The sequence below is a fragment of the Python bivittatus genome, unplaced genomic scaffold, assembly GCF_059951505.1.
Source record: "Python bivittatus isolate LINGU-HERP-01145 unplaced genomic scaffold, Pbiv_v1 ctg000080_np1212, whole genome shotgun sequence".
Taxonomy (NCBI): Eukaryota; Metazoa; Chordata; class Lepidosauria; order Squamata; family Pythonidae; genus Python; species Python bivittatus.
The window spans coordinates 60,992,259-61,136,023 of record NW_028277035.1 but is presented as its reverse complement, the minus strand read 5'-3'; the positions used below and the strand labels follow the sequence as shown (position 1 = coordinate 61,136,023).

The window sequence follows — 143,765 nt, the reverse complement described above, 5'->3', positions numbered from 1 at the left end:
GGACGCCAAGTGGGCAGCGGATCGTCCTCCTTACCCAAGGTGGGGTCACAGATCCACCACGAGAAAAGGTGCTGTTCTCCTCCCCTTGCCCCGCGAGGGGTTGCGAGAGGGAGCCCGCGCAGCACCGACCGCCCTCTTGGACCCTGGCGGACGGGGAGGTTTCCTTCAGTTCCCCGAAGAGAGCGCAGCCCGGCAAACCACCGCTCGGCTTCTCCGGCTTCGCCTGGTGGACGCAGCCCAAGCCCCCTCTGCCCGCTGGCTTTCCCAGGCTGAAGTGAAACAAAGGGAGAAGCAGCAACAGCAGCAGCAGCTCCAGGCGGCGGCCCCGGCGAGGACGGCGCTGGTTTGGTCCCGGAGGTTGAGGCGGCGGTTCAGCCATGGTCCCTCGGCCCTTTCCCCGCCCCCCTGCCCGGCTGCCCTGGCCTGGCCCTGCTCCCCCGGCCCCGCCTCGCCTCGGGCTCTGCCGCCTTCCCAGGTTCGGTTGCCACCACCATCTATCTAGAAGCGGCGGTGGCTGCTTTTCCCGTGGCTCTAACTGCTCCGTGGCGGCGGCGGAGGCAACAGCATCGCCTCCTCCCGCAGCCTCAACATGGCTCCCGGCTGCCCCGATGGTCCGTTCCGCCCTCCCTCCCTTCTACCCCCCTCTTGCCGCCCTGCCGTGGTAGCGCCCACCCGTTTAGCGTAGGCGGCTGAAGCAACCGCCTCCGCCATCTTCACTGTGGGCAGGTGGGATCGGGAGGGAAGTGGCTGGGCGGGAGAGGGTCGATGGTCTCGCTAAGACTGGCGAAGGGATGAGGATGGGAAGGCAGCTGAGATCCGCTGGAGATTACGAGAGGATCGCGTCTGAATTGGATGGGGGCGTTCGACAGTGGCGGGAACTGCCCAACGTGTTGATTTAGAACTCCGGGATCCAATCAGGGATGCCAAAGCAGTTGACGGCGAATCGGTAGAGGAAGGCTGTGTGACTATCCAGGAACCACCGCCAAAGTGTGTTTGGTCGCATGGGCGTGTCCTGGAGAACCACTTCTGGCCAGGCGTCTTATGTAGGCCCTCTCCCAGCTGTGTTAGTAGCACAGCTCCCAGAATCCGCAGCCAGCAGGGCTGACTTAGCCCTCTGGAGGGCACCTAATTGAGCAAAGCTCCTTTAGTGCTATTTATTCCTCAATTTATTTTACACACATTATCAGGTTAAAGAGGGTTCCTCTTTCTTTAATACATACATTTGGGCAAATGAACTGAACCTTATAAACTAAATTAGTAAGTGTAAGAACTCACTTGTGAAGTTCTTTCTCCTGTTTAAGACAGAGCATACAATTTTTACCTTCTGTAGATGTCATATGGTGCTAATTACTTGTTAGGAAACAGTAGACACTATTATATTTTCTATTTATTCAAGCATCCACATCTTTTTGCCAGCTTCCTCATGGGCCTAAAAAAAGAATGATGATGATGCTTTTAAGGGTTGCATTGAAGAAGTACTACTCTAATTATTTGATTCATTAAAGCAGCCATTTTTTTTCTAGTTCATACAAAAGCCTGAAAAATGACAGATTGGGCAAGGTCTAAAATATTTCTTTGAAATAACTTTCAATGCTTGCATAGTCTAATATGTTCTAAGGTACTAATATTCTCACAGGAGACAAAGCACTTTAAGTATAGTTCAGCAATTATAACCATACTCTTAGGTGGTGATCTGGTTCACACAACCTGCAAAGACATCATGCGCTTCATTTGGTTTTAGTTTATTGTACGTTTGCAGTTGATATGATTCATTATTAATAGTGTTGATTAAATGAAGCAACAGCACTAAGAAATTATAAAACATGGAAAGAGTAGAATCAGCAAATTAATGCCACTTTGATTGTTGGAAACCTCAAATAGCAAGAGTGTGGCCTTTGTCAGCCTCCCAGGTAAACCAGTTAGAAAACATGACCAGATGAGCTACTTCTACTTTACTGATAGGCTGCATTAAGAGAGTCTTGCAAATCTGAAAGTACAACTCTCCTGCCATCCTGTTTACCACCTGATCAGTTAGTGTGGGCCCTTTCTAAGTTTCTTTCTCTGCCGCTTCCCGCCCCCCACCCCCATCTTCCAAAGTCATTCTCACATTCCATTACAGCCCTTCTCTTCGATAAGTTCTGCAGTTGTTAAGCTGTCTCTCCCTGGTAAAACATTCATTTTTTTTTCCAGGCTCCTGGACATGGCAAAAAACAATTTGCCATGTTACTAGCAGCTAACATCCTAAGGAATATAGTGACACCAGCTTCGGAGGAAGATAGAGTCAGGCTGCAACTCTTCTAACAAAATTAGGTTTCTCCAAGCCTGCAAAATGCATATAGGGTTATAGCAAGCATGCAAGTAATATATAGAAGACTACAACCACGATTCTTTCTGTCTTTTGAGTTAACAGTAGTTTTTTGCAATAATATTATCAGTTATAGGCTGCAAAAGTCTGAATGACCATCAGATGGCAGCAAAGGAAGTTTTTATATCTCTTCAGTAGTGGTCATCTGGATTTTTGCAGCCCAAATCTGGCAGCCCTAGTAATATTCCTGTAATACTTTTCTCTGAGGCTGGGAAAGATGCAGGAGTTGGGAAAACATTGCAGGTTCAAAACACATAGAGATTCCTCCCTTATCTGGTGCACAGCTAACTCCAGTAGAAGAGAATATACATAACTCAGAGTTGAACTGTGGAGTCCTTGATGCTCTCTGAGCTTGGCTGTTTGCTTGCAGACATTTCATTAACCAACTAGGTAATGTCATCAGTGCTACTGAGTGTAGGGTTTGCTTCCTGTTTATATACCCTGTTGTATACACAGTTCTGTTATATACGCAGTTCAACCCTGAGCTACATATTTCAGTTTTTTCTTTTTAATAAATTTACAGACATTTCTAAAATTCTGTTTTCACTTTGTCATTATGGGGTACTGAGTGTAGATTAATGAGAAAAAAAGTGAATTTGAATGATTGTAGTATCAGGCTGCAACATAACAAAATTGAAAAAAGTGAAGGGGGCCTGAATACTTTCCGAATGCACTATATATTCTCTTCTATTGGAACCACATATAGGTGTGTATATTTATCAGAAATAAACCACACTGATCTCTATGAGAATATTACAAAGGTCAGTAAATGATTGCAGACCTGTCTAAATCTGTATTAGTATCTGTATCTGTTCAAGTGGAACGGCCATAGTGGTGCAATTAATGCAGGATACTGAGAGAAATTCCAGGAAACTATGATGTCCACGGCTAAAAGCTGCTCATTTTTAAAGGGTACAGAATACCTTGGAGAGAGAGAGAAAGAGAGAGAGAAACCTGGTATTAAGAGACATCTAAAAAATGACAAAAGTACTGAAATTAGCCCAGAGGAGATAACAAGGTTGATGTTGAGGCAGAATGGAGGAAGAAGTAAGTAGAAAGAGGGGCATAAGAAGATGGTGAAGAACAAACCTACAAAGAAATGTTCAGCAGTGCAAGCTGAAAATGGAAGCTTCCTGGTCATGAGCTGTAGGCTATGGGTGCGCCAAAGCTTATTTTGGGTCACAATGGCAAATAATTTTAGTTCTTATTAAAGCTCTACATTGAATTGTTTTTGCATCAGGAGCTGGGAACTAGGGAACAGCAGCTGTTGAGCAGTTAATGTTAAATGAGACATTGGTGCGAGGAAAGGAACAATGAGAAGCAAAGGGGAGAGGGGATGACTATATACTGCTGCTTTCAGAAAAGGTGGAAAAAATATAAAAAGATGCCAGTACAGTATGGAAATAGACCTGCAGATTTGAATATAATTTGGCCAGACTTAAAGCAGACTGACTAACACCAGTCTATCATATTTGCAGGCTGTTGCCCAGAATGACTCTGGGCAACAGTCAGATTAAAAGCAGTTACAAACAGCAAAATCAACCCATGATGGGTCTATACCATACCTTAGCCCAATGCCTAGGGAAAGAGCCAGGTCCTTAAGGCTTAGCTAAAAGACAGCAGGGTCAAGGCTGTTCAGATTTCTGGGGGATGCCCCAACAGAGCAGGTCCACCTCTTGGATTCCATCAGATGACATTGCTTAATAGACAGGACCTGAATCATGCTGACTGTATCAAATATTACAGGTTGGGCAGACACCACAGGAGAAAGATGGTCTCAAACATCTTTCAAGAAACAAGGCTATATGCTATGAAAGGCTTTACAGGTGATAACCAGCACTTGCATTGCACTTGGAAGCCTTTTGGTAACCAGTGCAGCTCACAAAGCAGAGGTGTTCTGTGGGCATATAATGACATGCCCAAAACTGCTTGTGACATTATTGTTGTATGCCACCCGGAGATGTGATGGAGTTGAGTGGCCTTCTACATTAGAGAGAGAGAGAGAGAGAGAGATGATAGAACACAATATGGATTTGTGTAAAGCTCTTCCTGGCCACAGCTTCCACCTGCTCCTCAAAAGTTGTTGTGAGTCTGGGATGACTCCAAATTATGCATCAGTTCTAACCCCATTCAGAACTAAGGATAGAGCATCCCCAGGAATGGGGAGTCCATGAACCTAGAGCTATTTTTTCCCCCATCTAGACCCTCATAGCCTCCAGGCACTGGGACAAGACTTTGTCAACATCACCTGGTTGGCCAAGAGTCAAGATATACCACTGAGGATCATCAGCATATTAATGATACCTGACCTTGTGCCAACAGATGATCTCACGCAGTGGCTTCATGTAGATGTTAAACAGAAGGGGTGAGAGCACTGAGCTCTGTGGTCCTCCACAGACCAGAAGTTTAGTGTCCAACTTCTTGCCCCCATCAACACTGATTGAAACTGACCACAGAAGGAGGAAAATGACTGCAACATCAAGTCTTCCAGTCCCAGCCCCCCATAGTCAGTCCAGAAGATACCATGATTAGTGCTACTGAAAACTGCTGAGAGATCAAGAACCAGGACAAACACATTACCCCTGCCTCAGCTCTGCCAAAGGTCATCAACAATCTCCATATTATGCCCAGGTCAGGGACTGGAATACATTTGTCCAGAATTTTTAAGAATTTTAATTCCAATAGTAAAAATTAATACAAACTAAACTTAAAGAAAGAAAATAGAATGGAAAGAAATAATAAAAAATGCAAGAAAAAAGAAAAAAGAAAAAGAAGAAAGAAGAAAAAGAATATAATAAAGAAAAAGAAAAGAAATACATAAGGAAATGGCTTCCAAGCTATATCACAAATATAAAGAAATTTAATAACTCTTCACCCCTATAAGGTCACAAACAGATATCTCTTCATCCCAAATCCCATCCCTTCTCTACAGTATAAGCAAATCCATAAAACATTAACTTTTCAATCCTGGTATCAGCAAAAAGTCCATAAAGGGTTGCCAGAACATTGTGAAAAGTGTCTTATTTTAACCTTGATCAAATAAACCAACTTTATATTCCTTCCTTTTACTTCTAACAGTTTTAATCTTTAATTCAATCAAATATTGTAGGATTTGATTTCTCTTCATTTCTTCTTTGTCCCATTGCATGGAGTTCTTCAAGGCTTTAACAAGGCTCTTTTGTAGATTCAATAAGACAACATTTTCCAGGTCATTTTCTTGGTTAATCATTTGTATTTCCCTTTTAATTTTTAAATATTCAGCAAGTTTCTTTTGTATATCTGGTAAAGTGTTCTTTTCCAAATCATTAACTTGGCCTGTCATTTGTAGTTCCACATTCCAAACTTTCTCTAGCTTGTCAGATAAAATTTGTTCCACATCTGTCAATCCTTTATTAACATCTTTTAGACATAGTCTATCCATAGAAGCTGAAATCAATACTGACAGTGTTGATATTGTAGTTACTAACCTCTGGCTCCATTCTTCAAAGATCTTCTTTAATATTTCTGATGTTATAACTTTTTGTGTCATTTTGTAGGTCCCAGTATTAACTGACATCAGGCTTGTGTTTTTTTTCCCTTCTGCTTAAAATCTTTAGTCCTCTCTAGTGTTCAGTTTCTAAAATCATCACTTATTTTTTGTTATGACTTACAATAACCTGGATAGCCAAAATAAGTCTGTTTCCCACAAGAAGTTATTTTTATAGTTAATTCCAAAATCTTATAGTAAAAGTCAATACTCCAGATTTATCTGGACCCTTAATAACTTTCTTAGATTAAAATCTTATTTAGCTTTTTGTTGTTTATTCCAAACTTTTTAAGTTCTTAAGCTTGTAATTAATTTTTCTTTTGTTCAGAGTTGGATGCACTTACCCGATAAAGACTTTTCAAACTCGTCATTCTGAAGGTCTCTAACAGCTTTAAGATAGTTAATGGGCAATTTCCAAAAGTGATTAGAAAGTGAGGTGTGTGAACTTAGTGTCCCTTAAAAGGCTCCCCCACGGTTGCAAGCAAGATGGCTGATCCCATCATCTCCTGGCACTCAAACCTGCAGAAAACCACTGTACTGTGGTCTCCTCACAAGGAACAGCAGTATGGAGCACATGTGGGAAATCTCCCATCCTCTCCTTATCTGGAGAGGTTCCAAGGAACCAGTCTTGCCATCCCTCCCCCAGAAGTCTTGGGTTGTGGTACCTTCTTGAGGAGAAGGGTGCCTCCTTCAAGGCAGATGGAACTATCTGTTCCTCAAGGATGACATCATTACTGCATGAACCTAACCACATGTCACCTCCCTGCAGGTCTTGAACAACCTGGAAGGACACGAATTTAATAAACAGATAGTTTGGTTAACAGAATTGAGGATCTTGTCCACTTCATCAGGAGCTACAAGATCTAACATTTATTTATTTTATTTATTAATCATATTTATATGGTCACCCATCTCATGCAATGTGACTCTGGGCAGTATACAAAACCATAAAGCCATTGTTGGAGGGACTGGAGTTTTTTCCTTTTTTGTTATTGTGAGCTGCCCAGAGTCACCCGTTGGGGGAGATGGGTGGCATATAAGTTTAACAATAAACAAACAAACAAACAAACAAACAAATAAATAAATAAAGGCAATTTTTAAAACTTTCAAATGTACAAAAAATCAATGTTATTATTAGAGAGCATCAGATTATAAACAATGGAGCCATTTAATCAAATTACCATTCCTGGGTAACAGGACAAAACTATGCCTCAGTCACCTTAGGTGAATCTGAGTAACTTCATTTGCTAGATGCCTAGAATATTCCACACAGCAGCCCTGCAGATGCTCTGAAGGCCCTTCCTTACTCAATAGGGTATGATCGTTTTAAAAAGGGCCACTGATTGACTATCAAAAGGCATGATAAGATTGGGAAAATAAGCATGTTGTGCTGTCCTTATCACTACGTTGCAGTCCCTTTTATGGGGTCTTACTAATATTCAGTCAGGTTTACACTTCATCTTCCTCCAATGGTACTCTAGGCCTCTCTCTTGTTGTTTCGTCTGCTGGAACTCCTCAGAAAACCAAGAAGCCACCCAGGATCAACATACGGTGAGAAGTCACAGAGGAGCAATCTGATCTAAGACCTGTATAAGCAGCCATTAAGACCTCAATTAAACTCTCCAATAGATTCTCAAGAAAAAACACAAGTTCCCTCTGAAATTCATCTGGGTCCATTAGTCGCCTGAGGCAGACTGATATAATAAGACTCCTCTCTCTGTAGAGAGGGGGGAAGCAGCACTGGTAAGCCAAAAAGCAATCAGAGCATGATCTGACCATGACATAGGACTAAGAGTCATGTCCTCCACTTTCAGCATGTCAAAGTTACACTAAGATATACCATTTCCATGACATGTAGGAGTCAGCCCTCAATAATCTGGGACAGGTCCATGGTGGCCATGAAGTTTGGAACTGCATCAGATTCAACATCACATGAAGGCAAATTGAAGACTTCCAGAACTAACCATATGATGGTCTTTAGCAAGTCAGGCAAGGCTATTGCCTCACAGCAGGGAGATTGATTTAACAGCAACAAGCCCATCTCCCTAGAACTGAACTTCAACCACAGGAATTCACATCTGGTTTTTGGGGGGCAGTGCCTCTGAAAGCTGTTAGGGCTTCCTGACTGACAACTGCTACTCTATTCCCCTGCCTTGTGGTTGCAGCTAGTGCCATACTCAAAACCCTGGTGGGCATATCTCAGAGAGGGAAAAATCCCCCTTCTGGGTCCACCAGGTCTTGGTTATACACACAGGTTGGCTGCCTCATCCACAATCACATAACGAATTAGGGCGGGAGTCAGATTCAACCCCACCACCTCCTGTGATGCTCACCAAGGCTGTGTTCATGTGCTGTGATTACTCATGGTTAACTGAACCTAAGTTTGCTCAATTAACCAATTTTCTGAGTTTACACAACATACACTGACCAGTGTATGTTGTGTAAACCACAGGGGCTGGTTTCAAATAGCACTCTTGGTTAAAATGTAGTTGACTAATTTGTGGTTTAATGTGCTCTGAGAATACAGACTGGGTATCTGAGGCTGATCACTATCTTAAAATGCCCTATATATAGTTTTGGTGCATGATTATGATGGTGTGGGAGGATGTATGAGATGAGGTGAGAAAACATGGATGCTTGGTGGAAAAATGTAATAAAGGGGCTTCAAAAAAAACTCTTGTTGCACATAATTAATAAATATTGCTCACCAAAGATCTAGAATTGCATCAGACAGTTTTGTGCCTTCCAGATGTATTGGTCAACATCTTCTATCATGGTGAGGTGGATAGTGGTGGAGGTTATCCTGCTTTTTGTGCAGGAGCTGAAGGTGGCATATTTAGCATTCCATCCTTCAATTTCTCCCTGCAACAACACTGCGAGGTGACTTGGCCTAAGAGAGAATAACTGGCCTAAAGTCTCCCAACGGGCTTCTGTATCTGAAGCTGGACTTGAACTTGGATCTCTCTGATCCTCACCACTATACTACACTGTTTCTCTCCCAGCACATTTCAAGAGCACTAAACTGAGGAAGGCAGGCATGGAATATCCTAATGAAACTTTTGCATCCTTGATCTGCCTTGAGGTACCCATGTACTGCCCAGTTTATTCATTCCTCCCCAACACCCCATTTCTAACCTTATCTTTGCATTTTGGTGAGCTAACATGCAAGGAAGATGCCAGCCGTTTGCAGGCAAACAATATGGATTTAACTAGAGCTTCTCATTTTATAGTGCTGCAATTGGATTTCTCTTCAAAATACGTTTTAAGTCATCAGGAGAGATGGGGGTGGCAGCAGTGAACTCTTTCTCAGGAAACTCATTTTTAATTAAAATAGGGAGGGAGAAAATTGTCTCTAGAATGACATGTTCACACTGTTGATTGAAGACAGGAAGCACAGCATTTATTTTTACTTTAGTCCTTTTTGCTCACTAAAACCTATATTCAAAACCTATATCCAAAAAGACTGAATTCAACTCATTTGGCATGCCACTGTTTTTATATATGCATTCTATATGGAATTCCTGCATGCAAAAGATGGTGAACCATCTTCTCCATTCCAGAATGATGAAGGAAAACAAACATGTGTGCATTTGGTATATTGAAGAGGCAAACAATTTCTGGAGTTTTGCTTATTTATGGTTTACATATGTCCAGTGTATTATGCTTCTTATCCCAGATAAGCCTGGTGAACATGCACAATTGTAAATTAATGTATACTTTAAGCCCCAAATGAGAAATATCAATTAAGTTGGAAAGAGAACAGAGAAAATTTCAGTTGCAAAACAGAAATGGGATATCACAACCAGCTCGGTGAGCAAGCTCTCGTGCACACTTAGACAGTACTTAGAAAACAAGCCCATTCTAAAATCTTGGTCCTCAAGACATATACAATAGCCTGTGTTCATTCTAGTGATCTTTTAATGTTTGAACTACAATACTCATAATTTCTATATTTTTAAAGTATGGCTGCTGTTGTCCATCGCATCTGGAGACCATCAGCTCGGGAAAGTCTGATACGCAAAGAGGATTTGTACTAGTCAGAGAATATATAGGATTAATAGGTAGTTTCAAAGTAGTACCAATCCTACTATTTTTTTCCCTACCACATCTCATTACATTTAATAAAAGCGAATTTGCTTTGGAGTGTTAGTTCAAAGGAAAAGAGAATTTCACTGAAATTCTCATGACTGGAAAATGAAGTTCTTACACTTATTTGGTTACAAGTTGGCCGAGGACGGTGTGTCAATGTCTAACTTTCACTGTATGATCATCTCCCCAATGGTCTGCACCTACACTTCAGTTAAATCCCAACAGAAGATATCAGGAGGAAACATAGAACTTTTTCAGACTTTTTCAGAAGTGGGAGCAACCAGGGAGGCTTCAGAGGCTTGAGAACACGCGTCATCATGGGCAAATGACATGACTTGCAAATGCTGCAAGTACGTACACGTCCAACGGTGTCTGATGCAAATCATTGGACGAGTATGTACTTGCAGAATTTGCGTGATGACATTACTGCGGTCTGTAGTGGATGCTGCTGTATATCACCGAAAGATTGCCAGCAGTAGCCCCTTCGTGTGTGACAATAAAGGCAGCTCAAAAACACCAAAAGAAATTTGAAAGAAATTCTCAGGCCCTCTGAGACTCGGCTAGAAAAACAGCAGCCTTTCACTTGGGGCGGGGAAAGAAAACTTGAGAAATGGCAAGATAGTTTTGGTACAGGATTACTTTCAGATAAAAATACTTGGATCCTGAAGATTAGGATAGCAGACCTGGATGTTTCTCTCTTTCTTTCTTTTTTTATCCAAGAACAGCTAGCTTGAAAGCTGGAGTTACATCTATATCTTCTTATTAAGTAGAACTACAACAACCCAGGTTCTTTCATATCAATATTGCACTTCCTTTTCATGATCAAAGAGCAACATTTGTTACAGGAATTAAATTTCACCTTGGAAAATCAGGAGTTTGTTCTGGAAGAATCACCAACTTTCCCAAGGCCAGGGGAGACCAGAGTTTCATTTACTTTCACCTACTTTCCCCCCTTGCTCAGCACAGGAGCTGATCTCAGTTAATCACCACATCTGCTGACTCCTGTACAAGGGGGCTAATTTATGTATTATTCTGAGCTCAGGATTCAGTGACATCAGATATTTCCTGGAAATGGGCTGTCAGACAAATTACAGTATGAGCACACCATCTTCTTTCACTCTTGTTCCTAATATGGAATTTCACTGCTCTTTTTCAACAGCGCTAACAGCTCATTTGCTAGGTGCTAGCAACAAAACTACGACAAAAAAGCACTGAAGAAAAATAAATTGAATAAAAGAGGCTATGGTTCCTGAGCCATGGTTAAATGAATCAAGCGTTTGGGAAATCACTTTCATTTATGAAATGCTCCATGTCTGAACAGTGATTCTGGTTTTATGAGCCCTGTGCAGCATTTTTAAACTATTGGCGAGGATTCTGTTATTTGAAGGTAGTTGGGTACTTCAAATGTGAGGGCAAGTCCATTGATCACCGTGGGACTTACTTTGGTATCCTCAAATCTCTGCTCAAAACAGAGCTGGTTTTGACGGTCTCTCCCCCAAATCATTCTTTATGGGGTGACTGACAAGATCTTTGAGTTTTGGATCTCCCACTTGGTAGCTCAGACCCTTGTGGGCAGGTTGCAGGCCTTGGTGGGGGGGATCAAGAGAGAACTCAGAAGGTGTCTTTCACTGTAGACAGTGGTCCATTGATTAGAAACAATGTATAATCTTGCTGTAAATACCTTCAGCTTGAGGTACAGAATTGTGCAACGTGGATTTTTAATCAGTTTAATTAAGAGAAAAAAGAAGTGATCATTGAAATTAAGAGAGTTCACCTTCATTTCTGACTTAACAGACTAATTTTTCAATCATTCAATAATGATTCAAATAAGTATTTGGAAATATAGGTGTGAATAATTCACTGTATATTTTAAGAATAAAGTACAGCTTTGCCTATAGACTTCAAACATTGATCTCCTACAAATTTGCACTCAGTGGAGCGTGGTTTAGATGGTCACAAAACCACCATCTCATATACAGTAGGCCAGGAATCTAATGCTTACAAGAACATAAAAGCAGTAGCCATGTAAGTGTGCTGCTGTGATTTCTTCCGTTTGGCTGAAACTTCTCTCTCATTTGAACAGAACCAGTTAAACCACTCACAATATTCATTTCCAACCTGGTCCTTCCAGATATGCTGAGTTACCTATCTGATCATCTTTCTTGTTGGTGAGGATGGAAGCTGTAATCAAAGTCATTTAAAGGGCACCAGAATGGGAAAGATTACACTTCCACCTGAATAACAGAGAATCAGAAGAGAGTTCAGTAATACTGAAGTCTCAGGCACTGATTCCTGTATCTTTTTATAACCTCAGTGTCCCCCTCCCCCAACAGAGGCAGCTGATGAAATTGGATTCTGCAGTACACGGGAGGGTTAATATTCCATTGCCAGTTCCAATTATGGCTTCCAGTGGTACAGCCCTGACCACCCCTGGCTATGGCATGTGGATGGCATGAGCCGGTGCTCAGCTGGCTAATCAGATGCTGCTACAATGATTTAATAGAAGCTGAGCTTACAAGAGAATTCCAAGCAAAGGTTTATTGTCCCCATTACGACTGTGGAAGGGAAACCACCCTCTCCAGCTTTCAGATGCTCATTGTCTACAAAACTGGGATCCTTCAGTTTAAGGCTGGCTATTATCATAGATACCCAATCATGTGAAAAGGCTTTAAGCCTCTTGCAAGTTAATTCTCTATCATGGTCAGAGAAGGAGGAGAAAACAAACCAGATTGAGTGGCATGTGAACATTACAAAATCAGACAAGCTTTTAGCTCTGCCGCTTGGCGGTGGCAGTAAAATCTAATTATTTGCTCAAGTGAGATAATATTTAACAGGTCTCCAGCCTATTTAATCCTAGTTGTCACTATTACTTTGCATTTAGATTTCCATGTTTGAATAATGGGGTGATCTTGCCAACTTACAAAAATCCAATTATAGGACCCCGATAGAGATCGCTCCACCAAAGGCCAGCCAATTAACACCACACAAAGTTTAGCACCTGTTTAAACAGCAGGTCATTCAGGAGAGCAGAAGTCTACTGGAACTTTTCAAATGAGGGGAGCTGCTTTCATTATTTCAAACAAGAGGAGAAAAAACTAATCGTCAGAAGAGACTTCCCAAGTAGAATGTGATGGAAATAAGTTTCAGCACAGTCTGACTGAATGGAGATAAGGTTAAAGATGTTCAAAAATTGCCCCAACCTCAGCAGCCAATAATAAAACAAAAAAGTTAATTAGAGTTTGTTTACCTTGCCTTGTGCCTTGTTTACGGCTATCTGTTTGCAGAAGTGAAGCAATTATAGGATAATACACAAGGAACAGACCTTACTGCTAAGTGATGGACAGAGAAGCAGGAGAGAATAGATAATTAGAAGTTGGGAAGAGTTGTCTAAGGAAAAACCTGAAATGGGAATTTGGACACTATGGCCATGAGTATTGCTAAAGAAGAGCTAACACAGATTGAAGGCAGACTGATATCTGAGAGAGGAGAAGTGATGAATATAGGGAAGGGGGTTGAAGATCAAAATCACCAAGAGTGGACATGTGGGGTGGGGAAGCTGTGACTCTCCAGGATGTCAACTTTTACTTCCAGCCCATGTAGCCAATGGTGAGAAATGCTGGGCACTTACAAAATCATACCAGATTTTTTACCAGTTTTGTAATCCAATAGCAGGAGGCCATAGTTTCCCCAGACCCAAACTTTATCCTCACCAGTCGTATCAATGACAAAATGTCAATAACAGAATTAATGTAATAGTTGATTGAATATACATATAGAGGGCCAGTTTGGTGTAGTGGTTAAGGCATCAAGCTAGAAACCAGGAGAGCATGAATTCTAGTCCTGCCTTAGGCACAAAGGGTGACCTTGGGCCAGTCACTCTCTCTCAGCCTTAGGAAGGAGGCAATGGTAAGCCACTTCTGAGATCTTGCCAAGAAAACTGCAGGGACTAGTCCAGGCAGTTGCCAGAAGTCAACAATGCCTTGAAGGCACTAACTAACCAGCTAACTAAAAATCTCTACATCTAAAAGTCAACCATTTTCAAGCTGGGATATCCTTCATCACAGGCTACTTGAAACAATTATTTAACGTTTAGTTCTCAACTCTTGAAAGGCACATATACTTCTTAAACTGTCAAGTTTCAAATAAGTCTTGGCTATTATTTTAAAACTAAATTTAATCTTTAATGGGTCATCTTTTACAGCTTCTTGATGGTAGCATGACACCAGTAATACTATGGTCTGCTTACCTAGGGGACATTTTGATTCACAAAGATTGAGCTTTATGTCATTAGACAGCTGATGGTAAAGAAATAAATATCTGTTTGCTGTCAGTCACATGAAGCAACATGATCAGCAGAAGCCTTGTTCTCTTGAGAAAGCAAAAGATGCTAAATCTCAAGGATTTGTCAACCTTCTCTGGCACCTGCAATTTTTGGTCCCTTTTAAATAGTGAGACGGACATGTACACATTCATACAACTAGCTTTATAATTTTACAAATTTGACAGAACATTAATTGTAGAGGCACCTAACAGCATATATCTTTAAGCTCACCCATGTTTTCTTTTAGATGGATTTTATCTTACTTCTTATAGTGTAGAACTTTTTTTTTAACATCTGAAACAGGATTTTGCTTTGCTAGCCTTGGGCTACTTATTCAACATTATAGTTGAGTTTTACCTTGAATGGTCTTTTGATGAAGTTAGTCCTAAAACAGTTCAGGAGATCATATATTGGTGAAGCCTCTGCATTTTCCTACATTGCTCTGTCCTGTGGCGGATTTTCTCCCCCCATTTTTCAGAATTTGAACCTGCATGTGAACAGTGTGAATTGTATCTCAGCAATTGTCATATTTCCTTTTCATTCATTTTATTTATATAATCCACAATCCAGTAAAACTGCATTCTGTATTTTTAGATATCCATGTTGATCATGAAGTGAGAGAAAAAATATCCTCCCCGTATTAGGCCAACTAAACTTTTATAAAAATGGTGAGCAAACTAAGCATCTACAAAAATTTCAAGCAGCCTAAATATCTTCATCAAGCAACAAGGCTAAAAACCCAGAACAAAAAAAAAAAAAAAGAAAAGAAAAAGAAAAAGAAAAATCGGGAAGAAAAAATGTGATTGGTGCTCTAGCCATGTTTATAGTGGGTTATATTTTCAGATAATAGTTGTGTCCATACAACACACTTGTTTGTATTTCTGAATTGTGCTTACTCAACTAATTCAATGTTCTGGGGTTGCATAACCTAACCACACAAGTTGAACTAAATGCTGCACACAAGACTAGATTAAAATGTCATTGGCTGGTTTGTGGCTTAATGGGTGAACACAGCCAAAAAGTTAAAACACTGCAGACATACAAATTCCCTGGGGTGTCAGTCTCTCTCAAAGCATCATGGAAAGAAGAAATTCAAAATATAGGTAAATTGGTGCAGGCATGGCTTGAACACCAGTTATAGCTATTCCTTCTCCCACCACTTACCTTCTGTTTTAACCACCATGCCTGGTGAACAGTTCTTGGAAGCTCAGTAGAAAATAATCTTCTTTCAGGCGGCTACAAAAGATACTGCCTTAATTTGAATTTTGGAAAGGCTGTAATGCAGTGGCATTTCTTAAGGCAGGAAAACTTACCAATTTGCACCTGTTTGGCTTAAGTGAGCAAGCCAACTGACAGCCACATATAAAGATTTTTTTCCCCGTCCAGCAAACTTTTGACATTAGGGGACTATTGTTTGGCTTCCCATTGTGTCAGGTTAGAGAGTTAGTGTTGTTAGAAAATGTCTGTTTTTTGGAACAAATGAAACTGTGAAGTCTGTCATGCATGATCAAACCCTGCCTATCAAACCACTTCAATTGTAAAAGTTGAATTAAAAAAAAATCAAATATTTATCTATACTAAGATGCAAGTTCTTTCCATTGGTATTGTCGAAGGCTTTCACGGCTGGCATACGAAGGCTGGTGTGGGTCTTCCGGGCTGAGTGGCTGTGTTCTGGAAGTTTTGTTTCCTAATGTCTCGCCAGCATCTGTGACTGGCATCTTCAGAGGGCAGGAGCACAGTTCCTGCTCCTGTCTGTGCTCCTGCACTCTGAAGATGCCGGTCACAGATGCTGGCGAAACGTTAGGAAACAAAACTTCCAGAACACGGCCACACAGCCCAGAAGACCCACACCAGTCTTTCCATTGGTCTCCTTTTGTTGAACTCTAGTTCGTTCAGTTGTCCTCTGAACCATAAACACCAGCAATTACAACTAAAAATGTTTCTATTTTTTTTTAAAAAATGCCAGGCTACTATGTTGAAGTTGCAGAAGAGAAGCCTTTGATTAATTACACAGTTTTAACAATAGTGTTTCTATTTGCACAAGGATAAGGATGGGAGGGGGGAGGGTCTCAAGGCACACATAACCAGGCTTAAATTACTATATTTTGGACATATTATGTGAAGAACTAGCTCTCTTGAGAAGTCTACGATGCTGGGAAAAGTGAAAGCAAGAGGACAACCAGCAGCAAAGTGGATGGCCTTTATTGGAGCAGCACCAGGTGTGCAGGTGTGCTGTGGAAGACCTGAAGGGCGAGGTTGGGACAGAGGTCTATCTATGTGGTTGCTAAGAGCTGACACTGACTTGATGGCACCTAATCAATCAATCAATCAATCAATCAATCAATCAAGGATGGAGGGAGGGAGGGAGGGAGCAATTTTTGCTTTGTTTGCCTGACAGAGTTGTAAGTGGAAACACATTGACATGCAGAATGGCTTTTAGAGGATCAATGTTCAAACGGTTCCTCCACAACATATTCTTATCCTACTACTCATTCTGTTGGCCAAGCAGGAGTCAAAGCATTTCATTCTTCTTCATTCATTACACTCTTGACCACTTTGACCCAGTGAAAAAGGAAAAATAGCCACACAGGGCCTTGCTGTTCATGTAAACGGACAAGCTCTTCAGGCATTTCATCAAGGTAAAACACTTGGCATAGCACATGGCCTCCAAACTTCCATTCTGAGGGAGAGACCATAGCTGCATTTAGCTCATCAGAAGTTGAATGGTGTGCTAGCATAAAATCTTAACATTTCCCTTATATGGACTTAAAGAAAATGCTCAGCTTGGATTCAAACCTATGACAATTCTATCTGCACTGTTGTCACTTCAGTGACAGGCCATGTTGGCTTCGGGGAAACTGCAAATCAGCTGTGTTTGAGGGGTATAAATTCCTCATCCTTTTCCAAGGACTATGGATTGATGGATATTTTCTATAGCCCTGCTTCCTGATTGCAGTTTCAAAATCCTGAATGAAGAACACAGGATTTTGACAAGCCTTAAAGCTATAGGGACCAGATACAAAAACCATAGCAGATTATAAATATACATACAGGAACAGTGATGGAAATTGATTTTGTGTTTGCTAGTCCTGTATCCTTAGGGACAAGTGTGGGTAAAGCTTTTTTTTCCCCATGAAACTGACATATTTGGCCAATACTCTCTACTGGCCTATTCCAATTTACTTCTCTTCCCTGCCTCCCCCCCACCCCCCAAATTCTGGACAGATCAATAACTTCCACTATAGTTGTTTCAGGTGAATTCTATTTTAGGACTAAGCTGGATATGCCCTAGAAAGAAGCAGGAATATTTACAATATTTATTTCCAGCATTCTCAGGGCTGATACTTGCAAGATAATTATACGTTCTGTATCATATCAGCTGCCCTGAAGCTGATGTTCACTGCCATCAGGAGCTGGGGCTGTGCAGCACTTGTGCATCCTCTCTTCTTCCAGTGGTTGTAAAGAAGCACCTGGTATTTAGCACCCTAGTTTTAGGAGAATGCGTATTAAAAAAGGCAAGTTAGTGCTTGCAGGTTTCACCTCCATTTCCAGGAGCATTCAAGGTCTTTTCATGTAAGAAACACAGATCCAAAGTCCTGTTGGGATGAATCCAAGAAGATGTTAACAGAAGGTGAGGAATGTAGGTGCAGCCACTTTGGCTTATATGGACGTAGAACATTGATTTTTAACTTGATTTATTCTCTCCAGGGAAAATAACAACAACATATATTACAATGGGAAGGATGTGATAATCGAAAGTACCAAATCCAGGCTGAATTACCAATGACACTAATAAATAGCCATCCCACCATAGCATGCCAGGTCCTTGTGGTAGCAAGGCTTAAGGTCCTCAATGAAGCTAAGGGCTACACTGGTAGTAACATAGATCGTGGAAGGGTCTCTTAAGCTAGATAAGCCTCGATTGAGAGAATCAAACCAAGACCATCCCAATTACCTACTTTGATAATAATGAGAATAACACATCTTCATACTGAATCAGCCATCACCAAAGTCAACAAGACTACATCTCTTTTGAAGTTAGCCAGAGTTGGGGCAAGATGTATCTCAGGGGAGATGTTCCAGATGGCAGATGCTGTGACAGAGAAGGCATGCTTCCTAGGGCCCGTCAGGCGATGTATGAAAGTAGGATCAAGTGATCCAGCAAAATAGGCAATTTCAAAGAAATCAATATTTTTTTTCAAAGTTTAACTGAATATCCCAAATTGACCAAATCCTCTCAAAATAAGGAAGACATGCTGGTATTTTGGAAAAACCAAATAAAATGTAATGAAATTGCCATATGGGTATCTGATAGAGAAAAACATGCAAAATCTGAACTACTAGAAAACACTGCAGTAATAGCAGAAATTGTTAAAGAACAAGCTATGAAGGTGAAGAATGGAAAATATGAACTTTGTGAATTTTGGCTTAGATTTTTATCCATTTTACATCCCCATCTTGCAAATCATTTGAGTCAAATATCACAGCAAGGATTAATAGATGATGGCTGGTGTGGGTCTTCCGGGCTGTGTGGCCGTGTTCTGGAAGTTCTGTTTCCTAACGTTTCGCCAGCACCTGTGACCGGCATCTTCAGAGGGCAGGAGCACAGACAGGAGCAGTTTTCTCTGTGCCCAGGGTGATGTGACCCTTTTGTGGGAATTTATAGAGATCTGGGGGGGGGGGGAACCCTGGGCACAGAGAGAACTGCTCCTGTCTGTGCTCCTGCCCTCTGAAGATGCCAGTCACAGATGCTGGCAAAAAACTTCCAGAACACGGCCACACAGCCCGGAAGACCCACACAGCCCGGAAGACCCACACCAGCCATTGTATTCCGGCCGTGAAAGCCTTCGACAAGATTAATAGATGACTGGTTCATGACAGGATGAATATTCTGATCATGAAGGACAAAACAAAAGAAATACCCTTCCAACAATTTTTGACTAATCACTTGTCTAGCTATAACATTCAGGTTGTTAATAGGAATCATTGCTAGTAACATCTACAAAGACCTTGTCCCAAACTCATTATAGCCTGTGGAGGAAAAAAGAATTTTCAGAAATTGTAGATGTACAAAAGACCAATTTTTGGTTTATAAAAAACAATTTAAAAAACCCAAAAGTGTAAAACAAACCTTTCTATGATTTGGACTGATTACAAAAAAGCATTCCATTCACAACTCCATTGTTGGATTAAAAATGGTTGGAAAGTTTTGGAATTTGTTTGTTTAATTGATTTATATAGTGACCTTCTCAACACACAACTTCAGGAAGTGTACATCATCAAATGACAAATTCCATATAACTACATAATAGAAAAGTATAAACCTGAATGGAAACATATAGACACATAAGATATGATGAAAAAAGCATATCCAGAGAGCTGTACCACTCCCAGACCCAACATCTGAGGAAAGAACCAGTTCTTTATGCCTTCTAAAAGGCAGGCAAGGTCAGGGCCAGCCAGATTTCAGGGGGGAGGCTGTCCCAAAGGGTGGGAGCCATAACAAAGAAGGCACTTCTTCTGGGTTCCACCAAATGACACTGCCTAAGTGATGAGATGGAGCATGCTGACTCTGTCAGAACTTACTGAATGGGCAGAAATAATTGGAGATAGGCAGTCCTGTAAGTAGCTTGGCCTGCACCATGCAGGGCTTTAGAGATATGAGCCAGCATTTTGAATTGCATCCAGAAGCAAACTGCTAACCAGTGTGGCTTGCAAAATAGAGGTGTCACATAAGCACACCAAGGTATGCCCCTAACAGTCTGTGCTGCTGCATTCTAGATCACCTGAAGCTTTAGAGTGGTCATCAAGAACAGCCCCATATAGAGCACACTGTAGTAATCCAATTGCGAGATGACTAAGGCACAATTGACCACGAGCAGGGCCTTCCAATCCAGGAGCAGGCAGTTAGGACACAAGATGAAGCTGTGCAAAGACTCTCTGAGCCATGGTGCCACCTGCTTTATGAGCAGGAGCTGCGAGTCTAGGGGGACCTCCAAATTGTGCAGCCATCCAGAACCAAAGATGGAAAATCTCTGGTCTCAAGGGTCCCACAATCTACAGCCACTCACTCTTATGAGGGTTAAGTCTGAACCTGCTCTCCCCCATTTAGTCTCTAGATATAGAGACAGAACCTTGATGGCAACACTTGAGGATGCAGGGTTGAGATGCACAAATGAGTATCATGAGCATACTGATACCATGATACCATGCTGATGGATGACCTCAGCCAGCAGTCTCATTTGCTTACAACAGCAAATGAAAAACTGGAAAGATAAAGCTCTTCATGGTCAACACCAAGAAGAAATGGAAGGTAAAATGAATAGTAACAAAAACCTGGCAATGGCTTCAGACTGGATCCTTCAAGAAAAAACAGATTTATATTTACAACAAAAGAACAAGCGGTAGCAACATGATCTATAAAAATAAAAATGCAAAAAATTGGAAACAACAGCAGATGTAAATTATGCAAAGAGAAAGACCAAACTATTGACCATCTAAGAAGTGGCTATCACAAAATTGCCCAGACAGATAAGACATGATGCCATGGCAAAGATGGTACATTGGAATTTATGTAAAAATTATGGACTTGATGTCCCCAAATATTGGTATGACCACAATGTAGAACAAATGCTCCAGAATGATCATTTAAATTTTTAATGGGATTTTTCAGATGGACTGATATCTAGAACACAACATATTGGATAGCACACTAGTTGAAGAAAGGCAATTTTTACTTATAGATAAGGCAATACCAATTGGCAGCAGAGTAGCTCAGAAGGAATGGAGAAGATTATGAAATATTGAGACAACAACTGAAATAGAGATATTATGGAATAAACTAGCAAACATTTTCTCCAGAATTACTGGAGCATTAGAAGCTGTATTAATAGAATTGTCAACAGCTGATAAAATTATTTGACCTCACAATAGCTAGGTTCAAAAATAGCTTTGCTAGGAACCAAACATACACATACATATTACAGTAGTATTTAGACAATTCTTAGACTTTGGGATAAAGCTTGAATTGATCCTAAATTACCAGCATTCTTCAGACTATCCATCCATCCATGCATCCATCCATCCATCCTCCTCCTCCTCTTCCTCCTCATCCCATTTCTTAGGGAAAAGTGAAATAGCAGAAATGACCCAAGTTCTTAATTTTGGGGGAGGAGAGGAGAGGAGAGGGCAATACTTTTTAGTATTTGAAATGAATGACAATGTTCTCATGACTTTTGCTACCAGCTGTTTGAGATAAAGCCAGTATCTTTAAGTTAAGGGTTAAGAAAAGCAGGAACTTACAGCCTTATTATGGTTCAGTGTTAAGTATGAGAAGACAGTATATTATAAAAGTCCTTAATAAAATAAAATAATGATCCATGACAGGGCAACTGGCTAATCTGTGAAGTAAGGGAGAAAATACTGTTATAAAATCTAGGAAAAGCTATGAGAATAGAAACATGGAGGAAAACTAACCACATAGGAGCGGGAAGGTATTACAAGAAAGCAATTTGTACTTGTGGCAGTGTGAAACAAAGGCATATTGGAATAAAGTAACCAAGCTAGTATCAGGCTTGCAAGTGGATGGAAGCCTAACTTAGTGGTTGCCTCTTGCTTTCATTTCTGGAGGCAGGACATTTGGAACTGCCAGCTGGGATAATAGCAATAGCTCTGATTACCCTTTCCGTTCCCATCTTTTTACATTCAGCACTCGCTTTTTCCTAATAACAGACAAGCTTTGCCTTTGTCTGAAATGCCAGGTGATGGGTGAGCTGCAGAAAAAACCCATTAGCTCCAAAATATGCACCAATTTCAGTGAGGAAAAAGAACCAAGATGTTCTGACCAAACATTCATTTTCAGAGGCTGATTGTCTCTTACCATCTATTAATTAGCTTAATGATTTTCAGGCTCAGATAAACAGAACATGGATATACTGTAGAAGATCTCTCAGCACAAATAGTTCTTGAAAACAGATTTTTTTTTAAACTCAGCATTTGATATACTACATTAAAAAGATAAGCAGCTAAAAAGTTTTAAATGTAAATGTATTATAAGTTTAAAAACAATGATTTAAAGTTCTGCAGAGCCAAGTATTTTCATAAAAATCAAAACATTTTAAAGAATATTGATGAATCTGAACACATCTCTGCATTAAAGAGGTTTTACAAGAATACAGAGAATGCAGCTTTTAGTTACTAATTCTATCTCATCACAGGTAAGAAGCAATTCAGCTCCTGAGATAGATAGATAGATAGATAGATAGATAGATAGATAGATAGATAGATAGATAGATAGATAATTTAAAGACCAGACTTACTAAATTAAGTATATAATTTAGGGGGGGAAAACACAAACCAGTGTCAATAATTCACACTAGAGGTGGTGACATTACTTTGCAATACATCTTTGAGAAAAATCATATGACTCATCTGTAAAATATCAGCCTAAGAACAAATTGTTCTGGAAATTCAGATAACATGGAGCAGGTTTCGTCCATTCACTACTAATGTATCAAAAACCTCAAGGGGACAAACTCCTCTCAAACAAAATCCCTGCATTTTGTATATTAGGACCAATGTTGTCCATGCTCATTGAGCGCTCCAAAAGATACCCAATGTAAAAGGTATACTTTTTGCAATGACAAAAAGGGAAACAAGATGTAAAGGTATGTGGGAATGACCTTGGGAGACAGGAGAAAGAGCTGCAGACTGGACAACCAGCATGTAAAAAATATCTCAGCCCACAGATGGAGAGAGGGATTGGGAAATGTTTCAGAAGGGACCCTCTCTAGTTTTCCAGAGAGTAAAAGGAAAGGAGGGGAAAAATGCTTTCAGTCTTCAAGGTTCTGTTAATGTAACCTTACAATAAAGATAGAGTTAGTACTCATAGTCGTGCTTCTTATCTGAACTACCTTGAAGGGCTAACATCAAATGACATAAAATGGTTAAGTTGCACATTAGTAAGTCCAATAGCGGCTGAACAACACAATGCATACGCATGGAAATATATAAAGGCACCTTTATGTGGACAGCATTTCGCTTTCCTGTATCTCATTCTGGGAAGGGCACTGGCCAGCACAAAGATCAAAGGCATCACATGAACTGCTGGGCCTGCCCCATTCCAATCAAATTGTTTTGCAAGTTATCTCCTCTGCTTTCTGTTACACAATGGCATTTATCATCTTAAGTGCTTGGCTAAACCTATTCGTTCTCCTGTACAATATCCTGGAGAAGCCTTATCCAGCACCTCAGCAATATTAGCTCCTTCTCAACTTGTTGAAAATATTTCATGGGTACAGAGGAGCCACGGCTGGCAGACGAGCATTATGGTTCTTAGCCAATTGTCAGTGCTAAAAGAGAACAGAAGTGGGGAAGGGAAAGGTAGTAGCTGCTAGCATCATGAACCAATTTCTTAAATGGAAGAACTGGCCTGTCAGCAAAAAAGAGAACGCTTGAAATATTACATTTTGAGCAACCAAAATTCAGAGGCAACGGGTGTACTGATAGCTTTGTTTCAGCACTGGTTCGTGTGGAGATTGACAATAAGTCCAATAAATTTGGGAAGAATGGCAAGGAATGGAGTTCTCTGTTAGTACAGTAATCTCTTCCTGATCTAAGCAGTTCCACAAGGATCTAGATTAGTTTCTGCCAGGCAAAATACTGGATAGGTCATTAGTTTGATTCATGGTGACTCCTTCCTTCACACATTAAATCTGTGCAAAGGAAATGAATCCTTTGAACTGGAACAAAATAGAATTCAGGATACATTATGCTACTCATACGATGTTGGTATTATGCTATCCTAAAAATGTAAAAGAGTGAGCCAGTTTGGTGTAGTGGTAAAGGCACCAGGCTAGAAACTGGGAGATCGTGAGAAAGCACAAAGCCAGATGGATGACTTTCGGCCAGTCACTCTCTTTCAGCCGTAGGAAGCAGGCAATGGCAAATCACTTCTGAAAATCTTGCCATGAAATTGTAGGGACTTGTCCAGGCAGCTGCCAGGAGTCACCATTAACTCAAAGGCACACATACAAGTAAAAGATATTTTTTGATTTAGAACCCCATTTGCTATACACTGTCCAGAGTCACATTGTTTGAGCTGGGCAGCCCTATAAATCCATTAAAAAAATAAATAAGCTACCTGTCATCTTTAACTACGTATGATATATCAAATATACCTCATCAATCTCAAAGAGTATGTGGTTTTCTTGCTTCATTCACACATTTCATACCTGCCAAATTGCTTGGTATTTTCAAGAATAAATTAGAAAGATGGAAAACCATATGGAAGGAAGCTATATCTTCCAGACACAAAGTTCTCTGCTTTTATGGCAGGGCCACCAATTACATAGCTACACAAGAAGGGGCAAATCTATTTCACCTTCTACACTCATTATGTGTTTTGAAGCATAAGTTCAAAACACATCACATTTTTGCATGGATGTGCAATGTTTAAAAAACCCACACAACATTTCCATGAGTTTTTGCAGTCAGTTTTCTAACGTGGTTGGATCGTCCTCCAGAGCACTGCTATTGCACAGCTCATTTTTGCCCAGGCCGTGCTGAATGAATCTTCGTATTGTTATTTCTGGGATCAGAATTCTAACTGGATGACAAACTAGCCCTTCACCATTTTGTTCCTCTTTGAACAGACATTGCTGGGGTGGGAAGAAGAGGCAAAGAAGGGATTACAACCAAGTTTTTCTTTTCCTAGATGAAATAATTCTAGGCTGCAGTCTCAGTTCACAAAGAGAGCTGGCCCCAAGATAAACAGTGCATGTGTGATGCTTCTTATCAGGCTGGCTCTTCTTCAATTTTGCCACCCCAGATTAATTCTGACTAATTTAAAAAGAATCCCATGCCCCGAACTCCCATTCTGTGGTTTCAGGTGGCTTAAAAACGTACCTGTATGGCCTGACTTACTTTTAAACATGAAGAACATGAAAGGGAGGAGGATAAGGGGATGGCATGCATCTAAATAAGCAGCAGTTGTTTTCCTCTTCCTGCCTGAAGGTACAAATAAAAACCTAATCCCACAACACTGACCCATTAGGCTAGTCAGATGGCAGTAATGCAGTGGAATGTAACCATTCATAACACACACACCCCGCAATACCCTGCAACACTGAAATGCTGTTGAATAAGACAAGAATGAGGAAATGTTTTTCTCTGTGGACTACGTTTATTTGATTCTATGAAAATACAAATCCCCTTCAACATTCACAAGGATTTTATTTTAAATATATATATATATTTAAAAATACGCTGTTCATTCATCTTGGATGGCAACTTCTACTTCACGTCTTGATTATCTACTTGAAAGACAGACAATGGCAGAGGCTCCCTAGATGGGCACCGTTGTCAACAGATGCCCTGTCCTAAGGAATGGTTTCAAATGTATTTCTGCATCTATCAGATTTAGAGGTTATCCAAATATTTCCAGTTTAAATTTAAGCTACTGCTACAGCAAAGGCTGCAAAGCTCTTGTTTACCCACGGTGAAGAGCTGTGGCAGCATGCATGTTTATTAAGATATTACAGCCCCGGCCTGGAGCGGAGCATGTGCCTGTCAAAGGCGCTCAATGGGAAAGGGGGTAAATCCATTTTGCAGCAGATCTGGAGAAATTAGGTGAAGAGGAGTTCTCCCAACTTGTGCATATTAAGGAGCAGCACTAGCAGACATCAGGCTCAGGTAGGTATGAAAAGGTAAAGCTAGGCAGAACCAATTGCCACTAAGCTCAAGGCAAAGAACACCCGCAGGCAGAGAGAGCACTGTGCGCTGCCACCTACAGATACACAGTCCTTATACGTGCAGCGCCAGAGGCAAAAGACCAGCACATACCAGGAGAAAAGCAATAGTTTTCAAAGAGGACACGCCTTAACAGTGAGCCTAAGTGGCGGGCCTTTTGAAGGATCTCTTGCTGCAGTGCCTGGACAATCAGTATTCTTGTCCTTGTTCAATGTGCAAGAAATTCAAATGTAAACACTACTGCATGAAGCATTTAAGACAAGCAGTGCTTGCTTGGATTAGGGTCTTGAAGGGAGTTTGACCCATATACATATATATGGATCAGAAAATTCACTGGGCACATTAAGAGAAGCGAGTAGCTCCCTCCTCACTAGAGCTGTAGCAACTTTGCACTAGATGTAGCGGACACAAAGTTACTGAAGCATGTTGTCCAGAACATTAGCCTACTCCACTTTTTAGCTAGCTGCAGGACAAGAAATGCATGGAGGAACAGGTGTTTATGACAGAGACTTCCTGCTTTACAATTCTAAGAACAGCATAGTTATTTAGATCACACTTGTCCTCTCTTAGGGCAAAGATCACCAGGGAGATAATAATATTCTCCTACTTTCAGTCAAATCATGCCAATGGCACTCAAGTGCCAAATCTCCTTCTAATCTCTAAGTTCTCCCCCAACCCCAGATGCAGACACAGAAAGGCCGTCTTTAGTGCACTTCACGCTGGTGGGCATCTGTGTGGAAACTTCTTTCCTCAGGTCTTTTAACATTCCCTTGAAACTCTAGGACTCACCTGAAGGGCTAATAAGGCAGGAGCAATAGTGGAAAGGATGGGAAAGATATAGCCACAAGAGGTATTTTTATTCCACACTGTTCTCTCCTTGAATCAGTTAGCTGGCTCCAGGAGATATCTCCGGAAACGCTTTATAGATCTCTTGGATTATCCTTTTGTCCATCTGGCACTGCTGACTCTCCTCCTCTTCCACCATGATGCGCTGGAAGGTCCCCCGCAGGTCAGTTAAACGGTGCTTATGCTGTAGGTATGGCGTAGACCGCAGGAGAGCATGCATCAGAGACAAGTACTCCATTCGCAGCTGTAAGAGCAGAAGACGGTGAAAAAGCTTTAAGCAAGAAAAGAAATGGAGGGGGCAGCTTTCTGGAAACACATGTATTTCGGAAAGAGTCAATCTTTGTGAAGTGCAGGAACACCCTCACAAGCCATCAGAATAGATTTGAAGGAGATTCTTGAACTGTCCTTGTTTTCACACTCATCAAGATAAGTGGGTTTTTTCTTCTCCAAGTAGTTTGAGGAAGTCATTTGGCTGAATAGTTTTTATATAATACTCACTTAGGCTGTATGATAAAAAAGAATCCCAAAGGTATATTAAGTGTTCCCTTTCAAGGAAAGTCCCTTTCTCTCTCTTTGAAGAAAAAATACATGGGCTCAATGACAACTCCCCACTCCCACCCAAATCCAGCTTTTGAGGCTGCTGAAAATCCAGAAAGGACAGGTACAATCCTCAGTGTTCACCTGTCACAGGTCAATCACAGAGTGAACTCTCAAAACATAGCACTCAGTCGCTTATATTTATTAGGCTAGAAATATAGACTACCTTAAAAAGTTTGAGCTGAATCCATCAATTAGAACACATATCCTTCAAAAATATTTTTTTTAAAAAATATTCCAAATCATCTTATTTATGATGCACAATCATGCCTATATAATGGAGAGACTGAGAACCAAACGCATCTGTACCCATTCAAGTTTTTTTTTTTTTTACATATGATATTAGGAAGTTATTTGGGTGATTTCAAATGCAGCATTTTGTGCTATAAAGTTCTAAATCCGTCATGGCCTCATAATTCAGTGGTGACATCTTGAATTGGCTTTTGGAAGCAATGCAGAATCTACAGCATTAATATAATGTGCTTCCATATGCCATCACTACCAGAAAATATATCTCTGATACCCAGAGTATAATTATCTGGAGACAGTGATTCCAAGGAACATATAAATAAAAAGAAGTGTTATTGGTTATGTCATGCAGGTTAAACATGTCACTGCTTTAATTAGTTTGCAACTATCCTTGTTTTTTTATTCTGAAGTAGGTGCACAAATCTACAAAGTATAGGATGGGGTTGGTTAAATGCCCCTAAAGTTGCTTTATTCTCTGAATTTGCATTTCCTTTAAAGAATGTTTTGAAAAGGGAAGGAAAAGAAAAAAAAAAGCTTTTTTATACGTTCAGCAAGAAATCTTAAGACTTGAATCCCAACAATGCCTCCATTAAGAAAAGGAAAAGCTTCTACTGGCACTGAAGGACATCTCCTCTTCCTGTTTTTTTAAATTCCTCTGTCTCGGCCACATGGGAAAATTTTAAGAATGGAAGCAAGCAATTTAAACTTCCTCTCCACATGCAAGGTGGTCCTAATCTGAATCAGAATCCCATGCATGTCACTTTAGGTAATTATGCTTTAGAATTAATGCAATTTGTAGCTTGACTATTACCTACCTTAGAAATTTAATTTAATTTAAATCTAAATGAAATCTAATTAATCTATTCAACTCTGTAGATATGAGGATACTGTACATGCTTTAGAACAGCCTCTGGATCTCCAGATGTTCCTGAACTATAATTCCCCTCCCACTGATTTTGTTGACTAGGGCAGCTGAAGTTGTAGTTTGGTAATATGGGGAGCCACAGATTCCTCCCCTCATTCTATAGCAACAAGATCTCAGAAGACAGAGAAGCTTCTACCTTTCTAGTTCATTGTATGCCCCAAACATTCATCTCCTAATTCATGCTTTTTTCCCTCTTGAGGAGAAAGGTCTAGAACTGCCTTTCCTCCTATAGGTACCTTTTCTCCAGGGGAGAGATCCGAAATCTGTCGCACAATTATGTCGATCATTACCATCATGTCTGTGTGGTAGAAGATGCTTGCAGTATCCCTGCAAGCGAAGATGTCTTGAAGAAATTTTAACACAGAATGTGGTGGCTGGGGCTGATGTTTAAAGATGCACACGGGATCATCTGGTGAGAGGACAGAAAGAGGTATATTCTGTCATGCACTGCCATATCTCATTTGGCTAAAAGGCAGTCATTTATATAGCAGGGTACAGGCATTACAGTAGCATTTGTTCTAACCAAACCAGCACGGCTTTTGGAAGGATGTGTGTGCATGAATGAGCAATGCAGGCAGATCAAATACTTCCAAGCCACAGCTTACATCCCTTTATTAAAGAAAATTATTCCAGAGAGGAAACATTAGATAGAGTGAATTGACTTCAGCTACAATGACAGCAGATGTATCAATAAGGCATAAAATTCTGTGTGCTTTTTAATTACCCAGGTTTAATTGCCTGAAAGAGAACATTTCAACTCATGCAACTCTTCTGAAATTAAAATACTCTGGTAGAAGAAGCTATGTTTACTCAACTTTTCTTCTTTTGCAAGATCTCCTTTTTGCATCAGAATCTCTTTGAGACCTTTGACAATTTCTGGGGCCTTTACTGATGACCAGATGGTGGGATGAGAAAGGAAAGTTTTGTTGCTTGCAGTGCTAAGCTTTGGAACAGCCAGAGAAAATGTACTTGGTGTTGTCTTTGCTGCTTGTATTAAACTACCATCGTATGTGGTTGGAGAGCAAAATTTTGGGCCAGGAAACCTTCCTTTGATTCATTCACATATTTGCTAGCACACAGATCAGGGGCATTATATAATTGCAGAAAGAATATAAGAATTACAGGCAAGCCCAGGGTTTTAATTTTTTTCTGGTTTTGATTTGGTAGGGGGTCATGTACTTTCGCTGCCATGGAGGTCCTTTTATCATTTTTCTTTTCTTTTTCTTCAAAATTAAAGCATAATCCCATTAATTCAGGATTTTCTCTAAAGGATCTACTGGCTTTGTTGTCATGACCAAACCCATTCTAGATTTGGAAATTATTTTGCTTTTCTTCTCTATTTCTTTATATATGTCTGTGGTAACATGACTTGGTAGAATGTGGAAAAGCTATAGAACAGCTCAGTTACTTTTTATACATTTAGGCAAGGAACTGAAATGGAGAGCCAGTTTGGTGTAGTGGTTAAGGCACCAGGCTAGAAATTGGGAGACGGTGAATTCTAGTCCTGCCTTAGGCATGAAGCCAGTTGAGTGACCCTGGCCAGTCCCTCTCTCTCAGCCTAGAAAGGAGGCAAAGGAAAACCACTTCTGAAATCTTGCCAAGAAAACTGCAGGGACTTGTCCAGGGAGTCGCCAGGAGTCAACCCTGACTTGAAGGCAACAACAACAAAAGGAATTGAAATAACTTAAATAATTTTAAATGATTTGTCAGCAGGTTCCCTTAATTCAAACTTACAGTAGTATAGCTTATATTTTACAACTCATTTATAGGCCACCAATCCTTGCCTTTCTTGGCAATAAAACGATATCAGTCTCTCTCTCTGACATATAGTTTTTCTACAGCTAGGACCCTGAGCTTCCCTCAGACCTGTCCTTCTATCCACACTTCCCAAATCCCTTTCTCCTCAATTCCTTTTTACATTCAAAGTACAAATTGGAAGGAGATGCCCTGAGTTCCCAGGTTTTGAGTGGCAGTTCTAACATGTAATCATCATGTAGGGTGCTTGGATTTTTCACAGAGCCTAGTTTAGAACTATAGTACCTGTTTTTTTCTTGCCTAAAACGATGGGAATCCACACTACAGGTTTGGTGTAATTTTGGCCGGGACTGAAATCTGATGCCGGGACTGTCTTTTTAATTGAGCAATATAAATGTAAGTAGACTACTAAGATGTGTAAATGGGCAAAGGGCCGAGTACATGGCCCTTTGCTACAATTAATAAACCAGCCTATCTTTTAATATGTGGACTGAGCAGCCATAATATTTTGTTTGCCCTGATAGTATTTTTTTCAACAGGCCATTGCATTTGCTGTCTATATGAAGAAATAGGAAAGCAATCTATATATTCCACAATGTTTTTAGAAAATACTGGTTCTTCTTTTCTACTGGGGAAGCAGAACATATTTCTAAGGAGGCTTCTATCGAAAACTTTAATTTCCTACTCAATATTCAGTGGATTCTCCAAACAGTGGACATATTGGCAATGGAATAGGCTAAAGGCTTTGGGAAAAAGCTCTGTTGAGTAGTATTAAACTAAAATCAGCCCTTGGCTGACAAGGTGCAAAGAACACAACTTTCAATCTGGAAAAGAACATAAACCAGAAATAAAGAACTACAATCTTCAAACAACATTTGAGGCAAAGTTTGTTGATTTAATTTTTCCTTTGTTTCAAAATGATATACACTTAACTCTTCACACACAAATATAGCCCTTCTGCTCCTAGAGGCATTAAACTGTACAAAGCTTTGCGAGGAAAGCATGGACACAGTGATATTAGGCTGTCTAGAAATAGAGCTTTCCAGATTTTAAATGAAGTGCTTTACTATAGGCTGTACAGATTCAGGAGATTTAACACAGAGCTCACTGCTGGAAAAAGTAATCCATGGTTCGACTAATTGAAAGATGAAGGAGGAGGGGGGAAAGAAAAGGATTCCCTAAGAAGCTAGACTGTACCTTTCTTGTGATACATGAAACATATATTGGGAAATGAATCAAGCTATCACACTGCTCATATATTGGACTGGAACATTTCACTGGGTGCAGAGCATTATTTTGAACCAAACCAGCCTGATGAACCTTATGAAGGACGGAGGCAGAATGCAGACTGCTTTTCAGTTGCTGTGGTTTATTACAACCATTAGGGCTGGATGTTTAGGAAGACATAGATATTCCGTTTTTTAGTTGTATGTCTGAGGAACCATGATCCCAGTGTTGCTGGGTAGAACTATGCCCAGGCAAATGATCTAGAAGGCCATTTACAAGCAGGCCATCTGGACAGTAACCAAGCCAGCATTTCAGCAGGTCAGCCTCTTGAGTGCAGATGCTGGCCTCGTTTTCCTGACCCAGACCTTTTAAAAGGCAGACATCTCCTGGAGTTGAGACCCTGTTTACCAACCCCTCTCTGCCTCTAGTTTCCTCAGACTGACTCTCCCACTACTTCTGTCACAAATTGGACAAATAATAGAACAGCAAATAACCTCACCTCCACGATTCAGAAGCAGTAGCAGTTTCTCTGTGAATGTTTTGATGTTAGAGTGCTTCTTCACAGTAACCATGATCACATTATGCTCTGGAACTAAGAAACAAGAAGAGGGTTTATTAGAAATGTCTGCCTGTTTGTTTGTCTGCCTGCTTCACTATGCCTTCAGATCCCATCAGTTGACTGATGCACATCCTACCTTGGTTATCTGGGCTGAGTTTGATCCTGAGTTTGTTATCCTCAGGGAAGTAGACAGTATTCTTGGGGCTGTAAGTTTGGCCATCTTGATATTACTCTGGGCTAGTCAAGGCTGCCTGGGAGATGTGTGGTTGAGTCTGGTTGGCGGTGAATGCATCTTTGAGGGGGGTCAGTTCTGCCATCCCTTAAGGAGACAGTGGTCTGTCCTGTCCTCAAGAAGCCATTCCTAGAGCAGACCATTTTGGACAACTTGTGCCCTGTTTCCAACCCTTCCTTTTTAGAGAAGGTGGTTGCCTTGCAGCTTCAAGGGCCCTGAATGAAGTGGGTTACCTGGACCCCTTCCAGCTGGGTTCAGGTGGCATATGGGACTGAAACTGCATTGGTTGCACTTGTGGATGACTTCTGGAGGGAGTGGGATGGGGGTAGTGCACCCATCCTTGCTCTCTTTGACCTCCCAGAGATCTTCAATACCATTAACCGTGGTATAATTCTGGACTGGCTCAGGGGGGTTAGGAGTTGGGAGCACAGCATTATGCTGCTTCTCCTCCTTTCTCAAGTCTGCCCCACAACTCTTCTTGTGTGGGGTGCTTCAGGGCTTGACTTTCTCCCCATTCTTACTTAACATCTACATGAAGCCACCAGATGAAGTCATTCGACAGCAGTCCAGAAGAGTGCAGTGCTAGGAACAGCTAAGATACTGCACAGAACCCTCAAACTCCCAGAGAGGTTGAAGAAGACACATACCACCCATAGGGGTGAGAGGGGATTTTGTTTTTATACACACACAGAGACAAACACAATAAGCAAATAAACCTTGATGTAAGCTCAGACAACTGACTTTCAATTGTGTTAGCTATTCAGCTGTAAAGTTTGGAACAGGACTGCTAGAGTTTATGGGTGTAAATGCAATGGAAGCTGGCAAGGTAGCCCCATCTAAGCCTCAGTCTTTAAAAACCAACCAACCAACCAACTTGATTATGGTTAGGTGCAGAGCCAGCAGATATGCATGTGCCCAGAGGAAGAACCTAATTTGTTTAAGACAATGCAGTGGTGGGTGGGAATGGCAGGTGGAAACTGTACTTATGCCTGTGAACTGTGGGTGCCACTATACTCCTTAAAGAGCGCCCCTCTGACTCCTGAGACTGGCTTGTATGTGCAAGTGCTGGGCGCCTGAATTGACTGCAGATGAGTGAGAGAGGAGCTGTCACTTCCAATCCTGCTATGGAATGCCTGGAAGTGAGGCAAGGAGGGACTGCATGATGGAAGTGGATTCCTTGCTGGCTGAGGAATTCTGGGAGTTGGAGCCCCACATCTTCAAGTTGCTAAGGTTGAGAAACATTGATTTAGAGTATTTGCCTCCCTCTTCCATTATTTTTGTCAAGGTTTGTAGCAGCGGCCTCAAGCTGAAAGCAGTTGTCTCCAAGATTCTCACAGAATTTTGTAGATCTGTAAATCTCACAGATTTACTGAGATTAAAAGGATACAGTTACAAGGATTTCAGCAATTGATCTATTTCCCATTTAGAACTTATTTATAGCATAATACATTTGAGCAGAGACTTTCTAAGTTTTTTTCGAATAGCCTTCCTGTGATCCATCAAGGAGGTGAGTCTTTTCAGTGGTAATGGCAAAGCTTGCAACTGTTTGTGGAACCATCCCCTGAATCTTTTTTCAGCTGGAACACATAATTGCACCTATATTTTATTTGTACAGCTATAACAATCAACAGCACTACTTTTAAAACATGTGTTTTTGTCATTATTGTGGTACACAGAACCTCAGCATTTGCTATTATCCATTCTCAAAAAACAGAAGTAGGTAACCCTAACTCTCATTTTAAGAGTCACAGAACAAAGCACAGAAATCTAAACTATAGAAACTTTGATATATTTATGTAAAGTGCTGGTGTTTCATTGCTGCTTTAATTTCAGAACAGGCAGTCCCGGTCTGCTTGTACAATGTTCATCAGGACTTACTCTAGACTTCTGCAATCTGAATATGCTCCAGCCAGGCTATTTGGAAATTATGGGAATTTTAGACTAATATATCTTTAAAAAATCCTATTTTGGCAAAGACTGGCTTATGCTGCGGAACTGTACTTGAAGACTTACGTTGTGACAAGCAAGCTGAAATTTCTCTAACTCTCCAGTCAGCAAATGACGTCTGATTAACTAAATAGCCGAAGTTATTCCCACAAGTATTTTAAAAAACTAAGCTCACCCACTCTTTTTCACTGCAGCAAATAAGAGGTATCCAGAAAGAGCTCAACCAATGCCCCACAGTGGTGGCCCACTGGTATTGCCTCTCCTTCTGGAATCAGCGTTATTGTGCCATACACCATGGGCATGACTTTTACAGAATCTGCAATGAAGATGTAGCAACAGATGACAGGATGCTGGGCAATGCCAGCAGCCCCTCTTCCTGCCTGTAAAATACTGTTTGAAGTGTTGTTTTTTGTTTTGCCTGCCATCTTAAAATCAAGTGAATAATGCGAATGACATTAGGAAGAATCAACAAGATGGCCTCTCCCCACCCTGATCCGAAGGGAAGATTTTTAATTAAAGGATTTTGTTAAGGTTATGCTTTATATCAGAGTTTTGTGTGTTTGATTTCCTGACAAAGTCTGCTCTACCACTTTGTAAAACTGCTTAAAGAAATATTTATTTGTTCTTGATATTTTTAAAATGTAAGCACTATTTGTAATACATTTATGAGTAAGATTTTGGTGATGGTTTGTTTTAATCTAGAATTCCTTTTGTTTTCTATATACACACATACATGGGCATCCTTACATAGCACAGATACCACATGTTTGAGTCTGTGTGCAGAGAGAGGGAGAGAGAGCATATTTTACAGATCTTTTTCTGCTATCAGAATTTGCAATGGCCCCAAATACTTTAGACAGACATTTAAAATAAATTTTAATTAGATACTCTGCTTCCATCAATCAGTCAGAGTAACATGAGAGAGCAAATCCAAGAGCCCCAGTGTACCCTGGGAGATGTACAAAGCAGGTCACTAAGACTTCTGCCAAGGAAGTCCATGTACCATCCTGAAGTAGCTGAACATAAAGTAGACTTTTCAGGCATTTAAATCCTGGATTCATAAGACTCAATGGATGGAGTGTTTCATTTAAACACAGACGTACAAAGTCCCAATAAAGAGACTGAGGATCTTTTAATGAGTGCCTGATTAGGAGACGTTTCAGTTTTCCACCATATTCCAAACAGAAAGAATAATTCCCAATGCTATGTGGTCCAGCAGGTGTAACTGGGTAATTTCTAATACTAAGCAGCACAATAAGGAAGAAAAAAATGAATAAAAGGGCAAAGAAAATGAACTTGATCCACTCACATGATTAATTCTATGTGTGCAAGAAAAAACCCCACATTACCATCCACATACTAATGATGTTTTTCCTTAACTATATAGCAAGTTGCTGGATATAGTAAGTAGTTTTTTATTCCCCACCCCACCTGTCATCCAAACGATGCAATGTGGGATGGCATCATTTGCAAATGCACTAAGCAATTAAGAAATGACACCTAACATTTAACAGTATGACAACTGCCAAATTGCCTGGGGTTAAGAGGTAAGCCAACATCATAGCACCTTTTGACCTGCTTTATTATTATTTTTAAAAAGTTTGCAGTCACTACCAGCCAGAATAACTTAAGCTGCTTCCCAAAAGGTTTGACTAGGCGGGAACAATGAAAGGACGACTCCAATGCTTCTACAATTAATGAGATTCACAAGGCACAGCAAGGGATAAGCAGAAAATGTGCCACTCACTAAAAGGAAGAAGATGCCTGGCTAACTGCAGAATTACACTGATAAGAGTCCTGTGAAATGCCCTCTCCCTTAAAGCAGAGGTTCCTGAAGTTTTAACCCATGCAACCCAGGCTTTGTACACACCAGTAGGACTGTGAGGTGGGTATTGGAAAATGGAAAGTGGTTCTGTTATAAGCAGAGCTGGAACCTTATCCCAGCATTCCAGCTCTGAATTTCTAGTTGCAAAATGAAAGATTATGAGACTATGAACATTCATGCTCTTACACACATGCTTTAGTCACAGGGGAAAGCAGCAGAAGCAAGGGAACATCTGATTCAAGATGAATCATTCCTATGGGATGAGAATGAAATGAGTGCACAGTAATACATTACTGAGGGTACAGTAGTACACGATAGCCTGTCAAAAGGCTAATTAAGAGGTGACACAGCAGAGGCTTATAAATAATCATGTGTGCAATTAAAACACAAAAATGTTTTTCCCCCTGCCCCCCCCCCCAAAATACTAGAACACAGATTCATTTGGTGACTGTTGGAGAGATTCAAATCAAAGAGATAGTTCTTCATTTAAAATATGGTTAACTGCAGAACATGGTAGCTGCCATAGACTTTAAAGGGTGTTAGGCAAATTCATGAAGGATGTAGCTACCTAGTCATGACGGGTATGTGCTCAAATCCAGGATTAAAAGCAGTGGGCTTCTTGGGCTCTAGAATTTTGTTCTAATTCTGAAACCCAAGAGGTAGCTACGCAGCCATGTATCCTTTGCATGTGGAGAAAGTTTTAATGAGAAATTTCCTTAATAAAGAAATTTTATATCTCTAGATAAAAGGATTTTTGGGGAGAAAAGAGATATATAGGAAACGGACAGGAAGGCAACAATATCCTGACCCAGTGTCTGGACTTCGTTCAGGTCTGGGTGGGGAGGAACAGACTCAGGTTCAATCCTGCCAAGAAAGAGTGCTGTGGCTGTCTGGACCCTTTGGATCTGGGAATTTTTCACCATTTGTCTTGGATAGGGTGGGACTTCCCCATTCAAGACTAGTGCGCAAGGTGGGGGTCTTTCTGAAGTCACAGCTATTGCTTGAGGAGCGGTGGCAGCTGGGGTCAGGAGGGCTTTTGCACAGGTCCATCTTGTGTGCAAGCTGTGCCCATTCCTTCAGATGGCCATTCACATCCTAGTCACCTCATGGATGGACTATTGCACACACTCTATGTGGGGCTGCCCTTGAAGAACACTCAAAGATGCAGCTGGTCCAAAATGCAGTGGCACAGGCAGTGATAGCTACATCCATGTGTCATTGTTGCCCCATGAGCTGCATTGGTGGCCAGTTGACTTCCAAGTGCAATTCAAGATCTTGATTGTCACCTATAATGCTCTTCCTGGCATAGGGCTTGATTATTTGAGCAACCACTTGTTTCTACCCATCCAGTAAGACTGGGCAGAGTACAGGTGCTCTGGGTCCCTTCTGTCAAGCAATGTACTCTAGCAGGACCCTGGAAGCTTATCTTTTCTGCTGCAGCACCTGCCCTCTGGAATAGCATCACCCCAGTGATTCACATGGCTTCCACCCTACAAGAGTTCCCCAAGTCTTGGAAAACATGGTTGTACCCCACATTTGGGATTAGGTTGGTTGCTGAGCCCTTGGTGGAGTTTTTGTTATGTAACATGTATTTTGTCTGGATGCACATGTTCTTTTCCTTCAAATTGTTTTCTTTTAATTATGTAAGCCACCCCAAGTCATTTGGATTTGAGCAGCCTTCTAAATCTAAATAAATAATACACACAACATTCCAAATAAAATCAACATAGTCATTCTAGCTAAACTAATCATTTATTGCCTCCTTGAATAAACTCTTGGATTTCAGTGGATGTTCAATTCATTGCAGAGAAGATGGTTGGAGACAGATGACCTGGGCCTCCTGCATGGGAGTTCACAGGCAGGCCCTCATGGTCTCTCTTCTTTTCTCCTCTTTTTCTGAGTGCTTCTCCTCAATTTTATAGAATGTGAAAGAAAGCCAACCTCTTGGGGTAGATTGACTGTTGCTTTCCCCAGTTACCATGTTTCATTTATGATATCCTGGGTTTAGCCAGCAAATCATAAACTATCTAGGAGTTAAACCCACCTTTCTAATAACCTTTAATGGCATTATAAAGATACAGTGTATTTTTCCCCAGTTTTGCCTGTGTAGAAATGGGACTACATGGAGAGGGTCTTTTGGGAAACAACCACAACCTCCCTCAACATTGGGACGATTTATCAGATGCTCTGGGGGCACTAGGATGCCATACCAAGGCTGGCTGTTTATCTCAGGTGGGATTGGCTGGTGAGTTCAGGAAAAGCTTAAGCCTTTCTTAAGAATGGCTTCCTTTCCTTTTCCTTCCCTTAAGAAGAAAGCCCTCCTACTTTCAGAATTCTGAAGCACAAAATATCCCTTATTCTACAACATGTGCAAGTTCAGGCTGTTTGCAGGTCAGCATATGACAGAGAAAAGAAGTTTCACATTCATTGAAATCCCAATATAATCTCAGTTGGTAAAACTACCACCACTGACCTGGAATGTGAAGATTAAAAGCCAGAAGAACATTAATGAACAGATCAGGCAGCTGGTCTGTGTTATCTGATGGCAATCCATCCTCAATCACATTTAATAGGAACTGAATAAATTGGGAATTGAGATGCTCTGTGAAAAAGAGAAAAACACAGACATTGCATTTTTACATGGATTGGATTAACTCCAGCATGAGATGGATGTTAACCTTACTGGTTAAAACCAGCCATTCTTGGAGCTAGCTGGCACATGATTAAGGTGGTGAGATATGTAGGAGACAAATTACGTTTATTTGTAGACCTGTACCTATGAACTCAAATCTCCTGAGGAATATCTCTAGAGCAGAGGGAGAGGGAGGACACAGTTTGGAGGGGAGAATGATATGCTCTAGGGGGGCATATCAAACCAATACTTTATTCACTACTGTTTTTCTTGTATCCCCATACACAGTTGCAATTTCTACTATCTATTTCTCAATTTGAGAAAAAAAGAATTTGGGGGAGATTGATGGTTAAGCAAGTTTCCCCAACTTCTGCCTGAAGCCCACACACTATTTCTGTTACTGCAGATTCAGCAAAGATTTCCACTCCAAAACTGAACTCTATGCCATTGAGGAACAGACATCTTCTTGAAAGTGATCTGTATGCCAGGGATAAATCTCTTTATCTACTGCATCACAGGCACATATTTACCTATCCCACAATAGTCTGTCTAGTTACAATTAAGCCTAAACTCTAGCCACCCATCATTGTTTGCTATATCTATTATGAAAGCTCTACACCTCATGTGAATAAAATTATCTTAAGAAAACAATTGTAGGATCACACCAAGATAAAACAGCAAAGCCAATAAAAGCAGAGGTCTTTGTTTACTCTCTTATATTGTCCAGCTTGGCATATGTTGCTCCCAAAATTCCAAGGGGAATTGACATCTTCTTTAATACTTCCCTGCTGCCCCAAAACTGCTATCTGTTCTGCCAGTCAAACAGTTTGATGGTGAAGGGCTACCTGGATCAGTGCTTGGAAGATAAATCGGTGATTTATTGCTTTTTCTTGTTGGTGAGGAAAAAACTAAAAAAAATTACAATCCAGATATTCTAGTTTGGCCTTTAAAAAACTCTTATTTCTGGTTAGCAAGTTGCCCTATACTATAAGCCTGCCCTTTGCTTTTTCTGAAGTGTCCCCAAAACTATCATGGTATTTTTATATCTATTCACTGCAATAAACAAGTAGCTAATTTTAGTTCTAATACAACATTAGAAATTTATTTTATTTATGGTTCTTTTGTACTGCTTGATAGCCTAGGTTCTCTTGATGTTGTGTATTAGAATGTTTGTGGAATGGATGGATTAAAAATATAACACATACATCTGAAGTACAATGCAAATAGTTTAAAGAACACCGGGATCCATCCTAGAGCTTGTTCTAGAAGCCAGATAGATGCTGTCACAAGCTCTGATTTGCATAGTTTCTGTTAAGGACTTAAGTTACTTTATCATCCTTAGGGTACTTTCCCAGTTAGTAAGAGAGATCTGGAAATATTTCTGCAGGAAATTTGAGCAATCTTAGGGGAACTGAACTCAACGCACGAACAAAAATAGATAAGGTTTCCTTTAGGTGGACTCCTTCCTGCTCTCCTAACCTTTTGTAAGCTTTCTGGCAGCCTTTTCCCAGACTGTGAAGAAGAGGCTCTGATCAAACTGTCTCCATTTAATTATAGGTAGACAGAGTACAAGAAACCAGTTCTATTAAATGGATGCTTGCCACCTACTTCTCCATTATGGTGGAAATCATTCTCACCATAGTGATGGTATGGTAGAGGTTCTCCCATACAAAATATCATCGCCAGCACCAATGCAGAGTAGCACATCTTCTGATGGTCTGGAAAAAAAACAAAACACAGCACAGTGGCTTAACTCGAACAATATTGGCATGGTAGAGTGACGTGTATTCACACCCTCAGAACCCACCATATTTTTCTGTACAGAACCAGTCTTCTGCTGGACACCCATACAGCCACAACTGAAAAGTACATGTAACAAATGCAAAAGATTTAAACACATATGCACATTTTAAATTCTTACATATCTCAGTATGAGGAGATAGCGTATACTAGGCCACAACAACCACAAGGAAGCCTTGAGTGTAAATGCTCTACAATATGTATCAGATTAAAGAGCAACATCTGAAAGTTAAATGAAACCTCATTTTTTTTACAGGCATTTCTTGTCACCCACAAAACTAGTAGCTCACCATTAGCCCCGAGTCAAATTTTGTCTGCAAACAGGGCTGGAGGATGATAGCAAAGCAAACAGTTTGCATGCAGGCCTCTAAACAACACTGGAAACATTCCTGCCAGAATAGTTACTACCAGCCAATGCCAACATTTATGGCCTAAATAGGCCAATGTTTGAAAGCTGGTGTACGTCATCATCATATGCTCCTAATTTGGTTAAAACTTCAAAGACGTTTCTTCTGTCTGTCAAGCCACAGGGGTAACTCCTCTCCAGCACATTAAGAAGCACTACCTGTTCTAGGATCTAGCAACGTCTTGGAGTGCTCTACACTAGCTTATTCTATAATAAAACCAATTATGCCTTTCCTGGCACTCTTTTACTAAAGCATTCAGATGGCATATTTCTATTTTGAATGACCCTTTAAAAACATCCACAAACTTTATTTAGATCACTGACAAGGCTGGCTAAACAGTAAGGTAAGTAGACGGGTTTATGGCATGGCTAAGCAACTAAATCATATTCCAACCCATCCTAGTCTGCTGCAAATACAGGATAATTATTTTCTTAGCTGCTTGTTGGCTGGGCAGAAATTGTGGCCAGTTGGATGGCTGCCTGTTTCCACATGTGTCTTAAAGCTTAAGCGCCTACAAATCTATGCACACTCTCTTTACAAAATAAGGTACGGCAGGTGGAGTAAGTTAATGCTGCAGACTGCACTCCTGGAGAAGATATGCTTTATGGCACCTGATGAAGACCTGGCCCTTTGAGGGGTGATTCTGAGTATGTGGATTATGAGGTTTTATTTCACTCCTGCTGACATGAACCACATTTCCCCCCGTGTTAATTTCCACTTTTATTCTGCTTTGATCATTTTTGCATATTTCCAAACTGTCAACTTCCAGCAGGAAGATAAGCACAATAATTTAAAATAAATAAATAAAAATTAAAAACAGTTCCCCATATAAAGTACATTAGCACAAACATATCCTCTAGCTATAATTTAAGTGCTTTTCCTAAAGCAAGGGAAAGATTTTCTGTGGGAAAGACCAGCACAGGCAAACATGAGTAGAAATCTTCTGAGATTCAGTAACGTTCCAGGTGTGCATTTCTGCTTCCTTCCAAAGCACATACGGATCTCATGCATCAACCTGTCCCACAGCCTGCTACTACAGCATAATTTTCACATCCAGTGCGTATGAATGCTCCACAGAATCACAGCCACTGTCTTTCCTGAATCTTAATTAGTTGGTATGTTTCAACAGGGCTTTATGTAAGAAACGCTGCATGAGAGGCATATGGCCACCAAGAAACACACTCCACCCTATTTATAAGAGATCATTAAGTCAAGTAGAAATGTACAAAGTCGAGGCATTATATGCAGTAATGAATAATCCAATAAAAGTTATTTAAGTACAGACTGATCTTCAGGTTATGAATCTTACAAGATGACTAGCATAAATTTGTCCATTTCCTGACCATTGTGTTATTTCGTTTCACTCTGAGTTGGCATGGCTATCACTCTCCATGAGTTGGCACTACGAGTCAGACAGATATATACTGTTTGTGGCAGGATTGACCCAAGTTTTTTGGAAAACTTGAAAAGAGGTTAGAAAAGTCCTATGCTTTGGATGCATTCCCTTTGTTCTTACATAAGCAGAACAAGGAAACATGTTGGCTGGGGAATTCTGGGAGTTGAAGTCTACACATCTTAAAGTTGCCAAGCTTAAAAAACACTGCTCTATACCATTCACCCACTCAGCATATGCCATTTTTAAATTGTGACTGACTGGACTTCCTCCCAAAAGAAAAGGCCTGGGGAGAACAAAGTCTGGGAAGTTCATCTGAAAGTACTTCAAATGCTGCATGCTAGAGATGGTGCTATCTAATCTTCCCCTTTGGAAAAGGCCAACACGTGCCCTGCTCTTCACATTTCCTGGAAAGGAAAGGAATGAACTTCTAGTGAACAATCTGAATTAATGCTGACCCCCGACCCATTCAGTTATTGTATTTACAACTTCCCCCAATTTACATGTATATTTTTCCCAAATAAGTGATTTGGTGGCACTTTCTGAGTGAAAAATGATAAATGTGGGAGGATTCTGGTCTACTGTTGCTCACTATAGAATACATTCTGGCAGACTGCATCATCCCCCCCCCCCGACACCTGTAATGAATTTCTTTTCCAGCTCTAGACCTACTGACTTATCACTGTAGCAAGTAACTGTTTTTCAAAGTGAATGGATGACAACTAGCAGCTGACAGACCACATCTGGGTCTCCTGCCAGCTTCTCTGAGTCCTTCACCTGTTATGTCGGTCTCTACAGGCAGATACCTGTAGAGACAAAAAACTGAGGGGGGGGGGGACTTTGAATTCTACTCATTTAGGGTCCTGGATATCCCTCACAGCAGAGGAATGGAAGCAGGAGCCTTCAGTCAGTTAACAAAACATTGCCAGAATTTTTAGCCTATGGAATTAATGCTTCTCTGGTCACGCTATCTGAGCTGAGCCAGGATGGAACAAACCAGGTTTCTATGAACAAACATTCCATACTACAAAAAAAAGCTAGTCTTCTCCAATACAGGGCTTCAAGCATACTGCTTTCACTGTAAGGCAATTCAAGTATAAAATATATCAATACATTTTGCTGTTATGTTACAAAACCCAGTAGCTGTTACTTGCTGAAGAGGGAAAGAGCAGTAGTAATTAAAGATCAGGAAGAGTTACATCAAAACACTAGAACTTCAAAAGATGCGCAGCAGATAAGTCAGTGTAATTATTCTATAAATGCTGAGTTCATTAATATGAAATTACAAGATTTATTTTAGTTAGTTAAACTTTGAGGAAATAGAGTGTCCCAAGCAAACCTCTCTGCAAAAGACAAGGCTGCTTGTTGCACCACGGGTGTATTAAAAAAGAGGGAGGTTGCAAACAATTCTAGGGAGAAAACAGCAATCAACTGTATTCATTTTGAAGTTATAATACTGCAAATCACCAGGGGACTCTGCTGCCGATATCAGACAAAATGCACACAGCTGAGCCAGTTTTCAGAAGTGCTTGAAAAATGCATTTCCGACAGTTTTGAGTCAACATCAATAATTTCTGAACTTAACTATACAGTACATCTTACATGACTTTAAGTGCTACAAAAGGAGTTTGTTTTACAGCAAGGAGAGGATGGGTGAAGTTCAAGAAAGCAAGACTAACGCTAAAGCTATGTGTGCATTCTACGGTGACTTGGGCCGGCTGATGTAGCGACTGGATTACAACTGTTCTAGTTAACTGGGCCTTGCTGTATCTGACAGAAAGCTTTCCAGAAGGATACTCTAAAGCTCTGCAGCCAGCAGCAAACAGCAAAGAAACTCTCTGGGGCAAATTAACTCAAGCAGGAAAACTGGGCGGCAGCCATATTGCCTGTGTCGGCAGAAGTGTCATCAAAATCATCTAGGATCTAGTGTTTTAGCATCCTATGTTTCTCTTTAAAATTGGGAAGGGTCCTACAGAATAGCTACTGCTGACTGGGCACCAATCTTAGTTGCTTGAGAGTCAGCAAGGATTACCTGGGTCTCTGCTAGCCACAAAAGGGATTAGACACTGCAGTCTATCAGAAGATGGATCAGCCTCGATTCCCAAGTTGCTAGCACCAAAGTAAGTTTCTATCACTACAACACGCAAAGTCATTTTTCATGAGAAATTTTGTTTACAGTTCTTTGACAGCAACAGGAAAAAAAAATCATCCAAGCACTGTTACAAAATAGCTCTTAGAAAGGAATGAAAGCAGCACAAAGCGCTTGCCATCTTTTCCTGCTTATTCAATGCTATAGCGTTCGCAGTCCTCTTTCTTTGCAAATTGTTATTTCAATTGAACTGCCATTTGAACATCAATGAAAGAGACATGATCATTTTGGCCATCAAAGAACATGTGCCAATCAAGGTAAGGCTCTCTAGCACATTAGCAGTGGCATGCATGCAAGGTAGATGTAACTCATAACCATGAAAAAGACAAGCTTTGATTAGAAAATGAATATGGCAAGGAGCAAACAGAGAGATACGTTTTCTGAAACTGATACCTCAGACACAGGACATGTGTGGGATTCATATTCCAGCCTTGTGTGCCCCTCTGCTAACAGATTTGAACTGCTGGGTACTGAAAAGCAGGATTAAAATGTAAAAGTAGTAACAGGAGTAAGAAGATGGGGGTGATTATAATGCTGCTATAAATTCATGCCATCTAGGAAGCAAATACCAACCACAAAGCCAGAGCCTGACACCGAACAGATGGAAGGTTCTACCATCAAGAAAGTACCAAGAGTCCAGCACAAATGCAAAAACAACACAATTTTGTGTGAGCTTAACTGGATATGCAGGTGGGACTTGGAAAGAAAGGAAAAGGGGGAAAATAAAGACACAACGAGGCCTCCACTCATCTGGCTGCCCAACAGCCAAATACAGATGTGTAAAAGAATATAAACACTGAATGGGTGATGGCAGGAATTTCTTGGAAGAAAAGACTGAACACAGCAGAATGCCACGGCCTGGCGTCAGTGAGGGATGCAACGGAACCCCACCTTTTAGATGGCAGCAAGCCAGGACGCCTCTCAAAGCAGAGGCAAACGTCCCGCTAAAATGAAGTGTCACAGCATCATTTTTAAGCACCACTATCAATCAGCAAAGAGAAATAGCCTCCCAAGAGTTCTGCAAACAAACGTAGAAATACTTGCTCTTCCGACATGGCAGACAATCAATAAACTCCTGTGATAGAAAGAAAACTAGTGTGTATTAGTGTGTGTGTATGTGTGCACACACCCACACACAGCAAATCTCAAAGGACGTGCATAAAAGATTCTGTATCCAGTACTGGGATCAGAATGTATTACAGAGCAGTGATACGGGTGTGTGAAAAGCTAGTTCCCGCAGCTGCGCAGGGCTTTGTATTCAAAGGATGCTTTAGAATGCATCTCATCTGTCTGCGACTTCTTCAACCCAACACATCTTCTCCAGAGAAAGGCGTGGCTGCTTCAAGGAGTTGCACACAGGTGCTACATTCATGCTCCCGTACCGCAAAGCACCTGTGTGTCTTTGAATATGAAGCACTGCATAGCCCTACACCATCCTGCCGCTTCTTCAGGCTTTCCCTTTTCATTTTGGTAAGGCTGTCCACCAGATATTTCTACTTGCAGGGAAGAACAGTCTTGATGGCCAGAATCAGAACCAGATAGAGCTGGGGTCTGATCAAATAAAATGTTCTCATGCCCTAGCTCAGCCTCTGCTTCTGTCATATTCTTCTGCTTGCAATGGAGAAAGATCATTTTACTGTCTTATCAACCCTATCTTTGATATTTTGGGCAAATGCACGCTAACGGATCCTCTTAAAAGGTTTTCATCTGAAAGTTTTTTCTTAAAAGGAAAGTACACTAACGCAGCTGATCATGTTTATTAAAATATTCTATTTACTGTATATCCTAGATAGAAGTGTCATTCCTATTAAACCAGATTTTTTAGCGATATGCCATTTAAAATAAAAATAACATATCTAATTAAAAGATTGTGGGTTTTTTTGGTCCTGACAACAAGACAACGATGTCCTCAGTCAAGCTGAACTCTTGGCAACTCCATGCATGAGGTTTCCTTGGCAGTGCTATGAAGTGGCTTGCCCCTGCCTTCTTCCAGGATGTTTTTTCAACCTCTCCATCCAGCTACCAGCCATGGAGTTCCAAGCTGGTCTCCTATTCAAGTACTAACTGGAGCTGACCCTTCTTAGCTTCTGCTGCTAACTGCTGAATCTGTAGCCAATGTATTAAAAAAACAGTTATGACAAAATTTCCATGTTTTTATTAACTGCTAATAATTGTATGTTCAGCAATGCTGTATGAATGTTCCCCCAAGTGCTGGACACCTATGATCTGTCTATCAAATGCTAATGATGGCATCTTTCAGAACCTTGCTTTCAAAGCTAAAGTCCCACATAAAATTACTCAAGAGTTTCAGAATCCCACCTTAAAACAACCCTTATGGCTTCTTTATGTCCTCCTACTCTAAAATAGTGTCCCTTCTTTTTTTAACTCCCCCAGTCTGGAAAAAAAGTTGTGTTCTAGCTATATCCATGCCTTCATCTTCTTTTCTCCATAATAGTACATAATTGTTGGTGGGCCATCAGGAACAAAGATGTTCCCCTCGGAAAATTACTGCTAAAACTGATTGTCACCAAAAAATTCATAGAGTCATGGAGTTGGAAGGGGCCATTTAGGGCATTAAATCAAACCTGCTGCCCAGTTCAGGGATCCAGAACAAGGCATCAGATGACTCTGTCTGAACAGATCCAATGATGGGGAGACAACCCCCCCCCCCCGCATCTCTGGGTAATTGCTTCCATTGTTAAACTGCTCTTAATATTATGAAGGTTTTTTTCTATCAGAATCTACCTTCTTTTAACTTAATCCATTGTTCGGTCTCCTGCACTCTCAAACATGAGAATAGATCTTGACCTTCTACGAGATATCCTTCCAGGTATTTAGACAGTGCTATCATTTCTCCCTCCCTTCCTCTTTTTTAAAAGATTAAACATACCACCAATATTCCTAGTTTGTAGTTCCCAATTATCCTCACTGCATTTCTCTGATCCTATGCAAGTTTTTCTGTATCTTTTTTAAGGCGAGGTGTCCAGAACTAGACACAGTCCTCAAGGTAGGATCTGACCAAAGCAGAAAAATGAGACAATTACTTCTTATAATTTGGAATTGTACTTCTGTTGATGCAGCCGAAAATTGCATTTGTCTTTTACCCACACATTTGGTTTTTATTTCTGAAGTGAACTCTGCACTTATCTCTGTTAAATTTCATTCTGTTACTTTCTGCCCATTTCTCTAACCCACCAAGATCGTTTTGATTTTTATTTCTGCCTTCTAGGAAAAATGCTAGGATGAAAAAAAGTATGTCTACAGCATTCCTATAATCTATTAAAGAAGTTACCATCATACTCTTTAATCTCATTTTTTCCCTTGCTACCTGTATCACAGATTGTTGAAGAAAAGGAAGAGATTCTAATCGAAACCTTTACTACTATTCATTAGTTAAATCTATATCTAGATTTTCCAGCAAATAGTGTTCCGCACAGACCATCCTTTCAATTACTGCAATACAGTTTGGGAATATATTCCTTAAAAGCCTTACAATAATGTGACATATCACCAGTAGCCAAAAAATCTGCATTCTTTCTGAGTTATAGGAAGATTTACTGTATAACATATGCCTCACCTTGGGTATGAGTCTGCATATCTCGGGCTAGCTCCATTGGCAGAACAGAATTAACCAGAGCAGAAATAATAGCAGCATCCAAATTGCACATTGCTCCAAAACATTTCAGAAGCAGCAGGCGTAATGGAACTCTGTGCTCCTTAAGAAGAAAATTGTTTTTAATTAACAAAATACCCAGCTATAAATAATGCATGTTTCTTTTGCTTGTTATTCAGAAAGTGAAGCAGTCCATGTAAACTCAGGAAACAATTCCTCTATGCTGATTGCAATAGTTTCAGTAAGCACATCCTTATGGGATGGCCATTCAGAACATCAGAAATTGTAAAGATACCAACATTTGATCACTGCATATTTTTTTGTCCTATTTTTCATAAATTCTGCTGTTCTCTCTTCTTGACATAATGTTCAATATCAAAGAACTATTAGATCTCTTGGCCATCAACCTGTCAATTGGCAATACAAAGTGGTTTATGTAAGTTTCACTTAGAATCTGCTTTTAATCAAAGTAATATTAATCAATAGTATTCAAAGTATTATTAAAATCCATTTAATAACTCATCTTGTTTTTCTTGAATTTTGCTGCCTAGGTAAAAGTTAAGTACTTCTAAGGATCTTATCACAGTTAACCTGGCTCACACTAGTTTTTGTGAATTTTCCAGTATTCCTGAAATTCCACAGAATTCCTCTGCGTTCAGTCTAAACTAGTACCCTTTATATCGTACTTACAGCTTAATCTATATTCCAGTCTGTTACCCAAAATAGCCTAAGTCACAACACAGAACACAATTGTCAATCATTCCCAAATGTGGTTCTTTCTTATGCATAAAACTTTGAACTTGCCCCTGTAGGATTGTCATTAGCTCAACAAGCCTAGGATCCTTCAATTTCTGTGAATCCAAGTCACTACTGGAAACACTGTTGAAACCTATAGTGAGCCCTGGAACACTGTGCTGGAAGCTTCTCTCCTGCCTTATGTAGATCCTGCCAGTGAATCTTCATCTCCAAGACCAAAGTATATAGGTCCAAAGGAAGACTATTCCTCAAAGGAAAGCTTCTTACTTTATACTAGCAAGTTAGTTCCTTCAGAATTATCCATCTGCAGGCCAACTGTCTTTGAAGAAATGTTAGGACTGATCAGGTATTTTAGATTTGGTAAGCCTGTTATTTGTTGGTCTAGAAATATAAGCTATTAATCATACTGCTATCTTGTATGGCAGTTCATGTTCTGGATTCCCTCCACCAACTGTTACATTGTGACTGCAGTTCCAAGGACAGCATGGCCTTGGGAACTGTAGAAGTTGCAGTCTAAACAAATTCAGGAGGTGCCAGGCTGGGGGACTCCAGGTTAAAGAAAAAAAGGCAAAGTAGCTTTGATCCCAAATATGGTGAGCTAAAGAGAGTATTTGCATGTGCCTTTGAGTCAGCCTTGACTTCTGGAAACTAACTGCCTGGACAAGTCCCTGCAGTTTTCTTCGCAAAATTTTTTGGAAGTGGTTGGCCCTTGCCTCCTTCCTAGGGCTGAGAGAGAGTGACTGGCCCAAGGTCACCTAGCTGGCTTCATGCCTAAGGCAGGATTAGAACTCCTGGTCTCCCAGTTTCTAGCCTGATGCCTTCACCACTACACCAAACTGGCTCTCAAAGGGAGTATTTAGGCCAGGCTAAACTAGCAGTACTCATTCAGAGTGGAATATGACAGGAAAGGATTTGGGGAGGGGGGCTCAAAGGCAAACTCCATCATGTTCCTTTGCACACTTGATTTCCTTCCTTTGTCCCAGGGAAGTCTCATAACCCAATTCCAACCCAATGCTGTTTACCAATGCACAGATGTGCCTCAATTAAGCAAGGAATGGGAACAACCTGGCAAAGTTCCCAAAGCATCTGTGGAAATCCTTCCTTCCAATGACAACAAGGCTGCTGCTTCTCTTCCTTAGTGGTGCTTTTTAAAACAGGGCAGCTAAATCTTTCAAATTCAGATATTAATTATTTCTACTTTTGGGGGAAAACAAAGCATGCATATGACCCCAAATGTTACTGGTGTTTCCATCCATTTTTTCCTGATATAGTGAGTCCAAAGCAAACTTTGAGAATACTCTTTTGTTTTAGTATGCTGATTTCAGACTTCCTACTTCAGCCACTGCTCTTAGACTTTGACCACTGGTTCATACTTTAGAGTAGGGCTGCCTTGCCTGCTAGTTTTACTAATTAGTCAGATTGATTGGAGATACGCTTAAAATAAGAAAGCTGGAGATTGTGAGGGGAAGGAAGAGCATCCTTATAGCAAAGCTGTCTTACTTGTATGTTAAAATTTATTGATATACAAGTAAGAATTAAACTATTCAAGGTTCAATCAAACTTATACACACTCAAAGCAGTGTCATACCATCTGGTAATATGCCACAAGGGATAACACTGATTCAAACTCATTCTTCCTGCACATCTTCTTGCAGACTTCTGGATCTGCATCTGTCTGTAAAAACAAATGAAAAAAAAAAATCAACATTCAGAATAGAGTAGCAAAGGCAGAGTTATTCCAAAATCTAGTCTTTCAATTTCCAACATCAGTAGTGCTAACACTGTATGTACATTAAAACAGACTTTGCCCAAAATAATGGTTTCACACGTGTTTAACATTCTCTCTCTCTCTAGCTACAAAAGCACTGAAAGGCGAAATAAAGCCATAAATGATTAATGGGTAACACTTCTCCTATTTTATATACAGTCTTACAAGAATAAATATCTGAGAAGCCTTGGAATACAGGTAGTGCCCAGTGTAAGAACGAGTTCCATTCCCAAGGTCTGTCCTTACGTTAAAATTGTATGTAAGCCGGAAGAGTATTATTGTATAATACTATATAAGTAGTATTGTGTAATGAACTCAAACCATTGGGTATTTACCTCGAATCATTGTGTATTTAACTCGAATTTTGCTGCAATAGGCTCCGTTCTTAACTATGGGTCATGCATGCTTAAACCGGGCATTCTTAACCTGGGAATTATCTGTAACCATATGAACAATTTATTTGAAAAAGAGCCAAACCCAGCTGAAAGATGAACATTATTATTCACTTGGAGGGAATTAAAAATTGTCTAATGAGCTTGACAATTATTAGAACATTTATTCTGACTATGCCTGAGATGTGTTAGCCTAAGAGGCAACAATACATTATTTCGGATATCATCTAACTTGACTATGACATTAGGAATTTTACTATTATCTTAGCTAGAAGGTGAGTTCCAAGCCTTATGGTTCCATTTGAGAGTGTTCATCAGCTGGTTGGCAGCAAAAGAAATTGAGCTTCTCTTGGCTCCATGGGCCACTAATTTGTGGACTGCCCAGCCATGAATTAAGCTATCTTACCGTTGATTTTTCATTTGTAATAATCAGTGCTGAGCAAATAAACTTTATAAAGATTCTGCCAAAGCAAGGAATTACCAGAATCTGAAGCAGTTCCTCCAAATAACAGCAAATGACACTTTCATCTTCATAGAGGGCCCAACTGCGTTGCTGGGCATCATCCTTGTGCCGGGCCAGATCTGTAAATATCACCTTTAGTCTCTCTTCATCGTGGCAAATCTGCCCAGATGGCAAACCTGAACATAGATCCTGCAAGAATTAGAAATAACCACTTTAACAGGAAGTATTGCAAAAGCTCTAGCTTTCAAATAGTTTTCAAGTAGTTACTAATATCTGACATTATGTTGTATACTGCCAAGCAATATGGTGCATCATTTTTTTCTTTCTTTCTGGAAGCAAATCTCTCTTGAACAATAAGTAGACTTCTAGATTTACAGGTTTTCTGAAATATTGAGATGATTGTTGAAAAGGACAAAGCCTATTGACTGATAGCCTTATACGGAAATCCTAAATCCTCTTTGAAACATGTCCCATTGCTACTGTTGCTGGGAGAAACAGACATCTGAATTTCTACCCTTACAATAGATACCCTTAAAACTGTTACTTCAATCATCTATTTGATTATTAATAACACTTATCCTGTATACTAGGGAATGACTTGGGCTTATATATATAGGCTCCTTGTTCCAGTTTCTATGTCCATCTCCTTAAAACCAAGTAACATGCAGGCCTAAAAGTCTACCAACTCAAGGCTAAGTCAAGAACTAAATCAAATTTCAGTTTCCAATTAAATATTTTTATTAAAGACTTAAGCAAAACAAGGCTTGGAAATGCTCACGTGCTTCTAAAACCATTATAGACAAGGGTAATCTGTCAAAACTGGGAAAACAGACTGGTGGACTAGAAGGGCCAGGGTTCAGTCCAGCAGGGCACTGCATTTGTTCCTATGTTCTTAATCACCAGGAAAGCTTAATATACCTTTCAACAGCAGTTTGCCAGCTGCTTAAACAGAAAGGAAGATTTTAAAAAATAATTTGATTTCTATGGAAGTTATGTAACTTCCACAGAGAAAAATTCAAACTGATTATTTAATATCTGGCATATCCTGATCCTGGGTATTCCAGATGATTTCTTCATAAATTAAGCATAAGAGTAGGTCAGAGGGGGAGTCACATTACAATTAAGATCTGAATGAATTCTGAGTTCAGATACATGTTCTACCAAGTGTGAAGGAAATGCTGGGTTTGTCACAATATCTGACTCCACCTAAGCATATAATGCAATTATTAAGTTTCATGGAGTTTAAGTTTATCAAAGCCTATTAAATAGCAGCAAGGAGTGGGACTTTCAATGTTCAAAGTTAGTCCTGCTTTCAAGCCAAATGGACTGTGAAATTGTTTACAAGAAATTAAACAATTACAGGTAGTCCTCATTTAGCAACCACAATTGGGACTGGCAACTTGATTGTTAAGCGAAGTGGTCACTAAGTGAAACCGCGACTGTGCTTATGATCTTACTTCAGCTTTCCTTTGCTTTACAGACCTGCAAAGACTACACATGTGAGCGCTGGTCATAAAATTACTTTTTCATCATTGCCAAAACTGCAAATGGTCACTAAATGAGGCAGTCACTAAGCGAGGACTACCTGTACAAGCAAACTGAAGAAAATATGCAAGGTCTTCTAAGCCATGGTTTCACTTAGTGACTGCTTTGCTTAACAACCGAGTTGCTGGTTGCCATTGTGATCACTAAACAAGGACTACCTGTATTGCAATCAGTGTTCTGCTTTGGAGTTTCTTCAGATGAAAGCTATTACTGCATTAGAGAAGTAGTTACCTTATTTTGTGATTTGGCATATTTCACGTAGCAGCTATTGTCTTTTCTCCTTATATTTGCTTTTCAGTAAGTGTAATTAGTTGGGGGGATCATGTTTTGCATTCCAATTAATTTACCTTGCAAAAATACTTTGCATTTGCCTTCTGAGAATACTTATGATCAACTAAATCTTTTCTGGAATTATCTGCAGTTGCATGATATTTCAGGCAGAACCAACTCAAATGATGGAAATAAAGTTCAGATACAGTACCTGCTTTGCAAACATATTTTTTCTACTTACCTACCTTTTAAGCATCCCTTTCAGGTTTACAAAGAATCCAAATACTTTCTTTTTTAAAAAATCTGCAAATACGTTAATTGAGAACACAGGGGATCAGAACTGCATTTTGAATTGTAAAGGGCTACGGCAAATCCCCCTGGATTATTGTATGATGATGATAATGAGGATGATGATGATGATGATGATGACTACTGTATATATCTTGCCTTTCTGCAGGATACAACAATCAAAGTAGCTGATTTTTTTTTTTGCTTATCGTCATTCATACATATCACTGGAGGCTGAATGAGGCTAGTATCACTTACAGAACACCACAAGAAGCATCAATTAGTACTCTAAAAACAAAAATGCCTATTCTATTCAGAGCCCTGGGAAACAGAAGGCAAACAGGTTTAACAGTTAGTTAATTAAGTTATTACACATAAAAGCATATTCCTTGAAGATCTGTATATCCAGGGCAGTTAAAATATCAGCATAGCCTTTTGCATAGTAATTCCTGTAAGAAAAAAGGCCATTCAAAAACTTTAAAACTGATGGGGTTTTGCACCTGCCAGCTATGTTTGTAACATGATTAATCAAATGAATTTCACAACTGCAGAAGAATTGTGAACTCATTATTAATTTCTTGTGATTAGGACACCCTGGAATCTCTTTTTCCCCAGTTTGTGCAACTCTGCCCAGAGTCGCTTTGTGTGAGATGGGCGATGTATATTTATATAGCAAATGTGACAAATAAACAAACAAACAAACTCCTGTTTTCCCATAAAGCCTGAAATACTAGACTGGCCATTCTCGGCTCGCACAATGTGATAACACAGTCCCTAGAAATCTAACTAGAAAGAGGTGGAAGCATTTTGTGTTCTTTTAGATTTAAAGACAATAAGAATCCCCTCCTCCTATCACTTTTGTCACTCTAGTCATTTTCATATGCATTGTAAACAAAACACGGTTATCTCTATATTTCCTTCCCATCTCCTCTACAGTGGTACCTCGGGATATGAACTTAATCCGTTCCATGACTCTGGGCGTATCCCGAGTGGGTCGTAACCCGAAGGAAATTTCCCCATAGGGTTCAATGTAAATCCGGTTAATCCGTTCCACCCTCCGAATTTGGTCGCACCCCAAAGCAAATTTTCCCATAAGGTTCAATGTAATTACCGTTAATCCGTTCTGGCGTCCGCGGACCACGCGTCAGGGGCGGGAAAACGGCCGGGCGCGGCACGGCGCGAAAACGGCCGGGCGCGGCGCAGCGTGAAAATGGCTGGGCGCTGTGCGGCGCGGCGGAAAAATGGCCACGGACCACGTGTCAGGGGCGGAAAAATGGCCGCGGACCACATGTCAGGGCGGCAAAATGACCATACCCCGAGGCGGAGTTCGCACATCAAGGTAAATTTTTGCAGCCGGAGCTGGTCGTAACCCGAAAAGTTCGTTAGTAGAGGCGTTCATATCCCGAGGTACCACTGTATTTGCGAGAAAAGAGACATTATATTCCTGATGCTGAACTGGGAATAGAACTAGCATTCTCTTCTCTACGTAAAGAGAAGATACTGGTTTTGTTTCTTGATAACAAATAATATCTCCTGTTAGAATGAATCACGGCCTCATATATAAACTAAGATAATCCCTCTGCAAACTGATTTCTAAACAACAGGTCCTAGATCAGAACCTGCCAGAAGGTAACAGACAATGGGAAATATTTGTAATAGGAAGAGAAACTGCTGTACTCTTCCACTAGAATACAGCTGAATCTAGTTCTAGTATATCTATGCACTGTGTAACACCAGCAGCTTCCAGAGTTTCAGACAAGGGCCTTCGCTAATCCAACCTAAAGCTACTGGGGTCTGAACTCTGGCAGCAGAGAGATTCAGCTTCAGATCTACTCCCAGGTGCCGAAGCTGGGTGACTTTGGGCCAGTCGCTTTCTCCCTACCTCACAGGGTTGTTGTGGAGGAAAATGGGGGAGGAAGTGCTACGTGTGCCACCTTGAGCTCCTGATGCTAACAAACCCTGTGCTAATAAAAGAATATGATCTTTTAGCAGACAGAGCAACACATTCTTGCTGTTTTCCGTGAATGACTTGGAAATCAGTCACTCAAAGAATGAAGCCTGTACTCTAATAAAGAACAGGCGACAAGTTATGATTCTTAACGGCTTTGTCTACGATGGGCAGAGGATATCTCTGACTGACTCATGGTCCATCTGCTAGCCTTTCTGACTCTCTGTTTTGAGAGTCAGAATAATAAAGTAAAAGTGAGTTTGACTTCTGGTGGCTTCACGGAGGCATCCAGGTAACTTTCTTGGAAACAACATGGAAGTTACCACTTTCTGAGGTGTTTCCCAATCTAGCATACAGATCCAGGATTTCCCGGTAGTCTGCAATCCAAATATTAACAAGGTCCAAGCCTGCTTAGTTTTTAAGCATCAGTTAAGATTACAGTATTCTGATAGCAGCAATGAAAGGAGCCAACCCATTATCCTAAATTATATTGCTGCAATGAAGAAACTTTCGGATTCAATGCCACCAGTTTAGGGGTGCCTTGATGATGTTTTTTGCACAGAAGGGCAGTGAGTTCCATTTAATTCCAATCCTCAAATAATTGCTTGGCTCGTAATTCTTTTCTAAAAACCAGAATTTTCTGCCAATTGTTGCTCTATACTTCAAATAATGGATTTCAGAGTTCTAGTACAAAGCATAGGATGTCCTACAAGCCTGAAATCAGTCTATTTTTGATTTACTATAGATGTACTGTGGATTATTTAGAGAATAAAAATAAGATCTGTTATGAAAAAACCCTCCTGCTCACAGTCTTAATAATCATATCAGCTTGTTTCCTTTACACCCCCTTCCTCACTTGCTACTGATTCCAAGATTTAAATGAAGCCTGATTTATAAATAAAAACACCTGTCAGATACTTGGGCTTTGTCAAAACCTTGTTGATTTTTATGATCGACCTTTCACGGCTTGTTGAAAGAGACCTAAATGGAATTTTACACCACAAAGATTCAATCTGATAGCGTTTAAAGTATCCATATTCATTTTTTAAACCTAGGATGATGTTTTATTTATACATTCATCTACACAAACACTTATATATAGCTAAGGAATGATGGTCAGACATTAGTTTTTCACACTGCCTTGTAGCAATTTTTCAGCCAAAGCAGTTTACCATTTTAAATAACACCGATCCACTGACATATTTGCAACAGGAATTGAATTTATTTCTCTAACTCCATCAATTTATATGCATTAGGAAATATGAACAATAAGCTAACTACAGGATTGATTGTGAAGGACTGCTGGATGATTTCTGCTTCTCAATTTCTTTACATGTTTGGACTGAAAGGAATGAGTATTTGGGCACTGCCACCAAAAATGGTAACATGTGCCAATTTGCTTACAACCTCACTATCTCAAAAAGTTGCAATTTCATGTAAGATAAGTTTAGTGGAAGAGAGTGCTGCTTATGGTTTATCTTCATGGCCAATTCTTGAGGATTTGCTATGACAGATTTTCAAAGGAATTCTATGCCATATGAGATGCATTTGACTCAATCCCAAATCATCCTCCCAGAGTTTTTTAAAGATTTTCAGGGGCTCTCTTAATGGAAGATTTTTATATATTATTAGAGATTCCCTTGATTTTAACTTTATTTTTTTAACAGACTCCCCCAAGATCTGGAGGACCCCTATCATCTTGGCCTTCTGGAAGGCTCTTCCCCCAGGCATTGGGCCAGGATGAGAGTTGAGCCCGGCCCACCTATATTTGGGGTAGTACTCTTACGGTGCCTTGGTTGTATGCAATGGTTTTAATTTTCTTGAGTTTTGGTATTTTTGTCCATTGGTGTTGTAAGCCACTTAAGGTTAAGTTATATAAGAGGGGTGGTCATACAAATCTTTTACATTGATTAAAATATTTAATTTATATTCTGCTGCATTTGTAAGCAGACTCTCAGCGGCTTACAACATATGACAAAATAATAACAATCAAAAGTACAGAAACTTACAAAGATAAAAACTGATATCCTACAACAGCATTTGATATCAGCTCCCAAATGCCCTCCAGAAAAGCTCTGTTTTCATCAACTTCCAGTAGGAGACTAGAATTGGGGCCCAAGGCATTTCCTGCAGGAAGCAATTCCACAGAGTCTGCCCAAGGATAGAGAAATGATGCCTCCGAACTTCAGCTCCTGAACCTCCCCAAAATGGGGCACAAGCAACGTTCTTCCCATATTTTTCAGCCTTTCAAAACAGCCTGTGATATTTAATATGAGAACCTTCTATTGTGTTTGCAGATATTCCTCCAACTTTAAATTAAGCAAATATATACCACTTTTCAAACACTGGTAATATTCATAAAAATGAAGGAGTCAATTGTGAAACCACATAGAAGATTATGTAATTGGAATGTTTAATTTCTCACTATGAGTTAGTTTTCTTTGATCACATTTCTAGGGGAAAAATTGCAGTATCTTTCTGTGCTGTCTCTATATTGCTGGAATTCTCGGGGAAAAAGAATATATATGTCAGAGCAGGAAAAGCATGAAGGATGGCTTAAAGATGCACTGAAAATGCTTCACCTCCATATGAAGCCCAAGAGATTATAAAGCCATTATTCTTCAGGAGTACAGCAGAAAAGTACAATCTTACACATCCCTGCAAGTGATTTTAGGAATCTAACAAAGGATATTTGAAAAATATCAGTCAGCAGCAATGCTTAAAAATTAGGAAACTAGAATATTTTAAAAGAAACATGTTGGCCTTTTAAAATCAACCTTAAATCCTTTATTAATATGTACAAACCTTAAACGGTCATCAAACTTTCAACATCAGGACTAGTTCATGTATGGCTCTGAATATGATTATTTAGGGGGAATTAAGGAAGAAGGGGGGGGGGGGAAGCCACAGAGTTTTAAAAACATAGCAATCCTCCAACCTGTAAAACTACTTCATGAGCCAATTCAGGGCCTAGCCGCTCTCTCCCTCAATATTTTAGCACATTAGGAAAAACTAACTGAAGAGAATTTGGGTGTAATCACTTTGTTTCTTATCAAATGAAATAAAACCTAGAATCAAAACATCATAAGTAGGGGTGGTTGGTTTGCTAGTTTTGGGATGACCATTCTCATTCAAATCTATTTCCTTGTAATCCCCCATCCACCAGTTTTCCAAGACAAACCCACCCAGTTTAGCCTTCAACAATATCATTCTATTAGCAATGCTCTCTATTCTGCCTAACCACTGGCCATATTATGCCTTAGAGCAGGATTTCTCAACTTTAGCAACTTTAAGATGTCTGGACTTTGACTCCCAGAATTCCCCAGCCAGTTGGGGTCAGATCAAGCAGCTGGCAGCTCTTTACAGCTGCAGAGCCACCCACTATGGAGGATCCCAGGAATCAGAATTTGAAAGATCTGTTTTGGGATTCTTTGTAATAAGGAGCTGCCTAGAGAAAAGACTGAAATAATAACAACAGATAAAACAAAGATCTGTCCTGAGCACCTTTGGGTATGCCATTCTTCATTTGAAGGGCAAAACAATATGCTGGAAACAACCCGTCTTATCTTTCCCCCTGAAAACATGATTATTTAGGGAAAGCTCTCTCTTCTCGCCTTCAGTGCTAACAGATGGCATGCTTCTTCCACTGTGCAAAGCTGGCTGCATTCCTGCAGAAGCTGCTCTACATCTTTTTCTCAATCTCCTGCCTTGCTGCCCCAGAACATCAGGAGCACTCTAAACACAAGCATCCTTTTAGATTTCTTCAGGAAGGCACGGACAACTAGAGACACCTCAAACAAGAGGAATTGAGAGTGGGCAACGTGGGGTTTCTTTCTTTCTCCCTCTCTGCTGACAACCACATCACCAGGATGTATGATTGAAGCAAGAAAAGGGGTCTTCATCTCAAGCCTATAGCACAGCTTAACAATGCCAAGACAGACAGACAGACAGACAGACAGACACTTAATTCAATTTACTGAGTATCTCTCTAGGGTCATTTCTTTGAAAATTTAATGCAAGCAAGACAGAGCAATTACAGGATGTTTTTCTTTTTCCTCTGGAATTATAACTCGTTACTGAGCGGCAGACATGACATACAGAAGGACGTGGCAAACGCTTACAGAAAACAGCAGAGTCTGAGAGAACGAGACCCTCCTTGTCTTCCACCATTTTGCTATGCTACGATGCTTTCCTGATTTTCAAGCATTCCTGCCATCTTTAGGATTAGCAATTGAACTCTTTCCCAGATTAATTGGGCAATAATCAACCTTGGCTGATTGCAATCTTTTATCAATGACTTATAAGCACATACAACTTTTCTCCTTCCCTGACCTGCAAAGTATCTGCAGATAAGAGCAGTCCAGTTTAGCATTACAAATACCAACTGGGTATCAACAAGTGCAAATCCCAAATGCATATTGTTTTTGCTTCAAATGTGGTAGCCCTGAGCATAGATTAGCAATAACAATCACCCTTGCTCAGAGTGGCAACCTGTAACAGGTACCTCTTAACACGGTACTTGTTCAGCTCCAGGTCTGTTTGTTTTCCTTCCATGCAGGCAGCAATGCTCAGAAGTATTCTAACAGGAATATTTCATATGAACTGAATAGTGCCTGAACTGCAATAAGGAAAGCCTAGACTGTATGATCAGAACTTTCCATTCAGCCCAACACAGAACTCATAAATCTAAACACTCCGCAGAAGTAGAAAATTAAAGTCTTTCTGAAAACAGAGTATTTAATGCAACTTCTGCATAATTTATTCCACAGCTGAGACCCCTGTTCATAGCAGGTGAATTCCAAATTTTAAAGGATAGCAAAGTCTACTGAGCATAGGTCAAGGGTTGGCTCTGTCCTCCATGCCAGTCTGGAGAGCAAGCAAACTTTTCTGAGATGACGCAGGCAAGAGACATTGCAAGCAAAGGGACTGCTGGGATTGTACAGAGGAAGAAAGACCAAACTTAGAAAACAGGGAAGAGGAGGCAACAGGACTAACATGAAATTGGAGAGGTAAACTTGTCAAACTCCATTCAAACATTCAATAAATACTAGATTCCATAGGTACATCTCCATCCTGCTTCCAGATATATATTAGATGTGGTGAATGTGCACACAGAATCCTAACCATTGCATGCAGCTTTAAAAGGTACAATTTAAAAGGGTATTTATTCAGTGAGGGATGGATGAAGGCCTGGCATGTTTAGCTATGGGTTGATGGGTGGATGTCTGCTTACCTATCTGCCATATTTCTATATTAATATGAAAAGTGTGGAGGCAGAAGGACACAATGACACTCCCCGCATGGCTACCACCCCAGGTTTATAGTATTCCATGTGTTATTAGGCCTTCAGCTGCTTGTCATGATGTGGAACAACATTCTCCTTACATCAGCCACTTGAACCAAAATGTTACTGTAAAAAGCAATGAAGGAGATAAATAGAAGCCCGAAGCACATGGGAAAGTTGGCACGCTGGCATTTTGTTCCTAAGCAGTCTTGCCATACATCAGAGTGATTCTGAACTACCTTGGCTAGCTCCTCTCCATCCCTGCTCCATTTAGGGTTATGTGTGTACATTAGAGAAGTACAAGTTTCTACTTAAAAAAAAAATAATTCCACTACAGAATGTGTGTTAGGGTACCCTGGCAGACTACACACAACATTAGAGATTGGAATATATTTTGTCCCCCTTTATCTTTCTAATGCATGCACAGAACTACCAGGCAAATCATGAGCAATTTATCCTTCAAAAGAGCACACTGGGAATAAGTCTGTGGTAATGGATTTTAAAATTGATTTAGTAAAGTAGTGCTTTGACTTTTAATTTAAAGTAGGAGGACAGAATAAAGGGATACAAGTAATTAAAGAATATAATATGATTCTCGAACAAAGGGTGAGAGATTTAGTTCACAGCAGAGAAAAGCTTTAATCAATGATGATCTCTTATTTCACTTGGAAAAAAAGGCTTAGAAATGTTTTGGCTCCCATTCTGCCCAGGGGCAGACTTAACTTACCTGTAAGAAAAGAAGTATTCCAGGATGACTATCCACACATTGCATGAATTTGTAAAAAGAAAAAGAAAAAAAACCCCTCCTCTGGCCAATCTCAGAAGTTTGCTTTATTCAAAACTTGACTGAAGACCACTTTGGGGTCCCTTTCCATTAGTTTCCAGTTTGCAATCTAAAAATCAGAGGATCTTCATGACAGAGAACTGGCACCAATGGACCCTTTGTGACCATACAACACTGTTAAGCACAGCACTGGGAGGCTGTTCCATGTGGCTGGAGGCAGCATCTCAATGATGCAATTATGAGGGATACCTCATGGCATGGTAACTACTGTGCTGCTAGGGGTAATCTACAAAGAGCACGATATACAGCACATGATTAAATGTAATCTAGAGTAACATTTTTATTCCAATAGAAATGATACCCATAGCAAGTAAAACCACTTGACTTGATCAGATGGGACGCAAAGTGTTGGCTGAAAAAAGAAGCATTTCCATTTCTGATACAACATGTAGAGCTTCACAGAGATCACAGGCACCTTGTAACTCCTTACACTGAACTAACAGCCTCCACAGTGCCCTAAAACACTGGAGATCTTATTCTATTATCACTTCCTCCTCCTCTTCCTGCAAAATGCGTCTTCCGAAAAACAAAGAATCCATCAAGCGGAAAGGCATGGAAGATCTTTTTCAGCTCAGAGCTTTCTCTGGAATTACATATGTCACTCTTAAGGTCACCTGGACTTTCTCTCTGCTAGGCGGTGCCTCATTTCTTTCTTCGGGATAATCTTAATCATACAAAGAAAGCAGAAAACATCAGGAACCGCATTTGCTAAGTCTACAATGTCATCTTCCAATTTTTCCAAGCAGCACATTTGTTTATCTTTCCAAGTTGCAGAGCAATTCCCAAACCATCCGATTTAGTACAGTTTTAACATATATACATACCATGGAGGCAAAAAGAAACATGTCTCCTACCTTGCTTTCCACCAGAGAGATGAGAATCTGCTCCATGATGCTATTAAGGGCTGGAACAGAAGTCTGAATGTGGCCAATTACTACGCCTATAGCAACCCTGGAGAGCTCATAGCTGAGATTTGTGTTCCTGCGGATCAGCTCAATCAATTCAGCCCCTATCGTCTTTGGCACGGTGGTCACTGGGCCAGATGACTCCTGCTCCACCTCCTCTACATTGGCCGCCTTCTCATCTTCCAGGCAAAGAGAATCAAAGTTTTCTATCCCTGTAGATGTGGCTGGTGCGGCCTCCGTTGCTTGTAAGGACTTCTTGCCACCTGCATCTGACACCTCCATTTCGGCAGGAGGTTGTGGAGCAGCCCTTTTGGTCTGGGGGGATTTGCTTGCACTCCCATGTTTCCTTTGCACTACAGGACTAATATCTAAGCTGGATGATGCCATGGTGAGGGCACTTCTGCTAGGAACAGGGGGAGGAGTATTGTTGGGGCTGGATGTAGCAGTAGGGAGACCTGACTCTGTTGAACCCGTGTACAAGGTATCCAGTGAAGTTGTGCTTTCAGTAGAGGTGCTAGAAACTGACCCAGAGGTGATTCCAGTTGCATCTGAAAGGAAACAATTAACATGCCTTAGCAACAAAATCAAAAGAAAAGAGGGTGGTTAAAAAAAAACAAAACTGCAGCAGAGCCCATTAAGAATTTTACTGTGGATGCTTTCAGAGTAGTTTAACTACTTTTCTTGGTTCACTTATCTCAAAGCAAAATTGTATTAACTGTCTCTTGAGTATTCCTGATCGCTAATCTCTTTACAACAAGGGAGAAGTCTGTTCTACAGAGAGAGGTTTTCATGTTTTTATAAGAAAGTATTTTTATAGGAAAGTTTTTATGTTATAGGAGAGAAATGGATACTTTTAGGCAATATTTTTCATTTTATGCATACAGGTATTGTTTTTGAATAATACCTCTTTTATACATTAAAAGAGACAAAAGAGGACTATCGCTAAATAATACCTTGATTCTTTATGCAACTGTTTTCATGGAGCAAGGAAGAGAATAATACAGAGCCTGTCTGAAGGCAGGGTTCACATTTGGCTAAAAGCAGCTGACTACTCTTCCTCACCCACGTGGCCTTAAGACTTGAAACCCTCATGTCCCCTGACTGCTGCTGCTCAGATGCTGCTGCCCCATTATTCTTAGGTGACAGACACATGGTAGCTCCAGTTCTTCAGCACTAGGCAATCAAGTTCAGATGAGATTTTTTGTGAGCGTAACAGGAACATAAACTCATCCTGGCTTGTTGTATTGTTTTGATTACACAGCCCAGTTAGGCAGCCAATGCACTTTCAACAAGTTCTGCAGAAAAGTGAACTTTGGCTACAACAACGATTGCTGCAAAGACTAATAACAGAATACATCTGGGAAGAGCTTCATTGAGATCTGGGTGTCAGCCCTCCCAGGTAAACCAGACAGGAAACACGGCCAGATGAGCTAATTCTACTTTATTTTAAAGCTACATTAACAGAATTTGGCAAGTCTGACCGTTCCCTTGGCTGCGTCTCTTTGCCTTGTCTCCCAAGGTCATTCCCACTTACCGTTACGCTGGGGGAATGACTTTTTCCAGGCTTCCCAGCTCCTTCTCCATTATTATGGAGCCACAGCTGCCAATCCTGCACTGAGCCCATTCTTCTCTTTCCCTGAGGGATGCGTTGCATTGCATTGCATTGAGCTCTAAATGCCTGCATTTACATGGCCAGCAATGTTAAGGAGTGGAATTAATCAGTTAGAACTTTTGTAGATAATGGGAAATGCGCGTAATAAATCAAAAGTTAATGAAGTAGACTTCTACAACCTATTCCCTTCAGCCAACCTGAAGAATGCAGTTTTCTTACTGTGTATTTTGTAACAATAAATTCATACTTGCCAAACTCCAAGTAAGCAGTGCTTATTTGTGCACACAATCTAAATGCTGAACTGCCTTATTTAATATTCTGTCTGTGTTTCCTTCATGGAGTTTTATTCCTTATCTCCCCATCCCACCAAATATTCAGTTCCTCTCAGCCAGCCTTTCATAGTTGCAAGAGAGATTATTTAAGGCAGCAGAAAAGATACAGTTTATCTGCAGAAGAAGAAGAAAAAAACCTGTTCATTCAAATGCCAACGATACTGATTCTAACACTTGATTAACTTTGGACTGATCCTCATGTTCCCCGGCCTGCAACATGAACGTGCCCCTGTAATGTTTATATGACATGTCCTCAAGCCATTGTCGGTGTCTCATCCTAAACCAGAACTGAGGCTGCTTAAAGTTATATTTAGCTGTTCCAATGTTAGTGTCTTCCATCTTCTCCCAATGCAGTTTTTACTGTAAACATGACCCAGGTCAGCTTGTCAACAAGGTGGATGATGATGTGAGAGGGGCTGGGACCTGCTCAGTTTCTATTGTCTACTTTTGGCTGATGCAGAAACATCTCCTGCTCTCCAGACGGTAGACACTGTACTCCATGACCTTTGTGGCTTGGGCTGTAGGAGGGGCTCAACACTTGGCTTCTGCTCATGCACGACCTTACCAGCCCATTCTGAAACACATGCCAGGTCTTACAGGTGTCTAATATACATGGATTTAGCACACTTTTGAAAGAGCACTTCACCTGTGTTTTTTGAAAAAGGACTAGAACTCTGAACATGTACTATTTCTAAGCTTTGCAGATCAATTTCAGCTGGAAACAGAGATGGATTCTCCCACCAATGGGTGAATTGCAAGTGTTCCACTGCTTCTATCAAAAAAGGGTTTCACATGGCCATCCACTATTTTTATTTCTTTGGTTGAGTGGGATGTCTTAATTTTGCCAACTCACTTACTGGCACTGGCGTTGCCTTGCACCATTAGCTGAGGTTGGAGCCCACTCATTATCAAACACTTCCTCCTGCTTCACCCCATACTTCTCCTCTGTGCCTATTAACCTAACTGATAGGTCACACATAAGAGGGAAGGTGGAATGAAGCAGCAGGAAACACTCCAAATGGATTGAGCAGGAAATCCCTCCAGATTCTTCCTGTTTCCCTCCTCTATGCCTGTGGCCTCTCAGCTGGGCTACTTTTTGAACACAGACTTAACACTCCTTCAAAAAAAACCACAAAAAAACCAAAAAAAAAAAAACCCGCTGGACACATGTTGAGAAATAGCCTGACTAACAGGTCACAGGTGTGGACCCCTTCTGTTAGTGCAGCAACTTGACATCTATCTATATCCATCCCACCAAATGTTCAGAACAGGGGCTAAAGGGAGGGAAATGAAACTAGAGTAATCCATTGATGGCTTTCCTTAACTTGCCTTGCATTAAAATTGCAATGATAGCTCTGCTTACTGATTGTGTCACTGAGAGAGAACAGGGCTCAGTAATCAGGGCAGTGCAATGTATACCAGCATGCTTTTCTGCCAGCTGATGGACTGGAGGAAAGCATTTTAACAGAGCCATCTGCAATAAGACCTCTAGGGCAGAGATGAATAGCAATCCCTGGAGATTTTCCTTGTCCCTTTCCTGGGCTCCCTGTCCACGTAATTTTTATTTTTAATAAGGAAAGTTAAATGGGAAATTGGCTGCTGAAAATTAAAACACCAGCCTCTAGCATAATCTTTATTTACTCAAACTGCCCCAGGACCTCTACAGTCCTCCCCCTCTCCAAAAAATAGCTGGACACAGATGATGAGGAGGGCAAGATAGAGGGAAAGTGGTGGCGGGGAGCATTTTACCTATTGATAAAAGGATGTTTTGTGAGTGCCCCTGTACACCAAGGCAACCCTTTTCTAAATAGGAACTCCTCCCTCCCAGCAGCCATTTGCAAGAGTGCCAGGTACATGTTCTCAAAACGCTAAATGTACTGATCAGCTTCAAATGACTGCCTATGCCTCACCTAGACCTCTCTTATTCCTTTGTGCTCAAAGTAAAAAGATAGCAGCTTCTGAGCTTCAGAAAACTGCCTTTTCATTTTCCTCTCCTTTTTAAAGGGAGCACTGGAAATCTCTACCTGTAATCTGTTTTTCTACATGGAAGGACTGAAAAAATAAACAATATTTATTGTGGAACTTTCTTCTCCTACTTTATTTTTTTTTCCAGCCCCAAAATACAGGGGTAATCATGATCTATTTTTCTTAATGTAGGTCTGCAAATCATATATTCATCATTGTGGGTGACTGACCTTGTCCCCAGAAAATAAAAAAAGAATAAAAATAAATAAATTGATATGCTGCCCAACTCCCAGTGACGCTGGGAGGCTGACCAATGCTTGTCCAGCATATCTCCTTTTTTAATTCTCTCCAGCATAAAATCTAACCTGTTTTATTTTAAAAAGAAAGCCATTACATGCGCTCTAGACTAGGGATGAACAAAACTCTCCATGCCCCAACCATTGTATCCATGGAACAGACAATTTTGAGTGGTCTTTACCCACAACAAGCCAGATGTGCTTTCTCCAGGCATAGAACAAAACCTGCATGTTTTGGCAGAGGTGTTCCAGGGTTGGAGACAGTGGGGGAAAGGCAAGAGTGGTACATAAGGGACAGTTAGCAGAATGACTGCACAGAGAAGATTGGGTGGGTAGATTGCCTGGGTATACTGAGCTTGAATTCAGGTGTGACAAAGGGGAGGTAAGAGGAAGAAAGATGCTGGGCAGGTGGATGCATAGGGGAGAGAGAGTGGCAAGGCATATCATATTTGCCCCACTGTCCCTGCAAGATTGGTCTGGACTCTGCCTTGGCTGAAATCCAGAATAATCAAAATGTTCTGAGTTTCAGTCCAGTTGAGCCATGACCTGCCTAGAATCGTTTGGCCAAATTTGCAAGCCACCATGTGTTTGTTATCCTGTACTTTTGCCTTCCATACAAGAGTATGGATGTTTTTTGTATCATCTTTCACCTCAGATGAAATCCTACAAGCATCTGAGTCAGGTTCCTCATTGGTGGTAGTTTGATACTGTGGGCTTTTCTTCTGTTTACTTTCTCCTTTGTGCCAGAAGGCCACATCAATTGGAAGTTGGAGGGGCAGCAGTTCCTTCTATCATTTATCTTTGAAGAGGAAACAGAAAAATGTTTTTTTTAATGATGTTGCTTCTCAGATACTTGCTCCTAGATATGCCGTGGCTAGTTTTGGTTCATGAAAACAGATTTCAGGGTTGTGTTTTCAAGTTGTGCACGTGAATAGGAATTTCCATCTTCAGAAGAAAAATTTAGTCTTTTCACTTGAAGAGAAAATCCGCAAAGTAAAATGTAAGCAACAGCCTCAATTTATGCATGTTTACTTGGAAGCAAGTTCTACTAAATACAATAAAATTTATTCCTGAGCAGATATTCTTGATCAGATTGCAATTTTAATTCTCTAATTCCAAACAACCCCACTCGTGCTCTACATGTCTTGTTTTGAAACATATTCATCTAAAGAACTATGGACTTTTCTGCTGGAGTTCATTAACATCTGGAAGACCACAGGTTGCTCATCTCGGGTGAAGATCCACTTCCTGCCACAGTTCATTAACTCATGGTATAAAAACACAAAGTAAGTATTATCGAATATCTAGTATTTTCTTTTTCGTCCTCAAGAGCGCAAGGAGCTACCTACTGCCAAGCCAGTAAAGCTGATTATTTAGGATTATTTGATCCTCAGTATCACCAACCTGCAAGATAATTTCTTACTTTTAACGGGGGCAGTTGTCTGAACATTCTTGCGTTTCTCTGGTGGTGGGGGAATAAGAGGAGTGGCACGGCACGACTGTGCAGGAGTCTAGAAGAAAACATTTTAGAACAATCCAAGGCATCAGCAACAGCAATGGTAACGTGTCAAAAACATTCTTTTCTAGGCAACAGCAAATTTGTCCTAAGACTGCTCTTTTCCTTTCTCAAAGATGCCTCTAGAGGATAGCATTAATAATCAGCTTCCTCTATGAGCCAAGCAGAACCTCGGAATGTGTGTCGCTTCCCTCCCTCCCTCCCTCCTTTCAGACAAGAAAAGCAGGATGTTTAATTGCTATGTTCAGCAAAGTGCCGCATTCATGTTGCACCGACCTGTCAAGCACACACGCTCTCTGTGGCTCTCAGCCCCTTTGCAGAGGCAGCAAGCCATGTGCACATTAGAGGCACTGGGAGCGATCCATGCAACAAATTATCCTTGTGAAAGGATAAAGACAACAGCTCAGCCCGTGCAGGCTTCCTTCACGTTAATGCATTCAGAGCAATTTTTTACTTAGACTAGAAAAAGTGTCTCAGAGTAGACAAGGCCATTCACAATGGCAGTCGTTCCCTGCAGAGGCTCATGACGAGAAAAGCATCAAGTGGTGTGCCATGCTTCCTCTAGCTAGTCCACTTCCCAAGTCTCACACTTCTCCTGGAAGCAGAGAGGGCTGGAAATACTGACTTCAGGGCTTTCTCTCTTTTTTCACCAACATCATAACCCTTGATTTCCTTTGTCTTAGGAGCACAGAAACAACACAATATGAACCCTAACCCTATAATGATCTAAGTCCTTATGTGACAGCGCAGCACAATTTGTTTCTCTCAGAGGACATACCAAATGCCTGCATCCCCACTGGGATCCATTTAAAATCTCAGCCTGCTGAGCCTCATTCAGGAAGTATAGGTGGTCCTCAGGTTACCACCACTCGTTCAAACTTATGACAGTGCTGAATGAGGGGGACTTACGACCAGTCCTCGGAGTTCCAGCAGTCGCAGTGTCTCCACAATCACTTGATCATGACCTGGCACCTGGCACTGCAGTGAGCCGTGGTCATGTGATTGTGATTTCTGCATTCTCTGCTGGCTTCCCACAAGCAAAGCCAATGGGGAAGCTGGCAGGAAGTCATGGTCAGGTGAGATCCTCACTTAACAATCTATGTAGTCCTCACTTAACGACTGCAACCAGGACTGCTGGAACTGCTGTCACTAAGCGGCACAGTCATATGATGTCACCCTTTATGGCCGCATTACTTAGCAATGGCAGTTCTGGTCCCACTTGCTGCCATAACCCGAGGACTGCCTGTAGGTTTCGACACTGATGGCATTTTGCTGGATTCCAGATGAACAAGAATTCCAGTCTTTGGCTGTGGGTTTTCTTTTCAATGAATCCTGCATTTTGACCTGAGTCCCTTCTGCTGAACTCTTCTACTTACCTTCCTCCCTTTTTCAAATCTCTATGCCTCTTTTTTCACTCCCCTTCTTGGTTCCATCCTTATATCCTACAGCCAAATGTGATGCTTATTCCTGCACCTCCTTCAGTTAATCCTTTAATCTCTCAGCACCCAGAGGGTAAACCAGAATTTTGTTTCTTACCCCCAAATCTAGATCCCTCCTGGGGTACCCTCCTTAGAGCAGCCTGACTCCTTTGAGTTACTACACGCTCCAATGTTACGATTACTTCTGAAAAAGTGTATGTGTGCACACATACACACATATCATCTTATGTTGGATCTTTCTTTGGGGACCAGAAATCCTGGTCCCATGCATAAAGCAGATTATACACAGGATTTTAGTGCTGTTTGCCTGGAGTTGGTGCTCTGAAAGTGGGGTTGCTGGCTGTAATTCTGTTGTCATGAACAGATCTCTGGTCAATTTTATACTGGCAGCTGCTATAAACCTCTGCTGGGATACAGGAGTAATTAAGATAGTCTAACCCAGGTGGTTGATGGATCTGGATGGTTTTCTGAATGCATTTGCACAATTTCCAGCCTAGTTTGTCATCAGTACTGCTTAAACCTGGCCAACTGTGGAACATAGAGCTAGCCAGGGTGGTGAACCATATTGTTCCTAAATGCCCTCTTCCCTTCAACAGACATCAGACATCTTGGTTCACCAGGTTGTTGAGAGAGATGAAGCAGACTGATAATAGGCAGGATTACTGTTGCAGAAACTCTGGGTACAATTTGGTTTTAACCTGGAATTCAGTCCTCCTCAAGGCCTGCTTGCAATCCTGTTCTGTGGCAATGGATGTAGCAGGGAGGGCTTACTTCTTTTCCTCTGATGCATCTGCACTGAACAGTTCGGCAAATGCTTTTCAATACTGCACAGCATTTCTTCCATTAAGATGTTGAAGGAGGGGAGTCAGAACAGTTAGAAGCTTGCAGTGAGCAAATTTCTATCATTCTTTGTAGAAAAGACTGGATTTGCCTCAGACTCCAGTATTGGGGCAGATATAGGTCCTGTTCATCTGGATTTGTTTGTTTGTTTGGCTTGTACATCTTGAAGATGTGGACAGAGGAGTTTTCCTTGACCACAGCTGTCATGATTTGCAAATGATGGCTAGGACAAGAAGCATATCTACAGAACTATGCCCAGTGTGCCAGCTGGGGCCTTCTCTTCTTGAGCCATTTGGATTTAGTGACTTGGAATTGCTTACCCAGAAGCAGTATATCAGGTCATAAATATATATTAATGCAATGTTTATTTATAATTATATATATTTAGGGTGGGAGCGTTCAGCTTAATTCTTTCCTACAAATGGATTCCCTACCTAGAAAAAGACGATGTGTGACCCCACTAATTATTGGGAGGTGTGGTAGGTGTAGGCGTAGTTCTTCCTCAGCGAGGTGATCTTTTAATGTTGGATTTTTACTGCTTTTAACCCTCATCACTCGGAAGCTGCAGCTGGTCCAGAACGCAGTGGTGCACGCAGCCATGGGCCTGCCACAGCTTTATGAACCACACTAGTTAATGGCTGGCTTCCAAGTACAATTCAAAGTGCTGGTCATTACCCCTAAAGGCCTTCATGGCATAGGGCCTGGTTATTTGAGGGGCCAACTATCTCCAGTAGTCTCTGCCTGCCCAGTAACGTTGGGCAGAACAGGCACGCTCCAGGTGCCTTTGATTAAATAGTGTCATCCATCAGACACCTTTTCTGTGGCAGCACCTGCCCTCTGAATCAGCCTCCCCCAGAGATCCTTATGGCTCTCATCCTGCTGATATTCTAAATGTCCTTGAAAACCTGGCTGTTCTCCCATGTCTTGAGGTAGAGTGGTTATTGAGTCTATGTTGGTCGTTTTTTGCTTGCTTGTATGTTTTTTTCCAGTTGTACATGATTCTTTTTTTTCTATTTTATTGTTTTTGTTTTTTAAAGTGTAAGCTGCCCAGAATCTTTTGGAATCTAAATTTAAATTTAAGGAAATAAATTAATAAACTAATAAAAAGAGGAACACTGGAGTAGGACTGCATTTTCTCCTGCCCATCTTCCTTTTCCTTTTGTCAACCCAGCGGCTTTCATCTATGAGACCAGATCAGCAGTCATACTCTCAAATTGCTGCAATCCTAAGAATGTGTAATTTCAGTCTTATCAGAAAGTGAGCCAGAAAGGCCTTTTTGGGGGGAGGTGGGGGGGAGTGCCAAAATGTACCCAGATATCCAAACTGTATTTTGCTGAAGCCTAAATGCATGCTGGCCCAAAAGTATATGCATTTTAAACCTAGTTCCACAGTCGCCCTCTCTTACCTGAGAAGATTTCCCTGTGTTGTCAAAACATCTGGAAACAAGCATTTGCCCCAAAGGCTACACACTCTCTAAGGATTCAGAATTCTTCAAATCCTACTACCCTGTCTCAATTATTTTAACAGAAAGAGGGAATTTGTTGTCCTTCATATTCTTTTTCTCAGAAGCAATTAGTACTTAATCAATTTAATCAGAAACAGGCTATTTAGGAAACAACCATGAAGACTAAGCCTAAAGCCAGGAAATCACTTCAAATTAGAGGGAAGAAACTGAAGCTTAAAAATCATTATATTATATCATCAATACACACACACACACACACACTTCAAAAGGTGTATTTTCCCCAACTTCACCATGATTCTGAGTGCATCATCTGTGTATCATAGTGCAAAGCACATTCTATTTGGAATACACTCAAAAGAGATTGGCCATAAATCCTTTACAAACTGGATTACGGGAAATTGTCTTCCCATTATTTGTCAATGCACTTATGCTTTGCTAGAGCTTCACTGATACAAAAGGATCATGATGGGGAATAGAGATGGGCAGAGGAGTTCTGTTATTCATTTTTCTGTCCATAGAGAAATATTTCTGGTTTTTCTCTTCTTTTCCAAAAAACCCCAAAGGCTAAATGAGTTTATTCCTCTTAGGTGCAGATGTCAACACTCAAAAGAAAAGTTATTTTAGAAGGTGACAGGCCCTGTTCCATCAATTTCCATCAACATTAATTTCCCCACACCTTTGTATCTCTAATCACAAGAGCTTGCCTTCATTTAACTAAGACATACCCTTGTCCTTTCGGGGGATTGATTCCCCTGCTATATTGTTAACTTCAGAACCTAACAAATACATATCTGGAAAAGGATTATGCTCAGGTGAAGCTTTGTCTATATCTCACATTTTCTGTGTTCAGTTTTTAGTTTAACATTAGTAACAAAAAATATGTAAGGCAGCCTTTCCCAATCAGGTGCTCTCAGATGCATTGGAATTGCAACACTCAGAATTCCCACCCAGTCAGCCATACAGTTATCCTTAAATCAGTTAAATTCTCCATATTTAACTAAGGCTTGGAGAATATTGGCGGAAGAAGAGAGGTAAGATAACAAGCAGCAGCATACTAAAACATTTCTCCCTGCAATAAATTCTCAACTCTTTACAAGTATATTGTGAGACTGTTGGATATCCTAATCAGCACTGACAAATTCCTGTTCCTAGAGATACTTAAAAATCTGTAAATGAAATTCTAGACCACATCAGCCTGGTCTAACATAGAACAGCTACTCTACTCTGCAAGACTCATCAGCTGCAATAATCACAACATAAGAACTCATCATTGCTGTCATTCATCCTTGACTGGTCTTAGACTGTAAGACTAATAAAACCACTACTTTCCATTAACTCTCAAAACAGGTAGCTAGCAGGTGAACTGCTATACCCAAAAAGAATCCATGGAGTCTCAAGGTTTACAAAATTTATCAACAGATGTTCACTCCAGTAAAATACAGCTTTTTAGAAGCTGTATTTTACTGGAGTGAACATCTGTTGATCAATTTTCAACAAGAAAATGGTACACCTTAACACCAGCCAAGGCATAAGTTCTGCATGCCTAGAGCAAGCAGGAGAGAATGTATAAATATGGCAAAAGCGTTACCTGGTAAAGGCCACCTTCACCCTCTTGGGTGTCTTTGTTAGGCAAACTGTGGTGTCGTTCATATCCAGTCCTGCAGACACCATTGGGTTGCCTGGCTAGGTCCAGATGGTGATCACTTGTGGATGGGGTCATTCCTTGAGTGGATGGTGAGTGTCCTTTGCGGGAAACTGTTTCCTTCCGATGATGGATCAACTTTCTGACAACATAGCAAAAGAATCACATTGAGAAGATAGGTTTACAGAAATGTCCAACATTTCAGCTATACAATGAGTTGAAATCTGTATACAAAATCTTTTTTCAATTAAACAATAAATCAAGCTTTTTCCTATATCTATATGAAGAAAACTAAGAAGCTCCTTACTGCCCTGTTGAGGAAATTCAACTACAAAGGGTGAATGCAACAGAGATGGAGAGGATCTGGTGGTTTTTTCAAATGTTACTGGATTCAGTCCCAACCAGCATGGCTAATGGTCAGGGTTGACGAAAACTGGACTTTAAAAATATCTAAGGATCACAGATTCTTTTCAGCTTTAGAGTAACACTTTTAAAATAGAGGTTCCCTAAACAATTTCACCATTACAGTGTTCTGATATATTGATATTAAAGGCTACTTTGGCTTTATCTTTTCCACTAATTATAATTATTTAATCTGGATATAAAGCTATTTGAACACTCCCTAAACAATATAAATTTTAGATTACAGAGCATCTAGCTCCAGAGGAAGTCACCATGTTCTCAGGTAAGGGGACTTTTGTATGAGTGATATCATAATCTTAATAGTCATGCTGAGAAGTTCTTTACAGCAAATGTGATACTCCAATAACTTCACATTCTTCTGCTCTACTCAATGAATCCTCTGTATAATCTTTTTTTATATTAATTTTATTAAATTTCAGAAAGATTAAAGTACAACAAAAGTCAAAAAGAAAAGAAAGGAAACATCAGAAAAGAAAAAGCATAGAAAAAGAAAAGTAACTTCTGACTTTCTTTGGTACAGGTATAAATGTAGAATACATTCACCTCTTATTCTAATATCTAAAGATTTACATAGTAAAAAATAATTTTTTAATCTAACATTCAAAAAGGTCAGGTATAAATGTAGAATATGTTCACCTCTTCCTCTAATATCTAAAGATTTACATAGAAAAAAATAATTTTTAATCTAACATTCAAAAAGGTAATAGAATCAATCCATTTCAACAATACACAGTCCTCTGTATAGCCTAAGAGCTTTCCTGTATTCCATTTTTCCTTTTTCTTCCACACTAAGGCTTTTATCTCCCTTACCTCTTACTCTCTTTGGTTGCATTTTCAGGAAACTACTGCTTTCTTTCTTACATTGTATTTAATTGGATGGAATAGGAAGGGAATGATCTGGACCATTATTATTGTTGTTATGTTTCCCTCCCTCCCTCCCTCCCTCTCTCTCTCTCTCTCTCTCTCTTTTTGGTAATTAAAAATAACTTCTCAAGAAAAAAAAATATTTTGCCCATGTCAAGCACTGAGACATAACAGTTCCTAGTTTGGAATGCCAGGAATAAATGAAGACTTTCTTAAACGTCAGGTAGTTTGATGCTGGAATTAATTGCTTACAAATCTCTGTTCTCTTGGATGCCAAACATCTTCACTATCTTTGTTCTTCTCTATGTTGATTATATGTGCACTCTATGACAACTCCCTGATTCCCTTATTTCACAAAATAATTCACATCAGGACAAAATAATTCACATCAGGATAAAAACTCATCCTCGTTCCAATGTCTAATCCAGCGAAATTATCTGATGATATGACATTTCATGACAGAAATGCTCTACTTACAGCAACTCACTAATACAGTTGTTTTCCCAAAGTAATCAGAAATCACATTTGATCTTTAGCTTAAGTTACTTTGTATTCATTCATTCATTCATTCATTCATTCATTCATTCATTCATTCAGCTATGATGTCCTTCAATTTAAAACAGCATCCTCTTCTGCTTTTCCACTCTTCTAAATTATGAGAATTATGCTATGCCTTCACAAACCTTGATAATGATCTGCAAATCAATATTCAACCCTTTGAAAACATTGCCATACCACGTGACTTGAATAAAGTACTACACGGAGAAAAGATGAATGAAAGAAAGAGAGAGCCAGCTCAATGTCTCTTATAATACCTAAGATGATTCTAAGTAGTAACTGCAAGGCTTAGTTGCATTTGCCTTCAGATAAAAGTATTTTCATACTGTCCTGAATGTCCTTGTTTTACTTACTGGAGGACATCCCTCTGTTCCAAGTTGTATTTTCCTCCATTCTTCATTGCCTCATTATGAATGGCTTCAATAGCTCTGTCAATAGATTGCAGAACCACATCTTGTTCTAGCACCTATGGAACACAACATATGCCACATTAAGCATATTCATCTTCCCATCAAAGTTTATAAATAACAATATGGGATTGACAAATGGAGCCATCTTAATTCTGTCTCACAGGTAGCCCCTGAAATATGTGCACTGTTTTTATAGTCATAACCCACAGTATTCATTTATAACAAAATCTATTTCCATTTACTACTTGATAAAGGTATTTGTTAGACATTCTTCTGAAATAAACAGGATGGTTTTTTTTTCTTTCAGTATACAAAATGGATTTTGTCTGTGTAAGATTTATTGATAGAACAGAAAAAACATTTGTTCTGACAGCAGTGGAATATACATCACAGTTCCACTCACGCATCCTAGGCCCTGGAGCCCCTGCAATTCATTACATGAAGATCAATACCAAAACTTCAGAAGTGCAAAACAGCTCTTCAGATCAATTTCACATTCAAATTGCCATAGTGACTCTTCCACCTTCATTGTAAGATAAGGAATAATTTTACATTTATCTCTCTTCGCTATCACTGCTCACTTTTGGAAAAACCAAAGGGCTAGATTCCGTCCCTATCCTAGCCATGAAAAAAATCTAGTTGCTAGAATTGTACATCTTGTATCTACTTTTGGGCAATTGGAGGGTATAATAACTATTCTCCAAAGTAAGCCATTCAGCTATTGTAATGCTTGTGGAATATGTTTTATACCAAATGATTCTTTATACCCCAAATTTATACTGAAACAATGAACAGTAATTATTCTTCATATTGCCTTCAAGTAATATTGTACATCACTGTAGATCACTGAAGTTCCTAAGGTCCTCCAGCTATGGCTTACCATCAGCCTTCTCCAATTTGGTTTCACCTGGATATGTTCAACCCCCATCATTTCTAGACAGAGGGTTTTATGAGAGTTACAGTTCAATATATCTTGAACTGAATTAATGACAGTACTATACACTCTTTCTTAGGCTACCTGTAAATGTTTCTGCTTTGAACTCAAAGATAAGGTTGAAAGGAAACAATGAACAGTAAACAAAATTTGGAAAGCATTATGCAATACTGATGTAACATCATTTCTCTTATTTGCAAGAAATTATCTAAGATAACTTCCATGCAAAATATAAAAATAAAACATGGTTTTGATTGATATGTCTTTTATCTAAACAAAACTTCTCATGCTGCTATACATCATCATTCTACACTATAATGAGATATTATAACTGTTCCATGAAGACCAAGATCAAATTATATACACCATTCTCCAGAATAATATGTATATATGTTTTATTCTTGATTTCAGCTCAGGGATATCAGCTAAAATGAATTAAGATATTCAAAATATTTGTGTTAGTGATCATCTCATCTAGGTTTCCCTTGGTTCTCCCACTATCTCTATTGCAGTGATTCATTCATTAAATACTTCAACTGAAGTTTCCTTGAGCAAGGACTGTGTTTTTATAACACATTGCAAAATAATATGCACACAGTACTTCCAAAGCTACTTTTAGCACATTAGCACAGTGCATCTTTTAAAAAGGTATTATCCTTTCTCTTAAAACTTAACTAACATATTACTCTTAAAATATAGAAAAAATAAATGTTATCTAATTTATCTACTACACCCACAAAAACATCAATGCTAACCCTAGCAACAAGAAGGAACATGTACAAGTTTGTCCACTCTCTAAAACAAATGCTTTTTAAATTTTATCATTTTCAGAACGTGTTTTATAGCAGCCCTCCTCATCCAAGTATCCTCCAAATATATTGGATATAAAATCCCAAATTTTTAGCCAGCATAGCCAAATTATGGGAGTTGGCTCAATATATTTGGAGGCAGCAGGTTGGCAAAAGATGTTCTACTGAGAAGGCCATGCTCCATTTCATGGTAGTTCTTTCTTCTTTTAAATTGGTATATCTGAGTAAGGAACCCAAAAGGAGAACAGGTTTACCACATACATACTCAAGAGATATATTAGTAAGCAAACTATGAAGAATGCACCACAAGCACCTATATATGGCTCCAACCATCCTGAGATTCAGTGGTAAAGCAATCAAATCTTGGCAGTGTGATTCTTCACACACACCCTTTCCCCCCTCCCCCCCCAAATTACAGGTGGAAATGGGAATTTGAAATCCAATTAGTTTTCCCATTCCTAATCTTCCTCCCAATTCATCAAAATGGCCTGAAATGACTGTTTTTCAAGCCAACTTCAACCTATTCAGAAATGATTAAGGATGAAAACAGAAATAGAGGATGAGCATTGCATTCTGCAAGAGACTATGCCCTGTTAGATTGAATTAGTGATGTTATTTTAGACAGAAATACACTATTTAAAGAATCTATTAATGGCCTCTAATTCTCAGACCATCAATACTGGATGCAGAAGCTCCTCTATACTGCATGCCTTTAGTCGGGGAATTGATTCCTCCCTGTGATAAATTTCTTACCGTGCTATAATGCCCTTAATACCCTTAGCCTTTAAGTGGCCACAAAACAAGGTTGTTTTTCCTGTAATATATTAACATGACCACTTCTTTAGAAAGTCACCTTTCTGAAAACAGCTATAAATAGCTCTAGAACAGCCTTTCCCAACAGATCTTCTATATGGCAGCTAAAGTTTCTCCCCATTATGGCCATAATGCGCAACCATGATTCTTATCATGGAATCATTCTCACAGAATGTTTTCATAATACTATCAGAGGTCCAAGCAGTCACTGGTTGATAATATGAGTTGATATGAGTTTCACTGAATTCAAAGATGCCCACTCACCAAGCACTTATTATTACAGAAGTTATCTTTTTTTTACAAGCCAGCATAGGTGAAATTGCAGAACTGAATCAATTATGAACTTCCTTTACAAAATATGAGCAAACAAAGTTGTTTTATCTCTAAATCTCTACACCTCGACTTTTGCTTTAGACCATCACTGAGAAGATCATGTTCATTTTCTGGTACCTAGAAGGAGATTTTATCTTAATAATATTGATACGTTTCCAATAAAACTCACAGAATGTATACTCAAGTGTTCAAGATGCTCCTCAGCATTTCTGAAGCAGCTATCTTCATCCCTTCCACATACAATTCCCCTTCCTCTTGCAATCACTGCTCATAGTCTTCAGACTACAGATGATTCAGATTTTGATACTGTTCAGGAAAGACCATATTTTCCTGAAGGGAAGATTATTTCCCCCACCCCAATATTACTTTTTAAATGGAAAAATTGTCCCAGATTTGCTGACAATATGGTAAGGGATGCAGGGGCAACTCAACTCAAATTAGGGCTGTCTTGCTTCTGTACACATATGATATTTAGCAACAGCATAATCCAGCCCCCCAACCCAGCCCCCCATTTTTCTCTTTTCCATTTCCTCCCTCCTGTCAATACACGTATATAAAAAAAATCACTCCTGCAGAGTACTTCTCGTCATTCTTCAAAACACTATGGTTGTTTAAATGCCAGTCACATCAAAGAACTTGTTCAGCAGTCTAGAATAATCATACCTTTCAGAAAAGCATTCTTCTAGACAAATGGGATCTTATGGGCTGTGCTGACAGAACCAAAGACAGGCTGCAGCCATGCACTGTGCGTGCAATTTACATATTTAATGCAATGGGCTTATTACAGATATGACAAATCCCTGAAAAATTTACCTTTCCAACCAAGCTTTTCCTTTCCTTTGGGAAGGCTAGGTAAAGCACAATAATATTCTGCTTCTTCCTTGTCTCTCCCAATTTAGGGGAAACAGCAGAGACCCAAAGCCGTTTTGTTTCAAAGGTCACGTAATGAATTAAAAGCAAGATGCTTCTTATATTCAGGCAAGGCTTTTGCAGTAACGTGCCACACATGTCAAGAACAATTTGAATGTCTTCCTTGGCTAGCTAAGAAACAAGAAACAGCAAGCAAACATTCAGGTGATTTTTTTTATCATGTAGTCCTGTGCAGGCATAATATTTAACCATTACCTGTTGTAAACCTGCTTTGTTGTCTTAACCCCAATTAAAATTTAAATCATAGGTGGCAAAGATTAAATGAAACATCCCATTTATTCCACAAGATCACAAAAATGGTGCTTTATCCTAGTTATAAAATGCCACTTCCTTCAGCACTTCCAATTAAAAGGTTCCAGAATTAGGTCATCATCACAGCAGACCAAAAGATGAGGAAATTTGCCAAAATCACAGTGGCTTGGTACAAGTTTCATCCTTCTTTACTGTTAATGCAAAACATGGTCACTTGAAACCATGATTTCATATTCTGTTTGACATGATGTGCAACATTTCAATGATTTAAACAGAAAGGGAGTGTAGAAGTAATAAACAAAGAACCAAAGGGAATCCTTTTTTATGACTAATACTTAAGCATATTACAACATTTAAAACTAAGGAAACTAATCACAGTTAAAATATCACAACCGGCTTACTGCAGTAGGTTTTTGAAACAAAAAGGCTTTTCGCACTCCTAACTTGTCTGGGAAAAGGCTGATGAGAATCTAGTGCTACACGGCGGGAGCCAGCACTTATGTTCATGCATGAAATTCTACTTTTTTCCTGTAGCCATCACCTCAACAGTCAGTGCAGAGTCACAGTCACTTTGGCCCATACGGATATGCATTCAGAATATGAGTCTGTATGAGAAGAAAGTTAGTGAAATTCAATATTGGAAGCTTCAAATGTTCCCTCAGAGTTGATGCAATTACATTTGATAGGCAAGATGCATACAGGTACATCCACAGACACTGTCAAACTGTTTGGAGCAATTAATTATATGGAAATTACACAACTGGATTAGGGCAGGGTCGTCCAATTGTGGGTCACAAGCTCTTGAGGGCTGCATCTGCTCTCTCGCTACCGGGACACAGGGAACTTTGGCCATTCTGCTGGTGCTGGAGCAGACTGTGCATGCAACAGGTTTTATGCTAATAGCAACAGTTCCTGCAATAGTCCCCAACTGCTCCTGAATGCTGTGAAGAGACCCTGCCAAGAGAAGCATGAGGAGAGCAACCACAGTCTGCCCATAGGAAAGTTTGATAGTTCTACTATTTGGGTGGAGGACTTGCCTGACTACCTAATCCAAGATTCTCCAAAGTGGTCAATATCAACCCCCAAGGGTCGATGGGGCTATCCAAGAGGTCGATAAATGGCTGGAGGTCTTTGTACTATTAGTTGAAGTAGTATTTATTACATTATTGTCACCTAATAAATGTTTGGGACTCAATGAACAATCTGAAACTTCAATGAAGGGGTCGATGAGCTGCAGAGTTTGGGGACCCCTGGTCTAATCCTGTGGCTCTTAGGACAACAGCTTCTTCCAGCTGTTTTGATCACACCTACCAAGAACAGGAGGTCCTGCCAAGTGTAGCTCCTGAGCAGACAGGATCCTCAACATACTTCTTCTGCCAGACCTGATGGGACAAGCAGATGTAACTGGGAAGAGGCAGTCCCTCAAATAAGTTGTCCTGAACAGTTTTAAACTTTCTTCTCTTATATTTCTTCTTCCTTCATTCCCAAATAAAAGTGGTTATTAAGCATTTCAAAATTAATAGCTGGAAACCAAAAAGGAGGCAGAAGGAACTCAATCTTGCAAAGACTAATGCACTCAAGCTTCTTCCCTTATGGGGAAAATATACATTGCAGTGAATAATTATTATACATTAATTAAAATTAATTAGAATATATTAGATTAAAATACTAAACTGTCCTTAGTCACTGCTGTGATAAACTGGAGGTACAAAGTGCATGGTGCTAACTCATAAAGGACAACTGAACATACCACTTTTTCAATAAACTCAATTAAATATATTTGACTTTTCCTTTGATGGGTTGATGGTTCATTTATGTAGTAGACTTATTGGGTCTACACTTATGGGAGCTATACATGCATAACCCCTTAGTATAGTCAGATATTTTACCCTGCTAATCATGATTGGCGGTAAACAAAAGAAATTTCAAAAACTCCGCATTGAAATAAATCTAGATAAATGGTAATTTCCTGACTTTTTCTTCCTGTGGTAAGACCAGGTAGAACCATACTACCAATAGCAAGAATGAGATTTTAGTTGGAAATTCACTTTCCAACAGATTATACATACTGTATCTTATTTGGACTGGTTCATTAAACTGAAGCTCAAAGACATGAGTAATACTACCTCCATTCAAACACAGAAATGCTTTCACATCTACAATACAGCCTACCGTTTCACATAATGGAAAAGCTTCCATGAAGCCTATTAAAAACTACTGTAGTATCCCGTCCTTAGATTAAGTCAGATGACATACAAAGCTCCTTCCAGCTTCCTTACAAAGCCCCATCTTCTTTTCCTACTCCATCACCCAAAAATCCATTGCATGCAAATTAAGAGTATGGATGGATACACAATATGCAGCAGGATATATTATTTTTCATTTTTAGCAGAGAGGGGGAGGATGCAAAAGACCACACTGGCAGGAAACATTTCTTTGCAGTACTGTGGTATTGGCCCTATGTTCTTAAAGACTTGTATGGACTTGACAGGAAAGGAAATGAGAGGAAGAATAAAATGACCTCACTCCCAAGCTGAAACTTGGCTCACTGCTTGATCTATAGTCAACATCAACACATAGTTATGAAAGAAAAGCTGCCTGCCGTCACACAACCCCTTATCAGCAACCAAAATGGCCAGCTGCAAAGAGGGAGAAAAGGCAGGCGTGATCAGTGAAACCAGTGGCGAAGCTGTGTACTTATGAAGACTCCCACATGAAGAAAGCAGCAAAATACCATTTGCAAGTTATGAGGTATATAATTAAATCGATGTATATTTTAATAAAGCACTAATGAGGGAAAGGCATTTCTTTGACACTCAAGGGACAAATACAAAAGAAAGCGCCACCAGTTACACTTTTTTCTTAGATAGATGTGAGAAAAAAATTTACAAAGAGAATGGTAAACTAGAGGTCCAAATCCCAAGGATTCTCTTAACAGCAAGCGGAAGAGAATTGAAGGGCTCAACAGAACTGTTTGCAGTCTCCCTACAAAGCGGTCATTGTGAAATCTAAAGACATCAGCGCAAACTTTAAAGAAACCTTGAGATGTTCTCTGAATGCATTTCATTCTGATCTAAAGGACACAGCTTTGCCTTCTCCTATAAGACATGACTATGTTAACTAAGGAAATTCATGGCGCTATTCCCTAAAATGGATATTACTTTGGGACTATCACCTTTTGACAAAAATGTATGCAAACAAATTGTTCTTAAAAATGATTTCAAAGTGCATGAACAAGTGAATCTTAAGTCACAATTATCATGTGTCCCTAGCAAGAGATTTGGGGTATCATTTTTTTGCCCTAAATGCATGCACAAGCTGTTCTCCACACAGAACAGCTGTTGGGGGGGGTGTCTGCAAAAACTTAAATCAGCATGTTTGGGATGCTTTATTCCAGACATAGGCCAAAATGGACGATTCCAAGTACAGATGGAAACGTAATTGTTCTAGGTAGTTCAAAATGTTGTGTTTTGGTTGTTGTGACGGGAAATGGTCTTCTATTACAGGAGGAGTCTTATCTTTTGAACTTTCCTATCTGGCTGTATAACAGGAAAGACTGGTCATTCTGTTATCTTATGCCTGTCTGTCTGTCAACCTACCTACCAATCTCTCTCTTCTGAATATAATCAGCTCCAGATTTTCAGCAGTTTACAGTTAGCAATCAAGAATAAAACATACACCATATACAATCATAACGTGGAAGGTGATTTCCAAGATATTGGAGATTGGCATTGCCTGAAAGTTTTTTTTTTCCTTATAAACCAGTACCATGCATTTATTTGTCTCTCTGTCAAGACCCGCATACACATACAAGTATAAGCATGCACTATATATAGAACTGGAGCTAAAATGGTTATAGCGATATGGGATAACTGCTAATTTTAAATGTCTTTATCTCTGAAACACATGAATAAGCCTCAAAAAGTAGGTATGCCCTTTTGCAGAAAAATCAGACACAGAAGCTAGTTCCACAACTCAGTTTAAGACAGAAGCACTTCCTTTTATTAAATATATCAAGCTAGCAAATCTGTGTGCTTTTTAAAAAGCTTGAAAAGTAATTTTCTTCCCATCCATTTTCTCATTCCATTTATTCCATTATTGATTTCTTTAATCTATCTTACTCAGCCCCATATTTCTCTTTTTTATAGTAATTTTATTAAAAATTACAACTAAAAAGATAAAAACTAATACACACTAAAGAAACAAAAGGAAAAGGAAAAATAGAAAGTGCAGAAAACAAAAAAATAGAAAGAAAAATAGAAAAAAAAGAAAAGAAGAATATAGTAAAGAAAAAAAGAAGAAATATGTAAAGAAATTACTTCTCCCTTCATCACAAGTATAAACAATTTTAGTAACTTATTACCTTCTCTTAAAATTCAACAAATTATTTCTTCTTCCCACATCCCATCTCTTATCTATAAACAAATCCATACAGCCTCATCATTTCAGTCCTGGTCAGCAAAAGTCCACTAAGGGTAACCAGAGATAACAACATATCTCTTTTAACCCTGATCAAACAAACCAACTTAATATTCCTTCGTTTTACTTTTAACAATCTTGATCTTTAGTCCCTTCAAATAATGTCTGAGAACTTGATTTCTTTTCATTTTTTCCTTGTCCCTTCTCACAAAAGTCTTTAAAGCTTTAACAAGTCTCTTTTGTATGTCCAGGGTAGCATCTTTTTCCGTATCATTCTTGTAGCCTGTCATTTTTAAATCCACTTTCAGTTTAGTATCAATCTTGTCAGATATAACTTGTTCCTCTTTGATAACATCTTTTAAACATAGTATCTATACAGGCAGACACTCTTAAAATTAACTTCTGGGTCCACTGTTCACAAATATCCTTCAATATGTCCAATGTTAAAATATCTTATTTCAAATCCATCTGGACCTTTCGTCCATTTGTAACTTTCCAAAATCAAAGTTCTAATCACCCTTTTGCCATTTATTAAAGAAAAATGTATTTTTTTAAAGTCCTTAAACTTGTATTTAAAACTTCTTTCACTAAGAATTGAAGGAAACTCACTGGGTGTTTTCAGACTTGTTAATCCAAAGGTTCCTCATAGTTGAAATGCAGCTAACAAACAATTTTCAAAAGTAATTAGAAAAGGATGTATGCGAACCCAGTGTCCTTTTTTGAAGGCATTAACTGCAGTTTCAGCAAGATGGTTATTCCCTTGTCTCCCAGAGCGCTAAACCCACCAGAGGCCACTGTCTTGCGGTCTCCTCATGAGGAGCTACTGTCTCGAGCACTTGTGGGGGTCTCAAGTCCTCTCCTTGTCCAGAGAGGAATTACAAAAAGCCAGTCTACTCGCCAGCTCTTCATTCTGCTGTGGTTATTGGCTCCAATAAATACAGTGGTACCTCGGTTCACGAACTTAATTCATTCCACGATTCTGGTTGCAAGCCGAATTGGTTGCGAGCCAAATCAAATTTCCCCATAAGGTTCAATGTAAATAAGGTTAATCCGTTCTGACCCCTACGAACATGGTCGTGATCTGAATTGGTCGCCAACCGAATTAAATTTTCCCATAAGGTTCAATGTAAATAAGGTTAATCTGTTCTGAACCATATGTATTTTTTTTTAACCACAAAAATATGAAACAAAGTACAGTACAGTACAGTATGAAGAGAGAGAACATTAACCTTGCTTGAGGTGACACCAAAAAGCTTCACAGTAAGTATCTGTCTGCGACCATGATCTCGCCTAGAGGAAGCCACGACCATGTGTCAGAGCAGGGAAGATGGTTGCGGGTCGTGTTTGTCACCCGATGTGGAGTTCGCGAATGGAAGCAAAATTTTGCAAACGCTGCTGTTCGCGAACCGAATTGTTCGTGAACAGAAGCATTCGTGAACCGAGGTATTACTGTAGTTCACCATTTCTTCCCTGGAAGTCCGACATGATGTTCTGAGCCCCATATTTCTCAGATAGGCCAGTTCTTTGCAGTTAGTCATATTTGAAAACACATATGATTCACCTGCCTCATCCTTTTAAGGACATACCTCTAAATCAATTCAATTTCATACGTGACAGAACGCTTTTGTGCGCTGGAAAATGCTTCAAGTAGACCTTTTTCTCTTTGCAGATTGGGCAGATATATCTTCCGTAAAAACTGAGTGAAAACATGTTACCTCTGCTAAGCAGGTGAGACAAAAAAATTGTCCCTAAATATATGAAATGGAGACATAGGTGTTTAAAAAGGTAGTGAATAGAAGGCAGTGTATTTCCTACAGGACTGGAAAAGAAGGCTCTCCTACAGCAATTGTGTAAGGAGGGCTGGGGTGGGGTGGGCAGCTTCAAGTCATCTGAAGTTAAGAAAAATGCAATCTAGTGCAGCACAGATGTGGAATCATTTGTCCTCTGCCTTGCACCCACTAAATGTCTTTGCTCTCTTTCTGCAGAAAGACTCACAAGCTCCACTTCCCCTCTTCCCTAATAGTAAAAAGCAAAATAATAGTAATAATAATAGATTATTAGTTTGCTGTTCTTTCATGACACACATCACTTATACTGATGTCCCTCTTTGAGGGACATGACTCTCTGTTTCTGATGGGCATCTCTTGAGAAGCCATTAAAAATATAGGTGTCCTGTTATACTTGGACATCTGCACAGAACTGTAACAGACACAGATCATATTTCTCAGTGACTATTAGCATTTAGAGAGAGGGGGAAAAAATAGATATTCCTATAGCTGAAACTCTACTTTGAAAAGAAAGCTCTGGAATTCCACACATGGGAATTAAATTGGGCATGCATTACTCTGAAATTAGCCAGGGAAAGATCTACAGCAGAAGACATGCAAAAACTTATTTCCCTAAATGGAGTGAATGGGCTTTCAGGAGATTTGCTGTTTTAATTGTAACCTAACTCAGAATAATATTATCAGAAATTTTGTTTTTCTTTGTCCAGGTTCTAGCAAATGTTTTCTCCTGCCCAGAAGCTCTGCCATATGATGCAGCTCATAATCTACAGCTTCCAAATAATATATTTTGCAACCACACCAAAATACCACCAGAAAACAGCAGGTAATGGAAGAATGAAGATGGCAAATAATGCACCCAGAGTTGTACCTTCATATAAATATTTCCCTGTACAAAGCAGTCTCCATTAAGCTTCAATCTGAAGGAACCATCACTCAAAGCACTGATTGGTATCAATCACATTGCTATCTTTATTACTGAAAGCAATCTCTCTGGATCACTACTCACTAGTTACACAATGTTATTTTGCTATCAGTAACATGGTTATTTATGGTAAGACTGCCATCTTTTGTCATAATAGTAATTTCACCAGAGTTGAGAAATCAATTCTGTCATCAGATTAAAAAGCCTATTTAAAAAAAAATCAGTGTAGGAAAGTTTGGGGCAGAGATAAGTTTTACTACTTAAAGTATAGTTTGGATGATCAACAGTGCTTTCTTAAGGAAAATTGAAAAAGCTACTTGTTCTACTATGTTTTGCACAGCTCAGTAAAAATAACTGGTTATCTGCTGAATAGCTTATAGATCTTCATAGCACTAAACACAGAAATAGATGGTCCTGGTGCAATCATTATTTCAGATGATGAAGAAATGTGCCCTGATCCTTACAGCCAATCTACACGTGCTACCCATCCAAGATTCTGGCAACAAAGTACGCAGCATATTCATCTTACTGCCTGTCCCAAAGCAATAGAATCTAACTGTAAAGTCACTGGAGAAATTAAAAAAAAATCTATTTGGAATGCTTTCCAGGATTGTTTTTGCTGGTGGAAGTTAGGAGTTCTTAAAACAAGTCACATGAAACTGTGCTTACTTTGGATGATTTAAAAATCAGGAGGAGTCTGGTAGCACCTTTCCAGACTAACACACTTTATTCATGAGCTCACAGATGTTTATGCCTTTCAGTAAAGTGTATTTCTGTAGTCTGAAAAGGTGCTACCAGACTCCTCATGATTTTTGGATACTATGGTGTCCTTGGGGTTCTCTGAGCTTGGTTGTTTTCTTGCAAACGTTTCGTTACCCGGCTACGTAACATCTTCAGTGCTAGAATGGAATGGGGTTTGCTCTGTTTATAAAACCCCATTCTATTCTAGCACTGAAGATGTTACCTAGCTGGGTAACAAAACGTTTGCAAGAAAACAACCAAGCTCAGAGAACCCCAAGGACTCCACAGTTCAACCCTGAGCTACACATATTTGCTTCTTTTGGATACTATAGATTAACATGGGATTCCTCCTATAATGCATTTGGATCATTCCATTTTCTCAAGTTTCAAATTAAATTTACAACTGCCATTTAAAAGTTGAGGTGATATTGACTTCCTTCATAGCTAAGGACCAAGATAAAGGTCAGGGAAGAGTGTACAGATCTGTTGAATGGTACAAAGTCCTTTGGGGTCACAGTTTATTCTGGATCTGTTTTATGAAATATTCCTTTCCCCCCCAATATGCTCCATGTGTTAATTTTGCTGTCTATTCTCAGGAAATGTGAGATACTTCTACCACTTTTTCAAACCATATTGTTAATTGTGATGGTTGAACCCTTCCATCTAATTCCCCATCAAACAATATCGAGCAGTATCTGTGAAATGTTGAAAGAAAAAGGTGAGACTAGGATAGAATTACAAATTGCAGCGGTTACCGCTGAGCTGATCTACTTGGGAGAGGCAGGCACTGCATCTACCTCACTTCCAAATAGTTAATGAACTATCTGTAGCCTTCTCACCCTGGTGGCCCACAGATGTGTAAGGAGTCAATCAACTCCTGTGATTCCCAGCTAGCATGGCCTTTGGCACTAGGTTGGGGGAGGCCAGCTTAGAGAAAGATAAAAGATACTTGCTTCATTTGAAACCTGAGAGCAATTATTACTGCCGTTCTTTGTACTGTTGATTAAGCTGCTGTGCAAAGCTTTCCCATCCCCCCAAAAGATGCTTGCAAATTCTATCAGTATATTACAGATTCAAAAATCAAAGGGAGACTTTGGGAGCATTTTAATACTATACTAATATCTTTGTGGACAAATACTGTATGCTGCTGGTCTTCCCCAGGTCTTGCGAAAACGGATGCGCCATTTGGAGAAGGAATAGCGTGAGTGGCAGGGTCAGGCCAGGCATGCCTCATCAGCAGGAGGAGGAAAACGGGGAAGGTCAGCTGGGCACAGCAGAGCCTGTGGAGCACAGGGCGGCAGGGGCACCTGGGGCTTTGCGCAGTGGTGCTGGGGTGGCTGGCCACAGTGTGGAGCTTGAGGTGGGATTTCTCAGTGACAGCGGCGGTGCTGGGGCTGAAGTAGAAGCCCGGGACCGGTGGCAGCTGGCTGAGAGGTCCCGGGCCTCTACTTCCGCCCCAGAGCTGTTGCCGAATGCTGCTGTGCAAGGCAGCCAAAAGGGGGAGATAGGCAGGGGGGAGTTGCAGCACCCCTGCAGTCATAAGCACTGCTGGGCCAGGCTGCGTGGCTGAGGTTTTGTGCTGCACTGCAGCACCCCCGCAACTTGCATGCAGTTTGCACCGGGCCGCACCGGGCCTCCCCCACCCCCCTGGGGAACCTCCACGCTCCTTACCTTGGGCTCCCTCCACTTAATGACCCATGATTCTTGGTTAACTAAGAATAAGGCAAGCAGTCACGTGATGTCTCGCTTAATGACCACATTGTTTAGTGATGGAAATTACAGTCCCAATTGTGGTCATTAAACAAGAACTACCTGTAATAGAAATAAACGTGGAAGAAGTACATGAGATGAATAATACATGAAACATTACTGTTTCTCAACATATGTTGTATATGATAAGTGGCTTCCCCAAATGGAATGTTTCACAGTGAATTTATTCATAAAATGTGCAAGATGTTATATATGAACAACCAAAATATAATTGTGTAACCTCAGAATTAAATTCACCAAACTATTAGGGCATAGGCCTTTTAAAATTCATTTTTTTCAGACTTATAAAACTAGTGACTGAGGGACTATAACATTAATTAGAGGAATGGTTAGTGCAATTAATTAGAGGAATGGTTAGTGCATTTAACAAAATGAATCCATGTTTCTTCGTTTATGATCTCAACTCATAATTATTTGTGATTAACTTAATGGTTATGTTACACTGATAGAAATATAGCAACCAGTAACTTAGGATATATTCAAAACATGGATAAGGATGTTTGACCAATCCAAACATTGCGTCAGTCTTTTATAGCATCTAGGCACATTTGTTCATGCAAATATTTCACAAGAACAAGCATTTATATTTCAATCTTGTAGCATACTTTAGGTTCTGTATCTGCAGATTTTGGTTCTAAACAAGTAAAATAGCTCTCAGATACATATTCACAATAAATAAATACAAATCCTTAGAGTGCTGAGCCATTACTGCAGCCCCTCTAATTTGTAGCGATCCATATGTGTGTGAAGGCTGCACTACAGACACAGGTCACATCTGCACTGGCAGGGAAGGAGAGGGGAAGAAGACAAGGATGTAGGTAATTGAGAGAAGAGGTAAATATAGTCTAGCCAACAACTATTGGCACTGTTGCTTCTCAGTGATAATCTCCATGAAAGACACATAATGGAGAAACAGAGCTCTCAGCACTTCCAGACAGAGAGAGCAAAGGCTATTTACTCCAGTGACAGATAAAGAAAAATGTCAGCCTGTATGGAAAAAAGAAACTTTTCACAAAGAACATAGCCAAAAGGATAAATGTAATACGTTCCACTCACTGAAACGTTGCTCTTGTGTCTTCCCTGATAAACATTTCATGGTGCTTCACAACCCTACAGCCACTTTTTAAAATAGGGAGCAAAAAGGAATGTTTGCATCGTGAACAATACCACCTTCAGTTCTTTTAGAAACTGTTTCACATCTCAACATTCAGCTCCACCTACAGCTCAAACAAAAGCAAAAAAGAAAAAGAAAGAAAGAAACACAAGGGTTGAAAGAAAAAAGAAAAAGAAAAACCAACATTTCTTAACCATGTTCAAGTCTCCCTCAATCAAACAGTGAAATGTACTTATTTTAGTGGCAATGTGCCAGGTGAAAAACACTGCATGAGTTGGAACCATTTTAAGAAGCAGTTGATTTTGCTTCCTCTCAAATCGACTCCCCCCCCCAATACAAAAGCCTTTCTTCCATTTGTTTGGCAGCAGAGCCCATTAAAACATGGAAGCAAGTCAAAAGATGTTTAGCACGTTGCTATATAAAAGGACGTCCTCCTCACAGTTGTGTAATAAGTGGTAGTCACAAGTCTGGTGCGAACATAATTCACCAATATCATCTGATGATGCCTGAAAAGGGAAAGGGAATCACATGGACTTGGAAGGTAAGAAAGTGCTAGGATCAGCCGGGCCTCTGCAACTACTTAATCAGGAGAACAGGAGCTTAATCAGGAGCTGTCTCCAGGCTGGCTGGGTGCCTCAAGATACTGGACAACAGTTTTACTTACTACTCCTTGAATGGATATTGAGCAGTAGATCCTGTGTTCAGAGTAGGGAAAAATATATATCAGCATCTCTGGAGTCCTTGGGGTTCTCTGAGCTTGGTTCTTTTCTTGCAAACGTTTCATTACCCGGCTAGGTAACATCGTCAGAAGATGTTACCTAGCTGGGTAATGAAATGTTTGCAAGAAAAGAGCCAAGCTCAGAGAACCCCAAGGACTCCACAGTTCAACCCTGAGCTACACATATTCACCTCCATTGCTATCAGCATCTCTTGCAGGCACCCCTTATTCTCACAATGTAGGAGCCTCCCCCAGAACAGCTTTATTACTTCTCCTGGAAGACCACATGTCAGTAAATACTAACCATTTCAACACACACTGTGGCAATCATATTCCTTTTAATGCCTTCCATTGCAACTGAGCATATTGCGCTTTTGCAATTCCCAATGTCATGATAGAATTGAAACGTTTATAGAATTTTGGTAAAACAATGAAACTGAGATATTGAAGCATTAACTAACTTGTAAATCTTCATTCCAAAGATTTTTAGGAGAGGACCCAAGGGAGCCAGGATTTAACTTATATGTATTCATCTTTATGAATATTAGTCAAGTTTACAGGAATTTCAGCAGAAAAAAGTACTCAATTTCTGAATGATCTGCACTGTCTTTGCAGCATGAAATAAATTATCCTTACACTAGTTCTTCCCCAGTGCTGCATTAATGTGCTCTCCTTCCCATCTCTGAGATAGCAGGAAAATAAAATAACATCAGTTGTGCTGCCCCCACAGCCTACCTTTACTAGAGCTCAGCCTCAAGGCCAGACAGTGTTTCTGCCTTTGCAAAATTTACTGCAAGATAGTTTCAGAGCAACAGTTAGTTGACTTCCTGTCTTTCTTTTCCTTCCCACTTAGAGTCACTTTCTGTGATGGGATGTCCAGCATCTCCTAAGAAAGTGGAAGAGGGAATAGGGCTGTAGCAAAAGAAACACCTCAACCCAGGGGAGGGGGAAGCATGAGAAAGAGACTCAGAGCAATTCCGCCTTAATTATATTAGGTGTAAGTACAGTGGGAGAATTGCGCTGGCAGGCTTTCAAGATTCTGTTGCATTACCCTACTAGCAATGAAGAACTTTCCAGAAATCCAAGTGGTTCTTGTTTCCTGAATTTGTCAACCTTGCAGAGCTTGACACCTGTCAGCAAGAAAATGGATTACCAATTGTTCTCTTGAACAAGCAGTGGGACAGAGTCAAAGCCTTTATTTATTTATTTAGCTTTAATTTTTATAAAGTACTGCATGATTCCATAGTCCTCTCAGAGAAAGAGAAGATCAGGATACCTATGCCAACCCCTCAAAATCTGCCTGAGGGATTGGAAAAGTTGACCTGAATACAAAGCAGAGAAGGCCAAACAAGAAGCTCTCAGAGCTTTTCTGCTGAAGGATATTTTTTTCCTTTCTTCCTCCCGCATCCAGCACACATACACACCAAACAGCAGAATTCCTGGCTGACAGCTCATCTGAGTTCAATATTCCAACATAAAGAGAAAAATACCAGGTGTCTGGTCTTTCTTGCAGCTGAAGCCAAAATGGCCACGGAAACGCAGTGCTCTGCAATGGGATGGGGAGGGGATGTTTTCACAGCTGACTTGCTAGTCCAACTGGAGCTCAGCCAATCGCTGCCCCTGACTGGCTCATTCCTAGATTGACCACATGGGAAGTTTTTTGTTGGGTGAAGAAGCAAAACACCAATTCCAAACTGGAATGACTAAATATGACTCTAGACTGCAGGCTGGGGATGAGATGGAAGCAACATCATGAGGACTTGTCCCTCAAAAACTACTACTAAATTGTATTCAAGCTGTAGCAAACAGAATATAAGAATCAGCCCACTGTTTGCTTTATCAACATAGTCAAGAAGAGAGCCACACTTACCCCATGTTTCTTGCACCAAAATGAGAGTGTATGAATACTAATTGTGTATAAGGCATAAATTGAATAAATGGATAAAGAGAAATCTTAAGTAGTTAAGAGTCATGCTAGACCAGCTCAAAGACCTATTCAATCCAACACTATTTCTTAAGAAAGAATACGCCGGCTATGAGCACAATAGTACCTTCCCAGTCTTGCTCTCCAAACTAATATTTAGAAACATATTGCTTTTGATAACAGAGCTGAAACACAACCACCAAGATTAAATTAGTCCAGGCCTCATTTATGACTGTCGAAGATGATGGCCATCATTACATTCTAGTAGCAAATGCAATTGCCTGTAGCCCTCAGCTGCACACACGGTGGCATGTGCAACCACTGGCCGCCCCACAGACTTTCTAAAGCTCAGATGGCTGGCAGGGAACACATCATTTGTCTGCTAACAGCACAAAGAAGTCAGCAATACACAACAAGATCAGGGAAGGGAAGTCTCATTCCTCTCCCTCTTAGCAGTTTGCTTCAATTCTTCCTCCACTGATCTATTTGTTTATTAACACAGATTTTAAGAACACCCAACATCCAACGACTAAGTACTTTACATTACAGAAAGCTAGTACAATAAAGTAAGCGTGTGTGTGTGGGAGGGAGGGAGGGAGAGACGGGAATATCCAGAAGACAGAAAAACCACACGAAACAAAACCAAATCTTACAAGGGCTCACACCACCCTACCCCAAGGCCTAGGAAAACAACCAGAATTCCAGTGCCTGTCAGAACATCAACAGGGTGGGAGCCATACAGATAATTTTGTTTGCAGATGAGTATACAGGCTCCAATATCTAACCACTTTTTTTTTTTAGTTTGGGACACAATAACTGTTTCGGTTTTTGAGAATGGAAAGTTCATCTACTACTGAATGATGCACTTTTTTTCACCTGACCTGAATCCATACAGCTTCACTATATATGAGAATGGCACATTCATTTTCTTTTGATACATGCCTCCCCTGCCCCCCCATCCTGCTTCCCCCCCCCCATGCAAAGAGTCCCAAATATTGTTACTATTTCTTCACTGGGTGTTACTCTAGGGCCTTGATCACTCTAACTCTTTTTTCTAGAAAAGGCACAATATAGTTTCTGAAATACAGTGTACAGAGCTATAGATTAAATTCTAAGCATGGTTGCTTCACAGACTTCTGAAACTACTTACTTTTATAATGGTTTCCTTACTAGTCTACTAGCTTCCACTGATGCTTGAAACTACTGCTTGGATCTTCTTCCAATAATTGAGTATCAGGCTACTGCTAAATTCTGCTAATAATGTATGGCAATAGCATTTCAAAATGTACAAGCAGTATTACATTACTCTGGTTGAAAAAGACATTAAAGAGAGTTTACAGCCTATCCCTTTGCTGCAGGTCAGCCTGGTTTCTGGCTGCTGCTGCAGTTTGAACTAGACTTGCATACCTGCAAATCAACTGCTGTCTTAGCTATGATTCTTACTCTTCTCCTCCATGCTTCACATGGCCTGCTCCCTTATGTTTCAAAGCTGTGAATGCATATATTATCTCTAAAAAAAAAAGTATTGTTAAGTACAAAACTTTCTGGGGATGGGAGATCTTGACAACTAAATAGTGCTGAGTGTTGTTTCTGTGAGATTTAGAAAACTTCACTCCCCAATATTATACTTGTCTTTATTCTCTAAAAGAATGAAGGACTGGAGGGAATAATGTGTCATTAAAACACATGTTGTACATGTGTAACTATTGAAGAACAGGATCAACTCTTGTGAGAAGGACTAAGTTAGATGAATTTTTTTCATAGTGGTCGCCCAAATTGCTTTGGTACACATCCCTAGTCTGCTCTGATGTTATATTCATGTGTTTTTTACTCCATATGAACACTGTTTGGGTTGATAAACTGTTGACACATCAAATGACTCACAAAGTGCGTCCTTGTATATCCTTGCTTTGGAACACCAAGCATAGAGGCCATGTTTTATTCTATTCTGTAAATGAGGACAGCATACATGCCGTATATACGCACAATTTTTTGGGGGGGGGGGATGCCTTCGAGTCAGTGTTAACTCCTGATGACTGTTTGGACTAGTCCCTGCAGTTTTCTTGGCAAGATTTTCAGAAGCGGTTTGCACTTGCCTCCTTCCCAGGGCTGGGAGAGAGGGACTGGCCCAAGTCATCCAGCTGGCTTTGTGCCTAGGCAGGACTAGAACTCATGGTCTCCCAGTTTCTAGACTGATGCCTTAACCACTACACCAAACTTAGAATAACAGAATATAAACAAAAAGGGAAACAAGGTCTAGATTGGATAGTAGCAGTAGAAACAACCACTAAATATAAATAAAATATAAATAAGAACATTATGGGACACACTTTCCTCTTCTGTTTATTTCCCCAACCTCTGACTACAACTTAGATATTTATACTTTACATTAAATGTTAAAAATTATTGCTCATACCTATTTAAATCCTTTTCTACCTATAAATTTTAATTGGCCTCATCGCCTTCTTTCAAAAAACTATATTCCAAATATATAAATTTGGCCTACTGTATAATGTTTGAGATATATATACGTGTGTGTGTGTGCGCGCCATTCTTGCTTAAATGAAAAAAAATCCAACTTCAAATTTCCCTCCTTCCCTGAGTCTGCAGCCATTTGTAAGGCCATGAAATCTTGACTTTGGAAACCTTGCTGGGGGTTGGGTCACGAGTGTCATGTTGGGAAAAGCTCAGAATCCAAAAACCAGTTGATCTAAACCATTTCCCTCCCATTATTGCAACTTAGGCATACTTCTTAGGCATACTGTACTTTTTTGGAAAAAACAAAGAGAATGAAGAAGCATGAATATTCTCATTTCTACAGTAGTCAGAGGAACATGGAACAAGTTGGAACATACCAACCTATATTTAGGATTGCTTGATATATGCTTATAAACCTTATGAATTATGAAATGCTAGGGTTTTTTGGTTAAGCTATATTCATTTAGCACTGTAGTTAGGGAGAGAGAATTATACCAACTGAACAATGCCTGCCCCATTGATTTTATTTTTTTAGTTTCTTTTAATAAAAAAAAAATGAATGGGAAGTGAGCAAAGGAAAGCAATAGCCTCAAGCATACTCTTTATTTCCAAGAATGCTTCCTGATCCTGAACATGCCCCAAAGATATGATTAGGAAATAATATGCTTTGTTTGCCAGAGATCCAGTAGGTAAATTGAACTTTTGTGACTGGTCAAACCTTCCACAGCAGCCATTTTATGAAAGTTCCTACAACATAATGTCAATATCCTACTTGTATCAACTGGCCCCTAAAGATTGGGGATCCTTGCTTTACCAAACGGTCCATTAGTCTGATCCAGCGGATCTCTTATCTTCTTATTGAGCACAATCTCCTTATCCTTATATTTCTCTCATGACTGCGTATCACTGTAACTTTCTCTTGCTGGGTTCTTTGTTTCTATCACTCTGCCATTCTCTTAGGGGATTCTTCTCTTGCTGATGGACAAGATTAAACAGAAAAACAAACTCAAAGGACTAACAGCTCAATAAAAAAAACCCTACCCAATCCGTGTCTGCATACCTCACATTATGCTAAAATATTATGTTTTAAATATGATTTATTGGACAAACCAGAATCAGTTTGATTAATGAACAAAGTAGTCATGATTTGTCTGGTCAATTCCTGGTTTGTTTACTTTTCTTCTTAACTAATGAAGATCTAGGGAAGAAAGTTGTCCCAATCTTCAACAAAGAAAGGACTCAGGAAATTACAGATGTGCCAGCTTAATGTCTGTAAGTGAGCCAAGTCCTTCAACTCATTATTGAACAACACGTTTGTGAATCCTTAGACAGGAATAGAATAATTATCAAGAGCCAGCATGGGTTTATCACCCATTTATTCCATATCTGACAGAGTTGCTAGCTTAATAGATTGGGGAAATTATATGGATATAGTATACCTTGACTTTAGCAAAGCACTCATAATATTAATAAAACACTAATAATAAAACACTAAAATATTGGCTCAATGGTACCATTTGTTAAATCGTTTAATAACGGGCTGAATGACAGCACCCAGGGGATATTCATAAATGGCTCTACATCAGCTTGTATCAAGTGGAGGACCATACAGTTTTGACCTGGATGCTGTGCTGTTAATGATGAAGAAGAAGGGGATGATGGAATGACTATCTATTTGCAGATGACACAAAATTCTAACATTCTCTTTTAGAAGAGAAAGATAAGATTTTAAAAGATCTAGAAAAAGACAAATGAAAAAGTCTTGCATCTGGGGAGGAAAAAAAAAGTATAGGATGGGGGAGACTTGGTTTGATAGCATTAAAAGTGAAAAGGATCTGAACATTCTAGTAGATCACAAATTGAACACGAGCCAACAGTGTGATACAGCTGTTAAAAGGCAAATGTTTTGTAATGTATTAATAGAAGCACAGAGTCCAGATCATGGCAAGTTATTCTCCCACTCTATTCTCTTGGGCATGCCTCACTTATAGTATTCCAAATGTTGTGCTGGCATTACAATCTAAAAAGGAGATTGACCAACTGAAGCAAATTCCAAGGAAGGCTACTAAGATGGTGAGGTGACTGGAAACCAAGTCCTACAAGCTATGGTTAACGGAACTGGGTATCTTTAGCCTGCAAAAGAGAAGGCCGAGCAGAAATATGGTAACTATCTTTTGCTGATGCAGCCTAAAAGGGCCTTCACCTTCTTTTGCAGGTACATCCATACTACTGGCTCATATTCAATTTGCAACCAACTATACCACCAAGATCTTTTTCTTTTCCTTTTCTTTTTGCATGTACTATTACCAAGCCTTCTGGAACAATCATGTTTTTACAAGCTTCCAGAAGGCTATGAGAATGGGAGCTACCCACTGCCTTGAGGGGCAAGCTGTTTAAGAGGGCAGGAGCTGCCACAGAGGATGTCTACTTCTGGATCCCATCGACCATACTTCTTTGTAGGTGGCAGCCTTCAGTAGGCATTCTCTGTTCACTCAAGACTGAGAAGGGAGAATCTGTTTGGAATAAGCAGTCTAACAGATACCTAGGCCCTGAACCCTATAGGCCTTCAGAGGTAATTACCAGCATCTTGAATTACACTCAATATTGTTATTTATTTATTATTTATTTACAGGACTTATATGGTCATCTATCTTATATAATGATCCTAGGCAGCTCACAACAATCTATAAAAACAAAGATAAAAACAGAAGTACCCTTCCCCCCAGGTGTCAGACCAAACAGCCTCCCAGCTCAACCCCCATCCTAGACAACTCCTGGGGGAACAGCCAGGTCTTCACAGCCTTCTGGAAAGCTAAAAGGGTAAGGATCCCTCAGTTCTCAGGTGGGAGGCTACTCCAAAAGGCTGGGGAGGCCACCGAGAAGATGTGCCTCCGAGGTCTCATCAAGTGGCAACATTTAAGGGAGGGGATCTGGAGCATGCCCTCCCTAACTAACCTAGTAGGATGGGTAGATACCCTCAGGGACAGGCAGCCCTGCAAATAACCTGGCCCTCTACCATGTAGGGCTTTAAAGGTGATAACTGGCACCTTGAATTGCTCCTGGAAAGCAACTGGGAGCCAGTGCAGCTCACACAGTAGTGGTGTTACTCAGGTGAACCGCATGGCACCCAAAATTGCATGGGCTGCTGCATTCCAAACCAGTTGCAGCTTCCTGATGGTCTTCAAGGGCAGCCCCATGTAAAGCGAGTTGCAGTAATCCAATGGGAGGTGATTAAGACATGAGTGACTGTGAGCAACCAATAAAATAGGTAATCAGTGCTGTTATTACAGCAGAGATGTTACACCTGAGACTGTCCTGTAAGCATTCCAGCAGCTGCATTTTGCATTAGAAGTTTCCTGGTGGTCTTTAAGGCAAGTCTCATGTAAGCTAAATTATAGCAATTTTCATTTCCTAAATGACAAACTTGATACTTGTCCCTATTTCATCTCATTCTGTTATTTTCAGACCATTTATCCCAGCAAGATTGTTTAGAATTCTAATCTGTCTTCTATGGTATTAGTTATCCAGTCACATTTGATAATCATTCCCTTACCTCTTCATCCGAATCATTAATGAAAATACTGAAGAGCTGAGGACCCAGGACTGATCCTTGTGGATACTTTTTTCCTATAATGAACACTCTTTATAAGAGTGCCAGCTATGTATCTACTGAAAAGCCTTTCAAACTTGAAAGGCTTTATATAAATTCATGAGGTCATGATGGGTGAGCAAAACTTCCAGATTGAAAGGCTCTAAATACCAATTACTGAAGGGGATGGAGCTGCTTATGAGCCTCCAAGGCAACACCAGGGTGGATGTTTTTATGAACTAGGTTAGATAGATCCTTGGCCTAATCCAGCAAGATGTTTGGGAATGCAAAGGGATGCACATATTTAAGCCAAAGGTGCATCTTCCTGGGACTGTGCTACAGCTGGGAAGGCAGAGATGCTTTAAGGAGTGGCAGAGAGGCATTATGTGAGTGCCACATACTCCAAAGCAGCCTTTTGCTGTTGAATGCAAAGGACTGCATGGCCCTATCCCTGGTGATGACTTTTTTATTTTATTTTATTTTACTTTACTTATTTAATTTCTATAGAGTCCATCTCAATCAAGTGACTCTGCATGGCGAACAGTTCTAAAACAATAAAAACAATTAAAAACAATACAAAAATAAATATATATGGCAGCTGAGAAAATTAACATAATAATTATCAGTATAGCGAGGAGATGGGGCCAATAACACATTCAGGGGCCCAGACCCAGCCACATAGCCAGGTCTTTAAAGCCTTACGAAAGGCCAACAGGATCAGGGCCATCTTAATCTCTGAAGGGAGGATGTTCCAAAGGGCAGGGGCTACAGCAGAGAAGGCACATCTCCTGGTCCCCACCAGTCAACATTCCTTGGCTGATGGGACCTGCAGCATGCCCAACCCGCCGGACTGAATCAGACGGGTAGAAACTACTGGGAAAAGACAGTCCCTCAGGTAACCTGGTCCCAAGCCATGAAGGGCTTTAAAGGTGACAACCAACACCCTGAATTGCACTCAGAAACATACCGGCAACCAATGCAGCTCACGCAGTAGTGGTGTTACGTGTGTCGCATATCTGACACCATTTACTATCCATGCAGCCACATTCTGTACCAGTTGAAGCTTCCGAATGCTCTTCAGTAATGGTGCCATTTTTGGTTGGGATGTGTCCAATAGCAACAAAATAGTGGCATTTTAGAGAAGCTCTATTTTAAAGAAAAGTTACAACAGGCACATAAGCCAAAAATGATCACTTTATTTTGCAATCTCACTGGAGCAACAGAGTTATTCCTATATATATCCACAACAGTACAGTATGCTGTGGGTGTGAATTTCACAGATTGCTTGTTGGCAGACTATTTACTCTCAATTCATTGCATGCCAGGTTATTCTTATATGAACAAGCAGGCTGGGAAAGAGAGCTTCAGCTATTCTGGCACAGAATATTTTAGCTCCTCTGTTCAGATCTCCTTTCCTGCTATGCCATCCCAACTGTTCAAATCTCTGTCAACGTCTTTTCTACATTTGTTCCTTCATTTTTATGTTACTACTCTTACTGATCAGCCAGGTCATCATATTTTCAGTGATCATTCTCCAGTTCTTGAGTCTTCCCAAGTAACCATTTATTTATCAAAGATAAATTAGGATAAACGGTATTACTTTGAGGAATGCCCCCTCCACTTCAACCTGAGGGTTTTATCATTCTAGTAATAGGAAACCAATGCTACATATAACCATATTTCATCTATATATAATATACAGGGAGGAGTGGGTTCTTGGGGGCAACTCTGCAGAGCTACAAGAAGGGAAAGGCAACTTTATATTTTAAACACAAAGCCAGGCCCAAAGTAGGTAAGATAACAGATTCACAATTAGACTTCCTTCTGCTACACATTTTGGCAAACAGCAGCCATCTTGGGACATCTGTGCTGGCTCTGGGTGCTGAGATGCCATGCGAAATAGGCAAGGGAAGAAGATGAAGATCAAGTAACAACAAAAAGGCCAGTTGTAGGTCAATACTGACTTCACAGCTTCTGGTTTTCCAGATGTTACTGGACTACAACTCCCAGTGGCCCTACATTTCAAACCCAAAGGATTTTGGAGATAACATGTGGCAACATTTGGAAGGTTGCAGATCTCCACATTCCCGACCTAGAAATAATTTATTCCTTTGAAATTAAGGCAAGAACTTTATCTCTGACACTCCTTTTGGAGGGGGGGGGTGTATGTGTACAACTGAATTTGAAAGCCTTCTGCTAAACTGAAGTGCTTATTTTAATCCTAAAATTTATTTTCTGAAAATACACTCAATCAAACAAACCCTTTTTGGTTGGTATTATTTATATTAATCTCTATAATAATTACCACTTCTGTACTGAACTTTCATGTTTTGAAATCTCTTTATGCCAGTCCTGTAAAGGCTAGATTATTTTTACTAGCTCAATATTAACTCTTCTTTATTATCTCCTTAGGTTGTCAATAGTTCAAGAAGTATATTAGCCAGTAATGCAATGCTGCTAATTATCCCCACAAAGGGAGAAAGGGATTAAGCTGCAACAGAGTTTTTTTAGATCAGTCCTTAAATGCAACCCATTCTTATCACAGACTGCATATCATGTGAAATCATGGGAAAATGTAGAGCTTGGATAATGGATCTAGATGATAACAGGTCACAATGCAGTAAAAAAGGAAAAAAGCATACGGAAAACATGTTTATGTATGAGGGAGGAGATGTACTGATCTGTGTGAATATTCTCATATCCATACAGAGGGCCCTGTCCTCATCCACAAATCCCTCTCACTTCTCCCACCTCATATGTACAAAGTGGTAGCACCCACATCACCTCACCTCCCATGCTCCCTTCTCTACCCATCTACAGCTATACCAGAAGCTGCCTCAAGAAAGACAGAGAAGGTAAAGAAAGTTCCCATGCTCTCTTGGCATTCTACAAGGCAGGCAGAACAACTCTGTACTGCTGTGCCTTCAAACTGAGCTGATCTTTTTTAGAGTGTGCATCTTGGGGATGGTTTTCCCTTTCTTTTCTTTTTGTGTGCCTTTAAGTCAGACATGGCTCTTGGCAATCTCTAGTTCCTGCGGTTTTCTTAGCAAGATTTCCAGAAGTGGTTTACCACTGCCTTCTTCCTAGGGCTGAGAGTGTGTCTGACCCAAAGTCGCCCAGCTGGCTTCATGTCGAAAGCGGGACTAGATCTCACTGTCTCCCAGCTTCTAATCCAGTGCCTTTAACCACTACACCAAACTGGTTCTTGTTTTTTCTTAGAGTACTCTTATAATATTTTCTTATTATTACTCTGTTGTATACTGTCCAGAGTTACAAAAACTGAGCTGAGATTAATTCCTGGTGATTACAAGAACAAATCCATACTGCAATATGGAAGCCGTATGCCCCTATCTTCTTCAGGGATACAACAAGAGAAGGCACACAAGATATTTTAACAATAAAGAACATTTTACGGCTCTGTAATTTAAAAAACAATGAGGAAAATATTGTGCTGATATTCAACAATAAGTTATACAATCTAAAATGTAGGTCCATGACCAAAAATGAATAATGATGCTGAGAAAAGAAAATCTTCAGTTATTTTTTTCTAGAACACTGAAATCACAATTAGTTTATTGACTTTTAGACTTTTAGAATAACCTTGCATATGGTTGTCCTGTAGAAGACCAGCCAATTATTCTGGTATCTCTTAGAGTCCTCATGGGAACAACAAGAAAGGGAGAAGTTTCCTGATGGGAAAAGGGTCTCATTCAACTTCATCTGATCCAAGAATGCTAACTGCCTGCCTATCCAACCTTAACTAAAATGTTTTGGTTTTATTTTTGCACTGAAAAGCCATCTAGTTTTTTTTTAAATATAATTTTATTAAGAATAGAGGATAAAAAATAAAAAATAGATAATGAAAAGAAAGAAGAAAAAGTGCAAGAAAAAAGAAAAAGAAAGAAGAAAAAGAAAAGAGAGAATATAATAAAGAAAAAGAAAAATATATAAAGAAATGACTTCCAACCTTCATCAAAACAAGTATAAACAAATTTAATAACTCCACCTAGGTTTTAACTGCCAGTTTAATAGAGCTGTCAGAGCCAAACTGGATCTTCAGAGGCTCTGATGAAGGTAGGGAGAGAGAGGTAAGAGAATGAAGCCTTGAAATTAGATTAATAAACTATAAAGAACAACACCATTTCACTGCACTGCACTCTTTCTCCTTTATCACAAAAATCCTCTATTCTTTTTAGGGAAGACTAGGGTCTGTAGTATAATAAGCCAGAATGTTCACAGCTTAAATTTAATCACACAAGACTGTGAACTAGGCTAATTAAAAATCAAATCTCCAGTCTGAGAATCTCCAATCAAAAGCTACCAGGCCAATCTCTCACTTCAAAAATACTGTCACTTGCAAGCTGATTAAGATATTGGAAATGAGCCACAGGACTGAGTGGTCCCTCTCATAACTCTGCTGTTTTCATCACTAAATACACCTCCCTTTCATCGTTTAACTAGCATTTTTACATATTTGTTCATAAATCAGTTCTGTGACCTTGCTAGAAATCACTCTGGGGTAAAGCATAAGTAATATATATTTTAAAAAGTCTCCCTCAAATTGCACCACTAACTGCAAGAGCTCCTCCTTCAAATTTACCTGGCCACAACAGGAAAGTAGTTTGCTACTATATTCCCTTCTTCTGAGATGTTTTTCAACTTCCCTGGAGTCCCTTAGTGATTCCCATCTAAGTATTAACAACCAGGCCCAAATCCTGCTCACAACGTTTCTTTAGGCTCAAGCAAGGTCAGTTTATCTACTGCCACTGCATTGCAGACAAGTAATATAGACCTTGACCTTAGTCTCACTGTCTTCTAATCAGGTTCCTTTTTGACCAAATGAGCAAATCATAATGGAGAAGGATTGATTGATTGATTATGCGCCACCTAAGCAGAATTTATATTAGACGAAAAATTACAGTCCTACTTGCATAACAATGATATACATCTGGGACATCAATACATTCACTTTTGCTGTATGAAAGGAAAAAAATGACTCTCTCTCTGAAAAAAGGTGACAATCAAAATAGATGGTACACTTTGTAGGTCTCTAAGCTTCCTTTCATTGCATTCAAAACTGAGCAGTGTTGGCCAAATCTGATATGCCCAGGAAAGCAAAGAAGACACACTGCCCTACATTCCTTGATATACTCAACACTGAGATGAATACGCAGAGTTTCTCAACTGGCTTGAAAACACTGGCATATCTACTGCTTAAATTAGAATCTTTTTTTTTTTAATCTGCACTCAGTAGTTACCGACTCTGCAGTGACTGCTTGGATGAGTCCTTGCAGTTTTCAAGGCAAGGTGTTTCGGAAGTGGTTTGCCATTGCCTCCTTCCTAGAGCAGAGCCCAGCTGCCAACCGCAGGAGGTGGGGTTTCTGTTGCTTCGCGCCCTTTTTGGGCGCGCACAATTTTTCACGCTTACGGGCAACTGCTCCTGACTCCTTTTTGCAAGGTGCCGCCAGCATTTTTCCTCCCACCGGAGTGAGAGTACCCATTTATCTACTCACATGAGTTTTCGAACTGTTGGGTTGACAGGAACTGGGGAGGAAACAGGAGCTCACCCTGTTAACGCAAAGGCTGGACTCGAACCGCTGAAGCGTCGACCATTTCTGTCCGGCAACTTTCAGCGTCATTAAGCCGCTGCACCACCGCGTCCCCTTTAAATGAGAATGCACTAGCATAAAATAATGCTAGTTAGGGCAAGCAATCTACAAATGTTGACTGGCTTCCCATTCAGACCAAAACTATGCTTATCATCATCTGTCCCTTCACCAAAGAGAGGGACAGTCCTAATAGTGGGTGGAGACAAATGCAGTGATGAACCTCAGAGAGGCAGACAAATGCTTGGTGCTTCAAAGCATCTCCCAGCCTTAACCCAACATGAGTAACTTTAAAGATAAAAGAGATGAGGCTGGCTACAGAGACCTTTCTTCAAACCTTGTGGTCTCAGATGATACAGATTCTTGCCACTTGTGAAGCCCTCCTGAAATTCCTTTAGCTGGTGAAAAGTGTTTGGTTCCTGCCAGTAGTAACAGCTCAGAAGCATCCTTAATTGATCTTTCACTACCGTTTTTCTTCCTTAGATTATTTGGCAATGTTTATGTTTCTGAAAGAATGGGAATGCTAAGGAGGACAGATTGCAGCCAACATTGCTCTGGTATTGAACCACTGTAAGCAAATGCAAAATATGTTGGGGGAGAGTGGTCAAGAAAGCTCAGCTCATAATGCCTTGAAGGTTAGAAACTACCAGACTTTGGAGTCTCTAGCAGGGGGAATAAGGGGTGGCGGGGTCAGAATGATGCAAGCCTTGCCCCTTTTGTATATGCATTGGGATGTCACATGCAAGTATGAAAGGGGCAAAGCTTGCCACACAATACATGCTTTTGTCACTTGATGAAAGGGGTACGATCCTGCTGACAACCAATTTCCAACTTCCAACACGTCAGAAGAAACTTTCCTCATCCTTAAGTCAAACCATATAATCCAATCCCTCATTTTGCAAGGGTTTTCTCTTGCACTGAAACTATAAATAATACTGTTTCAGTACTACATCTATATAGAACTTCAATATTATTTAAAATTCTGTCCTACTTTTAAACCACAGCATTCCCCTAACCCAAACCTCATTTGCAACCAAAGATTTCTCTTCATTTCGTAACCTCTGAAACCAGGCTACACAGAGTATCTGAAAGCATTCATCTTTCAAAGACTCTTTCTACACCAGTTGCACAAAACATGAGAGTGTGGCATGAAAATAAATGCCTGGACCTGCTGCAAAGAGAATTGGAACTGCTCAGAACACACAGATTCAACAGAAGTCATAGCTACCTAGATCTTGATTTCAAAAGAAGCTGCAATGACAGAGTCACCTATAACGAGCCACCTGAGAGCCAAAGTCTCCACAGAGCTGACATGCATGAACGATATCTGACAAACTTTCATTTTCTCGTAATGCAGTGACAAAATTATCAGATCAACTGCTTTCACATTAATGTTCTTCCATATGAAGCTTCACCCATACAACTATGATGCAACTGCCTTATGTCACTGTTTGCACATATGTGATGCATCAGAGACTTTCAAAGCAAATGAATATTTCACTGTCCATTTCTCCTGACTGAACAAAAGCTTTTTTGAGAGCTGTATCAGCCTAATCTTCATTTCATTCTTGATGTCAACAGCCTTACAAACCATGGCAGGCAAAAGTACAATTTCTTATCTTCCTCTAAACAGCAGAAAGAATATATTAAGGGTCTATGAATAAGGCAGCATAAAAATGTTTCCACGATCATCTTGCAAACAGATTCTATGTGGTGATGGTAAAATAAATCTCCACATCTTACAATAGTCTTCCCCAACCAGGCACTTTCCAACTGAGTTCTGCGTGAGCACCAGAAAGTGGGATGGATGGATGGGTGGATATATGAACAATGGAAACAAAAACAAAACACCCAACCAGCAAGCTGGAATCTGGGTTCCCAACATTTTTGGAGGGCACAAGATTGCCAAAGATTAGCTTAAAATATGAAACTTGGAACGGATCCAATTTTCCATTTAGTAATTACATGCTTTATTATTAAGATAACATATGAGCTGTTTAACCTAACTATAAGACCCTCATTTGTTACATCAGATTTTCTTTCTTATTCAGCAACTATTCCCTTTCTTGACACAAAAAATAAATCCCCTTCTCCCAAGGAAGCTTTTAAATTGATTTTGTTATTACTTCATATAAAACTTTAGTCTCCTACAATAAATTATTCTGTCTCAGATAAAAGCTTCCACTGCAGTCGACTTCCGGGGGAGATATGGCGAACTGAAGACAGCTCCATGAAAGACAAAAGAACCTGGTAAGTAGACTGGTTCCTTGGAACCTTTCAAGATAAGGAGAGGATGGAAGATCACTCACATGGGCTCTGGACAGCTGCTCCTCACGAGGACACTGCAGGACAGTAGTTTTCCACAGGTTTGAGCACCGGGAGACAAAAAGATTAGCCATCTTGCTTGCAACAGTGATGAAGCCTTTGAAAGGACACTAAGTTCGCAAACCTCACTTTCTAATCACTTTCAGAAATTGCCTGACCATTTTAAAGCTATTACACCTTCAGAACGACAAGTTTTAAAAGTCTTCATCGTGTGAGTTTGTCTTCAACTCTGAACAAAAGAAAAATTAATTATAAGCTTAAGAACTTTAGGGATCTGAAATAAACAGCAAAATGCTAAATAAGATTTTGATCTTAGAAAGTTATAAACAGACTAAGGGTCCAGATAAATTTGGAATATTGAAACTTTTACAATAAGATTTTGGAATTAATTACAAAGAACAAACAGTTTCTCATGGGAAATAGATCTGTTTTGATTTTTGGAAGACATAACAGAGATAAGTAATTACATGATTTATAAACTGGACACTAGAAGGGATTAAAGATTTTAGGTAGAGGAAAAAAATACAAGCCTATGTAATGCAAAACCTTATAACAATGAAAATACTGAGGAGACTTTTGAAGAATGGAGTCAGAAATTAGTAGCCCTAATATCAACAATGTGAATAATGATGTCTGCTTCTATGGACAGACTATGTCCAAAATAAGTTATTGAAGAAATGACAGATGTAGAAGAAATTTTATCTGATAAAGTAGAGATGGCATCGAAAGGAGATTTACAACTGATAAGCCAAGAGAATGACTTGGAAAAGGATATTTCACTGGATGTACAAAAGAAATTGGCTAGGTTTTAAAATTCAAAAGGGATACAAATGATAAAGCAAGAGAATGACAATTTTTTCCTATTGGATTAACAAAAGAGGCTTGTTAAAGCCTTGAAGAACTCTGTGTGATGGGACAAAGAAGAAATGAAGAGAAATCAAATCCTATGACAATATTTGAATGAACTAAAGATTAAGACTGTTAGAAGTAAAAAGAAGGAATATAAAGTTGGTTTATCTAATCAAGGCTAAAACAAGATATGTTGTTACTTCTGGCAACCCTTTATGGATTTACTGCTGATACCAGGATTGAAAAGATTATATTTTATGGATTTGTCTACAGATAAGGGATGGTATATGGGATGAAGAAATAATTGTAACCTTTGAGGGGGTGAAGAGTCACTAAATTTGTTTATACTTATGGTGAAGGTTAAAAGTCTTACATACATACATACATACATATATTTTCTTTATTATATTCTTTTTTGTATCTTCTCTTTTTCCCCTTTTCCTTGTACCTTTTACTTTTTTTTCTAAGTTTCGTTTGTATTTGATTTTACTATTATAATCAAAATTCTTAATAAAAAAATATATACCTTAAAAAAAACGCTTCCATTGCAGTCAGTGAACTTTTAGCTGTTCACAATCTATTTAAGTATCACACTCTACACTAAGAACTTCCAGCAACTGGCACCTTCCCATTTAATCAGAAGCTGTGAAGTTCTTAGGCTAGTTTTGCTACCACAACATCTGCCTTGTGTTAAAAGAACTAGAAGCATTTATTGGTGCACCTTTAATGACTCTAGGCAATCAACCAGATGCTACAGCCAAGGACACACTTCAAGGTCTCAGCAGTAGCACCTGTTAGCCCCACTGCTCCTTCCAATGCCGGTTACCTCAAATCCTGTATCCCAAACTCTGACTAACACTTCAGACTCAAAGGGCTGGCTTTCAACATTAAACACTGGCATTATCACTACAGCTGAAGAACTGTAGTTCACTTCACGGTGTTTACACAATTATTTCACAGCAACTATTTTATTGAAGGAAATAAAAATAAAGGTGCATCTCTCTTTTTATTTATTTCTAAAGCTATATATGGGAATGGGTGGGAAGATGCTCTTGACTGAATCTGCAGTGTGGGAAGAGAAGTGGGCATCTATTCCCTCCCTAGACTATAGCTACGATGAAAACAGACCCACCGCTTAGTACTATTGAAACCATTCAAAATAAGTTTATTGGAGCTATATGATAGTTCCAAAAAGTGTCAAAAATACCATCCGATGTGTAGAAACAGGTATGGTTTCTTCTTACCTTCTGGTTAAAGTTAATTCTACCTCCTATAAGTCTAGCCCCATTAGTATTTAGAGATCGCTTTAAATCATCATGGCTTTAAAAAGCCTGAGATAAAATTCAGTTGCAGGGCTTCTCCATGGAAAGGTTTTGATAATGCTAGAGCTGCCCTTAAACAATGAATTTGGGATACAGATCTCCAAACAAATTTAAGTAAGATGCTACAGCCCAATATTTCTCATTTTCTCCCAAAAGGGTTCATTGCAGCCTCCTATTTATCATCCATTTCAATTCTGAAATTTTGTAAGGCCTTCACCTTAGCCAGGATGGACACTTTGCCTTTTTGGACATTTTATGGGCACTCCTATGCCCCTTCGGTTGTGTCCTTATGGTGATGGCTCAGTAGCAACTCTAAGCCACATGCTACTTTACTGTTCCCTATACAAGGACTCTAGACAGACTCTTATGTATCCAATCTTGAAGAAATTTACAGGTAGGAAATGTGATTTTTATTTAATGTTACTTCTTCTGGACAAGGACTCAAAAATATCCGCCCAAGTTGCCCAGCTTTGTGCTAACATCTGTAAGATATGCCGCATCATTACCTAGGTTTGGAATTTCTTACAAAAGTATTTTATTTTGATTTATTTTAGTATTTTTATTCTTAATTATTTTAGACCCTATTATATTTACTGTTTTTCTGTCACATATATGTAGAAGGGTGTAATACTGCTATTATTAGATATTTTGACTGTATCTGGCCTTAGGGCTGTAATAAAATTGACTGATTGATTGATTGACCGGAGAAACTGGCATCTGCCCCACGGGGAAAGCTGCTAATGCTTTCCCTCTCAAAAGAAATAGCAGTGTAAGGGAAAGCAATCATTCTAGGGAACTGAATCACTTTATTCAGCTAATTTTAATTCACAGTATTTAACGAGATACTGCCACAGTTTCTTAAGATGTCTTTTGCAATCAAGTCAACGGCAAAATGCTAGTGTGCCCAATTTTGCCCTGAAAAACAAATATATAGACCTCAAACACCTGATGGAATACAGGATCGACCCCATGCTAGATCACAATGCTGTAGTTCACATGTCACACTAAACCACAGCTAGTTATAGCAAGAACAAGTTGCAACAAGCCTCCCACTCCTTCTCACTAAGGAAGGAGACATTCAGATTATTTTGCTTTCTGTAAACCACATTACCATATCCTCTGGACCTGGAAATGCAGTTAAGATAACCTACAGTTGTTTTTAAAAAGACAGACCTAATAACTATGGTTAAAAGTGGCTTTTTAAAATGAATCATGACTAGCCCTAATTATAGTTGGAGGCTGCAGACCACAGGCAAATGCAAGAGGAAAGAGGGTGAAACAGGAGTCCAAGGTTTACTATGCTCCTTCCTGCTTGCATACATTGTGACATACGGATGCACTCACTGTCTAATTGCATATATTGGCAAAAGATGGTCCACCTCTTTTTGCTTGAAACCAAGAAGTAGAAGAGGAACTAGGAAACTACAGATGAGCAGGTGCACTAGAAATCCCCGTTTAAATGATGCACCACTGGAATGTGGTAGGATTCTATTTGAAATGCCAACCAGCCTGCTGTGATCTCAGTTCATCACTCCAACCAGGACATTCAGCTTTTGATTGTCTTTCTTACAGCATGTAGCTTTTACCTGTAACCTGACTGCATTGTTAAGAATGGAGTCCTTGGTGCTCTCTGAGCTGTGGCTGTTTGCTTGCAGATGTTTCATTACCCAGCTAGGTAACATCAGTGCTAGTGAGTGTGGGGTTTGCTCCCTGTTTATATACATTAGTTTGCCCTGCCAATGTTGGTGGGGGTATGGTTTTCTCCTTGTTAGTTCCTTGATCAAGGTATTGTTTTCTGCTTGATTGTTTGTCTGTTGTTAATCCCTGCTTATCTGGGTGTTGGTTGCTGGAGAGGATGTGTTCTGGTCTCTTTCTTTCTTAGCTTTTTTATTGTCTCTTGAATGGTGTGTAAACGTGGTTTATCTCTATGTGTCTATTGATGGCCGATTTGTCTGAATGCAAGCTTCCAGGAATTCCCTAGTATTTTTGGATTTAGCTTGGTCTAGGACAGTGATGGTGAACCTTTTGGGCTTGGCATGTCAAAAATTCAGAAAATGCTTAACTTGACTTTGCTGGCATGTCACACATACACACACGAACAAAAGAGAAACAATTCTTTACATATTCATTTATTTTTTTAAAAATACAGTCCAATTACGTGTAGTGCTATGTACTATATATATATAAATGTCAAATAATTACAAAAAATGAAATACAAGTAAAATAAACTCAGTTTCTTTGGTAACTCAAACAGGGAGAATAGTTGTTGGGTGTTGGTGAACGGTGGCATGTCACTCAAAACCTATGCATGTCATAGGTTCGCCATCACTGGTCTAGGATACTCAGAGTTTCCCAGTTGAATCTATGGTTGAGTCTATCCATGTGTTGTGAGATTAAGAAGTTTTCATTGTCTTCTGATTGCTAGTTGGTGTTCATGGATGTGCTCTGCTAGTCCTCTGCCCGTCTGTCCTACATAGCGGCTGTTCTACTCCTTAGATTGTATGTTGTAGATGACTCCTGTTTTTTCTTCTTGGCTACTGGGTCTTTTGGATTACTTAAGATGTTTTGGAGGGCTTTAGTTGGTTTGCATACTACTGTGATGCCGTGTGGTTGTAATAGTCTGTTGGTTGTTTCTCAGATGTTTTTATTGTATGGCAGCGCTATCCTTTTCATAGCTTGTGATGGTTGTGTTATAGTGGGTTGAGTGGTCAGGCACTTTTTAATAAAGTTGCGTGGGTATCCATTTTGTTGGCAGGTGTTGTATAGGCAGTCTGTTTCCTTTTTCTGGTGTTCTGGGTTGCTGCAGTGTGTGTGTACTCATCTGAATAATGTTCTTATACAGCTCCTCCTGTGGGAGGTTGGGTTGTTACTTTGGTAACAGAGTACTTGGTTAGTGTGGGTTGTTTTTCGATAGATTTACATTTCTAATTTGCCTTGTATATAAACAGGGAGCAAACCCCACACTCTCTAGCACTGGTGATGTTACCGAGTCAAGTAATGAAATGTCTGCAAGCAAACAACTAAGCTCAGAGAGCACCAAGGACTCCACAGTTCAACCCTGAGCTACATATATCCTCTTCTATTGGAATTGTTATGAGTTGCAGTTTTAATGTTCTTTATCCCTCCGTGGGAACTCTATCTCCCATGATGCTGTCGCTGATATTGGATGCAAAGTACTGTGTACTGTGTTCCCACCAGTGGCACAGCAATTTAAGTTATCGTTCAGTGTTTTGCCACTGGCTAATATTAATGTTTTATTGAATATGATGCAAAAACTGCTTGTGAAACTTTAAGCATTACTTTGATCAACAGTACACAGGCTTTCTAAAATACCTGGTTTGCTTGCTGGTGCTTCATGGATGTCATCACTTCAACATAAAGTGACTCCGAGCTATATTACTCATGACTCAAACCAGCCTTTCCAATACAGTGCCCTCCAAAAGTGTTTGGGCCTACAATATCCTGAATTCTCTCCTAACATGGAGTTGCAAGTTGTTTGAACATACTGGGGAGCTCCAGGTTGGGGAAAGCAGGCTTAAACAGTCCTTTCAGTCTCTTCCCTAGCCACGAATTTTATGTGCCCACCGACTCACCCTATTTTCTTAAATGTCAAAAACCCCTCCCTCCTCCTCCTTTTGCTATAACCAAAATCAAGCCAAAACTGACTTCAGTGTGGTTCAAGGTTAAAAACACAAAGAAATTATGAGGACAAGAGACAATCCTTAGAAGCAGATAAGAATGAATTAGAAGCCAAGTGAAAGGAAGAGTCTTGCCTAAGGCCTAAAAGAAACACTTTTCCCCCCTACTTGTGTTTGTTTCACTTCGGGTGGAAAGGCTGATGGAAAGAGACAGAAGCACATGCCCCTTTACGGCACTCCTTCCCCTTCTGGAGGGGTTAGATTTTCTGAAAGTAAAGTATTTGGTTCTACTTTTAAGAAACAGTAACTTATCTATTCCATTAAGTAACCACAGAGATGTTAGTTTAATTCTAGCCTACTCCGCTTGTACAATTCACAGCCGTTTCCAGACTATAATTTTGATTTTGACGTATCAAGTGTCTGTCCCCAAACCTTTCAATTTACCAAAAAACAAAACTACAATCAAACTTGATGCACCAACAAAAACACATTTAAGAGGCTTATCTTAATGTTTACTATATTTATTTACTATAATTAACATATGATCACAACAGCTGGAGCTTTAAAAGTTGGAGAGAATGTAAACACTCATTCAAGAAAGCAATGTCAAACTTCAGCAACCGAGACACTGCCTCCTAGCAACTGACATCTCAGGATCAAGAATTTCAGATGTGCCAGAGAAATTTTTAACAAATACATCCTGTTTTGATTTAAAGTCAGTAGATGGATTATTTAATAACTTTATAATTTATATATTATTTATATATTATTAATTATTAACAATTATTAATAATTTAATGAATAAAAAACAGGAAGAGGAAGAAGTATTAGGTATGTTCACCACCTTGAGTTTTTTATAAAAATTATAAAGGCAGGTCAAAAAATCTAAAAAAAAAGGTCACATATCCCTGAAGCCAATTGTCATACAACACAGAACGTTACAATTAACATTCCACTGTAAGTACTTAGTGGATTCCAAGTGGATTCCAAGTACTTAGTGGATTCTCCCAAGTGGATTCTTGGGAGAAATATTTTCTAGATGGTAAGTAGGATAGTTATGACTAAATGAACCAAATACTGCAGCTAGCTCCTGCTAATTGTTAAAGGATTAAACCATATATTAATATAAAGTAAGCCAGAATGGTTGTATTTCTGGAGCTTGAACCTCATAATGTTATGTTCTCTTCTACAATGAAGCTCTATTAATTTTTTCAGTTTAGAGAGAATCTAGGCATATAAGCACAACTAATTACTTGAAAATGTATTATTGTGGCTCTCGAAGAAAGAGCTCATCCCTTTAAAACACAATACTGGATATTCCATTCAGAAAGAAAAGTGTTAGAAACTAACCTTTTGGAAGGTCATCTTCTGTCTGCAGGAAAACAGATAAGAGATGCACCCAAAATGGCATTGAAGCTGGACAGGGAAAGAAAGCTAAAAACAAACGTGATGCTCAGATCAAAATCTAGACCAATTTTGAGATACGCTTCCTTTTTACTTATACATAAAAATAAATGATGCCTCAGAAACTCTGTGTCTGCTTACCACACCCATTTTCCTATGCACAATTATTTCTAAAATTATAAAACCATTCACCAGATGCCACGCTTATCAAAATGAGTTCCTAATGACTACGGTATGCCAGGATAGAACTTTCTCTAGGTCAAAAAGCAAAAGCATAGTTTTAAACCTGCTGCCTACCAGAGCTTTTGGACTTCAGGTTCCATCATTCCTGCCCACTGCCTGGCTGTAGTTCATGGCAATAGGTTACCTTTTTAAAAAAAAAACAGGACATTTTATTTTTAACAAATTTTCAAAAAGGTAAGCCTGAGTCTAGAGGGGTGTAGGGGGAAATAAAAATATCTGTATTCTGTGGGAAAATATGTGGTCTAAAGGATTAAAATTTATGTTATAATTTGAAAGAAAATTTTTATAAAATGATGTATCGATGGTACATGACACCCCAAAGATTATCAAAGATGTATGGGACAATTTCCAACGTTTGTTGGAAATGTAACCAACAAGAAGGGTCGTTTTATCATATGTGGTGGACATGTAAAATTGCAAAGAAATTTTGGACTCAAATACAATCTTTGATGCAGAGCATACTACAAATACAGGTTCCATTTAAACCAGAATATTCCTGTTGGGGATAGTGGACTTCCAAATCGGAAAGCATCTTATCAGAATTACTCAATTCATGATTACCGCAGCAAGACTTTTGTATGCACAATTTTGGAAAACCCAGACACTGCCAACAATACAAGAATGGCTGCTAAAACTGATGGAAATGGCAGAAAATGATAAACTGACTTGCTTATTAAAAGAAAAATCAAATAATTATTACCTTAAGGAATGGAAACCATTGATGGACTATTTGCAAAATGCAGGTGGGGCGAAGCTACATGGGGATTTGAAGATTAGATTATAAATGTAATGGGATATATTCTGACAAAGAATTATTCCTATTTAATGCATTAAAAACTAGCACCTATGACACTCTTACTATTCTCAAGACCAGAGATAGATTGGAAGCTATCTATTTTTCATGCCTTTCTTCTTTTCTTTTACTTTATCTCACGTTTTCTTTTCCTTTTTCCTATAATTTGTATTTTTCATTTTCTTTTTCATTTCTGACTTTTAACCTTGTAATTTTAAAATTTCAATGAAATATTATTTTAAAAAAATCTGTATTCTGTATGGTTATTGGGTAAATGTCAACCAACCCATTGACTATATTGCAATCCTCCTTTGTTGGATTTGGCACAGAATAATTTCAAGGAAAGTAAACCAGAATTTTTTTTTTTAATTTTTACTCTTCCCACCACAGGGCTAGCTATTATTTTTCCATCTCTTATCAATTAAAGCTGCACAGACAATACAGTGACAAAAGTGTTCATCATCACTTACGCTACTTGGAATTATAAAAAGCTTCTAGGAGCATCTAAGATCTCTTCTCCCATAAGGAGGCACCAACTGTGCACTTTTCAAAACGGTCTTAAATCTCTAGAATGTATATTTCTAAATTTATCTCTGTGCTACTAGATTTGATGTGCATACAACATTCAGTGCTTACACAACCTTATCTTTTGTTTCTCTGAACTGATGATAATGATCTCCAAGCAAGGACATACTGTATACAGTAATGGCCTTTTTTCAGAGTGCCCATACTCCATTTATTTTTCTATTTAAGCATTATCATGTTTTTGCCTGCCTTACAGAAGTGTTCCACACTCAAAAGGCCTCCATTTCAAATGTGAAACAAGGAATGTGTTTTGAGATGACAACAGGATCAGGACGCTTCCTATGAAGTCAAAGCAGCAATTTTTAGTTTGAAACAGGAAATTTCTAGCTCAAAATGCTTTGTATTCAAAACATTTTGCACATCTTGCAGAAGTGGGTCCAGGCAACAATAACTACAAATAGAAAGTGAAGAAAAAAGAAAGCCCGCTAATGAGTAGCACAAAACCAGTAAAAACAGAAATGAAAGCGTAATGAAAGAGAGCATTCTTCAAGCAACTAGTAAAATGCTAGTAGAGAAAATAGAAACCTAAGGGTCAAGGTAAACCTAAGATAAGCCTGGCCAGGAAATAGTCTCCACTAGAAATACTAGAACCCTCCACAAGAAATACTAGAATCACCAAATCTTGAAACCCTGACAGCATTTCCCCTTCCCTCCCTTGTATACCAAAGAGAGTCAAGGTGAGGCAATGTTCAGTTTCTTTCTCATGTTTTTCTGTTTTTCTGGGCTAAACTCGTGTTTCACTAATGGTTGCCATATATTTTCTTCAAGGCCATCTCTGAACTCCTTACATCAAGTTTGGGGGACACAAATGTTTAGGTTGAGAATGCTGCTACAAAAGAAGTCTTCTCCCACATTGCCACCAATCACTGCTCTGAAAATCTTGGAATATTATCAGCTAATCTTGAGGAACACTCAGATTTACACAGAGTGAAGCAAACTAAGGATTATATTTAGGAATATCAATATGTCTTGCATTGCACCCCAAAATGAATGACATCCAGTGCAATTAACAGCTTAAAAGGGGAACCTAATAATAATAATAATAATAATAATAATAATAATAATAATAATAGCAGCAGCAGCTGAAGCATGTTATGCCAACTGACGTTGAACACTTTTAAAGGCAGTTCTTCATTGTGCATAATAGTATAGCTCAATACTCATGTATCTAATGTACGTGCAATCATAGCCAGACTGAACTATATTGAGAAAGATATCATTCGAAGACTGGTAGAAGTTCCCTTAGACATAGCTGCCTTTTAAGCATCTAATAGTAAGGCTCAGACCAAAGGAATTCCTAAATACAATGCATTACTTATTTATTTATAATATTTAATTGAAGCAGATTGGGGAGATACCTAAGCCCAACCTTACAAATTGGTCAATAGGTAGTTATAGCCAGCAGTGCTTATAAAATTTATTTGGGATTAAATGTAAATAAACTCCAAAGATATATATAAACTTGGGAATAGTACTTCCATCATATGCAAAAGCTATCAACTATAGCAGATAGTATTAAATGGCGATGGGCAAATACTAAGAATATATCTGAAGCAAAGCTCTAAAATTCAAAGCTTGAAGACAACAGAATGAGGAAGAATGCCAACCGTTAGGGACAGTTGTTCAGAGGAGAAGGTACACAAGCTCACATCTAGGATAAATTGTCATCCAAAATGTAATAAGCACAGACTGAGAAAAGCCCTCTTTGGACTGAGTAAATTGCCAGATCAGTGCAGTCCAAGGCAGAATGGAACGTTCTGTAGGTATCCACCAAAAATTTAGATTTTTTTTTTTTTGCACTGCTGAAGGACTGGGGATTTTAAGGGGCAAACCTGGTCTCACACCCCTTAAAACTGCTGAAACTCTCAAATGGGCCATGGCCCACCTACCAAGCATGGCTCTTGAGCTGATATCAGTTCTCAGTCCTAGCTTTGGATTGGTTTTCTGATTATTCCAGCTTCAAAATTGCAGGAAACTAACATGTGCCCCAGCAATAAACTTAGAAGGGCTCAAGGAACGACAAACAAAAAACGGAATTGGGGGCAAAGACCGTTCTTTCCTTTGAGAAGAACAGCAAACACATATATCACTTTTCTTTCTAGGCAAGATATGTAAATGCTTTATGGAACAATTTAAGCGGCCCGGTGCAGAGGTCCCACTTGCTCTTCAATTTTCCAAACCAATACTCTACTATTGAGTTAGGGGCTCTTAAAAACCAATGGATACTGAGGGGCATAATGCACAATCATACTTTGGTTTCTCTTCTCTGATAATGAACATTCATGTTCATCTATATGAAGCCTAAAACAAGGATACAGTTGTTTACATATTTCAAGGCTAAACTAACAATGATGCTCGTCATGTAGTTTGCCCATGCATGCATAATTTTCCTTTCTCAAACATCTGCTGTGTGGGAGGCAGTGGACTGGATCAGCACTAGAGCAGACGGAAGGAGTTTAACTCTTTCCCCCACAATGGTTCAAAGTCATCTCTCTACGCACCCTGCCATTGCAAATAGCAGCAATGGGGAATGGAAGGGCAGTACTCATTCATACCCCCGCCCATGGTCCTGATGTAGCTTTGCACAGCCCCTGCCGGTTATTTGTTTGGGAGGAGGATCATCTGCACAAGGGCAAATTGTGCTCTTCAATTAAGACCCATCAAGCACATCCAATTTCCAGCAACAGGACAAAACGCTTTAGCCCAAAGTGCGCCTGCTGCAAAGGAAACACTCATTTCCATGTTTATGCTTTCCCTAGGACTTCTTCACTAAATACACCCTCACATTAGCAAGGAGGGTGTTATCACTCATCACTCTGATTCCTATTTGGGCTGAAGCAATCTGTTCTTGCGCTTTCCATAATTGCAAACTTGTCTGACTTGGCTATAATTACTGCCACTGTTGTTACAACATTTGCTCAGGCTTAGCCGGCTGGCCCCCTCATCAGCAGTTGAGCAGGCCTGTTATTAGCCGCTCTCTATTATATTTCACATCAGAGAAAAAGGCTTGCAACAGCCAAGGCTGCTCTCCCATGCATTTATTAAGTTGCACTGTTTTCCACAGATGCAAAAAGACTGCTTCAGAAATCTTTCCCAAATGCCTAATTATGTGTACATACTGGCATACATATATAAGCATGTATATTCAGCAACATGATCAAGTAACATAGGCAACACTCAAGCTCACCCTTTGTGAGGGCTATCATCCAGACAGATAATGCTTGGGAATAATTGCAATATAGATCCTTCTCTTGTCTCTCAACCTTACAAATGCCTCCCCATTTTACCCTTGACCATGTAACTTCAGCTTCAATGCACTACATGTATTCTTCACATGGCAAACAGGTGTGCAAGATGTATCACTGGAGTCACAGTATTTTGGAGATTGGCGATGGGAAGCTAGTGCAAGCTTTTAATTTTAATTTTTGAATACATCAAGAATAAACAACATGATTCATTTTTTGTAACTCACCAAGACATCTTGGTAGTCTGTGGCATAAATAATATTTGGTTTTGTTTCACCCATATGTAAGCTCTATTTTTATGATATCAAAGTTAATATCTGTCAGGTTCAGCCCAAGAACAACGACGAGGCAATCCAGTCCAGTTCAGTTCCTTTATTAGCTTGCACCTAATAGAAAGAATCTCGCCAGACTAAACCTATCTAAAGCAACTAGTGGATAAACCCCGTGAGACTCCAGGGAGGGGCCAGTCTCAACCTCATCATCTTCCCACACTCTTGTTGCAGGCTGAGGAGGCGCTTGCCCTGGAATGTCTCTCCCCGCTCCTGACAACCTTGAAGTTTCATCCCAGAATCTTCCCCGCTCATGCCGTCCATTACAGTATCTCTCTGATTCCCCTTGTGCAGTGAGATGCTGGAGTGAGACCTATATCCTTAATTTCACATACCAGCAAAATAATGCTTAGGATCATCCAACACAGATAAGAGTCCTTATCTTATGGAAAAAGAGATGCCAGATGTACAAGCTGGCTTTAGAAAAGGCCGAGAAATGCAAAATATTATTGCTGATGTACACTATATAATTGAGAAAGCCAAAGAATACCAAAAAGATGTCAGTATGTGCTTCATTAACCAATCCTATTCCATATTGATGCAATAGAACAGCCTTTGATGGTGTTGATCATGTCAAGGTGTGGAAAGTGCTCAGTAAAATGGGAATCCCAGAACATCTCATTGTCCTCATGAGAAACCTATATACAGGTCAGGAAGCCACAGTATGGACAGAACATGGCAAAAAAGTCTGGCTGCCGATTGGCAGAAGAGTGCCACACGGCTGCATACTCTCCCCTTATTTATTCAAAGTACTAAAAGTCAAAGAGCACAGTGGAAAAAAGGGACTAAAATTAAATATAAAGAAGACCAAACTAATGACAACAGGTAGAACAACCAGCCTTAGAATTGGCAATGAAGATACTGAAGTTGTGGATAGTTTCTGCCTTTTAGGATCAACCATCAACAGTAAAGGAACAAGCAGTCAAGAAATATGCCACAGACTAACACAGAATAGCCATGAGGGCCTTGGGAAAGGTATTCAAATGCCATGATGTGTCTATACGTACAAAGATCAGAATCATACACTCTATGGAAGTGAAAGTTGGACTTTAAAGAAGCAGAATAGGAAGAATATTGACACATTTGAACTTTGGTGTTGGAGAATACTATGGATAGCCAAGAAAACAAACAAATGGATCACTGAACAAATCAATCCAGAGTTCTGACTTGAGGCACAAATGACCAGGCTCAAATTATCCTATTTTGGGCACATTGTGTGGAGACCCAGCTCTCTGGAAAAGGCTCTAATGCTGGGATAAGTAGAAGGAAAGAGAAAAAGATGACCAGCAGCAAGGTGGATGGACTCTGTTATGGTAGCGATAAGTACGCCATTGGGAGACCTGAAAGAACAAGTTAGGGATAGGTTGTCATGAAGAAAATCTATCTATGTGGTTGCTAAGAGTTGAAAATAACTTGATGGCACATAATCAATCAAAATCAATCTGTTATCCATTACATTCACTTTTTCTTCCTTATCTTCCCAGCACCATCACAAAAATTTCATCAAGTTTCACTTCTCGTTACAATTTGTAGAAATGACTAGAGATGTTCCCATCTCCCTCTACTTCTTTTGGATACCAATGCAGTTATCAAAATAAGGTTGTGCAACATCCTCTAGAAATATTATTTTTATATATATATATATATATATATATATATATATATATATATTTATCTGCGCTCAGTTGTTACTGACTCTGCAGTGACTGCTTGGACGAGTCCTTTGCAGTTTTCAAGGCAAGGTGTTTCGGAAGTGGTTTGCCATGGCCTCCTTCCTAGAGCAGAGCCCAGCTGGCGAGCGCAGGAGGCGGGGTTTCCGTTGCTTCGTGCCCTTTTCGGGCGCGCGCAGTTTTTCGCGCTTACCGGCAACTGCTCCCGACTCCTTTTTTGCAAGGCGCTGCCAGCATTTTTCCTCCCACCGGAGTGAGTTTTCGAACTGTTGGGTTTACAGGAACTGGGGAGGAAACAGGAGCTCACCCTGCTAATGTGAAGGCTGGACTCAAACCGCTGAAGCGTCGACCATTTCTGGCCGGCAACTTTCAGCGTCATTAAGCCGCTGCGCCACCGCGTCCCCCATTTATATATATACACACACATATAAATATATATATATATATATGTGTGTGTGTGTGTGTGTGTGCGTGTGTGTGTATTACAGTCACTAACCAGAATTGCAAACAAACATTAAAAATAAAAATAAAGTAAAAACTAAACAAGATAGAATATTACAATTAGTGGTGGGTTTGTCAGTAGATAATAAACGTCTGCCTAATTTTACAGTCAGTATAACAAAATTTAGCTACGTTCAAGGAGACTGAAACATACTGATCTGATAACAACTGTACATAGAAAAGATCAGAATTTCCCGGGTGTTTTACCAGATAGGGAGTTATAAGGCGGGTCCTTGAGTCCTTATGGAGGGTACGGTATAGCAGGACATGAGTTGCAGTTTCAACAGCCCCTTGTCCACAGGGGCACAGCCTCAGCTCATAGGGGAGTTTTTTGTATCGGCCCTCCAAAACTACTGTGGGGAGGATCTTCTACAAAACATTTGTTACACTTTAAAACATTTGCTTAACCCAAAGAGAAGCTCACTGTTCCAGGAAAGCATATCTAGGAAAAGTGCATCCCCAGAGCACTACTATAACCTCCAAAAATCTGTAACAGGCACCAGTAGCAGAGGATCATGGAGAATTTCCTTCCCAAGGAAATGTAATACAAAGCAGTCTCCTTCTCTCTCAAAATCACCTTCATGCCTCCTTGTTACTTGAGCCTACAGTGTAAATATTTCAAGTAATAATACAAGTAATTCATCTCCCATGAAAAGGCCTGTTCCAGTTAATGCATCCCCCAACAATGCACATATTGTGCTGCTTCACGTGCAGGCGAACCCTTCTCCATTTATAGCGTGTCTGACTTTTGGAAGATGCACCTGTAAAGACAGCAAGTACCTATACTTGTCCTCTATATTTCTGGCATCTATGTGAAAAGTTGCACAAAGCCTTCCCATTGATTGCCATCTGGGTCAGCCGCACAAACACAGTTCGTGTGCCACTGGCTAGCTGTACCTTCCATCGACATGGAAAGGGGCAATGGCACTGATGACCGGGCTTGGTGCCGTTTTCCATACACAGAACTGTCTGTCCCCTCGGAACAGGGTTTTTCCAAAAACGACGCGCGAAGCAGACCCCGCCAGCCCGGCTGATCTTGAGCCAGGTCCCAGCACGGACGCGGCACCGGCGCCGAGCTCGGCCTCGGACCTGCGGACATTGCCCCGCACTTCTGGGAGAGAGGCGCGCGCGCTGCACCTCCAGAAAAGCAGCAGAGCCTCCGAGTCGTCCTCGGCCAAGCCGGAGGCGACCGACCCCGCTGCTGCCCTCGCCCGTCTTTTGCCCCTGCCTGACCTGTAGGCGCTGCAGGTAAGAGGCCGGCACGTAGCCCGTCTCCCCGGAGCCCGCCCGGGTCACCAGCCACCAGTGCTGGTTGCTCCGCTCCAGCAGCAGGAAGGTCTCGCCAACGGCGAAGGCCAGAGAGTTAGGCTCGGCCGACCGGAAGCCGTACAGGGCCCGGTACATGGCGCTGGAGGGGACGGAGGAGGAGGGCTGGCAGAGAAGAAACTAGCCGGCGAACTCCGGTCGGAGACCCCTCCAACCAAGTGGCGGCGCCGGCGGCGGCTCCTGCTGTAAACGCCGCTCCGAGCGCTCCGCCCTACCCCGGGCCTGCGTCACCCTCCCGTGGCACCAGGACGCAGCCTCGCCCCCTTCCGGACTGCGATCCTCTGGCGCCATCTGCTGCGGCGCCCTTCCGCAAGAAGCGCGCAGGGTTCAACTTTCCGTCCCGGGAGGAACGAGCCGGAAGCCCGTGGGAAACCCGCAGGCAAGTCGTGGGGGCAAGGCTGCGTTCTCCACTCCTGCAAGTCAGAGGCTTATTGTCCTTGATTCTGGAGGCATTTAGCTCAGGGGACGTTCTCGGTTCTAGCACGTAAAACTAGAAGCGTGCAAGCGGAAGTAAAGCTTACCCTTTGTCACCCCCTGCATAAGTTTATACAACGCTGTCAGATGACTGGGTGCCTTCTTACTTGTCCCTTGTCTCCGTTATAAATGAAAGTTTTTTTTTTCATTGGTGAGTTGCTCCCCTGAATCATTTTCAGTTCCCTGTGTTGTGAGATCTATTTATTTCCAACTGCTGTTTTTCATAATGGCAGAAAGTGAAGAAGAACTAAAGAGCCTCTTGATGAGGGTGAAAGAGGAGAGTGCGAAAGCTGGCTTGAAACTCAACATTAAAAAAACTAAGATCATGGCATCTGGACCCATCAATTCCTGGCAAATAGAAGGAGTAGAAATGGAAGCAGTAACAGACTTCATTTATTTGGGCTCCAAGATCACCGCAGACGGAGATTACAGCCATGAAATTAAAAGACGCTTGCTCCTTGGGAGGAAAGCTATGGCAAACCTAGATAGCATATTAAAAAGCAGAGACGTCACCTTGCCAACAAAGATCCGCATAGTCAAAGCTATGGTTTTTCCAGTAGTAATGTATGGCTGTGAGAGCTGGACCATAAAGAAGGCTGAGCACCGAAGAATTGATGCCTTTGAACTGTGGTGCTGGAGAAGACTCTTGAGAGTCCCCTGGACTGCTAGGAGGTCAAACCAATCAATCTTAAAGGAAATCAACCCTGATTGCTCATTGGAAGGATCGATAATGAAGCTCAAGCTCAGATACTTTGGTCACCTAATGCAAAGAGAGGAGTCTTTGGAAAAGACCCTGATGCTGGGAAAGATTGAAGGCAAAAGGAGAAGAGGACGGCAGAGGATGAGATGGTTAGATAGCATCACTGAAGCAATGAGCATGAAACTGAGCAAACTCAGGGAGGCAGTGAAGGACAGGAAGGCCTGGCGCAATTAATATGCTATCTAGGCTTGCCATAGCTTTCCTCCCAAGGAGCAAGCGTCTTTTAATTTCATGGCTGTAATCTCCGTCTGCGGTGATCTTGGAGCCCAAATAAATGAAGTCTGTTACTGCTTCCATTTCTACTCCTTCTATTTGCCAGGAATTGATGGGTCCAGATGCCATGATCTTAGTTTTTTTAATGTTGAGTTTCAAGCCAGTTTTCGCACTCTCCTCTTTCACCCTCATCAAGAGGCTCTTTAGTTCTTCTTCACTTTCTGCCATTATGAAAAACAGCAGTTGGAAATAAATAGATCTGGTTCATGGGGTCACGAAGAGTCGGACACGACTTAACGACTGAACAACAACAAGCTGTTTTTCATCCCGTAACTAATGATGGATTAAGAAGAGGCACTCTTCTCTTGTCCCACAAATGCTCCCTTCAGGAGTCTTTGGTGATGGACATTGTCAAAATCCTTGTGGGCATCATTCCTTCCCCTTTAGGGTTGACACTGTCCAAGCCTCGGTCATATAATGATGACAGTAGCACAAAAGCAGTATTGGGCAAACAGAGATGCGAGTTCAAGCCCCTTCACTGCAGCTCTTCCGCCTGTCTCCCAAGGTCATTCCCACATAACATTACAGCTTTATAAGTCAAAACCAGCACTTTAAATTGTAGCCAGAAACCAAATGGTAGCCAGTGCAAGGCTGTAATCCGGGTAACATGCTCCCAGCATTAGCAAGGGGGCTGCTGCATTCTGGACTAATGGTAGTTTCCAAGTAGTCTTTAAAGGCAGCCCCATGTACAGTGGATTGCAGTAGTCTAATCTGGTGTTATTGAGGTGAGAGTTACTATAGCCTGGTCCTCTTGCCCCAAGTAAGGTTGCAGTTGGAGCATCAGCCAGAACTGGACAAAGATAATTCAAGCCACAACTTCCTTGAGCAGGAGCTGTGAGTCCAGAAGGACTCCAAAATTGGGAACCTGCTCCTTTGGAGATAGTGCTTGCCTGTCCAGAGATAACATTGGTGTCAATAGAGAGCCTCAGTGTACAAACAGGACTTCCATCTTGCATGGGTTCCTGTTCTGTCCCATCTAGACCCTTACAACCTCCGGGCACTGGGATATGATGTTGCATCAATAGCATGATGGTGGCTTAATAGAGATGTTAAGAAGTAGGGGAGAGGGGACTGATCCCTGCAGCACCGCACACAATGAGGACCACCAAGCTGACCTCTCTTCCCCCAACAAAACTGACTCAAACTGCCCACTGAGGAAGGGGTGGAACCACTGCAGAACAGCACCTTTAGTTGCAATCCCAGCAGGTGGTCCAGAAATATATTAAAAATGCTAAGTCTAAGAGGACCAGGAGAGGTGCACTGCAAGTCCCAATAAAGTCATTTGCTTCCAGTCATCTCAATGGGGCTCCTATATTGCTTGAAAGCATACTGTACTGTCCCTCACGAGTCTGAGTCACAGTTGTCTGTCTTTTAAAGAATCAGAGGAACATTTGGCCTGACCAACCACACAATAGAAAGAGCTGCATAACTCTTTTGGACAAGGGTGGTGGTTTGATTTCTGAACAATTCAGTTAATTTTTCTTATTCTATGTGCTTAAATTTATGTTTGCTAAATTGTGATATCCTGTATTTCTAACTCAAGAACAAGAATAATAATCTAGTCACATAGGGGGATATTATGGGAAGGTTGCACCATGTTTCTCAAAAAAATTCATTGGGGAATGATGCTAGCCTGAGCCATAGCAGCTCAAGAGGGAGCCATGCTCCATTCCTTAGCTAGGGATGTATGTATCCTGTGAACAGAAACAATAGCAAAGGAAGTAGCCTCCATGCATTTCTATCTTGAATAACTTGCCAGCAGACTTCCCCAGAAACATGGTGGACTGAAGACAGCTCCATGAAAGTGAAGCCAATGATTGTGGCTAAGAACAAGGAGCAGATAAGTAGATTGGTTCCTTTGACCCTCTCTGGAGAAAGAGAGGATGTGAGATTGCCCAAGTTGTGCTCCACATGGTTGTTCCTCATGAGGAGACTGTCTCTGGAAGGTGGGAGAACCAGGAGATGAGGGAATTTGCCATTCTTGCTCCAGCCACTGTCAGAGCCTTCAAAGGACACTAACCTTTGCAAACCAATTTAGGAAATTGCCTATTACCTGCTTTAAAAAAAATTGTAGACACCTTCAAAATGACAAGGCTTGAAACACTGGGTGAGTGCCTTCAATTCTTAATATAAGAAAATGAAACTCTATCTTTATAAGCTTTAAGAATTTAAAATAAATAGCAAAAAGCAAAACAAGGTTTTGGCTGTAGAAAGTTCTACATGGATTAAGGGCTCAGAAAACATTGGAATATTTGATTTTGAATATTAAGACTTTGAAATCAATTTTAAAGAATAAATGCGTTTTTGTGGGAAAGAAAAATTATTTTTGATACTGGAGACGTAACAAGATAAGTAACTTATAATGGTGTTCAGAGATATTTTTGAGGAATTGTACCAGGACCTTGAATCAACAATGTCAGCTGTGTTATATGAACAGTCTGTTCCCAGAAGAAGCTCTTACAGAAAAAGATTTGCAACTGATTGTGGAGAACAACATGAACAAGACTTTGTCATTGAATACACAAAAAAAAATCAGATGAAGCCTTAAAAATTAAGAAGGAAATAAAAATGCCAGTCCCAGAGAGCAATTGGAATAATTTCTTCTTGCTGGACTTAAGTTTTGAAGAAATTCAAGACAAGGATCAATAATCATTTGAATGTATTAAAGAACAAGATTGTTTTACACAAAAGGAAGGAACATAAAGTTAGCTTATTTGATCATGGTTAAAATGGGTCATGTTATTTTGGGTGGTTCTTTCTGACTTGCTGACATCTGGACTGGAAAAACATGTATTGGATTTGCTTACAGTTAAGAGTTGAGATATGGAATTATAAGTTTTATATTTGTTAAATAATGTTATTATTTTAGGGCTCTGTTTGGACTTTTTGCTGACACCTGGATTGGAAAAAGTGTTTTGCTTATTGGACTTGCCTATAGGTAAGAGTTGAGTTATGGGATGAAGAGTTTTATATTTGTTAATTAAGAGGAGGTCAAGAGATAATGACATTGTTTATACTTGTCGTGACGAGGGTGGGAAATCACTTTCTTCACTTTTTTCTTTTTTTCTATTTTTTTCTCTTTTTTACTTTCTTGCACCTTTTACTCTCACTTCCTATTTTTCTTTTTCTTTTTAGTTTGTATTATCTTTTATTATTGTAGTTGAAACTTTTAATAAAAATCATGTTTTAAAAAAATGAATAACATGCCAGCATTGAGTTATGTAAATGTTCATTTATTCTTGGGAAAACTGTCAGCTTCGCTGCAGCTTCACAAGGAGCACCCTGATTAAGCTACCATACTACGTAAATGTATAAAAGGCATAACTAATTAATCAACTGACCAGTTTAAATCCAGTGATAGAATCATTTGAGATAGCCCCAATTTGATACTCAATTCCAACAAAAATGGTTGCATACAACATATGTCTCCTCATGCTTTCTTTCCTCCTGTATGACTCCTAATGCAATGTGAGGAAAGAACAACAGTTCATGCTATGAGCCTGAAAAATGAAACACGAAAGGGGCTTAAAATCAACCAAAAGGAACCAGAACAACAGCAAAAACAAATTCAGATGTCCTCTCCACCAGTCAATATTTGGCCAGTCAATGTCTCTTAGCTTAGGCTATCTTATAAGGTTATTGTGAAGACAGTATGCAATAATGTCACCCATTGGGGGAGATGGGCATCATACAAATTTAATAATAAATAAATAAATAAATAAATAAATGTCATCTATGCCATCGTTTAAGGACAGCACAGACCAGCCATTCATTTTGTGATCCAGATCCAGGTTCCAGAAACAGCCTGAACTGCCCTAACCTGCTATAGGAGCAATCTAGTCTAACCCTTTCCTAGATCCAGACCTTGATATGGGAAAACAGCTCCATTTTCACTGGAAGTATTCTCTCTGTAGTGTTAAAAAATTGGATAATTTCCAGGATGTTTCTATTCTTTACCCGAGAAAGTAATCACAGCCCAGCTATTCTACCATACCCATCCTTGACCAGCCAGCTGTTCAAAATTTCTCTAGAAGATCACCATATAGCAGCTCGAGCCTTAGACTACCAAAGTTGCCTCCACCATGCTTTCATGCAGATTTTGCTCTAAATCCCTAGGAAGAGGTCAGAGACAGGCTGACCTCATTTTCCCAAGTGTCTGAATGGTCAATCTCCCTGCTTTCCTTTTAGGTAATAGCAGTCGGAGGACCTCCCCAGGCAACAGTGCAGTTCTTACCCTGAGTCCAGCGTGATCCATCATACCACATTTCTTTCCTTTTTTTTAGGTGATTAATATCAGTAATAAGAAAAACTATAGGAAAAATAAGGGGGTAAGAAAAAGAAACAAATGGAACAAAAGAAATAAAGTTTGGGAGTACTAATGTGCATGTCTGTGTGTAAATTTATAGAGAACAAAACATTTTGAAGTACATATTTTAAATAAATCTATGCCAGAATACATGGCATAAGTTACAAGTGAAGGTAACCTATTAGGACATAACAAAAACAGCTAAAAAATTGGAGGTCAAATCTGAGTAACACAATTCCTAATTGAAGTTTTTTTCCCCCAAACCCTTTAAAAGTTATGTTGCTTTTTCAGGCAGCATGACTTCCCGCCCTTAAACATGCCATTCTTCTTCCTCTCTTTGCATTTTGTTATGTTTGTTGCATAAACATAAATCAAGATGTTTAGGCAACAAAATGCCAAAAGATTTTAAACATTAAACCACACCACAAAGCTACCATTTGCAGCATGACATTGCTCTGGAACATTAGGGAAGAACTTTGCAGAAGATTTTGAATCTGGGTAAGGTGAGTTACAATAAAATATCTGATCCTAGTTGCTGAGCATAATATGGGGTTAACAGCATTAGTTCTCGTTCATCCTCATCAGATTGATAAGGGTATCCGCAGCGCTATGGGATTTCTTCATTCTTCATCATTCTGTCCTCTTTTCTCTTAACCCAACATAAACTGGCTTCCTCCTTCACGTGCAAGTCTTACCAGTCTTCTTCCTTTGGCCATTGGGGTGGAAGAGTGATGGGTCATCTCTACTGATCAACAGCCTATTGGTCATAAACTAGTTTTCTCGGGCCACTGAAGTACCATCACAATTTGAACTCTTCCTTTGTCAGGTCTTTAGAGGCACAATTTTTAGCTCTCTGGTATTAAGGAGTAAGAATAAACTCATGAGAGATTATCCAGACTAATCCCCTCAATCATCTATTTTTCTGTAGTATAAACAAAAGACACATTCAGATACTTTACTTCGTTAGTGTAGCAAGTAGATATAATATTATAGCAAGAAATATATGGCTTGGCAATACTGCTAATGACTAGCTTGACATTTTGCCTCATGAGGTATCACATCTCAAACTCATTTTCACAACGGTCCCAATACTTCAGCAATATTTAGTGATTCATAACCAGAAAACAAACTCCAGCGTAATTTAATGTCTGCAAGCCATTCTCTGGTTTAATTAATGGTCAGCAGAGGGCGATCCTAACACATAAAACAGAGCTTTGTATATCAATAAATGCTGTTACATAAGGCAGCCTAGTTTTCCATTCTGTACTCTGTGTTTAACAGAAACTTGGGGGCAGAGGAGGTATGATTCCAGCTTAACACAAAAAATTGGAAAGGCACATCTAGAAAAGCCCTGATGTGCTGTGACATGAACTCCTATAGGGAACAGGCTGCAAAACTACAGTGACTTTTGCATAAAATAAAAAAGGACTAGAGGTGATATAGTCCTCCAGAACTGAAACAAAGGGGGATTAGGGATAACCTAAGGCATAAGTAGATACCCGGAGCCACATGGAACTCCAGCACCCTTCTGTGGCACCCAAAGCACCCCCAGAGTTTTGACAGTTTGGATTGGAGATACCATAGTGGATAGAATTAGAGAAAGAATTGATAAATGGAACAGGGATGCAAGAATACCTTTGGAGGTCATTATTGAATCTATATTTTCAAAGACCCTTCCCCAACCTGAAGTCCTCCAGATATGTTGGGAATATCATCCCCAGAGCTTTGGTGCTAGCTGGAAATTCTTGGAAGTTCTAGTCTGAATCCATCTGAAGGACATCAGTTAGTTTAAAATCCTGTGTATATTGGCCCAGGATGGTGGAAGGCAAAGTGTACCTGAATGTTTCTTGTCCTCTGTTGTGCTGTGTGAAAAAGGATAGTTTTTCCAGAGGAAAACATAATAAAACATACCCTCCCAAGGCTTTTAGAAACTGAGGAAATCTGTGCTCAAACTCATTACAAAACATGAAACATTTTGCTCCATTACATAACATTTACCTGTCAGTATGCCAAAGCAGAGAGCTGATCTTTGGAAGCAGGACTGTTGGATAATTCTCATCAGCTTGGCATCAGTACTGGGTTAAATTTAGTTGGCCCTGAAACAGAACTAAATCTATGGGATCCAGCAAACAAGACCCTGCAGTTTCCCAGGAAAATTGAACAGTTCCATCATGCTATACAAAATATTTCTACACCATCTAGTTAGGAATCTGTGCATAGTTCTTGTGATAGATTCTTATTTAATAGACACACAGACAAACAGATAGTCAGATGTTTCCCTCAGGATCCCACTCCATTTTCCTTAAAATTTCCTCTGAGCAAAATTCAGAATATGATAAAAGCTGCATTCTAGTACATTCAGAGACACTAGCTTGGGGAAAGCTAGCTTAATGGATCACATGGGGAATGTGTGAAATTTTGACAGAGTTCAGGGGACTTAAGTATAGTTTTTTAAATTTCACTCTTTGTTTTTTGGCATGAGAAAACTCAAAATTCACTTTGATATTTTGAGACAAGATTCAATTTGATAGGTGTTCATTCAGGATTTACTTATTTATGACATTGGATCCAGCCCTTCTCAGAAGCTTAGGTGGCTTGTGGGACTTCTGGTGGAGGCATGGCAGCTAAACACGTCTCTGTGGAGAGTGGAGACGACGACTACAGCAAAGACTAAAGAACCAGTATGTATAGGTAGTCCCCGGATTAAGAATGCCTGGGTTACAGACAACCCATAGTTAAGAACAGAGCCTATTGCAGCAAAATTCGAGTTAAATACACAATGATTCGAGGTAAATACCCAATGGTTTGAGTTCATTACACAATACTACTTTTACAGTATGATACAATAATACTATTCTGCCTTACATACAAATTTGACTTAAGGACAGACCTTGTGAATGGAACTTGTTCTTAAACTGCAGACTACCTATAGACCAGTTGTTCAGAACCTCTCCAGATAAGGAGAGGATGGGAGATTACCCACATTTGCTCCAGACAGCTGCTCCTTGCAAGACCTCAGGATAGTGGTCTCTAGTGGGTCTGAGTGCTGGGAGATGAAGGGATTAATAATCAAGTTCACAACTGTGCCCGGCACCTTTTAAAGGACACTAAGTTCACTAACCTCACTTCTAATCACTTTTGAAAATTCCTTATTTAAATACCTTAAGTCTATTAGAGGTCTTCGGAATGACAAGTCTGAAAAGTCACCTGGTGAGTGTATCTTTATTCCTGAACAAAAGAAAAATTAACTATAAGTTTACGAACTTGAAATAAATAGCAAAAAGCTAAACAAGATTTTGAACTAAGAAAGTTATACATGAATTAAGGGTCCAGACAAATTTGGAATATTGAAACTTTTACTATAAGATTTTGAAATTAACTATATAAAATAAACAGCTTTTCATTAGAACCAGAATTATTTTGACTACTGCAAGTCATAACAGAGATAAGAGACCTTATGATTTAAATTGGACCCTGGAGGGTCCAGGCAAAGAAGAAGAAAAAAAAACTTCCCTTTAGGATTGGGATTTACAAAATGACACAAAATATTATAACATTTGAAATATTAAAGGAGATCTTCAAAGAATGGGGCTGGAAATTAGTAGCTACAATATCAACAATATCAGTAATTATGCCTGCTTCTATGGATAGACTATGTCTAAAAGATGTTAATGAAGGAATGATGGATGTGAAACAAATTTTGCTTGATGCAGAAACAGTGGAATCAGAAATATTGGATAAAAAGAAGTGTGGATTACAAAATAGACAAGGCATTCAAATTGGAAATACGAATGACAGGAAAAAGTGTGGATTACTAGATGGAGAAGAGCCAAAGGAATGACCCTGATAAGGGCTTTTTACTGGACACACAAACAAGGTTGGATAAAGCTTTGAAAATGAAAGGGGAAATACAAAAGACAAACCAAGACAGTGACCTGGATAATGACTTTGCACTGGATTTACAAAAGAAGTCTGTTAAAACCTCACAAAAGTTTTTGGGATGGGAAAGACAATATCTGAATGAATTAAAGATCAAGATTGTTAGAAGTAAAAGAAAGGAATGTAAAGTTGGTTGGTTTGATCAAGGTTAAAATAGGACATGTTTTCATAAAGCTCTGGTAACACTTTATGGACTTTTTGCTGATACCAGGACTGAAAATTGATGATTTTATGGTTTTACATGTAGAAGGGATGGGTTATGGGAAGAAGAAATATTCATTTGTAACTTTATAGGTGGTGATGAATTATCAGATTTGTTTTTACTTGTGATTTTTCTTTATTCTACTTCTTTCCTTTTTTCTGTTTTTTTTCTTTCTTTGCACTTTTTATTCTTTCTATCTCTTTTTTTCTGAGTTTAATTTGTTTTTGCTTTTACTATTGTATTTAAAATCTTTAATAATTTTTTTTTTTTAAAAGGAGCTAAGGTGGCTTGCAAGAGCCCTGTTTCATTCTCATAATCAACCTGTGAAATAGATTAAGCTAAGAAATAGAGACTGGCCCATGATAACCCAATGAATTTTCTTGTATATAAGTAGCAATCTGAATCTACATGTACTCTGTTCTGCTCTGTAGCTTCCTGATTGTATTGCCTCCTGATGAGACCGTATCCAAGGAAAGGGTCAAGAGAAAACTCCATAGTAATGTTATAGTCTTGATCCAACTTGGGAATGTGTATAGGCAGCTGTTATTTTATAGGCTTTTGTTTTTAATCTTCCCAAAATGGAACACAAGTACCACACAGAAGTTTTTCAAGCCCATTTTATGTAGAAGACAGCCACTCTGATAGTGGCTGCAAAACAAGAGTCAGTGAACTAGCAAATCAGATTTGTTTCACAAATTCAGACTTGAAGGACACTGAATGAGAAACAACAGCCCTTGGCAAAATCAGATGCTCCTCTCTTACCACTTCTCCCTTTTCCATCCTGTGAAGTTGTCAGTGCAACAGAGGACAACTTCTCCACAGTATATTATGTGTAATAGAGGGAATTTCAGCAGCATTATTTCTCCTACTGGGAGTTCCAAGTTCTACAAAAAACACATAGCAAATGACCCAATGCAGACGGAAAGAGATGCGGTGGAACACTCAAGCATACTCTATTTGCAGAGAGAAATTATCATCATAAGACAGTAGTCCAAATGCAAGTATTCCAATGTATTCCAAAGAACTGATTTAATCAGGTGACATTATTTTGTAAAACAAGAGCAAATCCCATTAAAGCTGTTGCCAGATCACAGTCCAGACATTTCCTCAGTGTAGTTGGAATAGAAGATGAGGTAGCTAGGAATTCTCCCTTAGACCCATCCTTTGCATGCCCCTTTCTTTGCTTTTTTTGCTGCAGACCTGGAATCCTGCTTGCTACCATAGGTGGACAAGAAGGGCAAAGAATGTCTAGGACTAAATACAAGGGAAAAAAACAAAAAACAAAACAAGAGGCTGAAAGTCTATCATGTTGTGTCCTGTTGAGGAATGGAAATTCAAGACAGCTACTTGGCAGTTCTTCATATCTGTGATTAAATCTGAAATCTAATTATCTTTCATTTTAAAAGTAAATTAAAACCTGTATGGAGGATTATATATAGAATCTATGCAAGGTGTGCAATATTCCATTTATGATCTGTGTTGACATCATGTTGAGAAAGCTGGTTTATGACATTTTGTTGCCAAGAAGGAATACTCTAGAATCCTACATGAAAAACACTTTTTCCTAATTATGTATATCATCTGAGCAAAACATATCATTCTCTTTGACCCTGGCCTTATAGCACACCTTTTAGATGACATAAAAGTCTTTTCCCATGGAGCTCGTCCAGTTGCCTGTACATTTGTGTTATACCTGCAATGTTGCTACGTTGCCAGAAGAGTCCCATTCTAAGCAAATACGGACTTGCCTTGAATGGGCAAGAAAAAATTGAAGGCAATTTTGAATGTGAAATAATCGTTCATAGTGTATGTAATTATATATCTTCACAGTTGAGTCCTGCACAACAGACCAAAATGTGGGGATACTCATGAGGAAAGAGCAGATTCAAGAATATATCCTCCTGCCAATTTCTGTATGTGGAACAGATCTACTGCACAGAACCTATGTACATATGCAAAAGGCACAATGAATGTTACCATTGACAGTTCAATCCTGCTTAGAATTAAATTCAATATTTTGTTCCACAGAAGGGAATTCAGGACAGTAGATTTATCATTCAAATATGTTCTACCATAAAAATAAGTTCTGTTGATGGTGTGACAGTAAATCCCAAGTATGTGTATATTGGACTGTAACTTTTACACGCTACTACTTTGCAGCTCTATAAATATAAAATACAGGTTTGGGATATGGAAAGGGCAGGACTGTAATTTACAACAACATCAATAAAACAACTTGGCTGAGCCCAAGGTAATAATTAAAGAGAAAAATAACTTGAAAATATAAAATGCATAATTATTTTTTTAAATGATTTGTAAACAAGTAACAGGCACAAAACAGTCAAAAAGTTAAAATAAATGTATGCAGTTCAGATGAATAATGCACTATTTTCTTAGAATACTGCATATTCTTTATTTCCTCTGGATGTCATAGCACTTTCCAGATTACATCCAAGTTTGAATGATGCAATTTATTTCTTAGAAATCTTAGAAACTTTTCAAAAATGGTCTGTTCTAGCAAGGACACATACTGTTAGTAGCATTATTTCTTATGCTTAGAAAATACCCTTGGTGCAAGCATTCATCTATTTGGCTATCTGCAGTTACTGAATTACACAGAGGTTCCCAAACTATCAAATGCAACAATTCCCTGCATTTTTGCTCTAGGATCAGGTTGTAGAAATGTTAATGGGAAATTACTGAATGATGGCCATAAGGATATTGTAGGATGCAGCACAAGCCCTTCCCATTTCTCCTGTTTTTGTGATCCTCCTATGTCTACCTGGCTGGCAAAAATGACAAAAATGTCCTCATTTTCTTGCCTGGCATTATGAGATTGACTGAGTATAAGAGAGCCATATTATCAAAGAGCCTAAAAAACGTAAATTGTTACAAAGATCTCTTCTGACAATACATACATACACACATATCCTAAGCATATGCACATTGTATACCTAAAAACAAAGAGACAGAGATATGTCAACATTAATTATTTTGTTTTTCATGAAGAAAAAACACCAAGATGAATTTTTTAAGCAATAATGTTTTCAAATTATATTTTTTGCACAATCTCATTATTCAAATCAGGTCCATTCCATTGCATTCTATTCTTTCATTTAATCAAATATCTTGAGTATGTATCAATGTACCCCATGTACCTTCTGGTTAGTAGAATAAAGGCAACAGTATGTTGACTTGTGAATTAATTTCTATATCCTAGCTGACAATAGGATGAGCATGCTTGGGATAAAACTGGACTTTGGTTGTACTTTGGTGTCCTGACTAAAAGATGCCAATACTAACTTTTACCATTCTTACTATTAACAGGGAATGCTGCATGTGATACAGATGCAACTGAGGTTGGTATCCCAGCCTACCACTTCTCTACCTTACTAAAAAGCAATGTGAACGTTTTGATGGACTAAAACCATAATGGGCAGCTGAAGTCAATCCCAATGGTCCATCTGGTTATGACCACAGCATATGTAAAATTGTGACTTGGAATGTAAGAGGAATAAATGGTAAAAGGAAGAATGAACAAAATGAGAGGAAGGGGGGAAAGGTATCTTATGGATTTGTGAATCTAGAAAAAAAGTGAAAGATGTAATGCAATGAATGAAAGTAGTTTGATCTCGTGGAATGGAGTTAATAAATACATGCAAGGAATTGAAAATGTAAGGTTAATTATGAATGAAAGGTTTAATGGGTATGACAGAAAGTATGAATTGGTGTCATAGGTTGGTGATAGTGCACATTATGTGACGGTGATGATGATGATGATGATGATGATGATGATGATGATGATGATGATGATGATAGAACCAGCAATGAGTTTGGGGAATAATTGTGCAACACTCTGAATGAATGAGATCCAGCAGAAAATTATCCTATTAGGTGAATGGAGGGGTGGAATTGAAATAAGATAATATAGAAAAAGTGGACCAGTTCTGACATTGAAGGCAATTCTGGGTCTTTTCTAAGTTAATTTTAGAAAGGACGCACATCTCATCTCATTGACCACATTTCAATGATCATAGTTTAATAAACTGGGATATGAAGAATGTTCTGGCTACCCATGTGACTTTTTTGCTCTTCCCTTCACAGGAGAAAAAACCAAGTAGTTCTATTAACAGTAGTTCCTTTTTCAGTCTGAATAGGGAAATTATGATTAACAGCTCCAGAGCAAGCCAGGCTGTCAGCAGTGGCTTGAAGCCAAGAAATCATTGTCCAAAGTCTCTTAATGAGCATGTTTCCATGTCATCAGAAGACACATTCTGGCTTCCCAGCAGCATGGCTCCTCCCATGAGACGGAGATTTGTTTACTGCAATGACTCAGCTGTTTCCAAGGTTTAGTGCAAGTGGGTCAAGTACTGCCAGCCAGCCCCCTCTTTTGCCCCCCTCCCCAGTACAGAGGCAAAATATTTGCCTTGGGTTTTGTTTTGTTTTCATTTGGGGATATGTATAGAAATAATTAAAATTGGTGACTTAAGCCTAGTGGAAGCTGAGAGCATTGTTTCATCTTTTGGGCTCCAGATTGTTCCACTCAGTGGCAAATCATGGATTTTTTTCCCTGACTTGTACTAAGAGGAATAAAACATATTCCTTTGTTCAGGCAGCAAATTTAACAAACCATGGATGAAGATACCCATGTTGGGTCACAGGAAAAGCTAGTGTGCTGAGGTAGTGTGTAGTCAGGTTCCTGTAATATGTGAACAGAACTCAGGGTGACTTTGAGCGTCAGGTTTAGCCAGGGTGAATATTCTCAGCAAGACACATAAATAACTAGCAAAATGTAATTTTTATCTTGTCCCATAGCCATCTTTCCCCCCCACTGTTTCTCAAAGGAACTAAAAGGCTAATGATGAAATAATAGCCTGAGGGACACATCACATCACCTCTACTTTGCCTCCTGAGGGAAATGAAATATTGTGAAGAGCAGGTATCCCATTCATCAGGCAGGAATAAAAGAGGAGCCTCTGAAGATCTCTATATGTGTTTGCTTTTCTGTTTCAACTCCTGTTAAAAGATGCTTAGCTAATACCCAGATGAGAGGGATATTAGAAACAAATGAAGATTTCAAGGACATACTGATCGTGCATAATATTCAAACCATAAAGGAGGTGCCTAAATTTAACACACATGTTCCGTTGGAGCCTTTATGTACTGTAGATGCTTCCATCGTCCAGAGTAAGGAGAGTCTCCTCAGTGATGCATCTAGTTATGGAATGCTTACCACAGAGAAAGGAACCAGACGCTCACCTTGCTGTTCTTTTCCATACCATGCAAAGAGCCGCATTTTAAGAAGAACACTGATAATCAGAGGAGGATCTATACAAAGTCCTATAAGGAAAAGAGGAAAGAGATACTTAGCTGGATAATATAAAATTAAAGGGTCTTCAAATAAATGATTTGGTCTTTGATGTATCCAAGCTCAGAACTAGAACCAGTTGGTGAACATTACAAGGAAAATTTCAGCTCAATATTAAGAAAAGCTTCCTAATAATTGTTCTCTAGGAATTTGCAAAGGAGGTAATAGAGGAAAAGAGTAGCACATCTAGTTTAAATAGTCTTTAATATGAAAGCGTATTCTGCACCCTGAAAAGCTGCTGCCAGTCAGAATAGGTAGGATGGACAAAATGGACAAAGAGCTCAACCAGATAAAAAGTAGCTTCCTATTGTAGTAGAGAAATGAGGTCGCTCTGGTGCACAGGAAAACCACATTTTGTTTTTTTAAATATAATTTTTACTGAAGAAATTTTTAACCAGATAAAAACAATACAAATATTTAAAAAGTAACAAAGAAAATAAGGAAGAATAGTGAATAGGTAAGAAAGAAAATAGAAGAAGAGATAGAAATAGAAAAGGAGAAAGAAAGAAAAAAGAAAAAATATATACAGAAGCAGCTTCCAAACTTTTTGACAGCAGTTATAAATGCATTTATATTTTACTCTCTCTAAAGTTACATCATAATTTCCTTCTTTCCATGAGCTATACTTTCTAATCTTCAATCCTTTCTAATCTTCATAAATCACAAGTTAATTTTTCTCTTTTTTTCAGCAAAAAGTCCATAAGGGATTTCCAATCACTGATAAATAAAGTTGTTGATCTTTCTCTAATCAAACAACTTAATTTTGTCATCTCTGCTAGTTCTGTCATCTTCACCAACTATTCCTCCATTGTGGATATTTCAGAGTCTTTCCATTTTTGTGCATGTAATAGTCTCGCAGCAGTAATCATATATAAGAATAATCTTCCATGGCTCTTTTCTAATTGACTGTCCATTAATCCCAGCAAGAAAAATCCTGGTTTCAGTCAAATGTTGATCTTTATAATTCTTTGTATCATTATATCTATCTATCTATCTATCTATCTATCTATCTATCTATCTATCTATCTAACTATCTATCTATCTATCTTTGAATCCAGAAATTTCTGGCTTTTTTACAAGTTCACCAGGCATGACAAAATGACCCTTCATGTTGTCCACATTTCCAACATAAATTTGAAGTTCAATACCTTTATACATTTTAGACAATTTTTCTGGAGTCATATACCAACAGTACATCATTTTATAAAAAATATCTCTTTTAGGTTATAACATAATGTAAATTTCAATCCTTTTACCACATATTTTCCCACTGTTCCATCAGTACATTGCGTCCAAAGAAAAGAATCAAGGTGTTGCAATGGCTCAGTCAAAGTCCAGACCTCAATCCGATTGAAATGTTGTGATGGGACCTCAAGAGAGCTGTGCATAAACAAATGCCCGCAAACCTCAATGCACTGAAACAATGTTGTAAAGAAGAGTGGGCCAAATTCCTCCACAACGATGTGAGAGGCTGATAAAGTCATACAGAAAACGATTACTTCAAGTTATTGCTGCTAAAGGTGGTTCTACAAGCTATTGAATCATAAATTGTGCTTAGTTTTTCACACATGGCTTCTCCATTTTGGCTTTCTTTTTGTAAAATAAATGATGACATGGTGTAATATGTCATGTGTTGTTGTTCATCTGAGGTTGTATTTACCTACTTTTGAGAGCTGCTAAGGATCAGATGATTTTTATTGTGTCCTGATACGTAAAACCATAGAACTCAACCAGAGTGTACTTTCTTTTTCACAAGCAAAGATGGAGAAGCTCTATTCAGACAGTAAAAACTAGAGAACAAATGAAGAGCTCTGCTTGATCAGACCAAAACCTGAAATAGTCCAGCATTCTGTTCTCATACTAGCCAAACAGGATACCTACAATCAGGATTAGAGTGCAATTACACACTCTTGCCTCCGTTCTCTGCAGCTGGCATTGAGGCTACATTGCACCTGTAGTCTGGCACAGAAACTAAATTCCTAAACTTTGTTTTTCAAACACATCTCTTCTGCTACAGAATATATGCAGGCAGAAAGAAAAGGTGTTTGGAGCCGCGGATAGTATTCAGACAGGCTTTGCCTCCCCGAATACTTTTTCTTCTTCTAGATCTAAGTTTACAGCAGCTTTCACCAAGCTGATGTTCTTTAGATGAACTGTATTGCAACTCGCATCATTCATAGCCATGCCTCACTGTCATCTATATTCAGTGCTTGTTCTTGTTTGGTTCATTCCAAGTATAAAACTGGTCTTCTGCCACTTATTTCCATTCTCTGGCCTGGGCTTCAGGACTAACACCAATCTTTCTAGAATTCTTTGACTGGGATATTCTCTTTCTTCCTTAAACCTACAAAATTGTCTGTCTTATCTAGCCAAGTCTTCCCCATAGCTGGATGTGTCCAACCAGGTAGGTTTGGTCTTTCAGGTTAGGGAATCGGGCAAGTGATTATTCATCTCAATATTGCAGAAAAATTGTCCTGCACATTTTGCTACCAATTCTCCCAGAATTTGATGAGGCAGAATATGGTTTAGAAATTATTTCAAAGGAGAAGAGAATTTCAGAAAAATTCTTGTGGCTCGAGTATGATGTTGTTCTTACCCTCGTTTAAGTTTCAGGGTGTGTGGGAATCTCTCACCTTTCATTGAATAGTTATCTCTGGCAATCTGAAATCTCCCTGGCTGCTCACACTACCATTACACCCCAGGGGAAGACATTAGGAGGTAATTCCTTCTACAAGGCTTGTCCCGTGCCACTACAATTGCTGTTGCTATTGGAGACTCCTGGGAGAAATTATTGTAGAATTTCTCCTTTCCCTGGAAAAAAATGTTCACCCAATCGCATTGGCAGAAATATTGAAAGGCCACCTATTCCTAGATCTACTTCAGTAAAGCACCAGTTCAGAGAAGACTAGTCTCAGCTGATATGGTCAGCCCTATTTTTGACTCCAACAGGATCACCATTAATGATGATTACAGCAACTTCTCAAGTTACACAGCCATCATTGTGCTGAGCTAATAGTAATGCAGACAGGCTTTGTAGCACCTCAGTGATGGCCAGGTGACATGAGAAGGTGCTGTAAGTCACTAGGGGGAAAATGGCCTCCTATTCAAATGACACTGTTAACCCTGTGTGTTTCAGACTGAGTATGTTAGAGAACTCAACAGACAGGTCTGCCCCAGCAGCATGGAGGACTTCTCTCTCTGTTCCTCCCAGGTTCCTCTCCATCCTGCAATCACTGTGCCAATTTCCTTGGCTGTTTCACATCACGTTTGGCCTGTATTCTCTGTTTCCAAAACTACAACAACAGGAGACCATGGCTGCCAGGTGTGCCTGGAACTCCTTTTGTTCTCTAAACTATGTTCAGCTGCTGTTTACGCTCCAGGCCATTACGCCATATTTCCATGAAGTCAGCAGTGCAAAAAAGGCTACCAGGAAAACACAAGATACTTTCTTGCATCCTGCAGGGCCACAGATGTGCCCATGGTTTCTCTATCCTTTGCTTGGCCTAGCGTCTAATGGTTTGTTTTGGGAAGAAGGCAAAGCAGGTGGGGCCATGCCATCCCCTTTTTCCAGTGCTTTCAAGACCCATCTCTGGACCAATATGGCAACACCAGTAACTGAGAAAATCATCAATGTCTCCTTGCATTCAAATGGCTAGACAAACATTAGGCATAACTGCCTGGTGAAGACAGCACAACCACAGCAAACAAGACAGGACACTGTCCTGTCGGTGTGACCACTTTAATTAACAAGTCAGCACAAGTCAGTTAGTTACAAGACAAATGAAAGTCCTCAGGCCCAAATTCCTTGCTGAAATCTGGGGAAATTACTGCACTGCAGCCTTTCTTGTGAACTTCTCCTGTGGGAAAAAGAATCCTGAATTAGAGGGAACGTTCATCTTTCTTTTATTCTTATTTTCCATGTGATGTTTACTTAGTTACCTTCTAACTTATTTACTTATTTGGCTTCTATACACTCCAGTCATTATGAACTCTGGAATATACTTATACACTGAAGAACATAAATCACATTAACCAAGCAGATGCCCCACCACAATAGGGAACAACATTAGAGCATCTCATCCCCCAAGTCCTGCTGGAACAGCCAGTTTTTTGGGACTTTCCTGAATTTAAATAGGACTGATGTCATTTGAATCTTCAAGGGAATGCTGTTTCACAGAAGTGGGGCAGTGTTTGAAAAGGGCCACCTCCAAACTCCTTGTTGGTAACATTTCCTGAGAGAAGAGATAGAGAGGAATACCATTCTCCTATTCTACAAGTGGGAGTATGTGTTCCTGGAGATATTTGTCCTGAGCTATGTAGGGCTGTAAAGATGACAAATAGCACCTTGAATTGTACTTGGCAGCCAGTCAGTAGCCAATGCAGTTCTCAAAGTAGTGGTGTTTTATTCTATCATATAAATTGAGATGTACTTATCATGGCATAGGGCCTGGTTACCAGAGAGACTGTCTTCCATAGTTTCTGTTTGTCCTGGCAGAGTTAGCATGCTTCAGGTCCCATTGATTATACAGTATTACTTGATGGGATCTAGGAAGTGGCCCTTCCTGTCACAATGCCTGCCCTCTGGAACAATATTTCCCCAGAGATCTATATGGTCCTACTTGACCTTATTTAAACGAGCCCTTAAAATCTGGTTGTTCCCCCAGACCTTGGGCTAGAGTAGGTGATGGACCCTTTGCTAGATGATTGATTTGTTAGATTCTGTTGTTATTTTTTCCCAGATGTTTCCTTTTTGTATTGCTTCTATTGTATTGTTTTAAACTCTTTTATATTGTACGCTGCCCAAAGTCACAATGGAAATGGATCGCCTATAAATTAAATAATTGAATTGAATTGAATTGATCAAGCCACAGCATTCTGGGCCAGTTATAGCTTCCAAGTGGTTTCAAGGGCAGCCCAAAGTATCACACATTGTCAGTCCAAATGAGAGGGGACTAAGGCATGAGGACTGTGAGGAGAGCCTCCTGCTCCAGCAGGGTGCTAACTCATGCTATACAAAGGCCCTCCTAGCCACAGCTGTCACCAG

The 143,765-nt window shown here is 39.8% G+C and overlaps 1 protein-coding gene across 3 annotated transcripts; it reads right to left on the bottom strand.

Annotated features, from left to right (window-relative positions):
* Positions 1-25,473: 25,473 nt before the first annotated feature.
* NCKIPSD (NCK interacting protein with SH3 domain) lies at positions 25,474-123,619 on the bottom strand. 3 transcript variants are annotated; one of them, XM_088134236.1, is made up of 13 exons: positions 123,307-123,619; positions 75,974-76,086; positions 73,722-73,917; positions 68,297-68,384; positions 62,618-63,216; positions 51,603-51,773; positions 50,550-50,636; positions 48,170-48,308; positions 40,481-40,561; positions 38,685-38,813; positions 32,148-32,240; positions 28,903-29,075; positions 25,474-27,139 (listed from the first exon to the last, which is right to left on the bottom strand). In XM_088134236.1, exons 1-13 carry the CDS (start codon positions 123,475-123,477, stop codon positions 26,936-26,938), a joined length of 2,244 nt encoding a protein of 747 aa, XP_087990362.1. In that variant the 5' UTR covers positions 123,478-123,619; the 3' UTR covers positions 25,474-26,935. The 3 variants fall into 3 exon arrangements, with proteins under 3 accessions (XP_087990362.1, XP_087990363.1, XP_087990364.1); XM_088134237.1 differs by lacking the exon at positions 75,974-76,086 and having other exon boundaries at positions 123,307-123,438; XM_088134238.1 differs by lacking the exon at positions 123,307-123,619 and having other exon boundaries at positions 68,278-68,384.
* Positions 123,620-143,765: the final 20,146 nt, after the last annotated feature.

Coding starts and splice junctions, on each gene's coding strand:
- NCKIPSD (XM_088134236.1), bottom strand. CDS start 123,477: ATGTACCGGGCCCTGTACGGCTTCCGGTCGGCCGAGCCTAACTCTCTG. Junction 40,562..48,169: donor TATGCAGACTCATACCCAAG/GTGAGGCATATG, acceptor TTTTTTTTCCAG/ACCATCAGAAGATGTGCTAC. Junction 38,814..40,480: donor TCTACCATACCATCACTATG/GTGAGAATGATT, acceptor TCTTTTTCACAG/AGCATCTCAATTCCCAATTT.